The 121,430-nt window shown below is 32.0% G+C and overlaps 6 protein-coding genes and 1 long non-coding RNA gene across 9 annotated transcripts; 4 read left to right on the forward strand and 3 right to left on the reverse strand.

Annotated features, from left to right (window-relative positions):
• The first annotated feature begins 8,467 nt into the window (after nucleotides 1-8,467).
• LOC108474388 (lipase) lies at nucleotides 8,468-12,241 on the forward strand. The gene is made up of 11 exons (XM_017776295.2): nucleotides 8,468-8,719; nucleotides 8,834-8,903; nucleotides 9,109-9,188; nucleotides 9,482-9,547; nucleotides 9,644-9,691; nucleotides 9,793-9,860; nucleotides 10,047-10,119; nucleotides 10,203-10,364; nucleotides 10,579-10,773; nucleotides 11,326-11,414; nucleotides 11,822-12,241. Exons 2-11 carry the CDS (start codon nucleotides 8,837-8,839, stop codon nucleotides 12,024-12,026), a joined length of 1,053 nt encoding a protein of 350 aa, XP_017631784.1. The 5' UTR covers nucleotides 8,468-8,719; nucleotides 8,834-8,836; the 3' UTR covers nucleotides 12,027-12,241.
• Nucleotides 12,242-16,769: 4,528 nt separating this feature from the next.
• LOC108474656 (E3 ubiquitin-protein ligase MIEL1-like) lies at nucleotides 16,770-19,417 on the forward strand. Of its 2 annotated transcripts, XM_053025937.1 has the most exons (13): nucleotides 16,770-17,110; nucleotides 17,187-17,274; nucleotides 17,395-17,451; nucleotides 17,548-17,580; nucleotides 17,680-17,757; nucleotides 17,836-17,879; nucleotides 17,988-18,028; nucleotides 18,288-18,370; nucleotides 18,448-18,539; nucleotides 18,647-18,716; nucleotides 18,805-18,846; nucleotides 18,939-19,113; nucleotides 19,278-19,417. In XM_053025937.1, exons 1-12 carry the CDS (start codon nucleotides 17,052-17,054, stop codon nucleotides 19,062-19,064), a joined length of 813 nt encoding a protein of 270 aa, XP_052881897.1. In that variant the 5' UTR covers nucleotides 16,770-17,051; the 3' UTR covers nucleotides 19,065-19,113; nucleotides 19,278-19,417. The 2 variants fall into 2 exon arrangements, with proteins under 2 accessions (XP_052881897.1, XP_017632140.1); XM_017776651.2 differs by having other exon boundaries at nucleotides 18,939-19,417.
• Nucleotides 19,418-19,647: 230 nt separating this feature from the next.
• LOC108474657 (CASP-like protein 1E1) lies at nucleotides 19,648-21,933 on the reverse strand. Its single transcript, XM_017776652.2, has 2 exons — nucleotides 21,666-21,933; nucleotides 19,648-20,122 (listed from the first exon to the last, which is right to left on the reverse strand). The coding sequence occupies exons 1-2, from the start codon at nucleotides 21,839-21,841 to the stop codon at nucleotides 19,774-19,776; spliced, it is 525 nt and encodes a 174-aa protein (XP_017632141.1). The 5' UTR covers nucleotides 21,842-21,933; the 3' UTR covers nucleotides 19,648-19,773.
• Nucleotides 21,934-50,399: 28,466 nt separating this feature from the next.
• LOC108475560 (CASP-like protein 1D1) lies at nucleotides 50,400-53,078 on the forward strand. The gene is made up of 3 exons (XM_017777538.2): nucleotides 50,400-50,787; nucleotides 52,313-52,439; nucleotides 52,612-53,078. The coding sequence occupies exons 1-3, from the start codon at nucleotides 50,525-50,527 to the stop codon at nucleotides 52,834-52,836; spliced, it is 615 nt and encodes a 204-aa protein (XP_017633027.1). The 5' UTR covers nucleotides 50,400-50,524; the 3' UTR covers nucleotides 52,837-53,078.
• A 38,841-nt stretch (nucleotides 53,079-91,919) lies between these two features.
• Nucleotides 91,920-95,035, forward strand: LOC108474399 (inactive beta-amylase 9-like). The gene is made up of 3 exons (XM_017776310.2): nucleotides 91,920-92,487; nucleotides 93,393-93,872; nucleotides 93,955-95,035. The coding sequence occupies exons 1-3, from the start codon at nucleotides 92,251-92,253 to the stop codon at nucleotides 94,843-94,845; spliced, it is 1,608 nt and encodes a 535-aa protein (XP_017631799.1). The 5' UTR covers nucleotides 91,920-92,250; the 3' UTR covers nucleotides 94,846-95,035.
• LOC108474400 (tubby-like F-box protein 3) lies at nucleotides 94,886-97,158 on the reverse strand. 2 transcript variants are annotated; one of them, XM_017776311.2, is made up of 5 exons: nucleotides 96,587-97,158; nucleotides 96,357-96,444; nucleotides 96,136-96,265; nucleotides 95,737-95,916; nucleotides 94,886-95,549 (listed from the first exon to the last, which is right to left on the reverse strand). In XM_017776311.2, exons 1-5 carry the CDS (start codon nucleotides 96,890-96,892, stop codon nucleotides 95,099-95,101), a joined length of 1,155 nt encoding a protein of 384 aa, XP_017631800.1. In that variant the 5' UTR covers nucleotides 96,893-97,158; the 3' UTR covers nucleotides 94,886-95,098. The 2 variants fall into 2 exon arrangements, with proteins under 2 accessions (XP_017631800.1, XP_052881898.1); XM_053025938.1 differs by having other exon boundaries at nucleotides 96,136-96,256; nucleotides 96,587-97,144.
• Nucleotides 97,159-107,637: 10,479 nt separating this feature from the next.
• Nucleotides 107,638-108,218, reverse strand: LOC128290417 (uncharacterized). The gene is made up of 3 exons (XR_008280254.1): nucleotides 108,082-108,218; nucleotides 107,764-107,987; nucleotides 107,638-107,683 (listed from the first exon to the last, which is right to left on the reverse strand). It is a non-coding gene; the product is annotated as an uncharacterized LOC128290417 (long non-coding RNA).
• Between the last annotated feature and the right edge of the window lie 13,212 nt (nucleotides 108,219-121,430).

Raw genomic sequence — 121,430 nt, forward strand, 5'->3', positions numbered from 1 at the left:
TTTAATTTTTATAATATTTTATGTACCATTTATTTTTAAAATGTTTTATATTAATTATTTTAATTATATTTAAAATTTATATTTTATGTATCGTTAAACAGTATTTACATTAATTCATCTTTTTACTTTTCAATATCATATCCTAAATGGATATGTTAGGTTGTTAGCTTCTCATCACAATTTTTAATAGTAATGATTAACATTTGAAATTAACAAATCATCCTTTCCAAAGCATTTTTCCACGTAATTTTCAAAAGCATTTTTTCAAAATACTTTTTGATTGCAATGTCAATAAAATATTTGCCCTTAATAATTTTATTTCATTATTGCTCTTTATTTAATTTTTCGTTTTTTTAAACTTGTTATATTTGTAAAATCATCCCAAAATAGATGAAAATATTAATTTTTGTTAACTTTATTGATGTGACATACATGTAAATTATCACGAGAATGCAAAAAATAGTATAAAAATATATATTTTTTAAAATTACTATGCCATGTAAGCATTGTAGTAAGCATTAACTTTTCCATTCATCTTAGAGTAAATTGACAAACAATATAAGTTCGAGAGCTAAAAGAGACGAAAAATCAAAAGAATGACTAAATTTTTTATATAAATTTGGAGATTAAAAAATGATTATACTTAAATAGAATGTGTAACTTTTTTTGTCACCACCTTCATTCTTATAATGCAACATAAGATATCTATTACAATCCCTAATGTCACATTTTATTAAAAGACATCGTTTAATGTAATCCTCTCAAACTCTTAAAAAAAACTAAATTAGATGTTGGGATTGATTGATTGATTGAAATGATTGAATAGAAAAACAAAAAATTCATTTGATTTAATATATGTTATCAAATTGCATGATTTTAAACAATTATGTGGAATTTTTTAGATTTTACAAGTAGATTGAGAGTGTGACATATGTCTTAGAGAGTGTATTAGAAAATAAATATATAAATAAATTAAACACTTATCACACTCTCAAGCTACTTATAGGGTTTAAAAAGCTCCTCAAGCTGTGTATTAAATAATTGTCATTTATGATTGATTGAGTTTTAATTCGATTGGCACAGGAATTATTGTCAATGCAGGAAGACGTGAGTTTAAGTGCGTTGAAACGTATTATCTTCCTATTTATGGGTTGAAAAGAGGCCATAGATAATTTTAAAATAGGCATCGTATCAAAAAGAGTAGATATAATTAATCTCTATAACGAGATTGTTAAAAAATAACAATAGTAAATTTAACCTTTTTAACCCATTTAATTTATATTAAAATTTAGCACCACATGGGCGGAGGCCCAATCATTGTTAATGAAAGTAGGAAAGTGACTATTTTGTTGGGCTATTTGTTGAATGGGCCCAAATTTTATCTTTTGATTCTTTTGTTTTTAAGTTAGTAGACTCTTTTAAGCTTATAGAACTAAGGGCTAGTTTAGTATTACTTTTGAAAAGTATTTTCGAGAAGTATCTTTGAGAAATTTTATTTAAAATTTAAGTGTTTAATATTATTGTCAAAAAGTATTTTGAAAAATAAAATTTCTATTTTATACATGATATTATAAAGTAACAAATATACATTTAAATAATTTCTGTAAATTTTTTATAAAATCAAAGAATCAAAAAATAACTAAGCTAAAAGAGAAGAAAAAATGAACAACTTGAAGAGAAGAAGAAGAAAAGAAACTCATCGGTTGAGGAATTAAAAAAGGAACAAAAGAGAAGAGAACCAGAGGAAAGAACTTTGAAAGAAAAAATGAATATTCTAACGTGTCTTTTAGAGAAAATAAACTGAGGTTAAAAATGTAAGTAGCAGCAAAAGCACTTTTGGTTAAGGAAAAACTTAAAATTTTTAACTTTTCCATATGCCACAAAGTACTTTTTTTAAGTTGAAATTTTTACTTAACTAATATTTGTTTGGCAATACTTTTAAGTGAGAAGTGCTTTTTGAGTGAAAAGCTCATCTCAAAAGCACTGCTAAACGGGGTCTAAATAGGTTTGAGGATTTAAAAGGTTTAATTTATGCTACTCAATTAAATTATATTACATTTTGTTTAATGAAGTTTTTTTTAATCTTTAATACTCGTTTTATAGTTCATATTCAAAGTTTTTTTTTTTTGCGTCTTTTAATAATCTAGTCTTTAAATATCAAATTTGCATTCTCTCTTTTGAAAGTGTAATAAAACTTATCAATACACACTTGTTGATTAATTATATCTAATCAAATGTATATTTTATTTAATACTCATTTATTATTAAAATTCTTCGGTCCAATTTTTCAATACGATGTTTATTTCTACCCAAACCCTAACCATTAAATTAGAAAAAAAAATGAGTTTAAATGTGCTTGAACCCATAACTTTTTTATTGTTGCAATAATAATAGTGCCAAATGAACTATAACTCAAGGGTAAACTATATATTTAGTTACATGAGTTCGCCCGTGTTTCTATTTTTGGTCATCTATTTCAAAAATTTGTTATTTTTGTCACTCTCATTAGATAATTTGTAAGTTTTAGTACTCTATTGTTAAAATAGGTTTAATCACCAAATGGAATGTTGACGTAACTTAGTATTATAACAAAACCGACCCTCAATATTTACTTATTTTATTAATTTAATCTTGATGTTGAAAATAGACAACAAATTTAACTCTTAATAGTTAACATCATACCAATTTGATCATGATTCTAAAATTTTAAAAATATAAATTAAAATAAAAAACACATAAAATTTTAAAATGATTAAAATTTATAAAAATATATAAAATACTCAAAAAGTTATAAAAAATAATGATGCAAAGCCAAGCACTCCACATATATACTTCTTAGAAGACCTTCATTAGAGAGTATTGAGGAAGACAAAACCTCAAGGACTTGAATTAATGGAAGACAATAGATCATGAAGGCTTCAACCTTTTTTTCTTTCTTTTGTAAACTACTTAAATATATAATCTTCTTCCCCTCATGCTGTTTTTTTTTTATTCATATTTTTACTTGAGAACTCCATGGTAAAGGGTATACCAGAATCTTCATTTTTGGGTGATGAACCATGTCTGGACTGTGTCTATTTCTTGATTAGTCAGTAGTTAAACACAGATCTGTATATATATCATATAATAGAAAAGAAAGTACGGGAGAATATATGAAAACATTGAGTTATAGGTTAATTATTTGAGTTCCAAACAATGCAAATTCAAGAGGGTGAACAATTAAATAGAGAATTAAAATAATTTTTTGTAAAATTAGAAGACTAAATAAATCATTATGTCTATACAAAATGTGAAAAACTTATAAATAATACATATTATGATTATACTAATATTGCAATAATTGATATTATGTCATTTTAATTAAAGTAAACACAAAATTTTCAATATACTCACGTGTTAACTAATTATTATTTTTTAAATTAGACTTATAATAATATTTTGAAACAAATATTTAGAGTAGAGATTGAATATATAAAATATTGACATCATTAGCTTATTTTTAAAATTTTTATTTTTCAATTATTTCGATGAATATCAACAATTAGTTCAAGTTTATTTTAAACATTCAATTTATTTTTTAACTTGTATTTATCATAATACAAATTATCTTAATTATAAAAATTAAATATTTTTATTATTTATTTTACTTTTTCAATCATAATATTATTACAATGTTATAAAATTTTTAACTAATAAATATAAAATTTAAAATTAATGCATACAATCTAGACCTGATCATGGGTCGGGCCACCTAGCCTGACCCGAAGGCTTGCCCGAAATGTGAGAGGATTTGGGCAAAAATATAGGCTCAAAAAATAGGCTTGGACAAAAAAATAAGCCCCGTTTTAAAAATAGGTCAGACCTCGGGTAAGGCATTTTTGGCCCTGGCCCGGCCCGAATTCACTAAATGACAAAGAAAATCTACTCTCTTTTTTTGTTTTTGTTTTTAAATGTTATTTTCTTGTTCTTTTCTTCCTATTTTGCTACCATTTTACTATTATGTTGTTACTATTTTATTGTTATTGTTTAGATATTGTATAAAACTTATTTTATTGTTAATTTTATTATTATTTTAAAGGCATTTGTTAATTTTATTATTATTTTAGAGGCATTTGCTTGTTATCTTAGTGTTATTTAAGTCTACATATTTTTAAAATTTATTTTTAATTTGTTAAGAAATATTTATTTTGATGTTTTTAGTATTTTGATATATTATATATATTTAAAATTATATAAAAATTGTAACGCCCCAATTTTCGGGAATCCTGTGAATGTTGGCATAGGTTTAATTTTGTTAGTGGGCCTCTAGAAGGCCCAAGCTTAAGATAGAACCCGGTAATTTTAGTAAATTTTTGTTCCATAAGAAAAAGGGGGTGAAATTATGAAATAGAACCTATGTGAAAATGTTTGAAAATGCTATAGGCTAAATTGAAGTGGCCAAATAAATAGTAGTGCAAAATAGGAGGATTTGCATGACAAACCTCCCATTTTACATGAAGTGGCCAGCCATCATGTTGTTGTAGACAAAATGTGCACTTGATATCCATAATTTATGGTACAAATTGATACAAATTGATAATAGGTTAGGTAAATGTTCCATGATAATGGGTTAGGTAAATGTTTCATGATAATGGGTTAGGTAAATGTTTCATGATAAGAATTTCATGTCTTTTGTATTAAAGAATTAAATGGATGAAATATGAAGTTTTATTAAAAGAAAAAGGGGTGAAAAGAACAAAGTTTTGTCCATCTTTGTTAATCATAGCGGAAAGTTAGAGAAGAAAATGAGAGGAGAAAACTCTTGAGTATTCGGTCATTAGGAGGAGGAAAATTGAAGGTAAGTTCTTGGTACCTTGCTTCTATTTTGAGGTTCATGAGTTCTTTTTTATTCTACCTTAACTCTTGAAGCATATTTTGGTTTTTAGTTGTGTTGTGAGCATTTAGTCATGAATTAAAATGAAGGAAATGGTTGTTGTTTCATGTTCTTTTGATGAAAAAAATGGAAGATAGGTGAAGTTGAGCCAAACAAATGAGCATGCATGTGCCTTAGATGTTAAAGGGAAAAATCAGCTAACATGTTGTGCTTTAAAATGATGAAATGGAGATTATACTTAAGTAAAATCATAGATATGTGATGATTGATTGGTGATATACATGTTTAAATAACAAGCATGCAAGATAGGTGTATGAAAGAGTGATTTGGTAATAAATCTGCTTGGGACAGCAACAGTAATGTGACTTTGGAAAATCACCATAAATTGTGGGAGATGAATTAGAAGCTGAATAAATTATGTAATTAAAGCTTATTGAGTCTAGTTTCTAATGAAATAAACGAGAACATATTTTGAATTCTGTACAATGAGAAATTTGATTCGTAATGAAAAGTGGTCAGATTAGTCAAACAGTGAAACATGGGAAACTTTGAGAAAAATCTGGTATTGATTGGCTAAACCAAAAATTCTGAAAATTTTATGGATAGAAGATATATGAGTCTATTTTCAGGGAAAATTAACGGAACTTGATTTGGAGTTTCGTAGCTCCAGTTATAAATAATTTAGTGACTGTTGCTCAGGAAGACAGCTTGCAGTGAAATTATGATTATGTGGTAAACATTGACAAAAATTTGTTAATGAGTTGCTTATTAATTTCTTATAAGCTTACTATGGTCTGTAGGTGTGGTTGGCCGAATATTGTAAGGGGTTAATACGTAGTTCGTATTTGAATAGTTAGATTAATGTGTTAGTAATCCAATTGTAGGCAGTTCGTGTGTGGATCTCGTCAGCATATCGTCGCAAACAGGTGTGTAACTAACACCCTCTTTCTTAGTTTAGATCGGCAAAAGTCAAAAATTTGAAATGCCGAAAACCGGTATTTTGTAGATTTGCGAGTGTGCGAATGCTCGTGAGGTAAATCGATTAATGTTTTGGTAAGCTGCAAAATTTGGACTGCAAAGTGCATGATTTCGTGCCTCGATATTTTTGGGCTTAATGGGCCAAAATTGGAATGATGGGCCAATCAGCCCAATTCGGTAAGAACCCTCGTAGTGATTCTCATTAGTACGTGAAAGGTAGGAATATGCATGAAAAACCCTAAAATAGATAAATTACTGAAATAGCTTTAAAAGTGGAAAATTTACGCTTTACCCCTAGGAGATAAATTACCAAATACCCCTAGGGTTAAATTGACTTAAATGCTTGTTTGATCGTTGTTATTTACTGCATGCCATGTTGTTATTATCGATGCATGGGATTGGGATATTGACGGAGGAAGTATTGAAAGTGGCTTGTCCACGTCTTGGAGGCTTTGCCTCAATTTATCGTTAACTCGAGCGACAATGCCGCAACTATGGAGTGTTAAATGGGTGGGTTGAGCTATCCCACATGGAGTGTATGGCTGGTACGGTGGAGTGTAGTGGTTGGTGGGTTGAGTAGTCTCCCAAATGGGCTTGCATATGTTTCTCGATGTTGCATGTATTTTGAAATGGGCCTATGGGCCATCTTTTATCTCTGAATAAGGGCTAAGGCCCGCTTTATTATAATCTGAAAAGGGCTCGCCCAAGACCATCATACACTGAATGGGCTTAGGCCCAATAGGCTTGAGTGACTTGAGCTTTGAATGGGTTTTCCTTGCACATGAGTTTCCCCAAACTCACCCCTTTATTTTCATCCACGCAGAAATCCCCAACCATAGTGGGCTTGGAGTCGTGAGGGAATTGAGTGGCCACCCGCTCGAAAGTTTGATTTTCTTCGGTGAACTGGACATCCTTTTATTTACGTTTGAAGTTTTGGGCTTTTAAATGTAATAAGGTCGCTTAATTATTTTTGATGGTTTTAATATGTATTACTAAGATAGGTAATACTTATTTTAACTGTTGAAACTGGATAGCTTTAGGGCGCGTTTTCAAAAACAACAGTTGATTTCAAAATAACACGACAACAAGCAAAGCTTCCGCAATGAAAATATTTTCCAAAATTAATCACTTTTCCTAAAAATGACTTAATCAAATCGGTTTCCTAGAAATATCCATGACGTTAAGGTGTGGCAATGGCGGTATGCATGTCTAGGATTGGATCCGAAGGGAGCTTGGTACTTAAGCAGTCCGATGGACTCACCACCTCTTTTCCGGTTTCTTACCTGGTGCACAGCTTCCTTTCACTTTAACCCTTAATGGAATTATCTTTTAAAAAACTAAGTAGGTTTTTTCTGGATCAACAATATAAAATGTTTTGAACGCTTCAATGTGGCATGTCGGATCCGGCCATAACGTCTGGGCCGGGTTTGGGTTGTTACAAAAATAATATAAAAATTAATGTGGGCGGGCCGGGTCGGGCCTGAATTTTAACATTTTTATCCGAGTCGAGCTTTGACAAAATTTTAAGCCCATTTTTCGGGTTGGGCCAGACCCAAGCCTATTAAATGAGCCTAAATTTTTAGTTGAGCCCGACCCATGAACACCTTCACAATCTAACCCAAGCGTAGCACAAAATAAAAACTAGCATATATATATATTTGTTTTATTTGCAACCATTGATGGGTTTTTTTGGGATGAATTTTAAAAAGATACTAGTTGAAGTTCTTGATGAAACAAATTTTCCCGGCATTTATGAAATTACTTTTTAAATATATGTCGAGTATTTTGCTTTGCATCATTTTTTTTTATATTTTTTTGAGTGTTTTATATATTTTAATAAATTTTATGTATTTTTAAACTTTTAGAATTATGACTAAATTAGTATAATGTGTAAATATTAAATGTTAAATTTGTTATTCTTTTAAAGTCGAGATTAAATTAGTAAAATGGATAAACATTGAGAGCTAATTTTGTTATTATACCAGGTTAAGTTTGTATTTCATTCAGTGATCAAACCCATTTTAAAGGTAGAGTGACTCAAATCGACAACTTATCTAACATTAGTAATTAAAATAATTTATTTTTAAAATAAGTGACCTAAATAAGAACGTGAATAAACTCAAATGACAAAATAGATAATTTACCCATAACTCAATGAGTAACATTGTCCTACTTCTCATATTCAAAATCCAAGCAGCCAATGGTTCCTTGACTATCTTGCCAAGTTGAAATCTCGAATTCTTAAATATCTAAATTCAAGTCTTATCATATCTAATTATCATATATAAATTTTCTCTTTATTTATATTTAGGTTCAAATCCATCATGTACAAATCTTATTTAAATATGTTTTGAATTTCAAATACACATATTTTATATTGATTTATTCTAATTATAATTACTTAAATAAATATTTTTATAATTATACTAATATATAAAATAAAAACAGCCCAGCCGACAGAGAAGCAGATAGATAAGAAAAGAGAACAGTGTGGACTCGCCCAATCCTATCTGCAAATAAATCTCCAAGCCGAGAGAAATTAATTTCTCATGGTGGTTGTTGCACGTAACTAATTTTCTAAATTACCATCCTACCCATCTATATCTACCCCCAGTGTTTCATAACAGGCAGTCAACAACAAAAGTTCAACAAGGGTAATTTAGGTAATTGAAAAAAAAATGAAAATACGAAAAGAATATCCGTTTTGGTTTTTCCCTTTTCTTCCAGTGTTTTCTTCTTCTTAATCATTGAAAGACATTGACCCCCCCTCCAAAACGACGCCGCTCTAGCCTATCGGAGGCCGCATACTCGCCGTCAATAAGCTTTGATACTTTCTTGATTGGAGCTCCGATATCCGCTTTTCACAAGGTCCATTTCTGATTACATCGCTTTGCTTTGTTTGGTTTGGTTTTGCTTTGATTTTTTTTCCTTTTCTTTTTCGTTGTTCGTTACGATTTCTAATAGATTTTTGTTTGATTTCAGATAATGGAGCAAAAAGCTTGGCTAATTTTGGTGATTTTTACATGTTTAATTGCATCTTCTTGTGGGAGAGGTACTTTTTGAATTCAATTATTTTAATTTCTGAAAATTTCTTTTTTAAAGTTAGGTCTTTTTGTTATAATTATCATGAATGATTCCTAATTTATGCAAATAAATGTAGTAATCAGCTGAAGAACTTCTATTTTTATTTGATTTTTGTAGCTTTTGAGATTTTTTAAAGTCTAGTTCATTAAGGGATCTGCTTCCATTTACTGCAGAATTGAAGGTAGACCACAAGCATAAACTCCCCGTCTACAATCATACGCTTGCCACCATTTTAGTAGAATACGCTTCCGCGGTAAAGTTTGTTCTTATGAATTTGAGCTTTTACGGATTAAGTAGCTTTCGAGGAAATTCTAGTTTTGTGTTGCAGTTGGTTAAATAATGAGCTGATTTATTCATTTATATGTATCCATATTCCATAGTTGGATGAAATTTGAAGCAAGTGACATGAGGATTCTTAGAATAGATAAGTCAATGGGTTCAATTTTGTTGTCTAGATGTTTTATAAGCGCTGCTGTTTGCTTCTTTATATTGCTTTGTATTTCATTATTGTTGTTATGATAGCTTGGGAAAATTTTGTTCTTGTAGGTGTACATTTCAGATTTGACGGAACTTTTTACTTGGACTTGTGAAAGATGTAATGGTTTGACTAAGGTACTTGATTTTCTAGTGGTTTCTTCTTTGATCTTCAATGTTTAACTAGGTTTCTAGTTGAATGTATTGTACTAATGCTCCTTTATATTGAAACAGGGATTTGAAGTTATTGAGCTTGTTGTTGATATTGAGAACTGTTTACAGGTGCATCTCTTTGTGTGCTTCGATATTTATTGAAATCACAACCCATGTAGGTGTTAAAATTAATGGTTATAATTGACATGAAATTGACTATAAATTGATAGGCATTTGTCGGAGTGGCGAAGAATCTTAATGCCGTTGTTATTGCCTTTAGAGGAACGCAGGAACACAGGTTCTAACGTCATTTGCTTCTCTAGTTTCTGTTCAATTAATGTTTTCAAAAGAAGGTTATTCATGGCATCAAAACATAAGTGATAAACAAGATTTGAAGTATGGAGAAACTGATAGGCTTTGTTCTTTCTAAAAATGAATATGTTTTACTGTTTTCTGTTTGATTGATTTGTCTGTCTGTTTGCAGCATACAGAATTGGGTTGAAGACTTATTCTGGAAACAGCTTGATTTAAATTACCCTGGCATGCCTGATGCTATGGTATGCATAACAAACTCCTCCCAAATTTTGTATTTTTGCTGGAGTGATTGTAATTAATCTTTTGTCTTTTTTGGCTATTTCAGGTGCACCATGGATTTTATACTGCTTACCACAACACAACCATACGCCACGGAGTTCTGCATGCAGTTAAAGAAGCAAAAGAGTTCTATGGGGACCTTGATATCATGGTGACAGGTCATTCAATGGGAGGGGCTATGGCTTCCTTTTGTGCACTTGATCTAGTGGTAATCTTGAATCTTTCTTGCTTAAGTTGGAAATATGTTGTTATTCTTTTTTCATTGTGCTATAAATGTGAAACCTTCTATATTGCAACACTAGTTTGAATTATGTAGCATGGTTTTTCCAAATCTTTTCAGTTAATTTTCCATTCTTAAATTTTGGGAGCTTTGCTGGTTGCTTTGTCAGAGTTGTAATGCGAACATGAATCTTTATTTCCAGGTTAATCATGAAGCTAAGAGTGTTCAAGTTATAACATTTGGACAGCCTCGGATTGGGAATGCTGCGTTTGCATCTTTCTATGCCAAACTCGTGCCAAATACAATTAGAGTGACAAATGACCATGATATCGTCCCTCATCTGCCACCATACTATTATTATTTCCCTCAAAAGACATACCATCACTTTCCTAGAGAGGTAAGTATCTGTGAGTGTTGAAATTAATTCTCTATGATTTCTGGTATTACTTGGCAATGTAAATGTAAATGTAAATGTAGGCCTGAGAGTTTTACTAATTGGATTATATCAACTATTGGTACTTGATTATTGAAAATTTGAATGTTATGTAACTTCCAGTATAAAAACTTTTGCTGCCATGAGGGAAGCCTGGATTGTTACTAATATCCATCTGTTGTCTTGATTCTTGAGTAACACTGACAGTTAATGTCAGTATAAAGATGTGTCGCATGTTTTTAATGACTCTCGAAAGAGACTTTCTCATGGTACTAATGGTTATTGCGTTCCATGCATATAAATATGATCAAGTTATTTTCTTTTTGAGTGTCTATACAATTTAACATCCATAAATGTAAGGATGCACTTGTGCCCTGTTGTTTGACATTTTAAGCCTAAAGTTTCTATATTGGAGATGTGATGGATAGAGGACTCATATTTGATGCATGTAAGGCTGCAGCCTGATTAAACTTAGAACATCATGGATAAGTTTGTTAAATTATATTCTATTTGTAGGTGTGGCTGTATTCCCTTGGACTGGGAAGTCTGGTTTATAGAGTTGAGAAGGTCTGTGATGGTTCCGGTGAAGATCCAACCTGTAGTAGGTAAGCCTATTTTGGTATGTTGATTTTGATTGTGATGGAAATTTATCAGTACAATGAACTTCATTTATTACTTAAGCCTATATTGCTCTGACCCTTCAATTTTCTTGAGTCATCTGTGTTTAGCACATTTCTAACATGGGTATCGGGATCTGTTCCACCAAGTGCATGAACAACTTAAAAAATATTTGAACATACCCGTGTTAGACATGTACCCGTTTCCAATAATCACACTCAAGTAACATAAGCTTAAGCAACTTTGCCTCCTTCATTTCTTAATTTCTAAGAGACTCATCGTTTCCTCTCACCTTCTCGATAAGAAAAGGAAAATAATGGCATGGATAGATTTACGTTGTGTTATTACTGTGGGAATCTGTTAGGAACTCTTCCATTTTCACTTTCTACTGTAGGTCGGTGACAGGTAACAGCATCATGGACCATTTGAACTATTATGGTGTCGATTTAATGTGCCAAGAATGGAGATCATGCAGAATCGTGATGGATCCTCGTGTTGCGGAGTATGGCAAAACGGATCACAAAGGAAATTTCATTTTGTCCAGAGCACCAGCCATGCGTGTTCGGTCGAATGAAGGGGAAGTTAAAGCTAGTGCATAATTGATCAATTTATGGTTTCACCCTTCCACGGTTTATGGATTTCTGACTGCTTCAGGTAACTACGTTTTCGTTCTGCCATTGAAGCAAATGTAAAATGTCATTGAAAAAGATTACTAATGTAGGTTTTCGTTAGGAATGAATTCATGTAAATATCCTCCGAAATGTGTACATTTCTTATTATATTTATGGATATTAGGCTAATGGCCAGTTCCTAATATCCTCCCATTTGTTGAATCTTATAATTCATGAGAAACTAATTGAATCTTGGTGTAGGCGGTTGAAGCGATTAGATTACTGATTTTCAGTTCAATCATGACAAAATAAAAAATAAAAAAATTAATAAATACAAACAATGAAACAAGTAATATTGAAACAGAAACAATCATTTTATAAATTCTAGTAAGATATATAAACTAGTTTAAATTCGATTTTAACGATTTTCTAATTGATTTGTAACCGGTTTTAATGGTTTTTTTTTTTATCAGTTCATTTCTTTTTCTATTAAATGGTTGGTTAACGGATCCATCTTACTGAATAAATCAAGAAAAAAAATCATTTGTTGCCCATATCGATAGTTTAATTTGCAGCAGCTTATGGTGAAAGAATAAAAGTGTCAGTGGGTGGTCCAACCCGCCCTGGACTTAGATGAAAACAAATACTAAAGAATTTTTGTGGTTATAATGATATGTTTTGGATCCCACGCAAAAATGGATTCAAAGTGGATCGTATCTATGCGTATATCTTAATTCTCAAAGATACAATTCACTTGCCACTGACGAAACAGTGCACACAATTCTAGAATTTCTCTTTTTCTTTTCCTTTTATTCTTTGGAATTATGTACAAGAAAAGAACTCTTTGCATCGACACCTTCAGATCTGATTACTATATATATACAGAGAGAGAGACACACACACGTTAAAGGCTAACATATTTAAAATTATTAATTAAAATTTTATTTTGAATGAAAATTCACATATAAATTAAAATCTAAGGGTTAAATAAAAGTATATAAGTTTTGTTGAGTGTTTCTTTATTTTTCTTAGGTAATAATTTTTGCATATTTATATTATATGGATACTGTTTATTAAAATGACATATTAGATAGTTTCACGCATATAGATACATATTTTACTCTAAACTCAGATCGTGTTTATAAGGTCTTATGCACGTGTAACCTTGTAGGAGAGGGAGCTCATCCCATGAGCTCATTAGGATCCGGTCCCAAATTCATTCGAATTTTGGGCCGATGATGATAATTATTCTAACAAGTTTATTTGAATGAAGTGTTAAAAAATACATCAATGTAAAACTTAAGTGATTTTACATTCTTTAAATTTTTATACAATTAATATTTTAACAATCCAACAGAATAATTAGAAATTTTCAATTTATTCTAAACTTGACCTGCATTATCTACATGAATGGAGCATGAAATATGACTATTGGATTGTTAAAATATTAATAATATAAAAGTCTTAAGTTTTAACCGGTATAAGTGAATCCTCCTCATAATCGATATATTGAATAATTTTATAATATAAATTCAATATTTATAAAATTTAATATTTAATATTTAATATTTGATTTTTCAATTAATTAAACCACACATCTTCGCATATAAAAAAAATCTTACTAATATACTAAACAATTTTACCGTATACATTTAATTTTTCAATTTATTAAACCACACATCTTTCATCTTAAGAAAATTAAAATAGAAACTTAAATTAGAGTATGATAAATCATACTTAAACCGTACAAGAAAGAAACAATTAATTTTGTACTGATGAACAAATAATACAAAATTAGGTGATGTGAACTTTATTAACCATCAAATTTTGACAAATTCTCTAAACGTACATATTCTTTTCAACAACCCAAAGTATCAAATAATAACAATTATGCTCACAATAGCTACATTCTAAAATATTGTTCAAATCAATCATTATCGTAACTATCAATCAAATTAAAAAAGTAAATTTAATTGGATTATAAATGAAATCTTTTGTTAATTTTTTTATATTTTTATAGATTTAAAATTTAGTCCAATAACTAATTCTTGCATTCTGTAAGTTCATTAAAGAGTAGATGTTGACTACGAATTTTAAAGTTACTCTATACCCAAGGTGATGATCAACCCCTCGACCACTGGTTAAGGCTCCTCTACTGATAACAATTGATTAACATAGCTGTAAAATAAATATTTTTATTCCAAAATATCATATAAATTAATCTCAATATAAAATTTTTACAATTTAACAATTAAACTTGAATTTTAAATTCAAAAATAAAAAAATAAAAAAAGAGAATAATTTAATTTCGAAATATAAAAAAAATACTTTAAAACTTTTTACTATTCCATTTAAAGTTTAGGGTTGAGATGATGTGATGTGTACCGCATGCACATGTTTGTTAAAATGCCTGAAAAAGGAAAATTAACAGTCTGAAAATGATTCGCTCACATTGCGGCGCCCCTCTTTTTCATTCATTCATTTCCCACAAAGTCATCACACCAAATTGGATATATTAATTAATAACACTACCTTGTACTTTATAAAAGGTTAAATTTAAAATTTAGTCCTCATCTTTTAATTTTGAGATATTGAATCCTCATTTTTTTAATTTAAAATTTTAGTCCTTCTGTCAATTTTTTCAGTAGAAAAGGTAAAATAATTTTTAGCCCTCAAACATTTATAATTTTTTGACAATTTGATCCTTACTCTTTAAAAGTGCATAAACAATTAAAAATGTTTTAAAATTAAAAGTGTTTTTTTCATATTTTAATAAAAATATAAAAATCGTGAAAAGTTTAAAATTAAAAATTTAAAATTTTATTCTAAATAATTTTAAAAATATGAAAAATATAAAAATTTCCAAAATTTAAAAATGTGTTATTTACCCATGGTACTTTGGGTATCCATATTAAATCAAATTTGGATAAATTGTTTTATTTTAAATCAGAATAATTTTATATAAAAATATTTTTATGCAAATTTAATTATAATGTATATAAATATTATTATAATTTTTAAAAATAAAATAAAATGAATTGATTTAAATTAAAATAATTAAAATTTTCAATTAAGAAAATCAGCAACATCCACAACCATTCACCAACCCAATACCCACCGTGGTTCACACTTCACAGCATATTTATATAAAAATTAAAGCCGAGGAATGGAACTAAACGTTGGCGTTTTGGTAGAATTTACAGTGCAGTAGCTTTTAACAATTGTTCCTTTGTCTTGAATTTTTTCAGAGGTCCTTCCTGAGAAAACCAAAATAGAAAGAGACAGAGATCAATTGGTGATTCGGCTCGCTGGGTTAAAAAAATTGAAAATCTATCAACTCTACATTTTGTAATTTTTTATATTTTATTGAAAATATGAAAAAGACTTTTAATTTTTAAAATATTTTTTGTATTGTTTATGTATAAATATTGAAGGGTAGAATAATTATTTTACCTTTTTATAATAACCAGATCATCACTTCTAACACCAAAATTGACAGAGTAATCAAGATTTTAAATAAAAAAATAGGGATTCAATGTTTCAAATTTGAAATATAAGGACTAAATTTTAAATCTCGAGAAAAGTACTGGGATCTTTAGCTTATTTAAACCTTTATAAGACCTCAAACTCTATTATTATTGAGTCCTGATCCAAAAACGATAATAGTTAAATTATTATGCCATATTTTGCTAATGATCTCATATTATGTGTAAATAGTGAATTATGTCCAAATTATCTAATTTGATTATTTTTAGTCTGTGTAGTTTTTGAAATTTGAAATTTTAGTTCTAGCTCAAAAAATAACTATCAACTCTATTAATTAGAATAACGTGGGTGCTATGTGAAAATAACAAGCAAATGTGACATTATATATGTGATAATATGTTTGTTATATAACATTTTAGGAACAACATAAATTAACAACTTTTGTTTAAATCAAGACTATAATTATATAATTTAAAATTATGAAGACAATACATGTCCAAGTAACTATAATTAGAATGAAATTAATACAGAGCACAATCGAACTGAAATCTAGAATATATTCGAACAATGCCAACTATGGTAGATTCCAACCCAAAGTAAATTCAAGAGAGAATCTCTCTATAGTATTTACACATGATGAAACTCGAAACTTGAGTCCTCAATGACCCAATACCTCAACCTTGCCAACATAGCCAATGTAGCATCATTAGCAAATACATAAGATGTTATAATATTAGTGCCATACCCCTATACCTGTACATGAACACTCCACACCACCACGAAAAGGGCATTATCATGTTAAGGATAACCATTTAGTGTTTTCAACTTCTCAAACTTATTGACCTTAAAGATAGTCACATCCGAACCATACCTTAAATTGATTCTAAATTAAACTATATCAATAAAGCAATCATGGAGCTCTCTAAATCCTTTTTCACTATAAATGTATTTTATCCCAATACTCTTCTAACTTAAATAAATCTTATTTTTACGACTCTCTATACCACTTATAGTGAAAATTGACATTTTTTTTTGTATCACCTAGAACGTCAACAATCATTGTCAACCCTAACAATTTGTATTAGTCCTCCTTAAAATGAAAAATTTCTATTTAAACCTCTTTATAATTTATAAAATTTTAATATTGTAAAATTATATAATTTAATTTCGAAACTCAAAATTTTTTATATGTAAACGATTATAACAATTATAAATAGTGAAATTATAAATCAATAAACCGTCCATCATCTGCCTTATCCTATCTCCTCCCATTAAATTATTGTCTTTTCCATATGGCGATGAATTAAATAATATAAGTACATAAATGAGTGGCCTTTTCTTGAAGGTGGGGTGGCCTCCATTTCTCTTCGTTTCGGTTCTTCCTCTTTTGAGGATTACGACAAACCACCCAAACTAACCCCATCTTTCGTAATCGGGAAACTCCTCCCTCTTTCTGGATTTATCTGGAAAATATAAAACCCAAATAGTAAATCCAAATCTTTCTTTGTTTTCCTACCCCCAATACTCATGGAGATGGAAGCCTCTTCAGCCAGTCAACGCCTCCATTTTGGGAAGATGGGATATGGGTATCTCTTCTTTCTTTCTTTTAAAGATTCATTTCCACATATAATTTATTTGTTTGTTTTTCTGGATTTTTTTTAGATGCCAACATTATAGGAGGAGATGCAAGATTCGAGCTCCATGTTGCAACGAGGTTTTCTCGTGTCGGCATTGCCATAACGAAGCTGTGGTACTTTCTTTTTCATTTACATTCCCCTGTTTTTCCCCCTCTGTTTTAAGTTGAAAAGTTCGTAATTTTTTGATTGTTTATGCAACTTGCTGATTTGGGTACTTATTGTATTGGCTTCAGAACCTGTTAAGTAACCCTTTTGACAGGCACGAGCTTGTTCGAAAAGATGTTAAACAAGTACGACATTGAAAAAACAAGCTTTTTCACTTTAGTTTCATTTTCTCTTCTCTTTTTTTGGTGTTTATAATGTAAATAATCTCCATTTTTTTAAAGGTTATTTGCTCGGTTTGTGACACAGAGCAGCCGGTATGTTTGTTTCAGATTTGTAACTTTTTAGATACAAACATACCCATTTTTGTTCTTGTTTTATGTTCTCAAATTTGATGTTGGTTTATGTTGCTCTAGGTTGCTCAACTTTGTTCAAATTGCGGAGTCAATATGGGAGAATACTTCTGTAAAATTTGCAACTTCTTTGATGATGATGTAAGCTGACACATATATAATTTGAAGTAGTTGATAATTTTAGTTAATTACTATTGATCTTTGTTATATGTAACGCAGACTGAGAAAGGGCAGTTTCATTGTGATGATTGTGGGATCTGCAGGTTAGTTTTCTCTGTCTTTCAATTTACGAATATGCATATGGCTATTATTTTGTTATTTAACTATTCAAATGCAAGTGAATGTACCTAATTGAATGGTTTTGGAAATAGAGTTGGTGGCCGAGAGAATTTTTTTCACTGCAAGAAGTGTGGTATGTACTTAAACATCTCATCTTTTCTTTCTTAATTATTTTGATGGTCTTATTCTTAGTTTAGATTCAATCCCCATTTCTTATTTTATGGTGGCTTTGGTTAGATTTTTCATTTTTCGTGAAATATCTTGTTCCAAAACATATCTAGACATGGTTAGGGGATACACCTGAAATCCAATTAACGTAGTTGCGAACTGCTAGTGTTTGGCATGGTTTCGGCTCTATGTTGTATCTATTCATATAATCTGCATCTGCATAGGGTCTTGCTACTCTGTTGCCTTGCGAGGTAATCATACTTGTGTGGAGAATTCGATGCAGCATCACTGCCCCATATGTTACGAGGTTGGTCTTTCGATTTTTCTCTGTTTTTATCTCGAACTATTCTCCTTCGCTAATTATAGGTCGTTCTGTTTCTCTAGTACCTCTTCGATTCGTTGAAAGATACGACTGTGATGAAATGTGGTCACACGATGCACTATGAATGTTACCATGAGATGCTAAAGCGTGACAAGTAAGCAACAGTTTGTTCTTGTTTGTTTAAAGCTCGATCCCAATCCTGAATTAGTTTGCTCACAATCTGAGTTCCATTCATAATATAAATTCATGGTTTTTGCTCAGATATTGCTGTCCCATATGCTCAAAGTCGGTGATCGATATGTCCCGAGTCTGGAAGAGGATGGACGAAGAGGTACGTTTCTTCAAGTTTAAGGTCATTGAACTGTAAATGTTTTCGTCTCGAATCTGATTCATGAAAGAATTATCTTGCTTTTTGACAGATTGAAGCGACCCTAATGCCGGAGGATTACCGATATAAGAAGGTCCATAATTTCAGTCCATGTTCATGTCTAATAATCTGCTGTTTTTATTTTTGATCCTTGTCATTCGAGTTGATTATGCCATTGAAATGCAGGTTTGGATTCTATGCAATGACTGCGACGACACTACCGAGGTTTACTTTCACATAATCGGACAGAAATGCAGTCACTGTAGATCTTACAACACCCGGACGATCGCCCCTCCAGAACTCCCTCAGTGATGAGATCATGATCGAAGAACCGAAGCTGGTGAGCTCCGGACTTCTAAAGGTCTGCTCGTTAACTGTAAAAACGGAGATGAATTCTTCGAATTTGCATATCATGTCTCGATCATCTCGATCCATCATCGTCATTGGATTTGATTATATGATTCAGTGTATTATTATTCAAATGATTGTGCCATTTTTATGTCTTCTCTCATAAACATTTCTCAGGTTATGGGTTCTCCATTTCAGAGTTAAAAAATGAAACTGTGAATGGTTCTATGGTTGATGTAAACGCTATATGATAATTTGTAATAATAACAAACATTAGAGAATTTGATGGTAATATATCCATTTTTTCTCTTGTAAAATTGCAGCTTGTGACTTTCTATTTTTATTAGGGTTAATTGCACTAGAGGTCTCTAAATTATGGTCCAGATTTTAAGTTGGTTCGAGTTTTCAAAATATCAATATCGTATTAAGCAGATTTTTTGGTCAGTTTAATCATTTTGGATATGATGTGTTAAAGAAAGGAGAAATTCATTTTAACATCCAATTATTTATAATAAAAAATGAGAAATAAAAATCCACCCAAAGTAGATAAAAGAAAATCCAAATAGTAATAATTAATAAAATAACAAATCATACAAGCTTTTTCTTAATTTTTGTTTCCCACAAAGAATTTATTTTCTCTACCAAATAAAAACATCAAATGATAATATTATTTCTAAGTTCTAGTTGCAAATCTCTTCTGCAAAGATAGAACAGCTAAAGCAACCAAAGCAATAAACGCAAAAGAAGCGACCAATGACAGAACAATGGAAATGGCAACTCTGTCACAGAAACTGTCGAAAACATTACAAACTTTGTTCCATTGAAGATGAGAGTTCCCTTTGTAACCAATGATACCAACAGCTAAGGCAGCCCCATTGGCTGAAAACAGCAACCCAACAATCGTTGCATCAAAGATAGTGATAACTTGGGCAAACCCTGCTTCCCCATTTCTGGTTGCCAACACAATCAGGGTCGAAAGCGCTGCATATGAACTTGCTGTTATGTTTGCCACCAGGGAATACCTGCCAAAACATATTCCAACCAAATAAGTTAGGCTCTAAACTTGCCAATTATCCTCATGTTGGTGCTTGAACTTTTTATTTGTCTAAATTAATCCTTCAAAACCATTAAGTTCAGACCCCAATATGGAAACATTTGTTAAGTTCAAGGACTAATATGAATAAAAAAAGTTCAAGTACCAATGTGAGTATAATTGCTTAGTTTACCTCAATGAAAGAAAAGTTACCAAATTCAAGCCTATTTTTTACTACAAATATATATTTTTATTTTAAATTTAATTATAAATATAAAATTAATAGAAAGTTTAATGTTTTAATATCTTTTTGAAAAGTAACATGGGTACTGACCCAACCTAGGCTTGGGTTAGGAAAATAATAAGATCAAGACAGTTGTCCAATCTGGCTCATTGATAGCGACGTAGGTATGGGCTTACTACAAATTCTACTTTTTAATATTTGTTTTCTATAATATTAAAATATATCAGACGTCATTATATTCTTTCACAAATTCAAAATTTAGTGCTTATAATTTTATTTCTAAAATTTATCTTTTTACTTTTTAGATATTAAAATTTAGGTTCAGTTGATAACATTGTTAAATTTATTGATATGACATTTTGAAAAAAAAAACTCGTTTGATAGCAATGTAACTAAAAAATGACTTTGTAATAAATTTAAATTTAAACAAATAGTTTTAACAATATTAACAGTTAGACTTGACTTTTGAAATCTAAAAAAAAGACTAAATTCTTAGAAATAAAAGATAGGGACTAAATTCTACATTTACAAATAGTATAGAGACTTATACCTAATTTTACCTTATTAAAATTATGTATGCATAATGATAAATTTAGCCTATAATGTTTATCCAATTTGTTACTTTGACACTATTTTTAGATGAATTTGGCCCCTAATCTTTAAAGTTTAGTCAAATTGTTTTTTGTTGAAAAAAATATCGGCTCAATTCAGCACTAACGTGATAACTTGCGCGACACTATTTTAAAATTCAAAAAATTTAAAAAATATCATAATTTTTTTAAAAAATTATCCACATTAGTAATGAAGTACACAAACTACAATATGGGTTGCCATCTCAAAGTTGGCTTTTTTGTTCAACAAAAAATAATTTAACTAGAATTTGAAAGTTGAAGACCAAAATAATCCAGAAACAGAGAACCAAAATGACCAAATCGACAAACATTAGTCTTAAAACTATCATTATGAAAGAAAACAAAAAAAGCAGCCAAAGTATCAACCAAACGTGTAATAATTTTGTTTCGAAATATGATTGCATAAATTGGTGATAAACATGTCTATGAAGACAACAAATTCATTTACGTACATATAGATTAATTCTTATAAGAGACAAGGATTTGAGAGTTAAGTAATATATATAGCAAGAGATGACTAGAAACTTGTAAGTATATATGTGACTTTGGAGCATGGTGGAAAGGATTTCAACCCTACTAGATTGCCCTTTTTCTTTGCATGGAAACAAATATGATAATAACAAGGATAATAGTAGTAAAGAACTGACTGAACTTACACAAGGGCAGACAGGTAATGCCACTTAACACGGGCAGCAACCTCAACAGGAGGGAAAGCTGGGTTGAGCTGAACAGGGAAGAACTTGGTCTGCTTGTTTACCCCGATAATTATGGCGGCCGCAAGTGTTAGCAGCAGCGCCATAAACCTCAAAATCAACTCACAAATACTCGACATGGCACACCCCCACTTTTTGATCCTCTATTTCCTTCCACTCTACTCCTCACCTTCTTATATATTGTCTTTGGCTTCCCATAAATCACATTTATGTACACATATGAGGATGGAGTTACTTACCCTACTATAATATTTGTTTAGCTCTTTATTATTTTAATTATTACTATTAATGATTTAATAATTTAATTGTTGAATTTATTAATATAATATATTTATACATATAAAGTTTTGAAAGAAATACTAAATTTATCAATATATACTTAATAAGTGAAAGGTTTTTAATATTAACTAAATGACTAAATATTATTAATTAATATCTTAACTAATATCATGAATATTTCATTAGCATAAAATAGGTTCAAACAACATTTATGTGCTTCAAAATTTGATGTGTTAGAGCATTAAATGCTGGAAAATAAAGTTAAGGATCAATAAATTTTATTACTTTTAACCTAACATATAACTTATTTCCCAAAAAAAAAAAAGACCCAAATTAGTTAGGTTAATTAAATAATTAAATAAACCTTCGTCGTTAGGAGTGCCATCAAAGGCCATAAAACTATTGATAATTAAATAATTATTTTAATATAAATATATATTAAAAAGAACGTAAAAAAAACCAAAATTTTAAGGTTATTCCTCTTCGTAATAATCATTCTCTATATCAATTTATACAACTGATTTTTTTATATTTTTATTTTTATCCTTTATAACAACTTTTCAATTATAATAGTAACAACAATAAACTGTGAAATACATTATTTGCTAAATTAGTTATCTGTATCAACCTCTTATATTAAATTTTAATAAAATTAATTTTGTTTCTAGTGAAATAAAACCTTAAATTTTAATTAAGATATTTTTAATAAAATACTTAAATTTATATACAAAAAAATTACATTTTTAAATTTTATTAAAGATATAATCTAATGGTTTGTTAAAATCAACAACAATTGCTAAACGTGTGAACTTACCCCTTCTCCCTCCAATAGTATTATAGTCTGACTTCATTAAATTTTCACAATACGCCTGACTTCATTCGCAAGTGTATGGAAAAGACCATAGTACCGATACGGTAATCTAGGAAGTCTGACCCATGCAAGAACTTGAGATGGATGCGATTTATTTGTTAATTTGGATTACCGTAAGATCCATGGCTGAATTGTAAGATAACTTCCATAGATAGTCCATGGTCCATCCAATAAAGCCTTTTCATAATCTGTATTGTGACAAAATTTAACAAGATAATACTCATTCTTCAGATTAACAAGTTGTATTTTTCCAACCGACGACCAAAAGAGCTATAGCCGATTCGTTAGAGCTCTATAACCAATGTTTCTCCTAAGCAACCACACTATCAAAACTCTCTCCATACATTTATCAATCAGATCATGCACTTGAGACGAAAACCTAATCTCGGGATACTTTAATTTCCTCCTGATTAATAGTGACATCCTCCGGCAATACTTCAATATATATCATCTACCAAACTCCATGCATTTACCACATCACCCCTTTTATTGGCCGTCAAAGTATCCTCGTTCTTTACTTTCTTTGTCACCCTTTCCAACTTAGAAGGAATAGGAGATGCCGGATGTTCCAAAGCCGACGCCACTTCAAAGTTAGTCATCCAAAAAATCGAAGCTTAATTATAACTATAACATCTAATTTTCTGAAACACAGGTGGAGCTCTTACAAAGAAAATTAACTATAATTAAATAAGTATTAACTAATATGCCTATAAATATTCTTTAATTGGATCCCTAAAATTTTATTTACGAGTCTCAAAGCCTATGTTTGAATTGGAAGTTGGAGGGGAAAGGAATGGAAAGTAAGGGAAAGTGTGATTCTTTCCTTTGTTTGAATAGATTTAATAATATAAGCTAGGAAAAGTACGGGAAATTAAGTATCTCCTGCTTTCCCTTACAAGTTAAATTTTTTATTTACTCTAATTTTGGGGGAAAGCTAGGGAAAGGAAGGTAGAACAAAATTTTAAGATGTAGTCTTTTCTGTCCTCTATTTCTTTTATAAATAAATTTATGAAAATGTTATAATTTGTAAGAGTTCGTTATAATTGATTCTTTCTTTTCTATGAATTATCTAAACAAAAATTGTTAAAATTACTTTACTTTACTTCACTTTTATTAGTTTTTGTAACATCCTACACCCGGCTTAGAAGTTTAAACTGAATCTCGGATGTTACATTGATCACCGAAGTGATCATAGATAATTAAAAAAAAATAAGTTGTCACGTCGAATCGAAATATTTAATCATTTAAAATTCAATCAGTAGAATTACAGTTAAGTTAATATATATAAACGGAATAAAAATGAATAAAACTTAAATCGGAACTAGTGCCACAGTTTTAAAAACTTTACATTTCAAAACTGAAAAATAAAGTAGAAGTTGAACCAACTAATAGTTTATTTTTCACTGAGACTGTCTGAGACCTTCGCATACCGAGCCCAGCGTTGGAAATTAGAAAAGGTACCTAAAAGGGAAACACTAAACAAATCACAAAAATCAATTCAATAGCGCATCAGATTTATAGAATTCACTGAGTCAGAAAAGAAAATTAGGAACTAACGTCCTAACAGAACACAACATTTGAGCACACCAAATCACAACAGACAGACAGCGTAAGGTCAGATAGTCAAGCACCCAGAACATACATATAAATGTGTATGAAATGCAGTCAAGTAATAAAACTCACCCATCTAGCTGACACACCTCTCCGTCCCCCAATCACACCCCATAAGAGCTGTTTAAGCTCAACCAACCGAAACACACCATATAGGACCTCGTAAGTCCATCTAACCCTAGACGCCATATATGTGGACCAAGCCACTCAGATATTAATACGTAGCAGAGCTGGCGTATGTACTGTACAGTGCAATGTGGCAATCCACTGAACAGTCCTGTTGTAGTTATACTACCAGATCGGAATATAGTATGCAACAAAGCTGACGCATATGCAGTATAGTGTGATAAATCGCTATACGAATATGTTGCAGTAAAACTGCCAGATCAGATAAGATTCAGACCCCCTTCACTTTGCAATCCCACCCAAAACTTTATGCAAGTGCATGTATATATACATTAACATAGAAAACAAAGAGCACATCCACAGACAATCAGACAGAAATAGATATGCACACACAGACACACACACACCCAGCTAACCGGGTTCAAAGTCAAACATCTCACACGACAATTATAGATATCACATAAGCCGCAGCCCAAATCAAGGTCTTAATTACCCTTTCTAAGGCTTAGCCAAGGGTTGAAACACACAGACACATTTTCAGATCGTACAACACACACAAACTAAATTTTGGTGTCTTAGGACCACACGCTCGTCTGCTCTGGCCGTGTGAAAATGCTTAGGCATTATGGGAGGTCAAACGCTCGTATGAGGAGGGGCACACGACTGTGTGGTTGAGGCATACGCCTGTGTTAAAAGGAGCACACGGTCGTGTGACTAAGGCACATGCTCGTGTAGACCAGGGACATGGCCGTGGGAACATGTCGTGTAACTCTCTGTCCAATTGCACTAAAATAGAGTACAGGGCAGACACGACCATGTGAAGGTCTCACATGCTTGTGTGGAATCCCTAAATCTCTAAATTAGCCACACAGCTGTGGTGCCACCAAATCACTCAAACTCTAATCCCCAAACTCACACGCCAGTGTGCCCGGGGGACATAGCCCTGTGAAAATAGATAGACAAAATAGTTCGAAAAATGTGTGCCCGGGGGACACAGCCGTGAGATGCCCAAATCAGCCGAAAACCTTAATTCCCAAAAGCACACGGCCGTATGTATCGGCACACGCCTGTGTGGCCACTCATATGTCCACTTGTGTGGTCACGAAGCCACTCTAAAATAGCATCGAAAAACATGCTTTCAGCCACAAAGCACTCTCTAGCCATCGATAGTTTGAAAATATGTGAAAAGATGCAAATTCTAAGCATTAGACAGCAATACGACATCGAAATTAACAGGCTTACGAACACTCGCACACACGATGTCGACTTTTCATAAAGTCGAAAAAGAATTCGCATATTAAACAGAAGAAGATAGGAAACCCACACCTGTTTTGCGATCTAAGATGTTCCGGCACTGACTTGACGATGAGGAGGTGACTCTCCAAAATCCCCAAGCAAACCGTTCAAAAGAAAAATAAAGAACCAAAAAGAAAAGAAACAGAGAGAAAAAGAGGAAGAGTATGTTCAGGAGAAAGAAAAGAAAAATTATAAAATTCATTTGATAAAAATAATAAATAATTATAATTACTAACTAAAAATAAAACTAAATAAAAAAGGCTCTTCAAAATGTGCACCTGAAGACTTGAACCTAGAACCTTGAGATACACTAACACATCTCACACATAATCTACCACTAAACTAACAAATCCATTCTAACATTTAAACACGCGGCTAAACACAATAACACGCCCTTCTCTATGACCCTAACCCTAAAACCCCAAAACTTCTAACCCAAAATTTGAGGTGTCACAATTTTAATTATCCAAACAAGATAAATTTAATCATTTTTTTTAACTTTCCACTCTTTCTTTTCCTTTGCTACTTTTAGTCCAAGCAAGGTGTAAAATAATTTGTTAATATTACTTTATAAAATAATATTGTCACTTTATGCATTAGAAATACTTAACTAAATTATTAACTATTATTTAAGTATAACATTTTAAGGTTAATATTTGATACATTTAGAGTATATAATTTTTATGCGTAATGATTAATTTAACTTTTTCTTATACAACGACAATCTGAATCTAAACTATTTCTAAGGAATGCGAACACCTTATCAATAGGTCACAACTTGTGTTTCGATAAATTTAACATATAATGTTTATCTCTTTTGTCACTTTTGGTCATCAACTTCATTGTTGAGTGGATTTTCTAAAATATTTTATGAAATTTTTAAATAATATTTTTGAATTTTCATGAAATACATAAGGGCTACCATGTCATTGCTATTAAAATTGTAACGCTCAAGTTAGTTTTTCCATTAAAAAATAAATAAATTTAATTAAAATTTAAAGGTTGAGAGCTAAAATGATAAAAAAAAATTTGTTATACCACCGCCATAGACGGTTACATGTGTCATTCCTAAATGAACCTTACATTGAGCAAACCTCCAACGTGGAGCCACCCTTGAACAAACCTTGCACTGGATAATCTCATTCTCATTTTTTACCAATCGCCCTATAATGTAACAAAATTAATCTATAAAATCACATTGCCGCCTCTGCAAGGAGACAAGATGCAACATTGCCGTTAGTGAGGCCTCAACACGTGACATCCCTTCTGTCCCATGTATATAAATCTTCCCACTTCTCTAACAGGGCCAAGGGAGAGCAATCTCAAAACTGAAGTCAAATCCTTAACCTTCTAACATTCCCCCTCTACTATATTTCAACCACTTTCACCACTGTTCTTACCACTGAAGCACGACAACTTTTCGCCTGTTAGGATGACTATCACATCTCTGACCAACTTCCACCCCTTATTGATTCCTATTATCAATAGAATTAGAACCAAAATAATAATAAAAATATTAAAAACTAAATTTATAATTATGCGTAATTTCTATATTAATGTAGTTATCAAGATTTGAACATGTATTTTCTCCTTAAGAATATAATTTGTTTTACTGTTGCATCCATCACTTATTGATAGAGTACTAATTTGTTAGATTGTGAGCTTTTTTTTTTTTGGTATAATTCAAGAAATCAGCTAATCATGGCCAAAGATAACTTGATCTATTTTAACAAGAATTTGGTACAAAATGCAAATATAAAGTATATTTTGTATTAATGATTTTGAGATTTTTTAGATTAAGTTTATTGTTATAAGTTAAGTGATCCTTTTCAATTCAAAAGAATATTTAATTATTTATCATTTCAACTTTTTCTTTATTAAAAAACCCACTTTATTTTTTTATAATGTATTATTTCTTAAAAACCATTTTTAAAGGTGTCTATATATGTAATGGCCAATTTTTGGCCTAGACAAATAAAACAATAACAAAACCTAAAACAATAAAAAAGAGCCCAAATAACAGCCCACTAATCTTAAGAATTTTCAGCAGCCAACCCTAGTCCCATGCTGTCTGCCACCAGCACAATCCCCACTCTCCCATGCTGTCTTCCACCTTGCGCACTACCACCACCACTCCCCACGCACGTCACATGCCCCCATGCACGCGTCTGGTCACCCATTTCACCTGCAAAAACGAGACAAGCACGCGAAGATAGAGAGGCCACAAGAGCAAAAAACAAAAAAATAGTAGAAATATTTTTGTATTCGGCTATATAGCCTGGTAAAAATGTAATACGAGGAGACTAGCAATCAAGAGAAAAAACACAGAAAGGTGGATCTTCGATTTCATTTTATTTGTTTTCATTTCGTTTTAACTTCTTCTTAGTTTCTTTTCAAATTTACTGCAAATCAATAAACAAAATGGGGTTTTGTTTTCAAATACAAAAAAGGGGATTGTATTACACAGATTATTAATCAAAAAGAGAATTAAAAAGGTTGTTTTCATATTTTCTTTTCTTGGTTGTTTCTTTCTTCAGATTTTTTATTTTATTTTCTGTGTTAAATCTTTTTTAAAAATAAAAATAAAAAACGAAAGAGGGGCTGAAAACTTACCTATTCTTTGCGTCTCGCCACCATCGGAGATTCCCCGATCCAAAAGAGCCACGAAACCCCTCAGGTTTCTCGTTTAGGCCATGGAAAAGAAAGGGGGGGGACGAGTATTCGGAGGGCGAAATAGGAGCTTTCTCACTTGAACTTGGTGAGAGATAGGTTTGTTTCAGAGAAATGAAAATAAAAAGGGGGAAGGAAAGAGTTTTTGGTTTTTTTTTCTTCAAAAAAAAAAGAACCAACAGAATAGAAAAGTAGGAAACCTTTTTTAAAATCATTTGAAAAGGTACCGTGAGGGTAGTGGGGGGTTGTAAATTCTCCCTAAAAGGGATATTTATGCGATCAGTCCTTTTCATTCGCAACTCCATTCAATTGCCCCCCATTTCCAATTTTCTTTTATTTTTTATTTCTAACCCTCAGATTTCGTTTGGTTTTTGATTAGGTCCCTGATTAACTTTCCAGTATTTATAATTTTGTACCCCAAATTTTAACTCGTTTTCAACCATGTCCTAAATCTATTTAATCCATTTATTAACTTTTAAAAAAAATAATATTTCACCTATGTGTTATTTAAAATATTTTATATGTTATTTACTTTACATCTATTCCAACTTATTTTAATGTATTGTTTGTTTAAATTCTTATTATTTATTTTAACTTGCTTTATGCATATATTTTATATTGGTCTATTTTATATGTATTATTTATTTTATATTCCTTACCTACTATATATATGTGTACATATATTCTATTTTTAAATTGTTTTGTACATTGTTGATTAAATTTTTTCTCATTATTTATTTTAAATTCATTTCTTATTATTTTAAAATTTGTTTTACATTTTAGTCATTTTAATTTGCGTTATAATATTTTTAATTCACTTGTCTTTGATTATTAATGATTAGTATTCAAGTTACATATGTTATGTGATTATTGCCATTGTGTATGGTATAATTAGTTTATTCGTATTTTCGTTATTGCCATTTGCTTGTATAATATTGTATTTGTGTTGTTATTACGTACTCTATGTTATATTTTTTTGTTTTATCTAGTTTAAATCATATCATACATTAACCCAACATACTTGCCTGACTTGGATCGCTTGATTTTTTTTATTCCAAACAAATAATGTACGTCGTTCAAATGCCATATTCGCTACTACTTAAAAACAAAAATTTCAAAATAAGGCAATGTTTTGCGTTTTAGAACATCGAGAAATTGTGCCCTAACTTACGGGGTTTCGATTTTCTCATTGGTTCTAAATGGAAAAGTATCCTTTTGAGTTTTAAAATACACGAAATTCTAATTAAAATTAAAGATACACCTATGCTCGAGAATTCATGGTATTGTGTCCTAACTTACGGGATGTGATGCTCCGATATCTCGAGATAAGGAAATCTTTAAACAAATTGTTTTGAGCTAATTCAAAAATTTTAAAATCGATATTGATAGAAAAGATCATATTTCAAATTCATTCTCGATTTTTTATTTTCGACATTAAGACACTAACTAATCAATTCGGTACCAATTTTTGGGTGTGTCGGGGGCGCTAATCCTTCCTCGCACGTAACCGACTCCCGAACTTGTTCTCTTGGAATTCGTAGACCAAAATGTCGTTTTAGTAAACTAAAATTGTTTTATTAAAACAAAGGTGATCCGATCACACCAAATAAAGATCGGTAGCGACTCTCGTTTTAATTTTTGTTTCCAAACAAAGTCGACCCTATCCTTCAAAAAATGGTTTCGACAGCTTGGCGACTCCACTGGGGACCAAAGAGAGTCAAGCTGTAAAATTGATCATTTTCTGTCTTTTTGTTGAAAATTTAAAATTTAGTTTTTAACATACGATACTTTTATTGCATCTCATGGGTTTTATGGTTTTCATCATGTTATTCATATTTTTTTTGAGTTCTATGTTTTTATGTCCCCTCGCATTACATATCACATGACCGCTGTGGTCACACCTTTTAAGTGGGAGTGAGAAACTATGCCTTCGTGAGGTTTTCACCTCCGCATGGGCTAGGGGATCGCTTCCGGAATACATTCGTACTTATGTCTTCGTGAGGTTTTCACCTCCTCATGGGCATAGGGAAATGTATTCCCCTGAGTCGAACTTGATCCATATGAGCCTATAATGGGTGAGGGTTGAGAAATCTGCAGGTTCAGGTACTCTTTCTCTAGAACTGGACCACATATAGAGAACCCTAGGAGCTCACCCTTAGGTAGACCCACGCCTAAATTTAGTAGTCACCCGAATAGGTACTTTCTCTGTTATTTATTTCTCCTATACTAACGAGTTTTGTTTTGTTATGACTGCATTGCATTACATCATCATAGAAAGAAAGTGTTGATTCATATTTGATTACTAAATAGAATAGTTTGTCATAAGAAAGCGAATTTCTTGATAAAGTGGATTATAATGCGGTTGTCTGAATATGGTCTGAGTAAACAACAAGAGAAGGCTGATAGTTCATGAAGAAAAACACGACTTTGATTCATCGCCTGAGGATTCAAGCCGTCATGTCTTAAAGAATCTAACGAGTATCGTAGGGATAAATGAGTAACGGGTTACAATCCAGATCGAGCAGAAAGAAGATAATAGAGACATCTTTTGAAAAATTCATAAGATTTGACCATAACATCCGGATATGAAAAAAAAGATCGGTGTCTTTGTTTGGAATATGAGGGCAATGCCGCATATGTAATCCGTTTTATGTAAAGAAATTTGTTTTCTAGAAAAGTTGTTCTAATGGAATTGAATTCATAATTAGCGCCTCTCTTTCTTTTTGCATTCATCCCTTGCATTTGCATTACATTTCATCACATGCATTAGATTTTCACCAAAAGGACCCTAATTAGGTAAAATTATTTCAATTAACATGGGAACCGACAAAAGTCAAACGACTAGGCATCTTGTTAGGAAAATGTCAATTAGAGATTGGTTGCCAAAAACGGGTTTCTGATGAAGGAGTCAATTACACAAGTGACCAAAACGCTTTGTAATAGACTCTTTTGATTAATGAAATGCCTAAATAGGAACTATCTTGAAATCAACACCAATTTCTTGCATTTCTTTCATGATTGGTATTCATTGTACATTTATTCATTCATTATACATATCCCATAATTATTCGCTAAGGTTAGAATCATATAATTCGCAGTTGCAACACTTCAAATCTGGAACCACGCTATTCGTATAAAATACGTCGGCAAGCTAGAGCAATGGAGGCTGAGTTCAATGAAAGAATCGAAAGGATGGAAAGAGTCCTGAGGGAATTACAAGAACAACTGGCTAAGTCACAGCAAGAAGCGAGGGATTTGATAGTAAGATCTCGAGAGCAATCACTTGAACAGAAGGATCAAATGGCTAGAGTGATGGAGATGATGTCAGTTTTGGTCAAAAGAAAAGGACTCATGCAGAACCCCGACAGTATGGAACCTCAATCAAGAATTAATCATGACCAGGATCCACTCTATCCCCCAGGATTCACTCCACCGCATGCCCACGTAGCACAAAGAGGGTATACTCAAGGGGAATCCACAGGCTTGGAACAACGACCTATGCCATTTGCTCATCTAGGGCAAGGAACATTTCTGTCAAATCCCGGAGCAACCCTTGCCAATTCTGTAGTTCCAGATTTAGGTGATCCGGTCGAAATAGCCAAGTTGAAAATAGATGATCACTAGGCTCAAGAGAGGTATAGGAGCTTGGAGGAAAGACTTAAGGCAATAGAAGGCACTGAAGTCTTCTCTGCAGTAGGTGCTAAAGAACTCAGTTTGGTACTTGACCTAATCCTGCCTCCGAAGTTCAAGGTGCCTGATTTCAAAAAGTACGATGGGACAAGATGTCCAAAAGCACATCTTGTCATGTTTTATCGAAAAATGACCGGTTACGTGAACGAAGATAAGCTACTTGTACATTGTTTTCAAGATAGTCTAGTAGGATTGGCTCTTCGGTGGTACAACCAGCTCAGTAGGGAAAGGATTCGATCTTGGAAAGACTTGGCGTCGGCATTCTGTGAGCAGTACAAGCATGTATCAGATATGGTACCTGATCGAATGACTTTACAAATGATGGAGAAAAAGCCGTCAGAAACTTTTAGACAGTATGCGCAGAGATAGAGGGACGTCTCAGCCCAAGTGGAACCCCTACTAACAAAAATGGAGATAACCGTCCTCTTTATCAACATCTTAAAGGCGCCGTTTTATGACAAACTAGTGGGAAGTGCCACGAAGGAGTTTGCGGATATTGTAATATCTGGTGAGCTTATAGAAAATGCCGTCAAGAGCGGTAGAATGGAAGGTCAAGAAAGTTCAAGAAGGGTAGAGCCCATGAAGAAGAAAGAACCAGAAGCCCATATGGTGGGGATTGGAAGCTGCTATACCCCGAGTCCGTATCTAAACCAATCCCGACCTCGAAATTATCCACATTCGAATTTCTATTATCCTCCTCAAACCCCTTACTATCAAACATCGCCTCCTTATTCTTCTTACCCTGTTTACGCTACAAGTAACCCGAGACCAACCGCCATATTCCCACAAAATATAATACCATCCCAAGGTCAACCCAAAAACGAGCAGAGGCCAGCAAAACCCAATTCCGAGAGACCACAATTTACCCCTATTCCTGTGTCATATGGGGAACTGTACCCAAAACTTTTGGAGAAGCAATTGATATCCCCGTATTATATGGCACCCTTGAGGCCCCCATACCCGAAATAGTACAACCCAAACGCTAGTTGCGTGTACCACGCCGGGAACCAGGGATACTCTATGAAAAACTGCCTTGCCTTCAAAAGGAGAGTTCAAGGACTCATCGATGCTGGTATTCTGCGATTTGATGGTACTGGCGGTACAACCGGCAATCCATTCCCTAACCATACCGAAGGAAATGTGAGCACAGTGGGGAAAGAAGATGAAAGGAAAGTCAGAAGATATGTTTCAGAAATAAGGACGCCTCTGCAGAAAATCTAGGAGGCACTGGTTAAGAAGGGATTACTCTGTCGCCCTGACGATAATCTCAGAAAAGAATGTTAGGTTTTTTGTAATTTTCATGGAATTGTAGGGCACGACATTCAATCATGTGAGGAATTTAAAAGGTTACTGTAAGACCGGATAGATAATAAGGAGATTGAGATCATTAATGAAGGAGAGACCAATGAGAGAGAAGTATGTGCCTCTGACAATCAATCGTCAGGTTTTCCGTATAGCGCCGATCGACCATTCGTAATTTATTACGATGCAAGGAAGGAACCGGTGAAACCAAAAATGATAATTGAAGTACCATCTCATTTCCCCTACAAGGATAATAAAGCAGTACCATGGAAATACGACGTCTATATCGTCACACCTGAAGACGAAAAATCCAAAGCTGTAACTGGAAACGTTGGAGAAGTAGGTTATTTCACTCGCAGTGGGAGATGTTATTCGAAAGAAGTCGAACTAGTGAAGAAGAATAGTGATTTGAAACAAAAAGGAAATGCACCAATGTATGAGGCTGAAACTAAGCACAAAACCCCGCCCGAGCAACAAAAAACTAAAGAGTCGGTGGATGAGGAAGAAGTACGGGAATTTTTAAAGTTTATCAAACATAGTGAGTATAATGTGCTGGAACAATTGAGCAAGCAGCTAGCACGAGTCTCGATATTGTCTCTACTGTTAAATTCAGAACCCCACCGGAACGCCTTGTTAAATGTGTTGAATCAATCTTACGTGGCAAACAATATATCCGTTGAGAAGCTTGACAGATGGGTGAATAATTTAAACGCGGATAATTTCATTTCTTTTAGTGATGATGAAATACCGCCCAATGGTAGAGGCTTTGTGAAAGCATTGCATATCACAACCCGCTGCAGGGGTTACATAATACCAAATGTGCTTATCGACAATGGATCGGCACTCAACGTCATGCCTTTGGCCACACTTTCCAGGATTCCGATGGATTTGTCCTACCTAAGGCCTTTCCATTCCACAGTAAGGGCATTCGATGGAACAAGATGAGAGGTCATAGGAAAAATCGAGATCCCTCTAGAAGTGGGTCCCTACATATACGATGTCGAGTTTCAAGTCATGGACGTTACACCATCATATAACTGCCTTTTGGGAAGACCCTGGATCTATTCCGCCGGAGTGGTCCCATCATCCCTCCATCAAAAGGTGAAATTTATCATGGATGGCTGTTTGGTCACTGTTGAGGGAGAAGAAGACATTGTAGCATCTATTTCCACTGACGCACCATACATTGAAGTAAGTAAAGATGCTATAGAATGCTCCTTCCGAGCTCTTGAGTTTGTGAATGCCACATTTGTCGCTGAGGGAAACAAAATTCCCGAGCCAAAACTGTCGAGAAATACCAGGATGGGTATCAAGTTGACTATAGGAAGTGGAGCTCGAGCGAGAAGAGGTTTAGGGAGATATCTACAAGGAATAGTCAGGGCTCTAAAGCCAGTACACCACAAGGCCCGATACGATTTAGGGTTCCAGCCGGACATGCGTCAAAAAAGAAGGCAGTGGAAGAAAGATCAGGAAAGAAGAATCGCGAGAACCTTAGGCCGAGAACCAGAATTGGAGCCTATAGAATTCCCTCTTTTGTCAAGAACATTTACGTCTGCAGGAATGATATACCCGGGGCAGGATAATGCACAAGGCACAATGTTAATGATCGAAAAGGGTTTTCAGAATATCAGTATAAATGTCATTAACAAAGGAGCTAACACAAGTAAAGACGTCCCAAGGATACGCTCTTGTCCCCTGGGTTTCAGGTTGAACAATTAGACTGCCGAGGACCTTCTTGTAGTTTATAAGTCTTCAGAGTAATGCTCAAATGTTAACATTCTATTGTGTCCTTAGATATAATAGAGTTCTTTTGTAAGAGCCTGCATTCGCTCTTTATCATTCAAATGAATATCAATGAAGATGCATTTTGTCATAATCTTTCACATTATCACTAATTTCATAATCATTTTCTCATTTCATAGCCAATCCTTACATTTGCCTCATGCCATGCCATAACATTTCGTTTGTTGGTTCCAATACTTGGATGCCCCTCTATAGTTTCCTTTTCCATTCAACTTTCAGGTGCTCAGATGTCAACAGCATGAACAAACCTGTTACGAGTCCTGAAATCGGTTTTGAGAAGGTTATTTGTTTAGGAGAATTCGAAGCCGAAAAAAATGCTAAAAACTATGTCTCGTCTCCTGACTTGCTAAGAATGGTGGAACAAGAGGATAAATAGATTTTTCCTCATCAAGAATCTGTTGAAATAATAAATCTGGGAACTGAAGAAAGGAAGCAAGAAGTGAAGATTGGGACTTCTATTTCAGGGAGCACCAGGTATAATTTGATTGCTTTGCTCCGCGAGTACAAAGATGTATTCGCATGGTCATATCAGGACATACCAGGATTGGATGAAGATGTAGCGGTCCATAAGCTCCCATTAAAGCCAGAATGCAAGCTCATTCAACAAAAGCTAAGACGGATGAGGCCTGAGATGTTGTTGAAGATAAAAGAGGAAGTCAAGAAGCAATTTGATGCTGGCTTCCTACAAGCCTCCAAATATCCAGAATGGGTGGCTAACATAGTCCCGGTACTAAAGAAAGACGGTAAAGTACGAATGTGCGTAGATTATCGTGACCTGAATCGAGCAAGTCCTAAAGATAATTTTTCCTTACCACACATTGATACGTTGGTGGATAACACAGTAAAACATTCATTGTTTTCTTTCATGGACGAATTCTCGGGGTATAATCAGATCAAAATGGCCTCTGAGGATATGAAAAAAACTAGCTTCGTAACAATATGGGGAACATTCTGCTACAAGGTGATGCCATTTGGGTTAAAGAATGCTGGGGCAACATATCAGAGGGCTATGGTGACGTTATTCCATGACATGATGCATAAATAAATAAATGTCTACGTCGACGATATGATTGCTAAATCCCGAGGGGAAGAAGAGCATGTAGTGAACCTGAAGAAATTGTTCGACAGACTGAGAAAGTTCCAGCTAAAGCTCAATCCGACCAAATGTACGTTAGGGGCTACCTCGGGAAAATTGCTGGGCTTCATTGTCAGTGAAAGAGGTATCGAGGTTGATCCAGATAAAATAAAAGCTATTCAAGAGTTACCACCTCCGCGCACGCAAAAGGAAGTCAGAGGATTTTTAGGGAGGTTAAACTACATCACCCGATTCATCGCTCAACTTACCAACCAATGCGACCCAATCTTTCGGCTTCTTCGAAAACATAACCCGAGAGAATGGAATGAGGAATGCCAGGTGGCCTTTGATAAGATAAAACAATATTTGTCTAGTCCTCCAGTGTTAGTACCGCCGATTCCGGGAAGACCATTAATTTTGTATTTGACAGTGTTCGAAAATTCAATGGGTTACGTATTGGGGCAGCATGGGGAGTCAGGAAAGAAAGAAAATGCGATCTACTACCTCAGCAAAAAGTTCACTGAATACGAGGTAAAGTATTCATCTATTGAAAAATACTGTTGCGCTCTGGTTTGGGTAGCTCGGAGACTTAAGCAATATATGTTGTATCATACAACATGGTTAATTTCAAAGCTGGACTCAATAAAGTACATGATGGAATCACCTGCACTCTCAGGAAGAATGACACGATGACAGATTTTACTGTCAGAGTATGACATCGTCTATATGAGCCAAAAGTCGATAAAAGGAAGTGCAATAGCTGACTTCTTAGCAACTCGAACAACGGAGGATTACGAGCTATTGAGATTTGATTTCTCAGATGAAGACTTGATGTGCATTACAGAAAAAGAATGCGAGTCACCAAAAGAGAAGTCATGGAAGATGAGCTTTGATGGTGCATCGAACGCATTGGGGCATGGGGTTGGAGCAGTCTTAGTATCGCCAGAAGGGAACCATTACCTACTCACTGCCAGGTTAAACTTCTTCTGTACTAATAACATAGCGGAATATGAGGCATGTATCATGGGACTTCGTGCAGCTATTGAACGAAACGTTAAAACTTTAGAGGTATACGGAAACTCAGCCTTGGTGATTTACCAAATCCGTGGAGATTGGGAAGTGAGAGACTCGAAACTGGTTAAATACAAAGATCTAGTGGCAGAGTTGATTAAAGAATTCGAAGAAATAACTTTTAATTACCTCCCACGAGAAGAAAACCAATTGGCCGATGCCCTAGCCACTTTGGCTTCAATGTTCAAAGTAAACAGAGAAACAGAAATAATGCCTCTTCAAATGAGCATATATGAAGTTCCTGCACATTGTTTCAGCATTGAAAAAGAGCCAGATGGACGGTCATGGTTCCATGATGTCTTAGAATATATCAAGAATCAAAAGTATCCCGAACAAGCAAACGAGAACGACAAAAGAACAATCAGAAGAATGGCAGCGGGATTCGTTATTGATGGGGACATCCTGTACAAAAGAGGAAAAGATCAGGTGCTCTTGAGATGTGTAGATACTGTTGAAGCCAGAAAAATACTTAAGGATATCCATGAGGGAATTTGCGGGACACATGCCAATGGTTTCACTATGGCCAGGAAGATTATGAGACTCGGATATTACTTGCTGACGATGGAAAGCGACTGCATTAATTTCGCACGAAAATGCCACAAATGTCAAATTTATGGTGCTAAAATTAATGTAGCCCCTTTGCCCCTTCACGTCATGACTTCTCCGTGGCCTTTTTCTATGTGGGGCATGGATGTTATAGGGCCAATTTCCCCAAAAGCTTCTAATGGATACCGATTCATTTTTGTGGTTATTGATTACTTCACAAAATGGATAGAAGCTACATCGTTTGCCAATGTGATGAAGACTGCGGTTTGAAGGTTTTTGAAAAAGGAAATCATTTGTCGATATGGTTTGCCTGAAAGAATCATTTCAGATAACGCCTTGAATTTGAACAACAAGATGATGAAAGAAGTGTGTGAGCAATTCCAAATAAAGTATCATAACTCCTCGTCCTATCGCCCAAAGATGAACGGAGCTGTTGAAGCGGCCAACAAGAATATTAAGAAGATTATTGGGAAAATGACCGAGACATATAAAGACTGGCACGAGAAGCTACCATTTGCTTTGTATGCATATCGCACATTTGTACGGACATCTACGGGGGCAACTCCTTTCTCTCTGGTCTATTGAATGGAAGCTGTGCTACCTATCGAAGTTGAGATCCCCTCTCTACGAGTCTTAATGGAGCCGAAATTAGAGGAAGCAGAATGGGTTCGAGCCCGATATGACCAGTTAAACCTCATCGAAGAAAAACATCTAAAGGTAATTTTTCATGAACAGATGTACCAGAAGAGAATGATCGCGGCTCATGATAAGAAGGTACGGCCAAGAGAATTCCACGAAGGAGAACTCGTGCTGAGAAAGATTCTCCCAATACAAAGAAACCTGCGAGGAAAATGGGCACCGAATTGGGAAGGACCATACGTCGTAAAGAAGGCATTCTCGGGTGGAGCTTTGATTCTCACTGAGATGGATGGGAATGAGTTACCAAATCTAGTGAACTCAAATGCTGTGAAGAAATATTATGCCTAAAAAAAAAAAGAAACAAAAAAGAAAAAAAAGGGTGATCAAGGTGAAAACCCGAAAAGGGCATCTTGATTAACACAAAAGATTAGGACGAAAACCCGAAAGGCCGTTCTAATAAAACAAGCACCGGGCTTAAAGAATAAGGCGTTTTGAATGGTGGGTCAAATAGTGAGACTATAGTATCTGAAGCATTTCTGAAAGCTCGAAATCTTCTACGCAAGAAGCCATGCTCGAAAAGATTCTTGATTAAGGAACTTGGAAGAGTTCATGCATTGAATATCTAGAGCATTTGTATTCGTTGAATACAATCTCTTTCCTCTTTATGACACTCTTTTACTATCATTGGTTAACTTTCTTTGTTTTCTACATTTGAAATGAATAAATGTGAGGTATCCTTTTGTCCCTACCTGACCATTTTCATACATCTCATTATGTGGTTCAATTACATGATAAATAGTGAAATGACATACTCTAAACAAAAGAAATGTTAAGCATTACCCGGGTAAGAATTTGATAAGTACAAGAGTCTCAACGCAAGGACAAAGCTCAACTAAGGGCAAAAGAGTGATATTTGAGAAAACACAGATTATTCGTGAAGCTTGAGGACGGGTACGGGTACTGAAGAGAAAGTCAAGAGTCGAAGCAATGAACGCGGATCATCAAAAATCTTGACGAAAAAGGGATATATGACAAACATGCCAAAGGCGCATAGCATAATCATGTAGGCATAAAGGCATTTAAGACAAACATATGCATATCATGATAACGTTATGCATGACATCTACAGGTACTCCAGTAGAGCGAGAGGACGTGATGATAGTTGTACTGAATTAAAGGAAAAAACACTAGAGTTCCACCAGATAACATGTTTTGGTATTCTGATGTTTTTATTTCTGTTTCAAAAAAATCAACTCATATTGCGAGAGGTGAGTTGAGCCTTAAGACACGTTGAGGTATTTTCAAATTCTACTTTCAAAAAAATCAACTCATATTGCGAGAGGTGAGTTGAGCCTCGGGGCACACTGAGGTATTTTCAATTACTGTTTGTCAAAAAATCAACTCATATTGCGAGAGGTGAGTTGAGCCTCGGGGTACGCTGAGGTATTTTCAATTATTGTTTGTTAAAAAAATCAACTCATATTGCGGGAGGTGAGTTGAGCCTCGGGGCACGCTGAGGTATTTTCAATTATTGTTTGTCAAAAAAATCAACTCATATTGCGAGAGGTGAGTTGAGCCTCAGGACACGCTGAGATATTTTCAATTTCTGTTTTTCAAATTCAACTCATATTGCGAGAGGTGAGTTGAGCCTTAGGGCACGCCGAGGTATTTTCAAATTCTACTTTCAAAAAAATCAACTTATATTGCGTGAGGTGAGTTGAGTCTCGGGGCACGCTGAGGTATTTTCAATTTCTGTTTGTCAAAAATCAACTCATATTGCAAGAGGTGAGTTGAGCCTCGGGGCACGCTGAGGTATTTTCAATTATTTTTTGTTAAAAAAATCAACTCATATTGCGGGAGGTGAGTTGAGCCTCGGGGCACGCTGAGGTATTTTCAATTATTGTTTGTCAAATATTGCGAGAGGTGAGTTGAGCCTCAGGACACGCTGAGATATTTTCAATTTCTGTTTTTCAAAATTCAACTCATATTGCGAGAGGTGAGTTGAGCCTCGGGGTACGCTGAGGTATTGTCAATTTTTGTGTTTTAATTTATTTTTCAAAAATCAACTCATATCGCGAGAGGTGAGTTGAGCCTCAAGTCACATTGAGGTATTTTTAATTTATCATCAAAAAAATCAACTCATATTGCGAAGGGTGAGTTGAGCCTTGGCTCACACGCTGAGGTATTTTCAATTTCTGCTTTTCAAAAAAATCAACTCATATTGCGAGAGGTGAGTTGAGCCTCGGGGCACGCTGAGGTATTTTCAATTAATGTTTTTTCAATTTATGCTTTTCAAAAATCAACTCATATTACGAGAGGTGAGTTGAGCCTCGGGTCACATGTCGAGGTATTTTCAAAATCTGCTTTTCAAATTAAGTTTCAAAAAAACCAACTCGTATTGCGGGAGGTGAGTTGAGCCTTAGCTCACGTGTTGAGCTATTTCTGTCTTAATGTCTGTTTTTAAAAAAGTCAATTCATATAGCGAGAAATGAGTTGAGCTCAGGATCACATGTCGAGTAAAAGATAAAGATTGGAGTTAATCGAAGATACATATTTTACATCCCTGAAGTTACAGTGAAGCTAATTGAAGTTTAGTAGAGAAGATCGATGCTACAAATCTCTTCTCTTTGAATCTCCGAAGTTGCAGTGGAGTGAATCAAAGCAACAATTCCTGTGCCCCTGAAGATGCAGTGGGATGAAACGAGGCTATTAGAAGAAAAGAAGTACCAAGAAGTTAAGATTCAGCGAGACTAAGTAAAATTGGCCATTTTTGAGTCTTTGCTCCATTCTCGTTACACGACAATGAGCAAAGAGGGGCAGCTGTAATGGCCAATTTTTGGCCCAGACAAATAAAACAATAACAAAACCCAAAACAATAAAAAAGAGCCCAAATAACAGCCCACTAATCTTAAGAATTTTCAGCAGCCAACCCTAGTCCCATGCTGTCTACCACCAGCACGATCCCCACTCTCCCATGCTGTCTTCCACCTTGCGCACTACCACCACCACTCCCCACACACGTCACATGCCTCCATGCACGCGTCTGGTCACCCATTTCACCTGCAAAAACGAGACAAGCACGCGGAGATAGAGAGGCCATAAGAGCAAAAAACGAAAAAACAGTAGAAATATTTTTGTATTCGACTATATAGCCTGGTAAAAATGTAATACCAGGAGACTAGCAATCAAGAGAAAAAACACAGAAAGGTGGATCTTCGATTTCATTTTATTTGTTTTCATTTTGTTTTAACTTCTTCTTAGTTTCCTTTCAAATTTACTGCAAATCAATAAACAAAAGGGGGTTTTGTTTTCAAATACAAAAAAGGAGATTGTATTACACAGATCATTAATCAAAAAGAGAACTAAAAAGGTTGTTTTCATATTTTCTTTTCTTGGTTTTTTCTTTCTTTAGATTTTTTTATTTTATTTTCTGTGTTAAATCTTTTTTAAAAATAAAAATAAAAAATGAAAGAGGGGCTGAAAACTTACCTATTCTTCGCATCCCGCCACCATCGGAGATTCCCCGATCCAAAAGAGCCACGAAACCCCTCAGGTTTCTCGTTTAGGCCATGGAAAAGAAAGGGGGGGACGAGTATTCGGAAGGCGAAATAGGAGCTTTCTCACTTGAACTTGGTGAGAGAGAGGTTTGTTTCAGAGAAATGAAAATGAAAAGAGGGAAGGAAAGAGTTTTTGGTTTTTTTTTCTTGAAAAAAAAGGAACCAGCAGAATAGAAAAGTAGGAAACCTTTTTTAAAATCATTTGAAAAGGTACCGTGCGGGTAGTGGGGCGTTGTAAATTCTCCCTAAAAGGGATATTTATGCGATCAGTCCTTTTCATTCGCAACTCCATTCAATCGGCCCCCATTTCCAATTTTCTTTTGTTTTTTTAATTCTAACCCTCAGATTTCGTTTGGTTTTTGATTAGGTCCCTGATTAACTTTCTAGTATTTATAATTTTGTACCCTAAATTTTAACTCGTTTTCAACCATGTCCTAAATCTATTTAATCCATTTATTAACTTTTTAAAAAAATAATATTTCACCTATGTGTTATTTAAAATATTTTATATGTTATTTACTTTACATCTATTCCAACTTATTTTAATGTATTGTTTGTTTAAATTCTTATTATTTATTTTAACTTGCTTTATGCATATATTTTATATTGGTCTATTTTATATGTATTATTTATTTTATATTCCTTACCTACTATATATATGTGTACATATATTCTATTTTTAAATTGTTTTGTACATTGTTGATTAAATTTTTTTCTCATTATTTATTTTAAATTCATTTCTTATTATTTTAAAATTTGTTTTACATTTTAGTCATTTTAATTTATGTTATAATATTTTTAATTCACTTGTCTTTGATTATTAATGATTAGTATTCAAGTTACATATGTTATGTGATTATTGTCATTGTGTATGGTATAATTAGTTTATTCGTATTTTCATTATTGCCATTTGCTTGTATAATATTGTATTTGTGTTGTTATTACGTACTCTATGTTATATTTTTTTGTTTTATCTAGTTCAAATCATATCATACATTAACCCAACATATTTGCCTGACTTGGATCGCTTGATTTTTTTTATTCCAAACAAATAATGTACGTCGTTCAAATGCCATATTCGCTACTACTTAAAAACAAAAATTTCAAAATAAGGCAATGTTTCTCGTTTTAGAACATCGAGAAATTGTGCCCTAACTTATGGGGTTTCGATTTTCTCATTGGTTCTAAATGGCAAAGTATCCTTTTGAGTTTTAAAATACACGAAATTCTAATTAAAATTAAAGATACACCTATGCTCGAGAATTCATGGTATTGTGTCCTAACTTACGGGATGTGATGCTCCGATATCTCGAGATAAGGAAATCTTTAAACAAATTGTTTTGAGCTAATTCAAAAATTTTAAAATCGATATTGATAGAAAAGATCATATTTCAAATTCATTCCCGATTTTTGATTTTCGACATTAAGACACTAACTAATCAATTCGGTACCAATTTTTGGGCGTGTCGGGGGCGCTAATCCTTCATCGCACGTAACCGACTCCCGAACTTGTTCTCTTGGAATTCGTAGACCAAAATGCCGTTTTAGTAAACTAAAATTATTTTATTAAAACAAAGGTGATCCGATCACACCAAATAAAGATCGGTTGTGACTCTCGTTTTAATTTTTGTTTCCAAACAAAGTCGACCCCATCCTTCAAAAAATGGTTTCGACAATATGATCAAGAAATAAAATATTTCGATAAAAAAATTAAAATATGCTCTAAGTTTATATTCTTTTGTACATTTAAAAGTTAATCTATTTATTTATATTTTAAGAATTTTAATAGTGTTAACAACCAGACTTATATTTTTTAAACAATCTCATTATAGATTCTAATTATATTTGTGCTTTTTGACACAATGTCTAGAACTACTCATAACCTCTCTCCAACCCATAAATAAGAAGATAATACGCTTCAGCGTACTCGAGCCCATATCCTACTGCAATGGTAACAATACCTATGCTAATTGAGTTAAGACTCAATCGGCTCATTCTTATATTTTTAAATTCAAACAATAAAAAAAATAAAAGAAAATATTAATAGGTAACGTATTCTCATGGGAAAAAAAGTAGGTGCATGAATAAGTGTTGATATTTTTTAGCCAACACGAAATTAAAACTTATTACAATTGGTTTGGTTTGACGTGGTGCTGTATCAACCGCAAAATACATATATATGAAGATCATTTACATTAATATAAAAGTTGAATTAATTTTAAACACATTCATAATCACTACAAAATTTTACCAATTTAACCACTTAATTGGTATTCACATAAAAGTTGGTGTAAATTAAAAGTAATTTAATTTTGTTAAATTTAATCAAATAAAAATAGATATAAGTATTTGTGAAGTCTCTCTATTATAGAGATTAGATCAAATTAATTCATGTACTATTAAATATATTAATTTAATTTTTATATCCCTGAAAAGAATCAAATAAGACCAAATTAGTATAAAGTTAACATTTACTAATTAAAAGTGACAGGAAGTTTGTCTTTTTTTATTTATAGTTCAATTTCAAACAAAATATTTATTTTATTTGTAGAATCATGAAAAGCTTTTAAAATATAACTGTTAAATAGTGAAAGTCAATTTTAAATAGTCAATGTTAACTCCGTTAAAATTTGACATTATTTGATTTTTTTGTAGTATAAGAATTAAATTGATCCATTTAATAATAAATGGACTAATTTGATCTGATCCATTTAATAAAGAGACCTATCGAAATAGTCACCATTTGACAAGTGTAACGTAAGTAAATTTTAATCGACCATGACCTAATTGTAATGAAGGTTAATGTGTAAATGTTACCTATTAAAAGTTATTGCCCCAAATTACAAATACTTTGACTTTTCTCACATCCCATTTTTTAAAAGAGAATTATATTTTGAAATATTTATGTGCTAATTTGATATATCAAAATTAAAAGAATTAAGAATGTCAAAATATCAATAAATTTAAGTACAATCTCAAAATTAGTTTTTTTTATAATCTGAAATAATTACAATCTCAAAATTAATTTTTTCTATAGTCTGAAATGACAAATCTTGATAGATTAAGTGTTATGTAAGAATTTTATTATATTTATTTTTACATTACAAAAATATTTATTTTTATTTTTAAAAGTTTTATATGTATAATATATGTGAATAAAAGCCATAAAATACACAATAATTTGATTATTAAATAATTAATCTTATGGGAAATTATAGAATTGTATAAAATAAATTTAATTTATAATAATACAATGTAGAACCAACGTGTGTGTGAATTTGTTTTGTTATACTATTAACCAACATTTACCAATACTCCGACTACTGGTTTAATTTTCAATTTCTATTAATTAATATAAAATTAATAAGTTAAAAGTTATTTAAAGATGATTTTAGCATTAAAAATATTAAATATTCTTTTTAACTAATAAATAGTATTATTTAGCTTAATGATATAACTTTTAATAAAATTGATAAATTGAAAATTTAAATCTAAATATTTAAGAAAGTTTGAGAAAAACACTAGTGTTTATTGGATTTAAATTGGTTTTATATCAGTTTATTAAATTTAAAATTTAAAAATAATATTATTAAAAGAGTAATCTAAACTCCGAATATAAACTGTAAAATATATATAAATAATAATAATAAAACATTTTGGCTTTCCATTCGGTACTATCTATGGATTCAATTAATCTTTCAATCATTGCTATTAAAGCTTGGTTTGGGAGCTTAGTTGGACACATCCAAACGTAAAAACAGTTGCTTTATGATTTGATTTTAAACTTACGCAAATCATTTTGAAGCATAATTCTGAATTAAAACTTATATTAAAATTAATGAATTTTGGTTGAAATAATTAAGTTGATGTATTGTCGATTTTAGTTTTTAAAATTTTATTATGTCTAATCTTTATAGATTTATTTTGGATTTCAAATTTTTAATAAAATTTGTATAAAAATATAAAAAGATAAAATGCTCTCATAATAATATTTATTACTTTTTAAGAAAATTTGAATTTTAAGTTTTTATCATTGAAAATTTTATTTCATTTTAATATTTAATATTTTAATGTGTTTGATAATCATTTTAATTTTTATTTAATATAATTTTTTAACAAAAATGTGTTGAATTGGATTTTATTTTATTAAAAATAAAATAAATGATCCTTTTAAAAAATAAGATATTCAAATTATTATATTTATCTTTCGTTCATTATTATCTAAAATAATATAAAATATTATATTAATAAGATTAAAATAAAAAATTATTTAAAATCAATATTTACTTTTATCAAACAACATATTTATATTTAATACTTATATTTACTAATTTACCAAATAATTTTCTAATATAAATACATCACTTATAAAATTTAGCAACAAAAATTCACTACTTAAATTTTCAGTTTATTATCAAACACACCCTAACTCAATTAATGACTTAATAAATAGTATAGATATAAATTACAAGTACAATTGATATATCGAATAATCATAATCAAAACCAATTATTATAATATAACCAAATTGAAAATAAAAATATATCTAAACAACATCCATATGTGATGAGATTTAAACAATAATAAATCTAGAAAAACAACCCAAATTTGACGAAATTCAAACATCTAATAACTTTATTATTACAATTAAATCAATATCTCATTTACTAATGTAATATAATATAAGATCAGATTGTAATATATGAATTTTATACAATAATATAATTTATTTTAATTAATTAATTTATATTATATGATTATATCGTATAAGAAATCTAATTAAAAAGCCGCTAGGAAAAGAAAGTGTCAAAATTGAGGTTGGTTTAACTAAATTGGTTACTTAGGTCAATAAAACTTAAAGAAAGTAAAGGCAGTTTATTTGTCAATTTTAATTGGGTTGTTTAATTAATTTAATCTTTTTAATGTTCCTTTAAATAAGGATATATAGCCTTTATAGGGGAGAAAGTGATTAGGTTTTGACTATGAGCAATTAAGATTAAGGATAAGGTTCCAACCACAGCATTTAAAAGAGTACTTTGATTGCAATTTTCAAACTTTTCTTCATCTATATTAACACCTATATGGATAATATATAAAAGAAAAATATAATATGAGAAATTAATCCCTAAGTAATTATTATAAATGGAACATTAAGCAATGATGAATTTTAATTCACATGACATTAGATTTTATTAAAAATAAATGGGTTAATTTTTCGACTTAATAGAATTGAATTTTAATATGATATTTTATGAATTTAATTTTTTGATTTAACTCAAAATATTATTTATGTAATAATTTGTTTTATTTAAATTTAATTACAAATAAATATTAATATAAAATTTTAAAATAATATCCAAATAAAGGTCACGAGAATTTATCATAAAGTTCAATTGCCAAACTTCATTTAAAATTAAAATTGATTAATAAAAGTTTAGTTGAAAAAAATTAAAATAGCATTCCCACAAATATATTTCATCTGTGTCCAAAAATATATATAATATAAAAAATTCTCAAACTTTATCACTTTATTTAAAATGGTACTCATGTTTTTGTACATTTAGTCCTTAATTTTTTAACTTGTATCTAATAAGTCTATTGATACAAGGTTTAAATTTGGAGGTTCACGGGCAATTACTATTGGAAGGCAAAGAATTGTAGAGTTAGATGGTCTCGAGAGTATAGTGTAAAAAGGGGAAGAGAATCCCCAAAATGGAGTTGAAAAAGATGAGAACATGTAGGAGAGAATCCGTGAGAGAGGAATCTTAAAAGTGTATGTTGAGATAAGTTTTTGAAGTTGCTTGCTAAGTGCCCATCAAAAGTGGTCATTTTTATCATTCCTGTGATAGTCTACTAACTTGCATATTTGGAATTGACAATTAATTGAAATAAAATATTTAAACTTTCAATTAGAAGCTCGACTTTGAAGACCGATCTATTTAAAGTGACTATCCTCAAAAATTGAATTGGCTCGGATCAAACAAGTAAACCCCTTGGATTGTGGAGAACCTATCATTGTTGCATTGAAGACTTCTTTGAAAAATAAATCTCCAACAATATACTTTACATTGGTTTTCATTAGTATGTTGCTTTTGCTATTTTGTAGCAACTACTATTAAGGGGCTGGATTATAATTGGTCACTAGTATGTTAACAAATCTCGGCAATTTTTATATGTTGAAAGATTTGTATAAGTTTTATAAGAGAGTATAGTGAGCACTTTATGATTTATTGAGGAACTTATTTTGTGAGTGCATTTGAAGGGTAAACCAATTATGTTTATAGCCTAAGTTCTCGAAGAAGAATTTATAGGTGAGTGTTTTAGCCTTTAGGTACAAAAATGAGATCTCTATACTTGGAGAATGATAAGGCTTGATTCACTTCTTGTATTGTGAATTAAATATAGTGGAATTATTCATTGATCTAGACTATACAGATGTAAAGAAACCTAACTACATAAACTATTTTTTGTGTTTATTGTTTACTTTATTTACTTGTTCATCACAATGGCAATCAAAGTGGCTACTGCGGTCAAACACTTTCATTCATCACTTGGTTTAAACAAGGGCGAATCTAGGGGGGCTGGCAGGGGCCCCGGTCTCCCCTAAAATATAAAATTACTATTTAAGCCCTTGAGATTTTTTAAAAATTTTAAATTAGTAAAGATAAAATTACACTTTAGTCCCCCTAAAATTATAAAAATTCAATTTAATCATTTAAAAATTATAAAGATATAGACTATAAAAAATTAAAATTTCATCCCGCTCACTACAAAATTATTTTGGCTTTGCCTTAGGTTTAAAAGCAATTGGCAACTATTAGATTTCAACCGTGTGTATAAAAAGCCTTTGGTGGGGTTGAGTAATAATGGCCTATCATATATAAAGGGTTCTCTTTAGGCACCAAACCCTATCAAGAAAATTTCAGGAACACCTCAAGCACTCATATATACTTCGACTCAATTGTGCTTTGCATGCTCATGCTTTGCTATCAAAATCTCGCATGTTCAATAACAACGTAATGAAGAATAATATCAACAAAATTTCTACAGCTTACCTTTTCTGATACAATTTCTCTTTTTAAGTTTTATAAAAAAGAATACAACACAACGAACTTAACTCATACTTCTTGTTTCAGGCAAAGTCACCGTAAAACCTTCTACTCGACAGGCCAACTGTTATATATAAATAATCTTATCCCTATCACATCAATCTTACTTTATAGTCACCATACACATGTGGACTCCACCAAGGATTCATTTATATACACTTTTATAAAAACTTCTCTCAATACTCTTTCTCCCAATTTTTTCATCATCTCCGACAAGAGAACATCATTTTGGGGACCTTGGAGAACACTTTTAATTTATTTTAATTTAAATAAGATAGAATTGTTAATGGATTTTTTTTATTTTTATAAATTACAAATAACCATGGAAATTTAACAAAAAAGTAGTATATCAAATCATAGTTTATTACGTCCATAAAATCAATTTATAACATGATGGAAAGCATACCTTCGAAAAGAAAAACATATTGGAAAAGCATAGTCATAATATATAATAGATGAAACGTCTAGTCTCATTCAATCGAGTCTTTGATTAGATGACACATAGGTTGAATTGGGTAAATAGATTTGTGAGTATGTAAGTAATTATAATGAAATATAGATTGAGTTTTAGTCTGATTAATATGAATATTATTGTTAATATAAAAGATATAAGTTTGAATGCGTTGAAACATATTATCTATATTATATATTAAACATTTGAGGGAGTTGATATAATGAGTAAATTATCTAGATTAAATATAGAACGTATGGTTAATATTTGCCAAACTGAGCAGCCGCCAAGTTTTTAGTCCTGTTGTGCGACAATCATGGGGGAAGTAGGGTTAGAAAATTCTTTTCAATCTTCACTTCAAAATCCAACAAAATCAGAATCATATATGTATGGAAAACAAATTTTCCTAGGAGACCATCAAAACTCATCAGTTGATTGATCATATTAATATTAAGGTGATTACATAGATCAATTAGATTAAATCTGGTGATTGTAATTATAAAATCACTTTGCGTGCAGGGAATTCCAACCAAAATTTGTTTTATTTATCAGATGAAGACACTTCGGTCTATTCTCAATTCTCCAAAATTTGTTTTTTCTTTTATCAGATAAGACACTTTGGTCTATTCTCAATTCTCCATATATACAACGCATATACAGCACCAGTTTCTTCAGCATTTCATTTCAGAGATTCCAAAAACCAACCATGGCATCCACTGATAAAACTGCTGTCCCACTGTCATCACCAAAGTCTGAAGCTACCCCACCATCCGCAGTGGCGGCTGCGGCTAAGTCCCCTGTCAACTATTCTTTTGTCGATGTTGTTCTTCGGGTCTTATTATTTGCCGCTACTCTAACTTCAGTGGTGGTCATGGCTACCAGCAAGGAAACCGAGCTGGTTCCAGTGCCAGGCTTCCCTTTAGTTAGGATCCAACTCCAAGCAAAGTTCAATCATTCACCTGCCCTCGTGTAAGTATAATTTATATTTATCTCTACTAACATTAAACATTTATTGAGTTTGTTATCGTAACTTAACTGGATATTAATTCAATTAAATGATGACGAAAATATTTAAACTATACAAAATAAATAATATTATTTTCAGCGTTTTTATATAAAAAATAGAAATATAAAATTCACAAAATAAGGCCTAAATTCAGGACTATATAATTTTTAACATTTAAATTTTACCATTCAATTAAAATATAATTATATTAAATTTTATAAATATATTTATTACGTAATTATATTTTTATTCATAATCTCATTTAAATATTAATTCATATAGTTTGCATGCAATTTTTGCAAAACTTTTGTTAATCTCTTGATTAACATGAAGTAATCACAAAATCTCTCAAAAGAATCATAACCACACTTACAAACTGACATTGAAAATTTGAAGTTGGAACTTTGATATTTACAATACTAACTAAAACATCATATCCTTTGTTATTTAAGAAAAAATTTAATACCTATTCTGAACCTTAAAAATTTTATTTTGGAAAAAAAGTCCCATATATTCACATGTTTACCCCTTGATAATAGGCTAAATGTCTATTTTGATTTGTATTATAGTGAAATTTTCACTTTCATATCTATACTACAGTGATACTCTCACCTCGACCCTTTTATTATTATCCAAATGTTCACATTTGATAAGTGAGATTTTTTTTTTTAAACAGAAATGGTGAAGGAGCTAAAGTGATGAACATAGTAAAAGTAAAGAGATAAACTAACCGAAAATAAGAATTTCTATATAGGACAAAGGAAAAAATAAATATTAAGCCTAAAAAAAATCTCAAGAGGGGCTTAGCTAAAAAACAGAATAGGAACATTACACATTTTGGCTGCAATGTGGAAATTTCTTGTTGAAATTTCAAATGGCAAACAAAGTAAATAATAATCTTGTGTCCTACTCCCATAGCTATCACATGCCAAACATTTGAGCTTATCCATGACCATACGGCAAAAGGGGTACAGGTAAAAAGAAATATAAACTTGACTCTTTAAATGAAAGATAATGTGTGATATGGAGGTCGCTAATCTCAATAATTGCATTCTTGTGAATTTAGTTTAATAAAACTTTTATATGTTTTAAATCTATATATAAGATAAAAGAAAAACAAAATCTCAATGTAAGTTATTTCTTAAATATAAGGAAAAATTCAGGAATTTTGATTAGGGCTGAAATAAAATATAAATATTGGGGTTAAAAATAAATATTTTATGTTAAAAATTACTTTAAACCAACTATTAAGAATTTGTTAAAAGATTAGTTGCTATAATGCTTGATTGATGAGAATCATTGGAAATAGGGTTTTGTACCAAATAAATTTATCTAAAACTTTTGAATAATTTTTGTAATAGAATGAGACTAAATTTTTTTAATAGTTTGCAATATTAAAACCCATGCTGCCAAAGAAAATAGAACATAATATATATATATATATATAATATCTTTTGTATTTTGTTAAATTATGTATCATTTGTGCAGATATTTCATAGCAGCATTATCAGTAACAGGCTTCTACAGCATTATCACTACGTTGGCATCACTTTCAATCGTCCTTAACCCTACCTATTCCAAAACCTTCTTGCTCTTTTTTGCTTTCTTCGATGTGGTAAGTCATTCGTGTGTGATTCGGAAATTTAAATTTGTTTTAATTATCTATTTATCGAGTAGAATTCAAGCATCTTAATACTTTATTCAAGTAGCTCCTGAGTCTAATCGAGAACACTAGTTCAACCATAGATAATTGATGACCGATTTTGACTCCCAACTATAACATGCAGATATTTGTCGGGATCGTGGCCTCTGCAACCGGTGCAGCAGGGGCCGTCGGTTATATCGGATTAAAGGGCAACACTCACGTCGGGTGGACCAAAATCTGCAATGTCTACGACAAGTTCTGTCGATACACAGCGAGCTCGCTTGCACTCTCATTGTTTGCTGCCATCCTTCTGGTGTTGCTCTCAATGATATCAACCTTCACACTTTACAAAAAGATCCGCGACTAGACATATCCCTCCATGTCCCAAGTTTACAGCTTAAAGAACATTTGAAAATGTCAATCTGTGTGTAGCTTAAATGTTTTTCTTTTGGTCTGCAAATGATATGTTTTTAATTTGTTTTTGTTATCTGTTGGTCTTCATTGTGTATTTCATGTAGTAGTTCAATTGAATGATATTTAGATCTTCTTGTGGTTAAATATGAGATAATCTATATTTAATGTAGATTTTCACTCTTTTTTTCTTAACAACGCTTGAATTAAACAATAATAAATCATTTCAATCATCCATCCATTCCCCTATTCCCAGATATATTAGAATGGAGACATTTTCCTAATATTGGTTGGCTCTCAATCATGAAACCATACTCTATAAATACTAAACTGACTCATAATGAGAACCTTGCCTTCTCTTTCACATGAAGTCAAGATCTCATTTGCACCTTTGAATTCTTTAATTAAATATAATGTTCCTCATTGAATGAAAATTTAATGATCAGAATTGTTTTTACCATATAAAATTTTTTTAAAAAAATACTTCGATTATGTACGAGTAAAAATATAAAATATGATATAAACATTAACATAAACATTGACATGATACACATATTATTAAAAGAGTTAATACTATAAATAAGTAGTTAGGTGTAATGGTAAGATACATTGTACTTCTAAGGGAAGAACATATGTTTGAACTTTAAAGACAAAATTGTTAAAAGGGCAGCTAGAAACCCGAATATGGATTGTAAAATATATATGCATAATACTAAAAAAAAACTTTAAAAATTGTCATGTGTCTCTTTTAAAAATATTTATTATTTTTAATATTTTACTATATTTTATAAGAAACTTGTCAATTTTACTTTACTTGTGGAGCCTAAAGCCTCTATTAATAGTGTACCATAATCAATAATTAAGACCAATAAAATATGAGTTAAGTACGTACTATTGCAATCCTACCGTATTCACTTAAATCTATCATAGTTTTGTTTTATTTTAAACATGATTAATTAAATATATAATATTTTACACATGATTAATGTTGAGATGGTAGCAGTCTTGCCTCTACAAAGATGAGAATATAAGTTCGAATCTTAAGAAGCAACACTTGTTGAAAGGGCTTTACCTTTAATTCTCTTTGTCCGATAGAGATTAATCTTTTATTCTAGTTCATGGTTTTTTTTGGCTTATAATTCATCCGAGGAGAAATCAAGTTGTAAGTTTCATCCCTGAACGGTGATTTGTTTCTTAGTCTTTACTAAAAATCTTAAATTATTTAGTCTATATGCTTAGTGAAATGGTCAATGTGGAGGGCTTTTGGAATTTAGATTTTTTTTCGTCTATGGTTGCCAAAAGAAATTATTAGACACATTGTGGGTAGTCACCACCCCACCCGTCTGCAAGTCTTGACAAAATTATTTGGGCTAGGACTTCAAATGGTATCTTCTCTCTTAAAAGTGCTTATTAGCATATTCGGGAAAGTTTGTGAAAACCAAAAGATGTAAAATAGAATATACCATGGAAATTTCAAGGACCTCAAAGAGTCAGATTCTTCTTATGGTTTGTTTTAAATTAGAAATTACTGACTAACTTGGAGCGTGTTAAGCGGGGAATAGGGCATGATAGCTCTTGTGGTTTATGTGGCTATCATCCTGAAGATATTTTGCATGTTATCAGAGACTGTCCGACGGCTAAAGAAATTTGGATGCTAGTTATTCCAGATGGAACCAGTGGGCGCTTCTTTACAAGAGACTTTCTTCCGTGGTTAAAGTCTAATTTGCAATCCTGCTAAATCAGTCATTGGTGCGGTAAATTGGTCATGTTTATTTGATTTACTAACTTGGAGAATTTGGAAAAATCGAAACAATTTTCTTTTTCATGGTGTCTCTTGGAATATAGGTGAGATTGTAAAGATTTCATATATATGGGCAAAACAGTTTGCTTCTTTTCATAGGAGGACGTATCTAAATGGAATAAACAAATTTCATCAGCTCAGGTATCGAAAATTTAGATTAGTCTTTGTACTGATAGGGCGGTTCAAATTGTTTATGAAAATGCTACGGGGGGAGTCATAAGAAATGGAAATGGGGAGTGGATTATGGGATATAACAGATATCTAGGCAAGTGCTTAGTCTTTGATGCTGAATTGTGGGGTATTCTTGATGAACTGGCTCTCATCCAAAACAAGCGATATGATGGTGTGATGATTCAAATAGATAGCTTGAGGTGGTCAAGGCCATTCAAGATTCGTCTCAAACAAATTCAAATTCTGCCCTCATTAGACATATTCATCACCTGTTGATGAATGTAAAATCCTGGGTCATTCAACATTTTCCTAGGGACTATAATAAAACTGCTCACTGCTTGGCCAAAATAGATTTTTATAGAAATCAAAGATTAAAGATATTTGAGGAGATTCCTAAAGAGATGCTAGAACTTTCTCCTAAGCAAAGTGACAGTCTTGCTCAAAGAATCATTGTGTAGTTAATTTAATTTATTTGTTTTATTTTATCACAAAAATATCTTAAATTCTTTATTAATTGTGCTTCTTTACTTCTTCAATAGAGAGTACATGATTTCCATTATTCAATCATTTAGTCATGAGTTTAATTCAAGCCATTATTAGATTATTCAATTAACTTATGAGTTTAATTGAAAGCATTATAATGTATGTCTCGTTTAAATTAAACTTTATTTAAAAATAATAAATAGACCAATGGCGAGAAAATTAGTCACTATTATCTATGATGGATATCTTAATTTCAACAAATAAAATATCAAAAAAATTTATGGAAAAACTTTACAAGCTATGCCTATATATACAGATCAATGTAAGAGGTCCCTACGTTCAACAACTTGAAGAATCTATACTATCTGAATAATTAAGAGCATAGAAGTATTGGTACACAGAAAAAAAACACTAGAGATTGTTAGAGTATAGGATCTGGTAGTCTGGCAGTTTGTTATTAATCTGTTACTAATTTGTTATCTAAGCTACAATATTGTTAGCAACAGTTAAGCTTTCATTTGTATATAAACTCTTCTCTGTTCTTATTCAAATAAGAATGAAATACTACTATTGTTTAGTAATTCATTTTCTCTCAATTATTCTTAGTATTCAATTTCAATAGATCATTTTTAATAGAGTTACTAACATGGTATCAGTCGCCTGAGTTCCTGGGACCTCCTCTCTCTGCCGAATCCATGGCAAATTCCATCGACTCTACTTCCGTTGCTTCTTTTTCTAGCTCTCGCTTAATTCAATCGTTTTCTCATCATGATACAGTGAAGTTAGGTGATGGAAACTTTGTACGATGGCAACAGCATTTACTGTTGATCTTGAAGGCTATGAATTGCAAGGTTTTTTAGACGGTACGTTACCTATTCCGTCTAGCTTTGTGACCTCTCTAGATGGAGTTTTGACTCTTAATCTTGATACGTCTCTCTTCATTCAATAAGATAAGTTACTTGCTTCTTGGTTATTCTCTACGATTAGTGCATCGTTATTGTCATATTTTACATATGCCAAAACAGCTTGTAAAGTATGGAGCACTGCTAATTGGCTTTTTACTGCTGTGACTGGTGTTAAAATTTCTTGAATTAAGTATGACCCACATTCAATCAAGAAAGGAGCATTAACTGTCAAAGAGTATATTGCCAAGATCTAAAATACCTTTGCTTTGTTGGAGGCGTTTGACTCTGTCGTCCCGAAGGCCGAAAAGGTGGACGTTATACTTGCTGGTCTTTCATCGAATTTTGACTCGGTGTTAACGCTAGTGTCTTTCTCCTCTGAGACACTACTATTTTAAAATATTGTTGAGGTTCTCCTGGAGTCTGAGAGTTGACAAACTCGTGCGGTGCATGATGCACCATTTCATGCCAATATGGTTGAAGTTCCCTTGAATACAACGGTGGCCGATCCTACTCGTGACGGCGGTCGTTCTTCCTCTGGTTCTCGTAAGCGTGGCTTTCGACCACAAATTTAATGTTAGATCTGCAGTTGCTATGGTCACCTGGCACAACAATACTTCTATCATTACAATCGGGATTACGACGGTCCGTCTCCTCCGCCCATAGAACATCTCTCCTCTGCTCATGATGGCCAAAGTTTCTGAGGTGATAAGTATGCACAGTCTGATGGCTTTACTAGACAATTTGCTAGTTCGACAGGACAACCATCGATGCCATTTTCTGGCGGTCCCTCCTGGGAAGGATGGTTATCGCAGTATAATCATTTTTCTCATCTATCACATGCTCGGGATTTTCATTCTTTAACCCTAACTTTGTTTCTGATGCAGGCCGTGTAAGTGGGTCTGGTGGTGGCCTACATCCGAATAGTCTATATGAGACTCTTCCCTTATCGCGTAAAATGGGTCGGCACTTTGGGCCATTTCCTACTGCTCACGCTTACGCCCCATCTGCTGCAAGGCGAACTACTGGGCCTCCTGATTTTTGTGGGCAGAATCCTGGTGGGCCAAACTTTGCTACGCATGATGCTGCTGGTCCAAGTGCTAGTCAGCCTGCTATGGGGCCGAATATTAACTATGTTGGCTTTGAAGGTCACGCACTTCCTATACCAAATGGTGGGCCCAGTGTTTCATAGAGGACTAAACCAAGAGCCCGAGTTATTAATTTTGAGTCATCATTGTATATTGGGTTGCCTCGTATTCCCGAGTTTAATGTGCCTGATTTTTTGGCTACTTCTGGATCTAATGCTAATACCACTCAGTATGGTTCAAATTTTAATGATTCGTATCTTCCCCTACCTGTTGGAACTTCATCGTGATATCCAGATTCAGAAGCTACACACCACGTTTGCCAGAATACTTCTAATTTAAATGAGTCTACCCATACTTAAGTAATTCTTCTATTTTAATAGGTAATGGAGCTTTTGCTAAAATCTCATATATTGGAAATTCTGTTTTACTTATAGAGAAAAAATTACTACATCTGACCAATATTTTATACATGCCGAGCATCAGGAAGAATCTTATATCTATCTCTCAGTTTACCAATGACAATAATGTATTTTTTGAATTTCATCCGTCTTATTGTGTTATTAAAGATATCCAGATACATGAAATTTTGGTACGGGGCCACACTCGTGATGGTCTCTATAATATTTTGGCTATTCCGTCCGTTTCGTCTGCTATGGCTCTGTCTGTTCACAACACTAGGATTTGAAAGTGTCCTACCACTGTTGATGATTTTACATTGTAGCATCAAAGACTTGGTCATCTTTTTGCCTCAACTGTTAAAATTATTTTTGATAAGTGTCAAATTGTTACTAATAAAAAATCACTTGATAATATCTGTATTGCATGTCAAAAAGGGAAGTCACATAAATTGCCTTTTTCACACTCTACTACTAAATATATGGATTTATTTGAATTGGTTGTTTCTGATTTGTGGGGCCCAACTTCTATTGTATGTGGAGGTAAATTATACTATGTCATTTCATGAGGATTTATCTGATTCAACGTAAATCTCAAGCAGTTGAGTGCTTTCTTCAATTTCAAAAAATGGTTAAAACTCAATTCGGAAAGGAAATTTAAAAATTTCAAAGTGATTGAGGAAGTGAGTTTTGTGCCTTCACATCGGTTTTAGCTAATCATGGTATTCTTTATCGTCTCTCCTATCCATATACGTCCGAACAGAATGATATTGCTAAGCGTAAACATCGCCACATTGTTAAGACCGGTATTACGCTATTGGCCCAAGCCAATCTGCCCATGGATTACTAGGGATATGCTTTCTGTAGGTTCGTTTATCTCATAAATCGTCTTCCAACTCCGATTTTGAATGCCCAATCTTCGTATAAGGCTTTTCATGGTTAGGAGTCTACATATGATCATTTGAGGGTATTTGGTTGCTGTTGTTTCCCGTATCTTCGCCCTTTTTTACGTCACAAGTTAGACTTTCGTTCCTAGCCATGTACATTACTAGGGTACAGTTTACAACATAAAGGCTATTATTGTCTCACACTGGATGGTAAGGTTATTCTCTCTCGTCATGTTGTTTTTGATGAATGTTGTTTCTTGTTTAATTCATCTACACTGGCCACTACCCAGCATAGTCTGCGTGTCACCACGTAGGTTCCTATCATTCAGTTTTCTCAATCCGACTGCAACTACATCCACTTCGACCTCTCATTCTGAACCTGTTACATTACCGGCTGCCTGTGATAGCATACCAGTTGTGTCTATTAGATCACCAATTGAAGTAGATTCTGATTGCGTGATTTTTTATTTTTTCGCTACCTTGTCAAACAAGAATAGCTCGCTCGGTCCTGTTTCGTCGGCTACACTGCTTGTTCCTTTTGGTAATACTCACGCTATGGTTACATGGTCTAAGACAGGTATTTTGAAACCCAAGGTTTTAACTATTGAAACCATCGACTTTAAGCCACACACAATTGAAGAAGCTTTTGGTCATCCAAATTGGAAAGTGGCAGTACAAGCTGAATTTGATGCCTTAATGACTAACTCTACCTGGGAGCTTATTGAGTTACCTCGTGGTCAAAAAATGATTGGGTGTAAGTGGCTTTTCAAAATAAAAAAAATCCTGATAGGTTGGTTGCTCGGCGTAAGGCTCGATTGGTGGCAAAGGGCTGTTCACAGGTACCTAGGTGTGACTTCAAAGAAACATTTAGTTCAGTGGTCAAACCGGCTACTATTCGAACCATATTATCGACCGCTGTCTCCAAGGGTTGGAAACTTCGTTAGGTCGATATGAACAATGCCTTTTTAAATGGTGATTTCTCTGACGAAGTTTTCATGTAGCAGCCGCCAGGCTATGTTCAGTCTGGGCCAATTGGTGAACCCTTGGTATATCATCTGACAAAGGCATTATATGGGTTGCGACAAGCTCTGCGTACTTGGTTTGATAAATTGAAGCACTTTCTTGTTTCTAGTGGTTTTGTCTTATCTAAATCTGATGCACCCTTGTTTGTTCAAGTTACGTTAACTACAGCACTTATGTTTTGGTATCTGTGGATGATATTATTGTTACTGGCAGTTCAGCTGACGCTATTAACAGTTTTATTCAGCAACTACATAAAAAGTTTTCATTTAAAGACATGGGTGAGCTTCATTTCTTCTTAGGCATTGAAGTCACTCAATCTTCCACCGGGAATCTCCACTTATGTCAACGCAAATATATTCGAGATTTTCTTGATAGGAGTTCTTTAGCTAATGCAAAGAGTGTCTATACACTGATGGTCAGTTTTTCTACTTTGTTTAAATATGAGGGAGACCGTCTTACTGATCTTACTGAGTATAGAAGCCTTGCCGGTGTACTTCAATATGTGGCCTTAACAAGGCCTAACATTGCTTATGTTGTGAATCGTGTCTGTCAATTCATGCATGCTCCTACTACTGTACATATGGTAGCTCTAAAACAAATTTTGAGATACTTGCATGGCACTATTGATCATGGGTTAGTCTTTCGACCATCTGACAGACTGTCTTTAGTTGGATATGCTGATGCCAACTGGGGACTGGATTTTGATGATCGACGGTCTACGACAGGCTAATGTCTCTACTATGGTCATAATCTGTCTTTTGGTGCTCTAAGAAACAACAAGTTGTTTCTCAATCTACGGCTGAGGCTGAATATCGAAGTCTAGCAGCTGCTACCAGTGATATTACTTGGCTCATTGCACTTCTTAATGAACTACAAATTCGTTCTGCTGATCCACTGACTGTTTGGTGTGACAATTCTAGTGTCGTCGCTGTTGCTGTTAATCCACTTCTACGCTCCAAATTTAAACATATTGAACTTGATTTATTTTTTGTTCGCAAAAAGGTGGCTGATGGCTCCCTAGTTGTCGGGAAGGTGCTAGCCTGTGACCAAGTTGCTGATATTCTCACAAAACCGTTATCTGTTTCTATTTTTACATATAGTTCCGTAGTTTACTTCGAGTCTTACCCATTAAGAAGCTGGTGAATGTTAAAGTATAGGATCTGGCAGTGTATTATTAATCTGTTACTAATTTGTTATCTAAACTGCAATAATGTTAACCGTAGTTAAGCTTTCACTTGTATATAAACTCTTCTCTGTTCTTATTCAAATAAGAATGAAATATTAGTATTATTCAATAATTCATTTTCTCTCAATTACTCTTAGTATTCATTTTCAATAGATCATTTTTAATAGAGTTACTAACATACATCAATACTGAAGGTTAAACTTTTATTCTGCTTGCAGTTAACTTTTCATGGTTTAATATTTATACACATATTTATGTTTTACATAAAAATATTTTGATACATCTAATATTGTTCATAGATTTTTAGCAATTGGTATAAAGTAATTTTTTCTGTCTTCATCTTTTAAATTTTGTGTGTATATTGGGGATGACCAATTAATAAAATCAGGTCGTATATGACAAAAAACAGCATTTTGTTTAAATATGTTAATAATGATAATGACGAAAACTTTAAATATTTTTAAAAATTTTGAAATTCTTGATCAATTTAATTTTAGTGATTAATTTTATGCATAATTAAGTAAAATACATGTTATTCTCGTATTAATGTCCATATGCTTCGTTAATTAAATATGAATTCGATCGATAGATCTTATTAGCACATTTGAATTCTTCAATTAAATATAACGTTTTCATTGGACAATTTTTAATAAAAAGTAACTACTTTGATCTACATAAACACGTATGAATAAAAAAAAACAAAATATAATATGATATAAACATTAATATAAACATGACATAATACACGTATTTTTAAAGTTTACATAAATATATAATATACGAATTAAACAAGGATTGATAAATGAGATCACTAATAAAATTTGGGTTTATTTTTGTTTAGCTCTTTCCTATTGGAATCCTACCCTATCCACTTTAATCTATAGTAGTTTTGTTTGATTTTAAGCAAGATTAATATAAAATACATAATATTTTACGTATGATTAATGTTGAGGTGGTAGTCGACTCTCCTTCTAAAAATGAAAAGATAAGTTTGAATCTTGGGAAATCGCACTTATTAGAGGGATTTTACTTTTGATTCTCTTGATTCCATAAGAATTAATTTTAAATTCAATGAGATTTGAGGACACTCTAAATTTACACCTTATATATATATATATATATATTATAGGTAAATTCTACAAATAATGGGATTAATGATGTATACGATACTTGAATACTGTATATAGAGACTACGAGTGTAATAAAAGTACCCGTAGACAATACAAGAATTAGTAATTAAGATTACTAAATAAAATTTAAGTTTTTTAGCTGTTGCGTATGGCCAATCAAAGCCTATTTACGTCCAATCTATATAGTTTGGTATGGAATTTGCTTTCAAAGGAACCAAGCAAGTAGGATAAATGTTGATGAAATTTCTCGAAAAAATTATTCATCAAATCTAGAATATATAAATATGTATATGGTAAATTGAGTTTTAGTTTGATTGGTAATAATGTAAAAAGATGTGGGTTCGAGTACGTTAAGGATGGACTATAAATAATTTCAAGTATTTTATAAAAAAGAATCGATATAACTAGAACCTGTAATGAAATTATTGAATATGTATAAATATGATTAAAAAAGACAAAACAAAACGAATGGCCCATTGATAATTGAATGTTTGATTGGAATTAATCAAGGACAAAAGGAAAACGTGTAGTTAATTGAATCCTCTTAAAACACGAAAACCACTAAAAAACTTGGGATGTTTCTTTTTTGCTTTCCAAAATTTGAAATATAAGGACCTACCTAAAAACCTATGATATCTCTTTACCATCATTATCATCCATGATGTGAGCTTTCTTATTCATTAATTTTTTGAACTCATAAGAAATGTTAGGGTTATGATTAATGTCAATTATGCATTTTTATTTATGATTTGGGTAAATTATAAAATAGTCACTTTTGTTTGTCTCATATTATATTTTAGTTATTTGTGTTTGAAATGTTATGTTTTAGTTACTTACGTTATCATTTTGTTACGAAGTGGTCACTCTACTGTTAAGCTCTGTTACCCCCTAAAGACAATCCTACGTGGCAGCCTAAATGAGTTTTAAATGACAACTTAGATATACTACGTGACAATCTAAATTAAATTTATTTAATTAAAAACCTATTTTCATACCAGCAACTGGACATCCAAGTTGGCATTTAAAACCCATTTGGACTGCCACGTAGGACTGTCGTTAGAGAGGTGACGAAGTTTAACGATAGAGTGATTACTTTGTAACAAAACGATAACGTAAGTGACTAAAACGTAACATTTCAAATATAAGTAACTAAAATATAATTTAAGGCAAACAAAAATTACTATTTTTTTTATAGTTTACCGTTATGATTTTTATATTCTACATGATTGAATTTAAATTATTATGTGTCAACAATTATCACATTTATCTTTAATTTATTACTTTTTAAATGTATATATCACGACATATTTAAGTTCAAATCTAATTGATATGATATTGATATTTTATAATTAAATTTTTGAAGTTTAACAACTAATTTAATCTTGATCCAGTTAATCTTAAAATTATGTTAAATTACAAGTGAAAAACATAATATTGTATATATTAACAATATAGAATGCAAAGTTAGTAGAAAATATGTTAATGATTTACTTTTTATTTGTATTTCATTTAGAGATAAATTAATCTAAAAAATTAATAGAATTTAAAGTAAAAGAGTTTTTATAAAAATATACAAAATAAATAATTTTTTAGGAAAGAAAATATAATTTTATCATAAATTTAAATAATAATATATGAAAATAAACTATATTAGGATGATTCTAAAATACATAATTTTTAGGTACCAATAATAAAATATCACATCATCAACTTTTAAAATGTATAAATCTTATTATGCATTCATCCATATTTAATATATTCCCTAATTTAATTTAATTTTAATTAAATTACTTAAAATTATAAATTTTAATAAAAATATGTTTTTTCTTTTATAATTTTAAATCATTTTAGCTTTTTAATCGTTTAAATTTTATAATTGTGTTTTATTTTTATGCAATGAATTTTCTCTTTTATTTTTATTTTTAATTTTAATCAAATTTCATAATTTGATAAAACCACCAATGGTGGTTATAATTTTCAAATTTTGATTTTTACTACTGTTTTTTTAATTATTGATTTAAGAATTTTCAATTTTTATTTATTTTTGTTATGTTTTCCGCCAAAAATTTAATTATTTTAATTAGATTTCAATTAAATTAGACTTGATACCGTATATGATTGAGTATAGAATAATATTTGTATATCTTTAAAATTTGATGATGTGACATTACTTTATTGATACTTAAAAACTATATATTTTAGGATCATCCTGATATAAGTTATTCTCATAATATAATATAATACAATATATTTTAAAAAAATAAGAGTCGGCTGTGGCATGCATAATCCTTGAATTTAAAACGTTTATGGTGACATCGATTCAACATTAGTTCAGTTAGTAGGATTGTTATTACAACAATAATAAGGATGTGGGCTCAATTGTTCAAGTATGTTTAGAGTTGGCAAACGGACGGGTATGAATCAGGCTTATTTCATATTCGGGCTCAAATCGAGTCAAGCGAACTCTGACAGATCTAAATAATTTTGAATTTTATAAGTTATAAATATTTTAATTTCTAATGTAATAATTTATTTTACTTTTATACAATGACAACACAATTAAAATTTATCTTATAAAAAGCTTAAAATTATTTTTAATACAATTCTTTTATATAAAATAATCAAAGTGCTTATCAAATGTAAAATCTATTGTTCTATTCTATTATATGAATTAACAAAAATATTTTTATTGTTCATTATTATATTATATTGACAATTAGCAGTTGAATAACTTTTTTCTTTCTTATTAAATTTATAAACCTAATATTCATATTTTAAAATATTTATTCCAAAACCACGATATATTATAGCAAGCCCAAACCCAAATAATATACTCAGATCGACACGAGCTCGAATTGGCACAGATGAGCTTTCGAGCTCAGGCCTATTTTGCCAGCTCTAAGTATGTTTAAAGGTTAGTTTGGCATTGTTGTTGTGGTTGAAAAATGTAACACCCTATACCCAATCTAATTGTCGGATCCGAGTTACAGGATTTCACATTCGTTACCAAAACAACTACGATCAATTACATTCAATTTTTACCTTAACATTTATTTATGAGTATTATATACATATGATGCGATATACAACGACTTCTAAGTTTTATATGAGCTTACGAAAGCTTTAATACAAACCCAAGGTTGAATTAGGACCAATTTGTAATGTTTTGAAAATCACGATTTGGCCTCATGACTTCTGGGGATCCTCATTGCAACGCAACATACTAATTTGATTTCGTAGTGACAACAAATGCTCAATGTCTTGACGTGACTATCTGTTTAGCATTAATTCAAATTATACCAATTCAAAATAGCCTAGCCATTTGGCCAAGCTCACTTTCTGTAGCACCCCAAACCCAGCCCAGAAGTTATGGCCGGATCCGGCATGCCACATCAAAAACGTTAAAAAAAAATTTCCATTCTAAGTCCAGAAAATCGTACTTGATGTTCAAAAGATTAATTCATTAAGGGTTAAAGTGAATGGAAGCTGTGCACCAGGTAGGAAACCGGAAAAGAGGTGGTGAGTCCATCGGACTGCTTAAGTACCAAGCTCCCTTCGGATCCAATCCTAGACATGCATACCGCCATTGCCACACCTTAACGTCATGGATATTTCTAGGAAACCGGTTCGATTAAGTCATTCTTAGGAAAAGTGATTAATTTTGGAAAATATTTTCATTGCGGAAGCTTTGCTTGTTGTCGTGTTATTTTGAAATCAACTGTTGTTTTTGAAAACGCGCCCTAAAGCTATCCAATTTCAACAGTTAAAATAAGTATTACCTATCTTAGTAATACATATTAAAAACCACCAAAAATAAATAAGCGGCCTTATTACATTTAAAAGCCTAAAACCTCAAACATAATTAAAAGGATGTCCAGTTCACCAGAAGAAAATCAAACTTTCGAGCGAGTGGCCACTCAATTCCCTCACGACTCCAAGCCCACTATGGTTGGGGATTACCTGCGTGGATGAAAATAAAAAGGTGAGTTTGGGGAAACTCGGTGTGTAAATTAACCCAACCATAGCCTATATCAACTCAAACCACGTAAATAAAATAAGTTGGCCTTAGCCCGAGCAATTGAATAAAGCCCATAGGCCCATAATGAGCGAGCAGATATTACATGTTTATGCGAAACCCAACCAGATTCATCCATAACACCCCGCATCAAACCTTACACTATGTGGGAGACTACTCGACCCACCCAACCGCTACACACCACGTAAATCGCAGAAGGTGCGGATATTGTGACGAAGTCACTAGATACGAATATTGTGGCGAGCCACCGAATCAGATATATGTGGCGAGCCACCAGATCGAATAATCGTGGCATAGCCACGGAAGCAGATATATGTGGCGAGCCACCAGATCGATATTTGTGGCATAGCCACCGTAACGCTTCCTCCATAATATAACCCATGTCCCCATGCAATGATATATAATCATGGCATACATCATACAAAATCGATCGTCATGCTTTTCACCAAAATTAACCCTAGGGGTATAACGGTAATTTTGCACCTAGGGGTATAACAATAATTTTCCATACATAGGGTATTATAGTAATTTAGCTACTTTTAGCGTTTTCATGCATATCCTAACTATTTACGTACTATCGAACACTTACAGCAAGATACTTATCGAATTGGGCCGTTGGCCCATGAACTTGATCTTTGGCCCATTAAGCCCAAATTATCAAAATGTACGAAATCGCGTATACTGCAGTTTATTACTTTAGATTACCAAATATACAAACCCAACTATCTTACAAGCATTCGCACATCATAAATTCCCAAAATACCGACTTTTCGGCATTTTGGCTTTTCACTTTTGCCAATCTAGTCTATGAGAGGTGTCGATTACACACATGCTTTTGCGACGATATCTTGATTTAGATCCACACACGAACCACCTACAATTGGATTACTAACACGTTAATCTAACTATTCAAATACAAACTACATATTAACCCCTTACAATATTCGGCCAACCACACCTACAGATCAAAGTAAGCTTATAAGAAATCAATAAGCAACTCATTAACAAAATTTTGTCAATGTTTACCACATAATCATAATTTCACTGCAACCTGTCTTCATGAGCAACAGTCACTAAATTATTTATAACTGGAGCTACGAAACTCCAAATCAAGTGCCGTTAATTTTCCCTGAAAATAGACTCACATATCTTTTATCCATAAAATTTTCAGAATTTTTGGTATGGCCAATCAATACCAGATTTTTCTTAAAGTTTCCCATGTTTCACTGTTTGACTAATCTGACCACTCATCATTACGAATCAAATTTCTCATTGTACAGAATTCAAAATATGTTCTCGTTTATTCCATTTGAAACTAGACTCATTAATCTTTAATTACATAATTTATTCAGCTTCTAATTCATCTCCCACAATTTATGGTGATTTTCCAAAGTCACGTTACTGCTGCTGTCCCAAGCAGATTTATTACCAAATCACTCTTTCACACCTAACTTGCATGCTTGTTATTTAAACATGTATATCACCAATCAATCATCACATATCTATGATTTTACTTAATTATAATCTCCATTTCATCATTTTAAAGCACAACATGTTAGCCGATTTTTCCCTTAGCATCTAAGGCACATGCATGCTCATTTGTTTGGCTCAACTTCACCTATCTTTCATTTTTCATCAAAAGAACATGAAACAACAACCATTTCCTTCATTTTAATTCATGACTAAATGCTCACAACACAACTAAAAATCAAAATATACTTCAAGAGTTAAGGTAGAATCAAGAAGAACTCATGAACCTCAAAATAGAAGCAAGGTACCAAGAACTTACCCTCAATTTTCCTCCTCCTAATGACCGAATACTCAAGAGCTTTCTCCTCTCCTTTCTCTTCTCTAACTTTCAGCTATGATGAACAAAGATGGACAAAACTTTGTTCTTTTCACCCCTTTTTCTTTTAATAAAACTTCATATTTCATCCATTTAATTTTTTAATACAAAAGACATGAAATTCTTATCATGAAACATTTACCTAACCCATTATCATGAAACATTTACCTAACCCATTATCATGGAACATTTACCTAACTTATTATCATGGAACATTTACCTAACCTATTATCAATTTGTATCAATTTGTACCATAAATTATGGATATCAAGTGTACATTTTGTCTACAACAACATGATGGCTGGCCACTTCATGTAAAATGGGAGGTTTGTCATGCAAATCCTCCTATTTTGCACTCCTATTTATTTGGCCACTTCAATTTAGCCTATAGCATTTTCAAACATTTTCACATAGGTTCTATTTCATAATTTCACCCCCTTTTTGTTATGGAACAAAAATTAACTAAAATTGTCGGGTTCTATCTTAATTTTGGGCTTTCTAGAGGCCCACTAACATAATTAAACCTATGCCAACATTCACAGGATTCCCAAAAATTGGGGCGTTACACTTTCAACATGTTAAAGACAAAAAATTCACATTTTAGCACTTTATGCACTACCATAAACTTTCCATTCCAACCAATTCATCAAATTGATCATACAATTAAAGAACTAATCTTAACATGTAAGTCCATTTGTATCATTTGATTCATTCAAACTATAAGCCTTATATGGACACCTCAAGTTTTTCTAATCCGCTTTTTGGTCGGTTGACTCACGTATGAGCTAGCCAAATTTGCGAGAAATAAATTGTTTTATTTGGCGAAGTTTCTCTTGTGGAATGTTCTGCTAGGTTCTGCCATCTTACAGATTTCCTATTCCGCATTAGGTGAACTTTTCCTTTGTGAACCCGCCATTGGCAAGTTCAATTGTGGCACATAGATCTATTATTTTATAATCCACAATCAATAAGACAAGTACAGGAAAAGTGTTAAGTCGTATGTAGGAAACGTGTCATTTTGCATGACACTTGTAAAGCCTCGTTAATAATGATTGATTAGTGGAATCAGGTGTGCATGTGAAGTGATTAGTTAACCTGTTATAGTGGAATTGTGGGCTAATTCCTATATAAATAGGAAGAAAGCTTAACAGAGAAGGAATTTATTTTCCATTTCTCCATTCATCCTTGTTCTTTCAAAAGAAACTTTGTATGCTCTTCGTTGTGTGAAGAAGGTACCAGCTTTCAACTTGATTAGTAACTGACTTTTTCAAGCCAACTACTGGTAAATTATTGAGTCCTTCTTTAGTTTAATATTTGAGAATGTAAGGGTGGTAGGAACCATTTGTATAGGCTTCTACCGATGGTCAGAGGGAAGGAAACTTCTTTCTAGTTAACGTTTGCTTGTTTTCGAAAGAAATATACTAGCATACATAGTGCATTATCGGATAAACTGAAGAAATCATACTGACACACTAGGTGCATTATCAGACAAGCCGAATCAATTATACTAGCTCATAAGTCAATCATTAGATGAACCGAAGGAAATGTACTAGCATATAAATGCATCATCGGATGAACCGAAGAAAATATATTGGCACATAAGTGCATCATTGGCTAAACCGAAGTATTAAACCCATACACAATATAATCTTATGACATGCCAACTATATTCGGCTCCCCTCAAACAGTTAATACAGTAACCAACTTTTCAATTTCATCACATAGTTCAATTCACATTCCATCATTCTTAATTCATCATCAATTCACCATTCCAACACATCATATAACATGTTTCAACTCAATTTCATACCAATTATCACATATCAATTAAATAAGCTACTTTCTATTTATTCAATTTAGTTCTCTATCTTGATAAACCATATCAATCACCATAATTTAATTCATATAACCATTATATACTCACACCATTACTAAATAATGAAATTTAACATGAATTTGTAATAATTATATTGGTCACAAATCATATGAATACAAACCGGAAACTCGCACCACTCGTCGTTGGCTCTCACCTTTCCTTTCCCTCTAGATGGCCGAACATTGTCTTTTTCCACGAATACTAATTCAATAAATAAACAAGATCAAAATCCATCAAATTCATATTAAAATATAAAATCAAAAACATTATGCAATTTATTCATATTAGTCCCTAAACCCAGGGCAAGCATAACTTTCAATTTAAAGCTTCAGATTAAAATATGATTTCACATATATTCATTAGGGACCTTCTATTTTCTATTCCTACAAAAATTTCATAGAACAGAACTAACAATTAATCTTTAAAATTTAGTCATTTTCATTATCTCAGCTTAATTTTTATCAAATTCACTCTAATTCCATCCATTTCTCAACAATGGCAAGTTTTAAAAACTTTAACAATTTCCCAAATTGGTACACGGGCTAGCTAAATCAAGCTCCCATGTTTCAATTTCCATAAAAATTGCTAGGGACTTACTTCAATTAAATGGCTGAATTCCCTAAGCTTCAAAAATGGCGTGCCTTTTTTGTTTTCTTATTTTGACCGGTTGGAGAAGATGAGTTTTTCATATCTCCATCCATCAATTTCACTCTTATACTAAGTTTATTATATAGTTAATCTTTATTAACCTCTAATTAAACTTTTTATTTTATTTTAAACCTTAATTAATTAGTTTAATAACCATCCATCATCACATTCCACTATCAACTATTCAAAAGTGGTTTATTAACCACTTTAGATGTAACAACCCATTTTCAGTAAAATCGAAACAGTGGTTTCGGGACCACAATCCGAGCCTGAAAGAAAATTTCTTTTAATATTATTTTATGGTCTACTGTATGATAGGAATATCTCATAAAAATTTTGTTAAGAAAATTTTATCGATTACATGATTAATTGATAAAAGGACGAAATTGCATAAAATGCAAAAGTTGAGTTCTAGTAGTTAAAGGTATTAAATAGCTATGGAATTCAAAATTGGAGGTCATTATATGACAAATAGACCATTAAGAGGAGTTAGTAGATGATAAACAAAAGGATTAAATTGGAAAGAGAAATAATAAAAGATGATAAATTATTAAAATAAAGAAAAATATTATATATTATTATCTTTCCCAAATAAAAATGCATAGAAACCCTAGTTATGGGTATTGAGTTCAAGCAAGTCATTTTTGCTTGATTAGATAAGTATTCTTGTCCCGTTTTTAATGATTTTTATGTTTCCAAGATCGTAATAACTTAATTTAGTTATCTCGGGGATTAATTTGCAAAGTTATCAAAGTCCTAGGATTTTTTCATGGATGAATATAGTTGAATTATGAAGTTTTATGGTAGAAAATGAAAGGCTATTGATAGATAAACAACTTTTGTTAAGGGAATTTTGATGAAATCATGATTTAGGGACTAAATTGAAAAGATGTAAAATTCAAGGAAAAATTATAAATTTTATGAAATACATAGGCTGCTATTGTTACATGTAAAAATCAGTTAGGCTTGGAATGAGGATTAAATTGCATGAATTTCTTTTTCCGAGCCTAGAGACAATATTGTAATTAAATAAAAGTATAAGGGCAAAATGATAATTTTTTCAAAGATGTGAATTGAATTGAATTGAGTATGAATTAGCGTTAAATTCATTCATATAGATCTAGATAGACCAAACACAGAGTTATAACTAGCAAAAGAAAAGGTAGCAAAAGAAAAAGTATAAGATTAGCAGATCTTGCGTACACAAACATTGTCGAGGTAAGTTCGTGTAACTAAATTGTGTATATTTATATGCTTGAATTGAACGTTGTATATGTGAATTGTATAAATTTCATATATATGAAATTTATCACATATCCGACCATGCTCGATAAATATTAAGTCCTATTTAGATAAATGAGATTCGATGGATAGAGGGTTCCCGAATTGGTTGTGGTCCTGCATGTGTTGCGGACACACCATAGCTCGAAAGAGCGTCTTGTTATTAGCTCTCATGAGCTTCCCGATATATAGTTTGTGCAAGCTTCCCATTAATAGCTTTTCGAAGCATCCCGATTGGTTGTGATCCTGCATGTGCTGTGGACACACCTCAGCTCTTATGAGCATCCCGACATATGGCTCTCTAGAGCTTCCAGATTAAAGGCTCTTTTATGAGCTTCCAGATTAACGGCTCTCCGGATTTTTTCAATATTGGCTCGCTTGAACCTTTTCGATATTTGGTTCTCTTGAGCTTCCCGTTTTTGGCTCGTATAAGCTTCCTAATAATTGGCTCACAAGAGCTTCCCGTTATACAGCACACATGAGCTTCCCGTTACATGGCTTGGAGGAGCTTCTCGATTATATGCTCACATGAGCATTCCTGAATATGAATTGACGGATTACAGTTTTGTAAACTTTATGTGTACTACCCGTGTATCCATCGATATTTTAAATGATTCAACAGGTGAAATTATGATATGTAACAATATGAGAACAAAATGAATTATTACCATATATGCTTGAAATACATGAAAGTAATGATATTTGACATGTTGAAAAATGGGATAAAAGATACATGTGTATGACACTTGCTTGACAACTATGTACATTTGTGATTATGAATTGTTACATGAATATGTACATTTCTGAGTATGAATTATTACATGAATCTCATGACTAACATGCTTGATGAGGATATGTGTTTAGGCATTTGGCCAAAATGGTTCGAGCATGTTTAGTTTACTTACCTTATGTGTGAAATAATGGTAAGTTTAATTCTATATTATACGAACTTACTAAGCTTTAAAAGCTTACTCAGTTTATTTTCCCTGTTTTATAGTAATTTGGAAGCTCGAATTGGTTGGAAGCTGGTCGGAGCAACATCACACTATCCTTTAGTCATTTCGGTATATGTAACAAACTAAATTTTAGTTATAATGGCATGTATAGGTTAAATTTAGCCAATAGTGGCATGTATTTGTGGTTGAAATTAGCCATTGGTATGGCTTGTAATTGGTATGTTTTGATATGTAAAAAGTGGCCTTAATATGTTGATGATTGGTTTGTAATAGTATAAATTTGGTAAAATATGTCTATATGTATGTATGGTTATTTTGGTAAGTTTGGATAATTGAACATATGAGTTGATATATCATCTATAAGACTTAGTTTTAGCTTGATTTGAATGTTTTATATTGGCTTGTGAAAGTGTTAAAGTATTGATGTAGGTGGAATACAAATTGGGTGAGAAATGTGGCTTCAAAATGGCTTATTTTCATCCACACGGATAGAGAGACAGGCATGTGTCTTAGCCGTGTGTGACACACATCCTAGTGCATGGGCATGTGTTTTGGCCGTGTGTTACCTATATCTTTAAATTTTAAAACAAAATGCTCAAAATTTCTCACACGGACTGGCACACGAGCGTGTGGCTTGGCCATGTGACCCCTGCACCTATTTAATGCAAGTTATTATGTTCATACGGCCTAGCACACGGGCGTGTGGCTTGCCCGTATGACCCAAGACACAGCCGTGTGTCTCTATTTCAAATGTCTACACGGCCTGGGACACGGGCGTGTCTCTTGGCTGTGTGGACCACAGGGGCGTATGTCCCTTGCACTTTGGAAAAATGTTAAAATTTTTTTGAGAAAAATTCTCTAAGTACCGGTTTAGTCCCAACTTGTTTCTAATGTATATTTTGGGCCTTAAGAGCTTAAATAAGGGACATTATGATTGACTTCTGATATGTACGTTATATAATGTGAAATATCTGTTTAATATCTGAAATTTTCAGTAATGTTCTATAACCCTGTTCCGGTGAAGAATTCGGGTTAGGGGTGTTACATTAGACCTTTGGATAATTACTATATAAGTCTTCAAGTCTTTTCTTAATTAAAATTCTATAATGATTAAACTTTTACAATTTTGTCTCCGAGCCTTAACTAACCATAATTTCGACTAAATTACATAATTGAATTTTAATTCATTTATTTAATAACTCTGTAAATAACCCTATTAATATTTAGGGACTCAATTTACAGAAATGAGGTCCCGAAATCACAATTTTTGACACTACTGAATTTCGAGTTGTTACAATTCTCCTCTTCAAGAAACTTCGTCCCCTAAATTTTACTTGAAATGTAATGGGGAATATGTACTACTAAATTAGTTTCTCTCTGCTGACTACCCCTTGCAACTAAGCCACCACGGGAAATTCTCTAACCTCTAGCTATAGATGCAGATCCCAGGGTAACAACAGAAATATCATTAACACTTCTCGGAAAATTTCAAGCGATATGCTCTAAGGATCCTTATTCAAAACATGCTCATGTTTTCTTCCCACATTCACTTCTATGTTCAAAGTTCGGAATACTTACGTCATTTTTTTTACTTCTCAACATTGCTAATAGATAATGATGATTGTTTAACCTGGTCTTTCTCATATTTGACATTCGATGAAACTGATTTCCAAGATCTTTGAGACTCTCTACCTCGCTTAGATAGAGGTTGCAAACCTATAGTCTCAAATCTCTTTCTGAATGCTCAGAGAGTCTCGTCTTTCTTATCTAAGCCCAAGGTTTGATCAACTATTTCTGATCATTCAGCTAGATCAGCAAATTCCTTAAACTTATGTAAGACCAACTGAACTCGGAGTTGATCTTGCAATTCCCGATGGAATCGCTTACAACTTTCCTCTTCTGTGGGCATTAACTTGAGAGCATACTTGTTGCGCCGCAAGAACTCTTGTTCATAGTCGACTATTAGCATATTCTCTTGCTTCAACATCATAAATTCTTGTTTTCTATCTTCCAAATACAATTCACGGATATACTTCTTCCCAAACTCAGACAAAAAAAACGTCCAAGTGATTTGGTTCATTGGCACATGACGTGTAACAGTTAGCCACCGTTGATAAGTTTCTTCTTTTAGGAGAGATATCACACAAGTGACACACTTTGGCAGTGAACATTCTAATTGTTGCAAGATCGGTTCAGTTGATTCTAACTAGATTTTAATTGAGGATAAATCGACACCTTTCAACCCTCTAAACTTGATTGCTCCATATTTTCGCAACTCCCTTATTAGGGCTTGCTGAGCTGCAGCTACTAGCACAACTTGTGGAGTAGCTCCCACTACTCTCTAAAGGATTTCCACTATTGTGTAGAGAAAATTCTCATCATCTCGACCTTTTTGTCAAGGTCTATCAACTCTATTCTATTGAGCACTGACTGAATCAACGCCTAAGTGCCTCGATTTCAATCTTATTCTTACACTCAATGAAGTGGTCGTTGCTATTTATATCTATCAACGTTTCGACCTTGGAGTATACCTCTAGACTCAATTCTAAGCTCAATTTAGTTCGAGAATAGGCTAAACCTATAGCCTTGATACTACTAAATGTAAAACCCGATACCTGGCCCGATCGTCAGATTTGAGTTACAATATGCCACATTCATTGCTGGAGCAACTACGATCAATTACATTTAATTTTTACCATTAACATTTATTTATGAGTATTATAAACATATGATGCAATATACGACCATTTTTTGGTCTTATACGAGCTTACGAAAACTCTAATGTTCATATCTAATAATTTAATATCAGCAACAATTACCATATGCAATATACAACAGATCTCTCAGTATTCAGTCTCATATCACAAAATCATAGCTTACATAATCTAATTCAGTACATACGGACCCTATAGATGGCTACAATTATTTCAAACAATGCATACTGAGGGAAAAATCCAATTTCTAAGCTACACATCTGTGTGGTTTTACACGGCCTGGCACACACCCGTGTGTTTCCTATGGCTTGACACACGCATGTATTGTCTGCTTGTGTAGTCATAAATCACAAACCGTGAGTCATACAGCCTGGACACATGCCCATGTGCTCTCTAGTGGCAAACAGTGAGTCACACAGCTTGGACACATGCCTGTGCCTCTAGCCCGTGCGTCTCTAATTCGAGAACAGTTAGTTACACGGTCTACTACACAATCGTGTGGTGCACAAGGCCTACCACACGGTCGTGTGGCATCGACAGCCATGTTTTTTAGCATCCAAAATTAGTAAAAACTTGGGTTTTCGGTATGCGTCTGAAGTAGTTTTGACACAAAAACAACATAGAGAAATCTCGAAGCTTAAACTAGCCAACCAGAATCAATTAATAGACTAAAACAATGAAATTCACACAATTTAACACTTACTGAACTATGTCGAAAACTATGATAGGAAACTTTTAACGAAACTAACACTTACCAGTGAATCAACGACACCCGCTCGAATTAGCCTATTTGGAAACACTACTTTTGACACGTACTATAACAACCCTAACCTGTATCTGTCACCGAAAGAGGGTTACGAAACATTACTGGAGTTTATGTTTCAAAACTATCACAAATTTTAATCATTTACTAACTCAACATCAATCATAGCAAAGTCAATCAATATCATACATATTTTCCCTTATACAAGCCCTCGAGACCCTAAAAACACATTAGAAACAAGTTGGGACTAAGGCTCCGATTGTTTTCTAGTAAAACTGTAACACCCCTAACCTGTATTCGTCACCAGACTAAGGTTATGAGGCATTACTAGACATATCGGAACATTTAATAATCAATTCACAAATATCATCCACACGTCATAGCATCATAGTCAAACTTCATCACAAAGTCCCTTTCTTAAGTCAACGAGACCTTAAACATGCTTTAAGAAGGGGTTGAGACTAAATTGAGCATATATAAAATTTCTTAGAAACTTAACAAATTTTTAAAGTTACAAAAGTCATACGCTCGTGTCAACAAGCCATGTGCTTCAATGGCATTAGACACGTCCGTGTATCTAGGCCGTGGCAAATCAGGGCATATATACTGACTTGAACCATATGGCCTGAGACATGTCCGTATGCATTGGCCATGGTGGAAACTGACTTAGGTCACACGGCTAACCACACGCTCGTGTACCTAGGCCGTGTTCGAGACTGACTTTAAATTGTAGGGCCACCCCAGGCGACACACGACCGTGTAACATGATCGTGTGTCGCACACGACTGAGACACACGCTCGTGTCTCTGCCCGTGTGGACAAAAACAGACCATTTGAAAGGCCAAATTGCCACCCATTTTGGGCCATCCCTACAAGTTTAAAACCAAGCACAATTTCACCATAATTCCAACCAATTTCAAACACAAAACATACATCTTTTATGTCATATAGTCATCAACCAATTTCATGCTTATAATCCATACCAAATTATACCAAATCATAAGCAAATGTTATACCAGCACATATGTTTCATATCCTCAATATATTTCATTCAATCTCATGGCATAATCTTACCAATTCCTCAAATAAGCACATACCAAAATCTTACCAAATTGACCAATTCTCTTTGGCCATTCAAGAGTACATCAAAACATACCATTTCTGAACACATAGCATATACCAAAATTCATTCATAATCTCAACCATAACCAGGCCATATCACATGGCTAGATATACACATCTCAAAACATATACTAATACTTCTAGCCTATACATACCATACTTCACTATTTATATTTTCAAAAGGTACCAAAATAGAGTTCGATAGTGTGGTGATGATCCTCGACGATCTCAGAGCTCTCGGTAGCTTCGATATCTAATGAATAGTTGAAAAACATACAAAGTGAGCTTTCACAAGCTTAGTAAGCCATATTCAGATAAACTTATCATTTTAAGCATATAAGTATCATAAAACACATATACTCCATAGCCAAATACTATCACAAACCACATATTTCATATACATTTCACATATTCCCAATTCATTTGCACTTATAGCATATTTTCTCATACTTATATCACATATCATCATTTGTACATATACTTACTTCTCATTAACAATTGTTGAACACGTCTCCATGAATCTAAATCGGTTATTCATTCATTCAATCACATATTTCTCAGAATGCCCATTGAACCATTGATCGTGTTATTTCGTGATAGGTTTTAAATATTTATAATTAATCGTTCTTGAAACTAACTATTATCGCGATGCAAAAAAGTGTACCTATCGAACAGTAGTATAGTTTTAGCAAGACCGGATTATCGAATCCAAAGGAACTAAAAGTACTAGTAATGACTGTCTTTTATTATCTAGCCTAAGAATAAGGTGGTTTTGTTTTAACTAACTAATTAACTAATCTAAGAATTCACAGAGAATGGAATTGGGGGATTACTTTTGGAAAACGATTGAATTAAGACAATACCTAAGAAAAAATCCACCTAGACTGTACTTGTTATTCTGGCTCCGAATTGGATGATTTATTCATTTAACTTGTTCCGTAGAGATCCCTAAGTTATGTTATTATCCCTATTCAAGACTAATAATGTCTAATCCTTAGATTGATTAATTGAGACTTTTCTCTAATTAACACCCTAGGGTTGCATTAACTCGATCTATGGATCCCCTTATTAGGTTTCACCCTAATCCGGCAAAATCTTGTCACCCTATGTCTATGCATGCAAACAACTACGCTTAATTATGACAAATGTACTCTTAGACAGGGTCTATTCCTCCTCTGAATAAGAGGTTATCTTGAATCAGTATCCTGGGATATCAAAACAAGAATTAAGAACACATAATTAAGAACAAGTTAAATATTTATCATGCAATTCAGAAAATAATAACAAGATTCGTCTTAGGTTTCATTCCCCTTAGGTATTTAGGGGATTTAGTTCATAACTAAAAAGGAAAACATCTCAGAAGAATAATGAATACGAAACATAAAGAAAACCTAAAACTCCTGAAGGGAAATTGAAGAGAGATCTTCAGTCTTGATGGTGACTCCGGCTTCTGAGATGGATCAATCGGCTTCCTTCGAGTAATTCCTTCCTTCCTCTCTGTGCTTCCTTTTATTTTCCTCCTCTAGAGTGTATTTATAGGCTTTAAAATGCCTAGAAGCCCTCAAAATTGGCCTCTTCCGAATTGGACTCAACTTGAGCTCGGCAGGGACACGCCCGTGTGAGTCGTGCTTCAAATCTACCAAATTGACACGGCCGTATGGTCTGCCTGTATGAGGAGGTCCAGGCCGTGTTGAATTCGTACTTTGGCCCATTTTTCTCTGTTTTTGGTTCGTTTCTCGTTCCTTTCACTCTCCTATGCTCTCCTAAGTATAAACATGAAATTAAAGCATTAGGAGCATCGAATTCACCAATTCTAATGGGAAATCATCCATAAAATGCGTTAAACATGGGGTAAAAATATGTATAAATTACGGTTTATCAAATACCCCCACACTTAAGCATTTTCTTGTCCTCAAGAAAAATTCTCAACTCATAATCAAAATAAATTCTTCTCAGTTTATAATTTCTATTGATAATATCTCAAAATAATCCACAGGTAATCATACATTGAGAATACAACTAAAAGAACATGAAAGTTTCAAACATTCCAGGTTGAGTATTTAATCATGCAAACATAGGTGTCTCCCCTCATCTAAGTAATTACCTTTGATTCAGAATATCACAGAGTTTCATATCCTCACCAAAGATCCACTCAAATCACTAGTGTTTAAGGACAATAATTGAAGCAATCAATAGTCAATAATGAGAAATCATTACCATAGGCTTGCATGAAAATCAAATCTCCACCATTATAAATGGAGATGATACATCAATCAAAAAGTCTTTAGAGGGTTGTAATGAGGCTTGGTTAGGGGATGTGGTCACAGGCTGAAAGCAAAAGTTAGAATCGAGATTGAATTGAAAAATCACTTAACTAGAAAAAGATTTAGTATCACTTGCATACAATAGAGCTTCTTCTCAGAAAATTGAATTAAATACTTAAGCTCAAAAATAAAAGATTACTACTACTAATATGTATACATTTTTTTTTGTAAGAACAGATAACTACAAAATAGAATAAAACATAGTTAAGCAACTATTTCAATTCAAATCTCGACAAAAATAGGGATCAAATTAATTTAGGGGATTTCAACAAGAAATGGTTTGTTAGGCTCAAGGGGGTTTACTAGGGGTTAATCGTGGAGGTAGGCTTTTCATGGCATGAGTGGGTTAATCCTAAATGCCTTAATCATTTTGGCATATCAAATCAAATGGTGTGGTCTTGACATGCATAATCAAGCAAGTTCAAGAATAACAGTTCAATATTGACGCACTCAAAGCAATAATAAAAGTGAGCATGAAAAAATTAATAGATGCTTAAAAGGCTCAAAAATCTCACAAAAATTATGGCTTTTTGATGTTTAAAACTTGTGAATTCCAACTCAAAGTAATACCTAAACTTTGGGGAAACAACTTAAAATTTTAAATTCTTAAAAATTAACTTATCATGCTTCATAAATCAATCAAAATTTATCCTAAATATGATATGAGAGCTTTTCAAAAGAACAAGGCAGTCATTCAGGGATTTTTCTGATAATGAAATGAATACCCCCCCACACTTAATATGTACATTGACCTCAATGTACAAAGATAGATAGGAAAAGATAAATTTGTAATCATAAGATAGGGGGAGAAGTGAAACTTCTTGTATGATGAATTCCTCGAACTGGAGTTTTGGAGAGTAATCGGTGCGAGAGTGGAGGAGGATACTTCGGCGATGGTAGAGGTTCATTAGTCCATAAGTCCTGCGCCAAAAGAATATTATATCTAGTGATAGCTATGGTCGTGGTCGATCAAGACATTGCAGTCGTGGAAAACCTTTCCCCGGTAGAGTTTTTAGTTCCTATGCGATGATGAGCTTAGGAGCTCTATATAACTGTGAAAAAATCAGGAACTTGTTAGGGTATATTAGTAAGAATAATTACTCTTAATGAAATAACTGAAATTGATAATAAAATAAAATTCTAAAATCTTAATAAAAATAAAAAGTAGTTTTAATAAAAATTAAAAACATAAAATAATAAATAAATGTTTTTAAACATCTTCATCGCTAGATGGTTCGCGATGTGGGACGGGCGATGAGATGTGAGGTGCTGACAAATCTGCTGTAGAGTAGCATCAATGTTGTCAAATCGTTGAAAACACTGCTGCTCGAATCGAGTAAGGTGCTCAGAGATGTCAGCATATGAAGCCGCCGCATGAACTGGACGAGAGGGTGGTAGTGGCTGAGTCGGTAGGTCCTCATGCTGTGACAGGACATCATCAGAAATGTCCTCGTAAACCTCCTGCTCGGTAGATTGGGCGAGACGATATTGAGGAGGGTAGATTTCTTGGCGTTTTTCGATCATCCTCATCCTAAGCATGCTCGAGATGCCTTGTGGAGACATCTGGCTAATGAGGGTTAAGATTGATTCTTGGGTTGCGGTGCTGAGGAGCTTGAAGTGTCGAGCCAACCGAGTAACATAGGGGCCAATGGAAAAGACCTTCTTCCTATGCCGCTCTGTCTGGTGCTGAATCGCGAGGGCGATAAAATAGGCAAGGTCGATGACGTGCCCGTGTGACATACACCATAAAAAGTTGGCGTCGTGAGTGTTGACGACGCCAGTGCTCTCTCGTCTTCTTGTAATCATGTGAGCCAAAATGGCGTGTAGGTACCTCAGAGATGGAGGGAGAGTCGATGCCTTGGAGCGACTAGGATTGTAGGTAAATAAAAAAAAAAGCTTGGGACTAAATTTCAAATGTTCAAAGAGTGCAGAGACTTGCAGCAAAATTAGATCTAAAATATGTGTACAAATTAATTGAATTAGTTTCGCAATGAGTGTTATTTTCATTTTGCACTATTATATATATGTATTCTTTCCATAGAGGCAAGCAACTAAACGAAAAGGAATTAAGCATCTTTCTTGTCCCATGTGATTGGATTGCCACTAAAATGACTTTCCAAATCTCCATTAGAATTAAAATTTAGCTGATAGATCTTATTTTATATTATGCTGGACTTTCAGTTTCTGATATCCCTCTGTTGTCTTTTCCAAACAAGCCTGTTAAAAAAATTGATAGACTCTGTTCAAATTTTATGGCCAATGCTTGAATTTCAAGCACCTACTTTAATAGAGAAGGCTAAAATTAAATCAATTATGTTGCATGGAATTCGGTTCCATCACTAAATAAATAAAAAAAAGAATCATTCAACTTAAAATACAAGCCATGGTAGGTCAAGGGAAAAAAAATGCCAAACCCAATTATTTAACACATATATATAATAAATAAGTTAACTACATCCACTTTGGTTTTTGGAAAGATAATGATTTTGATTGTATAACTATTGTATATTTTATTCCGTACATGGCATTTTTATGCATTATCTTTTATTGAAGTTTACTTAAAATCATAATTTTTACCATGATTCCATTCTCTGTTTCAACAAGTGTATTTGTAACTTATTGTGCTATATTTTTGTGTGATCTTATGAAAAGCTTGCATCTTTTTTTTAGTGCTCAAATATTTGTGTGGCATTATTTTGTCTAGATGGATCATAATCAAGATCAAAATGCATTTGTCAGAGTCATGGCTTTAGTTTTAGCTTTGGGGCTCTTTGGATTAAAAAATTAAAAACTAGGAAGGAAATTGCTTCTCACCCTCGTGTGAATCAAGATTATGAAAGAGAAAATTATATTAATAGTATTTTATATAGTGGTGACCAGCATTGTATTGATGTGATAAGGATGAGACCAATTGCCTTTTTTAATTTGTGTGACATTCTTAGTAGGAATAATTTGTTACAATCAACTAAATCGGTGAATATTAGGGAGCAAGTCATTATATTTTTACATATAATTGGTCATAATATAAGGTTTCAAGTGATTGGATCTAGATATTATAGATCAATTGAAGACAATTCACCGTTACATTAGGGTTGTATTGGGAGCTATTTTGAAATTGTATAAACTAGTTATTAGATTACCTAATAAGTCAGTCCTAGTGAAATCAGAAACAATCCAAGGTTTTATCCTTATTTTAAATATTGTATTGGAGCATTAGATGGAACTCATGTTCGTATATCTGTTCCACTTAGCATTCAAGGAAGATTTCGTAGCCGTAAAGGGAAGACGACACAAAATGTATTGGCTGTCATTACATTTGATTTGAAATTTTCCTATGTTCTAGCTGATTGGGAAGGTAGTGACATGATTCTCGTATCATAAGTGATGCACTTTCACGCCCAAGAGGATTAAGAATTCTAGAAGGTAAGAATTAACATTAAATACCAAATACTTCTAATAAGCTCATAATTTATTGGCAATAATTATGTTTTGTAAAATTGTAGGTAAATATTATTTTGCTGATGCTGGATATGGCATCCGAAATGGATATATTACCCCATATGGTGGTGTCCGATATCATTAAAAGAGTTTAGTGCTCAGGGGCCTGAAAATGCAAAGGAACTCTTTAATCTTTGTCATTCATCATTGCGAATCACTATTGAACGTGTTTTTGGAATTTTGAACAAAAAGTTTCGTGTATTAGATGCTGAACCATTTTGGAACTATCAAACTCAAGTAGATATAGTTTTGGCTTGTTGTATCATTTATAATCATATAATGGGAGTTGATCTTAGTGATTTACTTAATCAAGGATTATACGATGAGCCTGAGTCTAATTTGACAATACTAAATCTTACGGAGCGGAAAGAAAGAGAAAAAGCAAGAGAATGGTCTACTAAGAGAGAGAAATTTGCACAAACTATGTGGACTGATTATATGGCTAGAAATATTAGATAGGTTTAAGACTCAGGGTTATTGTTTCTATGTTATGTATGTTTTAGTATTAAAATTGTTTTTTTTTAATGTTGGTTGGATAATGATATTGAAATTAGTTTATTGGATTTTGAAATTATTATGTCTTGAATTTGTTAGGTATTGAATTTATTATGTTTTAAGCTTGTTGGATATTGAAATGATTGGCAATGACAATTATTAATGTAGAATGGCTAAGGGCAACAAAGAAAGGACCTCCAAGTAATTCAAGTGGACAAAATCGATGGAACATCTTTTTCTTGAAATTCTAGCAAAAGAGGCCCAGAAAGGAAATAAGCCTTCTAACACTTTCAAAGTAATTTCTATTAATCAATTTGCCATAGCTATTTTTGAAATATTTCAAGTCCAATGCGATAGGAAGCATGTGAAAAATCATTTGAGGACTGTAAAAAACCAGTGGCAGATTATATGCACAATTCGGGCTGAAAGTGGTTTTGGATGGGATGATAACATGAAAATGATCACATGTGATAGAGCGACATATGATGCAGCAGTGATGGTAATATATGTATATATATGTTAAGTATATTTCAATTTTTTTTACTTGTTATTCTAATTGTGTATAATATCCAACAGGCACACAAGAAGTATGAACCATTTTTGAGTAAAAGCATTGATCATTATGATGAAATGGCTTTGGTTGTTGGCAAAGATATGGCAACAAGGAGTTTTGCCAGAACATTTGCTGACATAGATTTAGATGATGGTAACCAAGATTTAGTGCCTATAGACTGCGACAATGAAGAGATTAAGGGGATAAGAACAACAGTATCTTGGCAAATCTAAATTTGTCGTTGATAAGCAAATTAAATTTGTGGGTGAACAACCTGGCAAAATTGCTAATGCTTTGGAACAATTTACTGCGAATAAGACACCACATCTTTACGAAGAAGTGATGTCGATGGAGGTAGAAGGATTTGATGATGACTTCCTTTGTAGTGTGTTTGATTATCTTGTAGGTCATGAATCCGAAGCCAAAGCTTTTTTAGTTAAAAGTAAGAAGCATAGAAAAATTTGGCTTCAAAAATTTTCTCAAGGTTGAAGATATTGATACTTTAATGTGGTGAAATATTAGTTATGCACTTGGACAATGTTGTTGTTATCATATGGTGTACTACTAATTATGCATTTGGATAATATTATTAATTTCTAGTATTAATTGTTGTTTGGAAGGTAATTTATAATTATTCAATCTTTGTTTTTTATTTTTTATAACACAATTAGAAATAATTTATTTGCTTTGGTTGTTTTTAGTTTATGACGGTTAAAATTCTAGCTTAATAATTGAGTATTATTAAATATTTAATTTGATTTTCTTATTTATAAATAAATCATTGCAATATATGTAAAAAAATTAAAATATAAATTTATTAATATATACAATAAACTCAATTAAACAATGAAAAGATAATAAATTCTTAAATATATATTTGTTTAATTTAAAACAGCTTTTATGAAATATTTTCAGGAAATCTGTCAAATAATAGAAAATAATTTACATAGACTCATCCAAGCACCAGAATGGCAAACAAACGGAGCCTAAATCGAAAACATATAGAATTTTTCAGAAAAAGAAGAAAATTGTGGCATTCTAAGTAGGGACACATGGTCGTGTCCCAGCCCGTATCTGTGCCCGTGTAACTCTCTAACTTGGGTCACACAGCCAAGTTGCGCGCCCGTGTGCCAGGCCGTGTACCCTCGAAATGCAACCTTTAAAAACCTACAGAGGATACACGGTCGTGTTGCATGGTCGTGTGTCACATACGGCTGAGACACATGCCCGTGTCTTAAGCCGTGTGGACAAGAAAGAGGTTATTTTCAATCCATTTCTTTCACCCTAAACATGGTCACACATACAAAACATTTGCACATACAATCAAGCTTTCAAACATACCTAAAATATGCATAGTAAGATCAATTCAATAGGTCCTTTATCCATACAACCAATATTCCAAAATGTACCCCAAACATAATTATCAAATCAATCTAAATATGTGCACATTTACCATTTATCATCTATTTTGTCTCTATGCCAAAACATAGTATAATTGACTTATTCCAAAATACAACCAAACATACTAAATTGGCCATTCAAAGTATACTTTCATTTGACAATTCCAATACCAACCATTTAAGCATCAAAACCGTCTAAATGACACCAATCTAGCTAATTCCAAATGATATGTATACATGCCAAACTCATCAAATTTCACCTATACATGTCATTATAACCTTGATCAAGAAATCAAAATCTACTGATAAAATCAATAGATAGTGTGATGGATCTTCTGTAACACCCCTCACCGTACTTAACGCCAGAATAAAGTTATGGAGCATTACTAGACTTACAAAACAATTAAACATCCATTTAGCATACATTTTCTCAAATCAAACATTCATCATTCAATCTTAATCAATTTTTCCCTAATACGAACCTATGAGGCCCTAAACATGCTTTGGGAGTGTTTCGGGACTAAGTCGATAACTTTTAAAACATTTGGAACACTTAGAAAATTTTTCTCAAAACAGGAGACACACGCCCGTGTGCTCAGACATGCCCGTGTCACAGGCCGTGTGGACATTCGAAATGGGAGCACATGGCTATGTCCTACAACGTGTAACTCTTTGACTTGGGTCACACGACCAACACACACGTCCGTGTGGCTAGCTCATGTGCCCTAATAATGGCCATACATGCCCGTGTACCAGCCGTGTGCTAGGCCGTGCCAAACTTGTAGGGTATACTGACTTATGCCATACGGACAAGTCACACACCCGTGTGTGAAGCCGTGTGGAGCATATTGACTTGATTTCTAAAACCACACCAGGGGACACACGGCCGTGTAACACAACCGTGTGTCACACACAGCTGAGACACACGCCCGTGTCTCTGCCTGTGTGGACAAAAATAGGCTATTTACTAAGCTATTTTGCCACCCAAATTTAGGCACACCTACACAACTCATATGGCACACAATATAGTATCATTAGGCATATATTTCAATTCCAAATCAAGCATAACTTATACCATTTCAAACACCAATCTATACAAAATATAAATACCACATTATGCCAACCAAATTCATGCCAAACCTTATCTTCCCAAATCAACAAAATGACCATTAACAAATATGCATTATTTGATCTATACTCTCAAGCATTTCAACCATTCATTTACCTAGAACCACAAACATACCAAATCTTAAATTCAACTATTAGCTACTCCAACTAATAATCCACAATCAATACCTTCCACAAGCAATATAAACCACATCACAAAATGGCATTAGTACACCTATATACATACATCACCAGCCAAGCCAAATAAGTTAACTTACATAGCCATAAACAATATTATAAACAAAACTTTTATAAGCCAACACAAATGGCCAAATTCATAACAACACCAATACCAAAAGACCAAGTTCCTATACATGACATATACTTAAAAATACCAAAGTTCATAGGTACCAAAAGTTAGGTGGATAGTGTGAAGCAATCTCCGACAATCCCCGAATCCGAGCTAGCTTTGATAACACTATAAAACAAGGGAAAATAAACAAAGTAAGCTATAAACTTAGTAAGCTCGTATGAATTAAACTCAATGAAATTTCACAAATATAATTCAATAATTTGAATACACCAACATATAGCTTACATTAACTAACAAACCTTTCAAATACTCAATTATGAGAGTATACACCTCCTTCACAAGTTTTCTCGATTGGGAACTTATATAATTCATAACGTACCTAGATCATCTAGCATCAATCTTATACTCATCCATATCTGTCGTTTACTCATTGAACCATTCGAAATAGAAGTCAGATACTCAGAAATCTCACACAATAAGTACCTATACCATGGCTCAAAGCCAAATTAAGGTAACTTATATCCGAAGTACTAATATCATGGCCCAAAGCCAAATCAGTATAACTTGCACCCGAAGTGCTAATATCATGGCCCGAAGCCAACTCAATGTATCCCCTAATGACATGTCACTAGTATCCTAAACTATTCCTAAGGTTCAACAGTGATTTCGAATGTCGAAATATCATCGAGTCATTGTTGAACTTATCCGAAGTCTCGTATTCACAACATATACAATATCAAAGCATTTAAAATACATTTATAATGAAATTTATCACATACAAACTTACCTCGGATGCTAAAACGGCGAATCAAGTCAACTACTCTATAACTTTGTTTTTTCCCCGATCTAGGTCCGTATTTCTCCTTTCTTAATCTAAATATATTCAAAATTAACTCATTTAATCATATATTTATTCAATTCAATCCAAAATATACATTTTATTTATTTTACACATTAGCCCCTAAACTTTCATATTTTTACAATTTAGTCCTTATTTCATAAAATCACTAATTAATGACATTCAAAATGAACCCATGCTAGCCGAATTACTATAATGCTCCTATAAGCCCATATTTTTCATTTATTTCACATTTTAACCACAAGGATTCAACATTTCTCAATTTAATCCCTGTTTTACATTTTCACTAAAAAACACTTAACAAAACTTGTTTATCTATCAACAAGCATTCAAAATCTATCATCAAACATCAAAATACACATTTATTCATCAATGATAACTTTAAAAATCTTTAAAAATTTTACAAAATAGTCCTTGGGCTAGCTAGACCTAGTAGCAACGATTACAAAACCATAGAAATCATTAAAAACTGAACAAAAACGGACTTACAATTGAACCTTGAAGTAGCTAAAATTTTGAAGCCCTAAAATGGATTTTCTCCATGCTTCGTTCAACCAAGAAGATGAATGAAACAAAAACCTTTTTGTTTTGTTTTAATTAAATTAACCTTTAATTATTAATTTACATTTTTAACCTTAATTAATAACCATCATAACACCTTAATATATGTCCATATATGTCCACTACTATTAATGTTCTAATTACAACATAAAGACCTTTACTTTAAGGTTCTATAGCTATTAAATACTTTTAGCTAATAGAATTCCACTTTTGCATTTTATGCGATTTAGTCCTTTTCTCAAATTGACCAATTAAAAGATAAAATTTCTTAACGAAATTTTCACACCAACATAATATCATTCTGTAAACATTAAAATAATAATAAAATAAATATTTTGACCTCATGTTTGTGGTTCGGAAACTACTATTTCGATTTAACTAAAAATGGGTTGTTACATCTTCGACTAGCTTCCAACCCGATTGAGCTTCCGATAATCTGAAAAGTAAAGTAAAAATAACAATGTAAGCGATGAATGCTCAGTAATATCATATAAATTTTAAACATAACATTTCATTTCAATAATGAACTTTATAAGGTAAAAATAAACCTATACCAATGCCTCAAGATTTATCAAACCATAATTAACTCACAAATTACTGTATTTATCCACAAGCTAGATAAATTCATCCATAACTTAAGTAAATTTCTCACATATAAGCAAACCCTTTAACTCATCAATGCATTTACATAACATTACATCTCAATTATGAACTTACCGTTTTATTACATCTCCTTGCTCGTATCATTTGTATAACACAAGAATTAAGCATAAATATATCATCATCTATACACAAGTTAGTGCATTTACTCATAATTCACTCGAAATATCATAAGGTAAGTCATATACTGAATAACATCACTTGTAATCGCCAACTTCATGAACATAAACATACTTTCATTGAACGTTACCTTTTTATTCATTTCCATAGATTCATGACATAAGTCTTTTGAATACTTACTTATCTCTTCCTTTTCATACCCGTTGAATCAAATTAAATAACATTGAATAATGAAAATAATATTTTCAGTACAACTGACATGTTACAATACATTGACACGAAGACTACTACGCTCAAATCCTGATATAACACACCAGCACGAAGCCTGCTAAGCACAAAGCTTGATATAATAAACCGGCACAAAGCCTGCTAGGCACAGAGCTTGAATATCACTGCGTTTCTATTTCTTAAAACATAGCTAAATGACATTTAAGTTTTAACCCATAATGAAATATTATGAAATATTCAATACAATTAATAATAATCATATAACGAACTTACCTGGCTAAAGTGCAGAAATATCAAAGTATAGGGGCTTTTTGATAATTTTTCATTCTCTTCGATTTTCTACTCGATCTTGATCTAAATTAATAATTTCATTCAATTTATTAATTTATACAATAAAATAATTCATTTTATGAAATTTAGTATTTTTTGACATTTTTAAAAAATTACCCCTAACATTTTACTTGTACTCAATTTAGTCCCTAAGCCTAAAACATGCAAATTAACCATTTTTAATGCAAATCCAAGCTAGCTGAATATTTATGGCATTCAATACAGCCCATTTTTGCAATAATTTCACAAGAAAACCCTTGTATTTTTACTATTTCAACAGTTTAGTCCATAATCGGAAAATTCATCAAAAATCCCTTAACAGAATACTTTTAAATACCAACCAAAATTTCAAATTCATAATTTAACATCAAAAATCACTAGATTCATCAATAGAAACATTCAAAATCTTTAACAATTTTAAAAACGAAGGTACGGGCTAGTTGGACATAGTCGGACCTAGTTGTAACGATCTCAAAAATATAAAAATTACAAGAAAACGAGTCAGTATTACTTACCATGCAAAGTAAACATCCAAAACCGAAGCTTCACCTCCTTGGCTATGGCTTTCGGCCATCGAAGAAGAAAAATGAAAGAAATTTTTGTTTTTCGTTCTTTAATTTTGTCTAATTTTGTTTAAACTTTCATTAATTTACAAATTTGCCATCCAAAACACATTATTTTATCATTTCCTATTAAATTGTTGTCCCACTATACTAATTAGGGAATGATTTTTACTTAAGTCCTTCCTCCTTTATTAATTAAGCTATTTCATCACTTAAATGCTATATTTAGCATATTTTGTATTTTTTATAATTTAGTCCTTTCTAATTAATTAACTATCGAAACGTTAAAAATTTTTAATGAAACTTTAATACCACCTTAATGACACTCCATAAATATTTATAAAAATATTTACGGCTCGGTTTATAGAAACAAGGTCCCGATACCTCATTTTCTAAAACCAATTGACCTTAGGGTCAAACCACTTGAACTTAATAAATCGCTTATATAACATAAATTATCAAATCGAAAACCTTTTTAAAACCATAATTAACTCGTAAGTATTAAATAATAATATTTACAAACTTACTCGTCGAATTTGGTGGCTTTGAAACCACTGTTTTCGACACCACTGAAAAACAGGTTGTTACACGCACGCCTAAAACAATTCAAATATAGAGATTAGTTCTAGAGGTGTGCATGGGCCAGGCCGGGTTCGGGCCGGGCCGGGTTCGGGCCGGATTCGGGCCGGGCCCATAAAAAATTGGCCCGTTTTCAAGGCCCGGGCCCGACCGGCCCGAAATATGGGCCTAGAAATTTGTCCAAGCCTGGCCCTCGAAAAAATGGTAGGCCCGAGCCTACCCGACCATATTAAAAAAATTTGCTTTTTTATTAAATAAAAACTTTAAAATATAATAAATCAAATACATTTAAAACATAAAACAAATATTAAAACAAAAACAAATAAAAAATAAGACTAAAATAATTCTTAAAATAATACATAAATTAAAAATAAAATAAAAAGTAATTATATTAAAATTGAAAAATTGAAACAAATTAAAATTAAATTAAGAACTAAATTATATTAATAACAAAAGTTTTACAATATTAAAATAACATTAAAAGCAACAAAAGAGTAAAGTAAAATACTAAAGTTACTTAAAATTAAAATAAAATTTTTAAAAATAATTTAATATTAAAATAGGGCTGGTAGAAGCCTTGAACTGGCCAAAAATCTTACCCGAGGCTGCTCATTTTCTAAACAGGCCTCTTTTTGTCCAAGCCCATTTTTCAGCCTATATTTTTACCCAAACCTCCTATTTTTCTAGGCGGGCCTTGGTGGTAGGCCAGCCAGCCTGGGTCCATGCACACCTCTAGTTAGTTCGAATAAAATAACAAAATTTTCTAAAAACACAACTCGAACCTCGACCTCAAACACATATACAGAGTACAAAGTCACATATATAGATATTTAATTACGCTAGCATTAGTCATGAGGTAAATAAAAGTAATTATTTTTGTAGTTTACCCATGTTAAATAAATATTTTATTTTCTAGAAAAAATAAATATTTTATTTATATATGATAAAAAGTGAAAATTAAAATATATTTTAAAATTCTTTTGAATAACTTTTTTTTGCTAAAGAAATTGTTAATTAAACCCAGGTAAAAAATGATTAATTATGCGGCTGAGGATTTTGGTAAACTACGAAACGTAAAAGTAGAAGAGATGCCCGCCATTTTTGTTGTTTTTACGAAAAAAACGTTTATATAAGAAACGAGCTCCAGCCATCAGCCATGAAATAAGCTGCATCCCCCCAAAACAAGGGCAAAAAAATATTATAAAAGCCCTCATTTCTAATCTTTCACTCATCCCCCAAATTTTTCAGTTCGAAGATTTTTTTTCCTTTTTGTGGTTTACAGCTTGAGATCTGAGAGCAAAGACCCTGTTTTTCATTGGGGGTTTTTTGTTTGAAGTTCTTTGGTTGTAAACCTGATTTTGTTTTTTAAAATAAGACTTGATTTTTAGTTTTAATATATCTCTTTTTTATTATTTTGGGATAAATTTTTCATTAGTTTTTTTTTGGGTCTTCGGAATTGGAATTTTTGGGGAATGGAGGTTTCGGTAATTAGGAGTTGTTCTCAGGCAACAAACCCTAAAACAGAATTAGGGTTTAAGGATTCAAGGTTTAGTTTCGGGAAATTTAATGAGAAACTATTTTTCCGGAAACCAAACAGTGTTTCGTTTCAGAGTCCATTAAGGAGGGGAAAATCTGGGCTCAGAATAACAGCGCAAGCTGCCCAATCTGATCCCCTCCCTAAATCGAAGTCTTCTACAAAATCCAAAACTGTAAGGTTTTTTTTTTTTTTTTGGCTTCATTCCATTGTTTCTGCTTTTAAATTATTATTATTTTAAAATATTAATTTAATTATGAAATTAAAATAGATAATTAATATTATTATAATATATTTTATCTCGTTATATTTTATATAATCTTCAAATAAATTTATTAAAAAATTCTTGCCACTCAATTAATATAACAATGATATATTTTAATAAATATATTTTTAATATAAAATATTTTCGTATATTTACTTCTGATAAAATTTAATATATATAAAAAATATAAATATTAAATAAATCACCATATTTTCTACCATGCTGCTAAAATTGACTTAAAAATACATTGATAGGTGTTACATTTTTACTTCTACCTATTCATGGGTTGAAATATTTATTTAAATATAAAAATTTATCTAAAATACTAGAAAATTTAGATAAAAATATAAAATAAAAAATAATTTTGAAAAAATATTAAACCGTCCTTGTTTATACTTTTGCAACATACTTTTATTTTATTTTTATATACTGTTTAATTTATATCACATAAAATTAAATATATGATAATAAAATACTAAATAAACAAAGAAAAATTGTTAGTAACTTGCCTAAATTTAAACTTTTAATAAAAATCATTTTAAATATTAAATATTAAATTAATATTAATATTAGCCAACTTATAACGCCTTGAGTTGGTAATTTATAAATATAGATAAATTTGAATAAATTTAAACATATTTAAAGTTAGATCAGGTTTGTGCAAATATAAAATCTACTGATATCATTCGTAACCACTAACCAGGGTTCAAACCCGAATTGACCCAATTTATAAACATTTGTAATTGTACAAAATTGAAATTTCTGGTAGCGACTAAAAAATCTTATGGAGGTTATTCGGTTGTTTCATTTTGCAGCTTAATAGAGTAAGATTATTTGCTGGCCTGCCTCTAGATGTTGTGTCTGGTGGTACAGTCAACCAGTTTCGAGCAATATCAGCGGGGCTTAAAGCTTTGAAACTTCTCGGTTTGGAAGGTGTTGAATTGCCTATATGGTGGGGAGTGGTCGAGCATGAGTCGATGGGAAAGTACGACTGGTCTGGCTACCTTACCATTGCCGAGATGGTTCGGAAAGCAGGTCTTAAACTTCACGTAACACTCTGCTTTCACGCTTCCAGTCAACCTAAGATCCCACTTCCCGAGTGGGTACTTGATATTGGGAAAACCAAGTCCAATATCTTCTTCAAGGATCGAGCTGGAAAGCCTTACCGAGGATGTCTTTCACTGGCTGTTGATGAGCTTGCTGTTCTTAATGGGAAGACTCCAATGCAAGTGTATCAGGATTTCTGCGAAAGCTTCAAGTCGGCTTTTTCGGCTTTCATCGGTTCTACGATCACGGTAGTTGGTTTTGCTTGTCAAATAAGGCAATGTCATTAGACCCTGTTTTGATGTTAATGGCTTCTGTATTGTGGTTTTGCAGGGAATCACAATGGGTCTCGGACCAGATGGTGAGCTTCGGTATCCATCTCACCGTGGGTTTGCCAAAAGTGACACAGTTCCGGGAGCTGGGGAGTTCCAATGTTACGACAAAAACATGCTTCACCTTCTTAAGCAACATGCCGAAGCATGCGGAAAGCCAAAGTGGGGACTAGGTGGCCCTCATGATGCACCCGCTTACAGCGAGTTGCCTACAGCAAACACCTTCTTCAAGGATCATGGTGGATCTTGGGAAAGTCCTTATGGTGATTTCTTCCTTTCTTGGTACTCAAGCCAGCTCATAGCTCATGGAGATCGCCTACTCTCACTTGCCTCTTCGGTTTTCAGTGATAGTGCAGTGAACATTTTCGGGAAAGTCCCGTTGATGCACTCTTGGCACGGAACCCGCTCACATCCTTCCGAGCTCACAGCTGGCTTCTACAACACTGCCACGAGAAAAGGCTACGAAGAAGTTGCAGAGATGTTTGCAAGGAATTCATGCAAAATCATCTTGCCTGGGATGGACCAGTCAGATAAGTACCAGCATAAGGAATCTCTCTCAAGCCCTGAATCATTACTTGCTGAAATTGGAACAGCTTGCAACAAACACGGGGTCGGAATTTCCGGCCAGAACTCGACTGTCGGAGCTCCTGATGGTCTTAAGCAGATCAAGAAGAACATGTTGAGTGAGAATCTTAATGACTCGTTCATTTTCCAGAGGATTGGAGCTCAATTCTTCGCACCGGAGCATTTTCCTTTGTTCATTGAGTTTGTCCGGAAACTGAACCAACCTGAACTGCATTCAGGCAATCTGCCTACTAAAGAAGGCACCACCACCGCCACAGATTCTGTACATACAAGGTCAAATCTGAGCATCCACATGCAATCAGCTTAAGTAGAGAGGACAATTATGTGTAGATAGCATCCTTGTAAGGTACCAGAAGTCAGAAGATATTGGATTGGAAAAAAAAAAAAAGATTGTACCATTTGACTGAGTACTGCAAAGACATAGCTAAGCAAATATTTGCAGTATATACACCAATTCTCTTTTAACTCTCCCTTTTATAAAATGAAAATCGAATAAATTTTGGATCGATTTTTATTTATTTTTAATTATTATTGGATATGAATATCGAACATAGATATCTTCATTCACAAGCAACCTTAGTGTCAAAGCTGCTGAGGCAGATGGCAAATGCTTGGAATGCAGAGATTGGATACTGGTAATCCATGGTGAATAAATCTTTCCCAACTTTCCCGAACTGAAGTACGATCTTTCGATTTTCCGGAGAAGCCACCAACTGAAAGTTTTTAACCGAAGCAACTGTCACTCGTCCATGGAAGTTTAAGCACCAACAATGGAGTTGTTCATTCCACCTTGGAGCCTTGTTTATCAACACCAATGCACCATTCTTTTGACCACACAATGATCCTGACAGAAAATTGCCCATGCTAGCTGGTTCTGAATGAGCAATCGGATTTGATTGGAATATGTCCGTATTGAGGCCAGAAAACTCTGACCAGGCTCGAGCTGGCTCTTCGGGTGCGGTAGAAGCGGTTGGGATGGTACCCATGATACATTGCATTCTCCTTGGACCCCTAGAAGTCATATAAAATATATCTCTATCACCTACTCGGACTTAAAAGCAACTTTGGGTACGGATATGTGTTTGACATATGTATGGTTCGGTGTTTTCATATCTGACACGGGTACTCGAAATGCTAGATATGACAAATAGAATAAGAAATCATCAAATCCTTATGCAAAATAACAAAAAACTCTTACCTCGAACCAAAAACTTCCAATTCATATGAAATATGAGCCATGGAATAGTTGACCAAATGGACTTTAGATGAAGCATGTTTCAAATTTGGTAGCCTAGGAGAGTGATTTTTAGCCATCTTTGAACCAGTATGAGCTGATTGACCAGCAAGGATGGTGTACCTGTTCCCTAAATAATTTGATCTTTGCCAAAAAGAAAAATAAAAACATAAATTTGTTGTCTATAGCTTACATTGCTCAACCTTTTTTTTTTCTCAAAACATCTGTATTCAACCTCTGTGTTTAACACATCCAGACATGAATATAAGTTGTGAGCTTTCAAAGATGTATAAGTTGAATATATATCCATGTCAGACACGTATTTGTATATGACACTCACATTAGAGTCGAGTAACTACTCACCTCAATTTCCCAACATAAGAACTGCTCCCCCTTGACATATCCTCAGCCCGTAAAGAGATGATATAATCATTGTGTGTAGGACGCTTATGCTTGCGAGCAGCAAGAAGGAACTTCCCATCATCTGTTAGTGCTGCCACAGAGATATGAAAAGACAGTTTAGAACATGACACATATCTAACACTCACACCCGAATCCAAGTAAGGCAACAACAATAATCTCACCATTAGTTAAACTAAGGTAAAGGCAATATGTGTGAGTGGATCGGTTCCGTTTTATAAAGCAGTGGAGGAGACCATCCTTAGGACCAGGCTGCAAAGAGATTCCAATTACAGAAGATCGAATACTGCTCACCGTGAAATATATAAATTTAAAAATACTTCCATTCATAATATTACTAACAATTTCATTCATCAAAGGACTTTAATCCAATTTATACAGTAAATATAAAAACCTGTTTAACTGAGATGGGAAAAGTTAATTTTCCGGAAATTTCAGGAAATTTAACAATCTCTTTAACGATAAGCCTCCAACTACTGCAAACGCCGGCACAAGCCACCACAGTTTTTCTTTGAGGCCAACGAGTTTCAGAGTCTTCGATCATTAAAAGAACTTCTCTTAACAATTCCGGCGGCAGTTTGGCCCAGCAACAGTCCTCACCGTCGCCACCGCCGCCAACAGCCGCTTGGTCTGGAACTTCCAGTTGGTCTTGAACAACCACCCGGCTTGACCTTAGCCTTGCTATGAACTTCAATGTCATGAATTAAAATTTAAGCTTTAACAACCAGCTTGAAGATTTTTGTTGGTGATAATTGTCTAGTTGTTTATGTTTTGCATGAAAAACTGAGAAGAAAGATTTTTTGAGATTTGGATTTGGATTGAAAATTAAAGTTTGGAAATTTTCGAGGTTTTTCTTTTATTTTCTATTTTTTTGCTAAGCAGATAAGTATATAAAAGCTAAAATAATAAAAGCTTTTCTTTTTTGATATATGAGGGGTTACAGGTTTTTTTTTATAATATAAATATTGAATAAGGATGAGTGTTAATTAAAGATTTTGAATACAAGTTTTTTTTGTCATTTTATCGTTGTTTAAAGTATTTGTTATTTTCTCGGTTCGATTGGTACGAATATTTTTGTTAATGTAGAAAGATGGAATTTGAATATATTAAAATGCATTATATTCTTATTTATAGGTTGGGAATAACTTTAGACATTATGTCAAAAATAAATAAAAGAGAAATCAATTTTTTGGGCTCAATTGAAAATTCGTTTCCACTTGAATTTGAATTAGATAATTGTTCTTTTGGGGTTTAAATCTTTTTATTTAAATTAGTCTTTAATTTTGATAATTATTCTCATGCTGGGATTTGAATTTTTTTTTGGTTCAATTTTTAAGAAAATATAAGGACTAACTTGGATAAAAAAAATTTTAAGCCCCAATATGGGAACAATTATCAAATTCATGGACTAACTTGAGCAAAAAAAATTCAAGCTCCAATTGAAAATAATTGACAAATTTGAGCCCAAAAAGTGCAATAACCCAAAGTGAAAACTTTTATTTAATACAAATAAAACATAAAAAAATTATGGGTAAACTTAAAAAGCTATTAGTAAGTTTACATTTTAGTTGCTTAATTCAAAAGGTTACAAAATAGTTATCGAACTATTCGAAAGCTTTTATTTAAGTCATTGGGATGTAAAAAAAAATTAAGTTCGACTGGAGAACTCTAAGTGACAATTCGATTATTGGTATAATAGATCAATACCCATTAACAAGTAGAAAAGTATACATTAGATCCAAATTGATCTTATAATTAGTATTGGAGATTGGAGAAGAAAGTTGTTTGCATTTGGTTAACAGATTCATGACATTCAAGTTTATTTCATAAAAAAAATAAACTATAGAAGAAAGGGAAAATAGAGTTTTCAATTGGTATAGTTGAATGCGAATAAAAAAGTTATAGAATAATAATTTTAACAGCCCAATAACTTAAATAAAAACTTTTAAATAGTTCAATAATAATTTTATAATTTTTAATGTTAAATAATTAAAACATAAACCTAATAATAATTTAATGACCTAAAGTATAATTTATTTAAAATATTTTAAAAAGTACTTTAAAGTAAATAATTAAAATATCTGTTAATATTTTAGTCTTTTATAAAAAAAAAAGGCGAAGGCAGTTTGTTTTGGGAAAGATCTTTTAAGAGGAAAAGTTCTGTTTGGTTTCCTTTTGTAAAAAGATTCTTTCTTTAAAAATATAATATTCAAACCTTTTTCCTTTCACTTGAGTGATTATTTATTCTGCTTGAATAAAAAATTAAAAGCTACTTTAGCATGTTATTAAGTGTTTATTATTATTATTATTATTTTATTAAGTTACTATACTCTAAATATAATCGACATAATCTTAAATGAAGTTTTACTTTATTAATCATAGAAAGGAAAATAATTCTTACTATTATTTTGGATTTTTTAAGGTTGTAATAAAATTCATTTAATTTTAGGAAAATATCTTATTCATATAGATAAGACCTTTTAGATATCATAAATGAGAATAGTGGATAAGACATATTGTTTAAGATATTTCAGTTCAATTTTAACCATGAAGTAATATTATTAATTACTTTTTTTTATTCGGCTTAAAGCAAGAGGATTTCCATTTATTTTATTGGTTACAAAAGATAATTTTCCTATTTTTTTAAAGAAAAAGCGACACAAATATAAGAAATTAAACTAATTCCTCTCACAAGATCCTCAAACAGTTTATTAAACTCATCCCTCCCACGTGAATCCTCAAGTAATCTTAATCTTGTTCTCCTGTCTTGAACCATCTTGATAAGGTCATCTACGACTTCATTTTCTTCTCTAGGAATATATTGTAATCTCCATTCCCCTATGGATGTCAAGAGCTGGTAAATTCTCTTGACCAAAGTAGAATTGGAATCTTTGAATTCTCCATTCCCTTGTATATTTTATTTTTTTGAACAATTTTTTTATTTCTTTATTTTAACAAATAGAAAATATAGAAAAAGTACTTAAAAGATACGGAGAAAGGAGGAAAACAGAGGGAGAAGCAGAAAATAATAGGAAATAAAGAAAAAAAAGTTAAAAGAACATAAAAAAAATAATGGGACCAATTATATAATTTAACCTAACATTTTTGTTTGAAATGATGATTTAACGTAATGTATCAGCTTATCGTTGCACCGTTAACGGTAATTAACGATTCGATGACTAAAATGTTACAACATATTAACATAAGTAATTAAAAATAACATTTTAAATATAAATAACTAAAATGTAACATAAAATAAATAAAATTTTCTATAAATAAAAATATATACATTCATTCGGGAAGAAATATAAAAATATAAAATAAGTTTGAACAAAATAGTATAAAATTTTGCAATCATCTCTTCTTTTTGCTTTTCTAAATTTTTTATTAAATTAAATAATAAAAAATATATTTTTGGCTACCGAATTAAAATACATAATCAATTAACAAGTTTGGTAATATGTAACTATTGGTATTGGACCCACCCTCAATAATATCTCCTCTCTTATCTTTCTCCCAATGGCCCTTCTCCTCCTATATTTTCTCAGATATTTAGAAAATAAAATCACTAATTTTAATATAAAAATAAATAAAAATCTCCTTTATAATTGATATATATCGTAAATGTAAATTTTAGCCTGATTTTTCATTAGATATATAGTGCGTTTACTTACGATTAGTGTAAAAACAACGGTGAGATTAAATATTGAAGCAATACTACAGTGTAAGACGAAAAGAAAGCTAAATGCACAGCACTGGAAGTAAACGTCCATCCAAAAGGGCCCTAAAACTATTTAGTTTTAGTACATATATATTTTTGTTATAAGTTGAATCGTGTTTTATAATGAGTCAAATTTTAATGAAATTTGTAACTTAAAAATAAAAATAATATGATTAATTAAATTTAATTATTCGTACATTCATATGGTATTTATATGGTGAATGTATTTGAGAGGTCCCTCTATTATAGGGACATGATCAAATTAGTCCCAGACTAGTAAATGGATCAATTTAGTCATTGTATTATTTCAAAGAATCAAATAATATCAAATTAGAATAGAGTTAACATTTATTATTTAAAAAATATTTACTGTTTAGCAAAATTAATTTTTTTAAGTTTTTATGGTTCGTAAATGAAATCTTTTATTTGAAATTGAAGGACAATTGAAAAAAAATTAAGCCATTTTTATACAATAGATGTTAAGTTTATAATAATTTAGACTCATTTAATTCTTTTTAATAATATAAAATTAAATTAATCTATTTAATAATAAAGGGCTAACTTAATCTAGCCCCTATAATACAGGAACTCCTAGGTAATTTAACTATATACTCTCTATATATAAAGAAATGTTGTGACATTATGTGACACATGTTACATACTTACAACTTTTTTTTAAAGAATACAATAATGGTGAAATTTGAGTTTTATTCTATATTATATTTAAATTTTCGATTTAATTTTATTCTTTAATTTTTATATAATTTAGTATCTCAATTTTTATACTTGATTAGCTAGTTTAAATGTGTTATTCTAATTAAAATATTGATGCATACTTTTAAGAATTGTTAAAATTCTCTATTAAACTTAGGTCTATTATAATGTCACTTTTTGTTATATGGTTATTAGGAGTTTTGTTTTTTAATTTTAAAATATCACGCTAATAAATTTAGTAGAAGAATTTTAACAATGTTAATAATTATACCTAAACTTTTAAATTAAAAATTAAAAAACTAAATTCTTAAAAATAAAAGTATGAAGACTAAAATTTCAAATATATGAAAAATAAAGAAAATTAAATCATGTTTTAAATTTTAATTTTTATTCTATAATTTGGATGAAAAGATAATTAACCTACTGTACATTCCTCGATCTGGACAAATATCTACATAAATTTTACTACATGTGTTTTTTTCCATATCTTTCTCCTGTGAAAAGAAAGCCCTGCAAGATAAGGCAAAAGTGGATAGATAATTTGTACATTAGCATAGTGTTTATTTAATTTTATGTATTATTTGATATATTAATAGTGTATAATTTTATATTTATTATTAAATTAAATAATTTTTAATAAATTTAATTAATTATTAAATTTTAAATTATAAAATTATAAAATTATAAAATATCACTTTTTAAATTATAATTAATATTTATTATGATGGGACATTTGTTTTTTATAATACTTTTATATCACTGGCCTATCTAAGGTCAAGGCCACTTTAATGTACATACTGTATTTCTTATTAGCCATTTTAGTGGTCGGTTCACAAAATTTAATATTGTCAATGATAATTTTATATTTCGGAATCTCATATAGATTAATTTCACTTGGTAATAATAATATTATTCATAGTGTCAAGATTTTATAATATAATGGATTTCAATACCACATCTTTAGATCTTTTAAGTTATCTTCCATTCTCATAGTATTGTAATATTTTTATAATTTCACTCCAATTTTTAATGGCTTTGATTCATTATTAAAAAAAAAAAAAACTAATGAAATTTGGTGTTATGGGCTTACAGAAATCGGGTGAGTTTTTTTTATGCCAGCGAAGATGGTAACCTTTTTTTTTGTCTGGAGGAGTCTTTATGCGGCTAAGCAGCTTGTTGGGAATGGCTTTTGGTGGTGTGTGGGGGATGGAGCTTCCATACAGGTTTTTAATTATCCTTGGTTGAATAATGAGGCTACGTTTTATGTTGAAAAGGTGCCTATTGAGGGGCTTGAAGAGCTGTACGTAAAGATGCTTATGACCGAGGATGGGATGGGCTGGGATCGAAGCTTTGATGAGGGGGTGTTGTCTCCGCACGATGTGGCTCATGTTTTTAGTATTCCGATTGGTCGACACATGCAGCCCGATTAGCTTATTTGGCACTTTAACCCGAATGGATTTTACAGTGTAAATTCGGGGTACAGATTCGCGCTCTCATGGTCACAGAATCTTTTGTCTCTGCACTTTGCGGGGCCATGGGATCAGTTCTGGGCTTCTTCTTTACCGCCAAAGACAAAGGATTTTTGCTGGCGTTGCCTTAGAAACTTCTTACCGAGGTGTCAATATGTCTGTTGCATATGCTTGCCGTGGGTAGGAGGAATCACTAGATCATGTGCTTCTTGGTTGTTCTTTTTCGAAATCGGTTTGACAGCATGTTGGTTATCAACCTGCTCATTTTCCGGTTGTGGACTTTATTGCTAATGCGTTGAGTTCTTAGGATAGCAGCAGGCAGGATTGGGTTCTGTCTATTATGTGGAGTCTGTGGTACCATCGCAATTTATTGTGCTGGAAAGGAACCTTTTCGACCCCTTATCATGTTGTAAACATTGCTACTTCTTTTCTACTGAATTGGTGTGACGCAATGAAGGGGTATGATCTGTTGATAGTGCAAGTAACGCGGAGCAGCTTGGGCGTCAGCATAGATGGGAGAAGCCTTGTATGGGCAAGTATAAATGTAATATTGATGCTGCTTATTCTTGCCAGGAAAATGCTACGGGTTTTGCGGCTACTGTCAGGGACTAGAAGGGTAAGTTTGTGAAAGCTATGTCGGGACATATTGACTCTTCTTTGGCTCCTCGGCTAGCAGAGGCCGTTGCAATCAAAGAAGCTCTCTCGGCTTCATGGATTAAATCTTGGCCATGGAATCGGATTTGATACAGGTGATTAACGCACTTTTTGGTTCAACTTCGAATATATTAGAGTTTGGGATTTCAGGATTGTTTTGTTGCTTGTGTCCCACTTTAGTGTTTTAGTTTTCTCTTGGGTGAACCGAGTTGCCAATAAGTGGCACATAATTTAGCACGATCAACCTTACTATATGCTACTTTTGTTGAGTGGAATATTGTCCTCAAGTGTTTTCGTTCTACTCCTGAGTTTGATGCTCATAGTATTTCTGCCATTAACATAAAGAAAACTAGATTTAAGTGTTCTACTCCTGAGTTTGATGCTCATAGTATTTCTGCCATTAACATAAAGAAAACTAGATTTAAGTGTATGGGGTAAGCCTGTTAACTTAGATTTAGTATGTTGTTCCCTTCTTATTTTGACTTATGCTTTGTTTCCTTAGCTTATAACTTTTAACATAATGATTGAGCTTTCCTTAAAAATATAAAATTTTAAAATATTAAATATTATACAAACTAAAATATAATATTACATAAATAATAATTTATAAGATATTTAGAATAATATTATTTTATAATATTTTAAAATTATTTGATGCAAAATTGGAACAAATCATTAGAGTAAATGGAAAATATCACAATAAATAATTTATCTCTTGATTTTTTTTTATTTGACACAATACTTAAAATTACTTATAGTCCTTCCTCATCTCATAAATAGGAGAATAATGCAGTTAAGCGCACTCGAACTCACGTCCTCCTACATTGACAACAATATTTATACCAATCGAACTAAGATTCAATCAATAAATATATTAAGTTAAACATAATATATGGGTGAGGTATATATATTTTGAATTCATATTACGCGAAAGTATATTATGTTTTCGTACGTTTTCATACCTCACCAAACCGAATATTAGTACATACTACGCCCGAATTCATGTTGGTGCAAGTGTAAGTGGTACATACCTCACCAAGAGTTTTGTTGGTGCAAAGGTAGTGCTAAACTCTTGAATATATTTGATTACTATCTCACTTTTGTCTTAGTTGATGTACATGGCCAAAATTCATTACGGTGCACACCTCACGAAGAGAAATATAGAGCTCGTGTTCATACATACCTCATAAAAAGATAAGCATCATATAACTAATATATTATAAATAATTACTAATGTTTTTCCCAAATTTTACGGGGACAAATATCGCATGACATACTTTCATGGTAAATGTCCTTTACCATTTTTAGATATACCTTGATTAAGGTATGATTTATATTATAGATAATTACCAACTTTTTTTAAAAAATATCATGTTAACGTATTTGAGATAAATTTTGTTTAATTTTTCAAGTTTACTTATAATTATATATTGTAAATAATTACTAACATGAATATAAGTCTAGTTTAGTCTTTTTGGGCATGTTTAAACTTTTGAAGCACATTTTTAGATAATTAGTCTTTTTAAGCACATATTGTCTTTCCAAGCACATTTCACTTCTTCAGGTGCTTAGCCTTCTTAGGCATGCTTTGCTTCTTCAAGCACATAGTCTTCTTAGGCACACTTCATTTTTGCACTTTAGTCTTTTTAGACATTCCTTCACTAGCATCATATCACTATTATATTATAAATAATTAGAGCTTCTTCTTTTTTGAAAGTCTCATAGGGATAAATATCACCCTGGCATTCAAGCATGGATTTTCAAACATTCCTTATCGTTTCAAGCACAACCTTTTTAGGCATCCTTCATCTTTCTACTCACGTAGCATACTTCACATTTTCACGCACACAACTTTTTCAACCATCCTTCGTCTTTCTAGGCACCTAATCTTTTTTAAATAATTAGTATTCTCAAACATCTTTTGCTATTTCAAACGTACAAATTCCTCAAGCATCATTCGCATCTTTTAAGTGTTTATTAAAAATTTATATTTAGGCTTAGTTTAAGAATATTTCTCAAAAGTATTTTTGGAAAAAAATATTTTTGAGGAGAAGTTAAAATTTTCATCTTTTGAAGAAAATGTTTTTGTGCTAATTTTTGGCTTGAGATAAGTACTCTCTCTCAAAAAACAATTTATTTAGGAATGTTTTTGCCTCAAAAGTACTTTTTTTTTTCTAAAAAATGCTTTTGAGAAACATTCTTAAACTAGACCTTAGACTAATCATTCATTCTACGGGACTAAAAAGATTTTGGTTTCCAAAGCACTAAAGGATTTCACAATATAATGTACTTTGTTGACTACATAGCAAAAAGTGTTTAAATTCATTATACTTGAACACTTACACATGATCTATTTATGCAACAACACCGCTAGATGCATGCTTACATTATTACATTGTACTAAGTTCCATAAGACCAAAAAAAAAAAACACACACACAATAGTATTAACAAAGAGGAAATTGTTATTCATATGTAAACACGTAAAAATATTAAAAGTAATTAAATCCTAGAGAGCGAACAGGAGGAGGCAACTTAGCCTCGACAGGCACTAGCCTTCATAGGCTTACTGGACACTAATAATGGTGTGAATTTCATAAGAGTAATCAAATCATAAATAAACTTTATAAGAATTTCCACCATTTTTACAAGAGAAAATATGAAAAAAAAAATCATAAATTAAATAGACCTAGCCCACGACATAGGGACTTCATCGATATCTTTTGTCTCAGGTAATCTCACTTTATAATTTTTACTTTCGTCTAGGTGTATTGTTATATATTTATCGTTAAATTTTATCAAAAAAATTATCTCACCAAATACTATGCTTCACCCAAAGCCATAATCACATTAAACTCAATCACTTCAATAAATTTATTATCATTTATCATTAGCATATCCTAAATCACATTGCATCAAGTTACATAATCAACCTAGTAAAAACTTACATGGAATGACAACCTTCTTATTAAAAAAGAACATGTAACCTAAATATCTCCCTTAAAAACCTCTCCACTTCATGACTAGAGACACAAAACCACCAACTATGTACAACCCCCTCTTCTCTTCAACCTTAAATGCCATTTATGACTCTTGGTTTTTTGAGTGAGTTACTTCCAATATTTCAACACCACATTTTCACTACAGAAAAAAAGACTTTTAGCGGCGCTTTTTTTAGCCTTTAGCGGCGCTTTTAGGCGGCTCTAAAACTTTTAGCGGCGCTTTCTAAAACGCCGCTATAGGTAACGCCACAAAAATTTGTGGCGTTTATTGGAAAAAAACGCCGCTAAAGGTCAAGGCTTTTAGCGGCGTTTGTTGGAAAAGCGCCGCAAAAGGTCAAGGCTTTTAGCGGCGTTTGTGGAAAAAAACGCCGCTAAAGATCAAGGCTTTTAGCAGCGTTTGTTGGAAAAGCGCTGCAAAAGGTCAAGGCTTTTAGCGTCGTTTGTGGGAAAAGCGCCGCTAAAGGTCAAGGCTTTTAGTGGCGCTTTTTCTACAAATGCCGCTAATTTTGGCAGATTTGTAATATTTTTTTTCACCAATATCCAGCCCTTCCTGCATTAAAATCCAACCAAATACAACAAATATAATATAAAATGCAGCCAAAACAGAAATTTAACATAAAAATACAACCAAAGACATTAATTCTAAATGATACTTCAAATTTAACTAAAGATATATGATATAATTAATAAATAAAGTATAATTTAAAATATTTTTACAATAATGTTAAACGTGACAAAACTTAAAAACATTCTTACAATAAGAAAACTAATGTCTAAGACGGCACTTTTGCGATTGTTGAAACATATGCATCATCTGCTTGAAGTCAGTAGTGGAGGTCATCGTACTTTTTGCTCGTTACGCTACCATCGCTCGTGCCTTTGCCTCTCTCGCTGCAGCCGCTGCCTCCCTCTCTGCTGCCTTCATTCTAAGTTGTTGCTGGAGTTCTTCATATTTTCGTTGAACCTCGGCAATTTGCTCAACCGTGTTCACTTGCATCCGAGCTATCTGGTCTCTTAACCTCTGAACTTGACTTGAGCTTGACTTAGGAAGGCATGTATTCTGGGAGCCGGATCCAAAATATTGGGTCGGGTAACACGGATCCTTGAAATCGAACCCGACCGCACCTTTCAGGACCCAAAACTTCAGTGATAATTCATTATCAATGTTCTCAAGATTAACAGAACTATCACTCGAAGCAATCGCTTCATATTCGCCTTCTTCTCCTTTAGTTTCTCCTAAAAATCAATTAAAGAGTTAGAAACGAAATATATAAATAAAAAGAAATGCAACATAACTTAACATTATTTAAAACTACTAATGATGAATTGAATTAAACAATTATAATTAAAGATTATAAATATTTAGAATAAATCAAATATTATTAAGTGAATATACCATAATTTCTCCAACTTGGATGTCATAGGAGATCCATCTTTCTTCCTATCGTAATCTCAAAAAGTCAAGGCGTCCAACTTTTGTCCGGATTTGACTTCCTACAATATAGTAGTAAGAATATTATTTAATAATAGAAAGTTATTAATATTTGAAAGAATTAATAAATTCATAATACATCGGCCTCAGCTACAGAAGCAAAACTTCTCGACCCTACCGTCTGCGTGAATTTTTGTTTTTGCCTGCTGCTTGTTCTAACTCGCTCACGGTCCTACATAATAAAATTATTATTACGTACATAGTAAACACTATATATAAGAGTTTGGAAATACACAATACCTCTCCTTTCTTTGAATTTCAAAATCTAACCGCATCTTCCCATTGATACCTCAGCATTCCTGGCGGAACATTTCTCAGTTTTTCCTCGAGGCTTATGTCTTTCTTAAAATATTGTTTCTTTAAAGTGCTTTTATTGTCTCTCCATCTTTTACCTAATGCCTTCTTGATATAATCATCGGAGACTTCTAAAGCAAATCTCTCCTAAAAAAACATAAGTTTAGAATGTAAATAGAAATGAAACTTAAACCAAAGTATTATAAATTGCATTCACATTTTGTTACCTTAATATTAGCGAGAGCCTGGTTTTTGTTGCTATCAGGCATGTGATGCCATGATTCGTAGTTGATGGGCAACATATTTGCATTTCGTGCTAAAATGCCCAAATCGAGCTTCAGATCCAACAGGCTGACCATGAGTATTTCTACTTACTTTAACACGCTCGACAGGATCTAAGTCGTATAAATCTCTAAGTAGCGTACGTCCTCGAACTCTGCGCGTCCCACCACTTTCAGCTGAAAAATGATATACTATTATTATATTAAAATTGACAAATAAGTCAATAATAAAAGTCAACACATGTAAAATGAACATAATATTACTTTGAAATTCTTCAGGCTCATCAAGTGTCTCCGGCACATTCGAAGATCCAACAACTGTCTGCTGTTCACTATTTCTTTCTTCCGAATTTGGAGTATTCTGGACAATACTTAAATCTCGTACTCTTCTTCTACACATTTTTCCTGTAATACACATAAAATAATTAAAGTTTTAGTAACAAATTACAACAATAGTAGTACATATAAAATAGTTAAATTATATAACATGACAAAGATTAAAATTATAATATTACATATAATTAAAAAATTGTAAAATCTTACTACATCATTATTCGTAAATATCTTCATACACATCATGTCGAACCCATTAATGTTGTGTATTAGTACTAGGGATATTTTCATCTAAGTTTTGTTCTGAAAAAGGTAATGTTTCTGATCTTTCGACGATGTCATCTCTACTTCCATTACCCATTTCAAACAAGTCTCTAGGGTGTTCCGAGTACAACATACCAACCCTCATCAGTTGGATCTTTCGAATAAAAAACTTGTTTCACTTGAGAGGAAAATATATGGCTCGTCCATCAATTGTTGTCCAGTGTGAATCAAGCGAGAGAAATTCAACATTGTAAAACCAAATTGATCTTCTTTAATTCCTCGAGCAGTATTAACATCAGCCCAATCACACCGAAATAAGACAACTTTCCATCTGCCATAGTAATCCAACTCAATAATGTCGGTAAGAAGTCCGTAATACTCCACATTACCCTCAACCGGATTACTGTCCCTAGCACTAGCATAACTTGTAATTGAAGAATTAACAGCAACTCCACAATTTTGAGTTCTCATCATTCTCTCACGATACTTTGTATGAAATCTGTATCCATTGATGAGGAAGGCACTATATCTTTTTATTATTCTGTTCGGACCTTGGGAAAGCCATTTAACTTCGTCATTGACGTCCTTTCCACTCCAAACCTATTGAATCGAAAGTAAATTGAATAATTAACTAAATTTCAGGATTATATGTAACTTATTAACTTTAGTTACATACCGTTTGACTTAACCATTCATGAAAAGATTCTGTGAATAACTTATTAATCTCTCGATGTTGCAATCTTTGAAAGCGTGCACGAGATCTCAAAATTTGTTTGTACTCACTATGTTAAAAACAAGTGTATTTGGTTAGAAGATAAACAAATCAAAACAACAAATATGTGAGGAAATTTTAAAACTTACTTGCGTAACGGTTCAACTAAATCGTGGTGAAAAAGTACATATCGATGTGCTTGTATCCACGATATATCATCTAATTCTGCAATTTCAACTTTGCCGATTGGTTCTCCATAACTTTGGAATAAATAAGTTTCGGCCAAGTTATGATCATTGAGCCCAGCATTTCTATTTGGTCTATTCAATCGTGTTTCAACATCTTCTAAATATCTAGAACGAAATGTCATGCACTCCTCGCCAAGTAGCCTTCACAGAATTGATCCTTCGGATAACGCAGACATTGCGACAATAAGATTTCAATTTGCTTAGGAACCTAAACACGATATACAATATTTATCAAAAGTTGTAACTAAATGTATAGACGCGAATAAATAAATACTTGACAAATAAATTAGCACCTTTCTATTGGATACATCCATCGATAAAAACCGGTCCACCAAGTATTGCTTCGTGAGGAGATGGATTACCAAGTGCACCATAATAGTGAAGAAGGAAGGTGGAAAGATCTTCTCCAAATTGCATAAAGTCAAAGCAGCTCGATCCTGTACTTTCTTAAGTTCTTCAACATCCAAAACTTTGCCACAAATAGCTTTCATTATATTGGATAGTTCAATTATATAGGACGTCACATTTTTTGACATGCAGCACCGTAAAGCAACTGGGAGTAAATCTTGCATTAAGATGTGGTAATCATGTGATTTTAATGAATATAATCTTCGATCTTTAAGACTCACACATCGAGATATATTTGACGTATACGCATCTGGGACCTTTATATCCTTCAACACCATACAAAACACCTCTTTCTCTTTCTTTGACATTGAAAAAATAGAATGCGGCAACCGATATTTCCCATTCGGAAGTACTTGAGGATGAAGATCACGCCAAATTCTCATGTCAACTAAATCAAGTCGACTCTGAAGATTGTCTTTTGATTTTCCATCGACATTCAAAATTGTCCCAATTATGTTCTCACAGACATTCTTCTCAATATGCATGACATCAAGATTGTGGCGTAAAATATTATGCTCCCAATAAGGTAACTCAAAAAAAATACTTCTTTTTTTCCACAAGTCTGCCTCATTAGGATCATCCTCTTCGTCAGATTCATCATCAGATTCATCCCTCGATATTCTCTTTGATTTCGTGTTAGGTGGTTGATTCATCTTCCCATAACTAAAGTTAATATCTTTTAACATAAACAAGATTTCAAATCCAACGGTCTGCTGAGGAGCTCCTCTGTACTCTTCAGTACCATCAAATAGAGTCCTCTGAAATCTAAATTTATGATTTCCATCTAACCACCGACGATGGCCCATGTAAGAGAACTTCTTCCCATTGTACAACCACTTCGAACAAGTTTGCGCAGCACAACAAGGACAAGCATAACGTCCTTTAGTACTCCAACCCGATAAATTAGCATAAGCCGGGAAATCATTAATTGTCTACAATAAAGCTGCACGTAAATAAAAGTTCTCTTTTCTTAATACATCATATGTCTCAACACCCGACCATAATTGTTTTAACTCTTCAATAAGTGGCTGCAAATAGATGTCAATATCATTTCCGGGACCTTTCTCTCCAGGAATAATCATTGATAAAATATACGAAGATTGCTTCATGCAAATCCATGGAGGCAAATTGTAAGGAACAAGCACCACAGGCCAAGTACTATATGAAGTACTCATGATTTTAAATGGATTAAAGCCGTCAGCTGCTAGCCCAAGCCTCACATTTCGAGGATCACTTGCAAAGCTTGAAAATTTCAAGTCAAATGATTTCCAAGCTAAAGAATCCGCAGGATGTCTTAATAATCCATCATCGGTCCGTTGATCATTATGCCACCTCATAGATTCGGCCGTCTTTGACGATATGAAAAGCCTTTGAAGTCTTGGTATTAGGGGAAAGTATCGCAAAACCTTGACTGGCTTCTTTCTTAACTGTGCCCCACCTTCATCCGCATTCACATCTTCGTATTCCCATTCATCCAACGAGACTTGCATAAACATTACAACACCGTTGGTTCTTCCGATCACCCCAAGACAACATGCGTCATTTGGGCAACTATGAATTTTATCGTACCCAAGGCCCAAATCTTTTATTAGTCTCTTCATATCTTGACAAGATTGGGGATTTTGCAAAGGAAACATCTCTCTCGAAGCTGTAGCGACATTGTAAAAGAATTTCCATCCACCCTCCCAAACATTTTAAGTGAAATAAACGAATACAGAAGGACAATTTCGAATATTTTGATCCCTCGTAAAGTGCTTCGTTCATTTCATTAAGTAAATTGTAGAACTTCGCCGCTTCTTCATTTGGCTCCTCATAAGGTGCACTTGTTCCCGTTTCGCCAAAAACATTTCCACCAATATTACAATCATCGGATGCAATAAAGTCAGGTGGAAACGATTGCTCACCATGACTGTGCATATTAAATGCATCCCGCAACATACCTTCCATGTCATCTTGTCTAACATACTGATGGTAATCAGTATCAGGATAAGTCGGATTAATCGTTGAAGAAGTTCCACTAGATGTACACTCTCCATGGAAAATCCATTTTTTTATACCCCCGAATAAAGCCATCAACAATTAAATGTTCGTAGACAACTTCACGAGTATGCCAATTGATGTTGCCACACTTCTTACACGGACAAAGAATCATATTCTCTTGGCTTGCATTTTGAAATGCAAAATTCATAAAAGTTTGTACTCCATTTCGATAGGCGTTGCTTACCCTTGACAATTTCATCCAACTCCTATCCATTTCGTAGTTCTTGAATTCTAAAGTTGACAATAAATTACATGTAAGTCATTTTATTATGTAAGTCTTGATATGATATATTTTTATGTTTTATGTAAGTTATGTAGATTATGTAAGTTATGAAATTTGAACTTTAAACTATATGCTTTTAAGGAAATTATTAGATTACACTATATGTATTAGTTAAGTTATGTAAGTTGTTATGTACGTTATGTGAGTTATGTAAATTATGTAAGTTATGTGAGTTATGTAAGTTGTTATGTAAATTATGTAAGCTATATGAGTTATGTAAGTTATGTAATTTATTTAAGTAATGATCAATATTAATACTATTTTGATAAAAATTAGTTATAACTTTTAAAGACATTTAAAATTATTAAATATTAAAATCAAACATTATTAATATAAAAAAATAGTAATTTGAATATAGTAATTTTTTAAGATTCATCATACGTGGCGTTGTTACACCTAGGGAGGATCCATTATATCTTACAGCTCGATATAAGGCAACCCGTCAGGTTTCCAGCCTATATACTTTGAATCTTTAAAATATTTAAAAAAATGTTGGAAAGAAGGTCAGCTATTGTTGTAATTTTAATGGACAAGCAAGCTACATGGTAATAAATATTCAATAGTAAATGAGCTCGATAAAACTTTTTTCAAGTCTTTTTGAATTTTTTAAGATTCATCATACGTGGCGTTGTTACACCTAGGGAGGATCCATTATATCTTACAACTCGATATAAGGCAATCCGTCAGGTTTCCAACCTATATACTTTGAATCTTTAAAATATTTAAAAAAAGGTTGGAGAGAAGGTCAACTATTGTTGTAATTTTAATGGACAAGCAAGCTACATGGTAATAAAATTAATTCATACTTATTCATACTTAAGAACATACGCATTGGAACCAGTAGCAATGAGAAGAAGATACACATTGGAACTAGTAGCAAAGAGATCCAAAGGATAAGCAGAATAAGCAAATTAAAAAAATTAAAGACAACATAACAAGTCTCTAAGGATAAACAGCATAAGCAAATTAAAAAAAATAATCAAAGGACAGACTTGAAATAAGTTAAAAACATGATCCATTAATGGTCCATTAAAAAACAAGTTAAAAACAAATTTAACAAATTAAATATACATACCTATTTGAAATTGTAATTACCTTGTAATTAGCTCATGGAATACATACCAAATATAATCTCCTAGAAATAAAGATTTAGCAAATTAAATATACACACCTCTTAAAAATTATAAATTGGATGGAAGAGTCAATTCTAGCAAATTAAATTACACCTGCAAACAATAAACAGCCATAAAATAAAAAAATAATCTGACTCAAATATGCCTTTCAATAACATTATAGCATCAACCTAAATTATTAAATTGGTTGAGCTACGGTAACACCCTCAGCTTCTTAACAACACTTTTGCCAGTTCACTCTAGTTCAAAATTTATTAAAAAAAGGTAAATATTTGAAGGATCCTCACTACAGTAATGGCATCCTCCAGTCTAATTATCATCGAGATTCAAATTTAAGAAGAGCTACTAAATCACTAACATAGATACTTGGAATTGCGATGTGTCCGGTAGAATATATTAAAAAATTAAAAAGAAAAAAAAACTCATCGCAATCTAAGCTTTATTGTCGAAAACTAGGTTCAAATGTGTTTCTCGATTAGTTCTTGAATTTTTTGTCACTAGAACTTTTAGGTAAAGAACAAAAAAAGATAAATATGTTTATAAAGGAAATAATATTTAATCTTTTTTTTTGGATATTTTAGTTAAAAATTATATCGTGCCACAAAATGATTGGTTAAGGGAATTTCTTTAACAACAGAATAAAATGGGTAAGTGGTATAGTTTAAGTACCACTTATGACAACAAAAAAGTTTAAATATCAATTTGGGAAAATAAGTATAGTTTAGTTATCATTTTGTGATTTAAGTATATATATTTTTATATAAAAATATAAAATGAAAAAAAAACACTTAAAACAAGTGAATTAATCATTATTCAATTGAGTTAAATCCATTTAACTCATCACAGAAGTCTAGGGTAATATGCTGGCAAATGGATAACCCCAATGTCATGATGTACGAATGGATAGCCCCACCTTCTTTCTTTTCCAGCCGACAAGCAATTGATCCGACACAGATGTCACTGTAATATGCTGAGGTAGCATGCAAAAGAGTGATTGTTAGAACAAAATACTAATTTTGGATAACACGGGCTATTCTCCAACTTGCTCTCATCAGGTCTCAACTCATGTAATAGCTATGTATAACAATCACATCATCTGTTACGTGAATATGCATGCGTCACCACAAACAATTTATTCTGAGCCATCAAATTGAATAAAAAATAATTAATTACAACTTTCTAACCATCAATGTGTAACATAGTAATTGATATCATATGATGAAGCCACTATGACAGAGACATTACAAACATGCTCTGCACATTCATAAGATTATAGAGTTGCTCCAAACTTCAATTGAGTGTATTTCTTAGAGCATGACTTGAGGATTAAGGAGAAAATAAAACAAATATGTAGTTACTAAGACAGAAGGAAACGATAAGATAACTTCTCTCCAAAAAGTAACAGGTTTTGAAATTTCTACAGTTTCTGTGAAAAGATATAGACCATCAAGCTCAATAGGTGCCCTCCAATGCAAGGCAGCAAATTTCGAATCGAAGTCTTTAGCGGGGTTTTATGACTCTAAAGTTCGCGAGAAAACTTGAGGATAGCTACTACCCACTATTTAACAAAGTAAAAGCAATGCAGGATAAGGAAGGATGTATTAACGTTACACAATATGTAGAAGATCATGGAAGAAAAGGTGATGGACCAGCTAAGATTGGTAACATAAATATTTGAGTGTAAGGCAGCACAAGCACAACAAAGAGAAGCAAAGAGTGTTTTTGAGGCATGTTTTCATGAGGATGATGGTGACACGCATTTTAGAGTTTAATAAGCCCGAATATTGACCATTGAAACCAAAACACAATAAATAGAGCAAGCAATTCAATATAGGTCAGGTTATCTAACCTAAACTATCTAATCCAACAAGGAATTGCTTCTACCAATGATCACATGAGAAGAAACTAAACGATAACCGAAAACATGTTTACGGTATTGAAACATCAAGGATAAAGTTTCTAGTCTTAGAGAATCTATACATATTAAAGTTTTTCCAATCATGTATAATCAAATGCCAATATAAATCAAACTAGCCCATAAAGGCCATCAATCTTCCGACTCAAAGAACCAAAAAGCCAAAATCAAACGCAAAATCAAAACCAACAAAATAAATTCCCATAATAGGAAACTAACTACATACGCAGAGGAAAGAGAACAACAATAAAATTCCCAATAGATGGCATATACTAAAGAACACAAAAGAAAAAAAATATAAATGTCGAGATGCTAAAGTCTAGGGTTCAAAAGAACAAGTAAATGAGAGTACCTTGATTTGATGGACTCGCCAAAGGTAGCCTTCAATCGGGTTTGATTTCAAAATGAAATCCTTAATCTTTCTCGCTGCTGCAAAAATAAAATGAAGTGAAATCGAAGTCGAAATGAAATAAAAAATAAATGGCTTGCTTGCTGCAATGAAATCAAAATGAAAGAAGGAGCTTTGGGTTTGATTAGAAAATTATAATACCTGTCGATCGAAAAGAGAGAGGGAGACAACAAATGGGTTTGATTTGGGGAAATTTTGGGGTTTGAGGGGAACTATGATTTGGGGGAAAATGAGGGTTCCGGGTTTGCAATGGGGTGAAATGGCTTAGTCTGAGAAAGGCTGAGAAAGAAAAGGGAATTGGGAAAGAAAAGGGAATCGGGGGAGAGAAATAGAAGGTAGAGGCTGAGAATGGCTGAGAAAGAAAGTGGAATCGGAAAGAAGGAATTGGGGAGGGAGAGAGAAATAAAAGCAGCGTCGTTTCAATCAAAACTAAAATTTAGCACGTATTTTATCAAAACAGTACCGTTTTATTTAAAATAAATTACTTTTGTATGCTTTTATCATAAACGCTGCTATTGATTGCCTTTTATGCGTTTTTATATAAACGCCGCTATTGTTATCTTTTATGCGTTTTATCATAAACGCCGCTAATGTTTGACTTTTTATAATTTTTATATTGAATTTTTATATCTTTTATATTAATTTTAAATAATTTTTAAAAATTTAAGTAATATTTAAAATAATTAGATTAAATTTTAATTTTTTATATATTTTTATATATCAAATTGTTTAGATTAAATATTTTAAATATAAAAGCATTAATTGATTACATAAAATTTCATCATTTAACAAATCTCAAGTTAAATCCTAAATATATATAAAGTTTATCTATTATCTCTTAAATAAATTAAACTATAATCATAATTTTAATATCTTAAATTTAAAATTATCTCTTTTACTGAATATATAAGAAATTATTTAATATATAAATTAAAAAATACTAATTAACTAATCTAAACCTAAACCCCTAACTTTTATCCCCTAAACCCTAAATCATACAACATAACCCTTAAACCCATAACCCATAACCCCTAACCCCTAACACCTAACACCTAAACCTTAAACCCCAACCCTTAAACCATAAACTGTAAATCATAATCCATAAACCCATAATCCATAATCCATAAACCTTAATAAAAATTGAAACACAATTAACTTTATGATTAAAATAACAATTAATTTTATATAGACTTTTAAATTAATTTTATATAAACTTTTAATAAATATACGAGTTAAATAATATCTTCTCACATAGGAGTGTTAAATCTTAAAAAGAAAAAGTAATTCTCTTAACATACTTTAACAAATTGAATACTAAACCACTTAATCTGTAAAAGCTAAAATATGAGATAAGTATTTGTACTTTTGTAAAATTAAAATTTAGTCATTATATTTCTATTCTTAAGAATTTAATTCCTCTATGTTTCAAATTTCTGAATTTAAGTTTAATTATTAAAATTACTCTTTTTATTATTATTAAATTAGTTAGGGATTTGGATATGTCGAATTTGGGAATGGGTAATAATACTTTAGGGATTTAGGATGAGGAAGAAGGGGGAAATAGAACTAGGGAAAAATGGAGAAAATGTTAAGTGTATCAGGTGTGGGTAAAAAATAAGACAACTAAACGACGAAGTTTTGAACAAAATAATTTAACATTAGCGGCGTTTATAACCTAGCGCCGTTAAAAATGCACCTATTGCGTCGTTTAGGGTTTTAGGGGTTATAGTTTAGTGTTTAGGGTTTGTTAGGATTTAAGGGTTTACTATTTTAAGGGTTATATATAAAGTAGTGCTTATGATTTTTTTGGGGTTTAAGATTTTAAGAGTTATATGACTTTTAGCGGCGTTTTACCAAAAGCGCCGCTATTGCTCTGTGTTTTACAATTTTTGCGGAGTTTTTTGATAAAACGCCGCTAAAAACGCCGCTAAAGCCCTATTTTCCTGTAGTGTTTCGTATCAACAAAATTATACAATAAACATTAAATTAAAATAATTTTAAATATAAAAATACAACAGACCATTGACACATCTAATAAAAATGCATAATAATATTTTTAATCCAATTGTATCTACCTAAAAATCTCTACCCACCGAGATTTAATTTCCTTTCTAGAATTTAGTTATGGTTGCGCTTACGTGAACTGGACCGCCACACTTCAGGTTGTTTGTTGTTCAGACAAGGGCAAGTTTTTCAGACAGAAAGCGACAGAAAGGAAAAGTAAACAAACAAGCAAATAAATAAGTAGTTATTTTAAAATAATAATAATAATTGATTGCTCAGGTCATTTGTGGCATAATTTAAGTCACGTGTTGATCTTTCTCCGATTGGAAATTTTAGGTATTATAACAACTTGTATCTATGTTGTATTTTAGTAATTGTGTTAAATCAGTATCTACAACGATAACATAAATTACTAATAATTAAAAAAATTGAATTCTTCAAATCAATTCCAAATGCTTAAAGATTCAAAGTAAGAATGTTTTTATAAATTAAAAAACTAAGTATTAAATTTTATAATTATTGATTTTATATTATAAAATTGTTTGATATATTAACACTGAATGTAATTATTTTGTTTGATAAAATTTATTATTTCACAATTTTAATCTTATTGATATTGTATTATTTATTTTATTTTAACAGTTTTGGATAAAATTAAAGATAAAATTCAAATATTTTAATATTTTAAGAAAATGAAGAAATAATTTATTTTAAAAATAAAATCAACTTAATATTTTTCACATTAAGTGATCTACTTACTTAACATATTCAACATTTTTAAAAAAAATTATATAAGTAAAAAGTTAATATAATTATCAAACACAATTAAAAAATTAAAGGTTAAAAATTTTTAATGATTTATCAAACACGACCTAAGTTAATATGTTGTTATAAATGAAGATTTACTAAAATAAGTATTTTGATAACGATTTATGATAAAAAATTGATTTACAATTTGATGTTTGTAAATCTTCTTTACATTTGTAATTTAATCTAATTATTTTATGAAAATTTATAATAAATATCATAAACCTATAATTATTTAAAAGCAACATAAAAGAACTCTTTCGTTCTTTGGTTCCATGGCAAATGGTTTGTTAGGGCTCAAAATAATAAAACAAGGGAAAATTGAATATCGATATAAATTAAAATGTTTGGTTGGATTTTAAATTTAAATTTCATCAAATTTTATTTTAATTTAAATTATAATTAAATATATTTATTCTATTTTAACATCATATTTGATATATCACATTTGTCTCATTTAAAGTAATATATTAAAGCAATAAATAAGAAAGAGATTTATTTACGAGACAAACACTCATAGCATTGGGTATAGTGAAAAGTGGTCACTTTCTTGAAAATTTTATCAATTGAAAAGTGATTTCAATGTTTGATGTATCGGATTTTATTCACTTTCTTTGAAATCTAACTTTTCATTGAGAGTTAGGGTCTGTTTTTCTGTACTTAAAAAAAGTATTTTTGACTCTAAAAGTACTTTTGGAAGAAAAGCTGTGCAAAACAAACTGTTTTTGGCTGGAATTTTTGGCTTTTCCTCTCCCAAAAACACTTTTAGTGCTTAATTACTTTTTCACCCTCCAATAATATAGTACTTTTCCTTTTTTGTGCTTAATTACAAATGTGTTAAAATCATTAATTAAAATTAAAAATATTTTTAAAATACTAAATACAAATATTTAATGGTTATATTTAAATATTTAAAATGTAGTTTATATATTCTAATTAAATTTTATAAGTAATTAATATTTATTAATTAAAATATTTAAAATTTATATTTCATATATTAAATAGACATTTTATTTCTTAAAAGTACTTTTTGACAGCAATGTTAAACACTCAAATTTTAAACCAAACTTTTCAAAAACACTTCTCAAAAGTACTTTTTCACAGCACTTTTCAAAAATATTACCAAACTAGCCTTACTTTACTATGATGTCGATATAGTTCCCATTATAAAATGTGGGAAAGTTACTTCCCTGGGGATTAGAAAGTCAAAAAATATTAAGACAAAATTAATCCTATTTTATATTACTTGAGGGTATTACTTATTAATAATCTTAAAAAAATTATTGCATTCTTCCTTTATCATACTATTTGATTTTTCTATTACTTCAATGGATATTTCACAAGTATTATATATACATAAGTTTTTTTTAATTTATTCAAAACAAAGTTTTATATATATACATGATTTCACATGCACATTATTTTATATTTAGAAAATATATGTAGGAAAATTTTAAAATAATTTTGTTTTCAATTAACATTATAAATTAAAAATTAAAATTAAAATTAAAATTATCAATTAAAATTTATTATAAAATTAAAAACATGAATAAATAGAAAAATATTTAATGAACCAAACGTGATAATGCAATATTTATAAGATTTTAATCAATATCTCCCAATGTATATCAAATATTGTAAAATAATTTTCTCGATAATTACATTCACAATAGTTACATCCCAAAGAATCACATTCTATTAAAATCATAACACGAAAAACACCAAACATTACTTATATATCTCTTTCCTTAAGTGGAGTGCTAAACAAAGATTATGGTAGTTTAGTTTATTCAACCCAGTACAATATTTTTTAATAAAAATTTATTTGGAGGTATTTATAAAATATGCAAATATTAATAGAAAGGAATTTTATACAGTAAATACGAAATAGAACATGTCATCGACAAATGTAATAAAAAAATTGCTGATAATATTTTAATCCAATCTACCGACCCTGATTTAATTTTTTTAAGAACCGAGTTACGCGCTTACGTAAATTCTAGGTAAAATTCTGCAATTGGACCCTATACTTTATGTAATTTATATTTTTAGTATTTATACTTTAATTTGATTAATTTAAGTCCTTTTATTTTTCGAATTTTGAAATTTTAGCCTTAACCAAACGGTGGAAGTTAAATTTGTTTGGTTAAAATATGTTATTAGTCTTGTATTATACGTAAAGTTATAGATTCAATCCATGTTCTCTGACTAGATCATTTTTAGTGGCTATAGTTTTTGGATTTTGAAATTTCAGTCTTAATACAAGCAACAGTTAGTAAATCTGTTAACTAGTTTTTTTGTGAGCAATATATGGAAATAGTAAACTGACATGACATTATACATGTGATAATATGTTTTGCGTATCAAATTTTGAAAATAACAGAATTTAATAACTACCATTTGGTCGGGGCTAAATTTTAAAAATTCTAAAATTACAAGTATTGAAAATGACCAAATTAAAATACAAGTACTAAACCCAAAATTTACATAAAGTACAGAGTCTAATAGGAGTATTTGACCTAAACTCTACTACCATACTTTGAAGTTGTTTGTTGTTGGCACGAAGTTAACAAATTCTTTTCATCAAATTTAAGATTTAGTCCTTATACTCTAATTTAATTCATTTTGGCCCTATATTTTTTTAATTAATTAATTTTAATTTATGTACCTTTCGTTTGAAATTTTAGTCCTAACCAAATGATAGAAGTAAATTTTGTTTGATTAAATTATGCTATTAGTTATGTAATATGTGCAAAGTTTTAGATTCAATCCATATTCTCTAATTGTATCATTCTCTCACTTTGTTTCTTGAATTTCGAATTTTCAATTCTAATGCAAGCAAAATTGTTAACTTCATTATTTTTTTTTTTTTAGTAATATGTGGAAATGGGAAGTTAGCATGGCATTACCCATGCGATAATAAGTTTATTGCATTTAATTTTGAATATGGCAGGACTTAATGAATTTAACAGTTGTCACTTGATCAGGACTAAAATTTTAAATTTTAAAAAGTACGAGGATTGAAAATGACCAAATTAAGTATAAAGAGCAACTTAT

Source organism: Gossypium arboreum, chromosome 3 (genome assembly GCF_025698485.1).
Source record: "Gossypium arboreum isolate Shixiya-1 chromosome 3, ASM2569848v2, whole genome shotgun sequence".
Classification (NCBI taxonomy): Eukaryota; Viridiplantae; Streptophyta; class Magnoliopsida; order Malvales; family Malvaceae; genus Gossypium; species Gossypium arboreum.

Excerpts from the sequence above, each read along its gene's own strand:
- LOC108474388 (XM_017776295.2), top strand. The coding sequence starts at position 8,837 with ATGGAGCAAAAAGCTTGGCTAATTTTGGTGATTTTTACATGTTTAATT. Across the intron at positions 9,692-9,792 it reads ATATTGAGAACTGTTTACAG|GCATTTGTCGGAGTGGCGAA; the intron begins GTGCATCTCTTT and ends ATAAATTGATAG. Across the intron at positions 10,120-10,202 it reads CTGGCATGCCTGATGCTATG|GTGCACCATGGATTTTATAC; the intron begins GTATGCATAACA and ends TGGCTATTTCAG.
- LOC108474656 (XM_017776651.2), top strand. The coding sequence starts at position 17,052 with ATGGAGATGGAAGCCTCTTCAGCCAGTCAACGCCTCCATTTTGGGAAG. Across the intron at positions 17,452-17,547 it reads TTCGAAAAGATGTTAAACAA|GTTATTTGCTCGGTTTGTGA; the intron begins GTACGACATTGA and ends ATTTTTTTAAAG. Across the intron at positions 18,847-18,938 it reads AGGATTACCGATATAAGAAG|GTTTGGATTCTATGCAATGA; the intron begins GTCCATAATTTC and ends ATTGAAATGCAG.
- LOC108474657 (XM_017776652.2), bottom strand. The coding sequence starts at position 21,841 with ATGTCGAGTATTTGTGAGTTGATTTTGAGGTTTATGGCGCTGCTGCTA. Across the intron at positions 20,123-21,665 it reads CATTACCTGTCTGCCCTTGT|GTATTCCCTGGTGGCAAACA; the intron begins GTAAGTTCAGTC and ends ATGTTTTGGCAG.
- LOC108475560 (XM_017777538.2), top strand. The coding sequence starts at position 50,525 with ATGGCATCCACTGATAAAACTGCTGTCCCACTGTCATCACCAAAGTCT. Across the intron at positions 50,788-52,312 it reads AATCATTCACCTGCCCTCGT|ATATTTCATAGCAGCATTAT; the intron begins GTAAGTATAATT and ends TCATTTGTGCAG. Across the intron at positions 52,440-52,611 it reads TTTTTGCTTTCTTCGATGTG|ATATTTGTCGGGATCGTGGC; the intron begins GTAAGTCATTCG and ends TATAACATGCAG.
- LOC108474399 (XM_017776310.2), top strand. The coding sequence starts at position 92,251 with ATGGAGGTTTCGGTAATTAGGAGTTGTTCTCAGGCAACAAACCCTAAA. Across the intron at positions 92,488-93,392 it reads CTTCTACAAAATCCAAAACT|CTTAATAGAGTAAGATTATT; the intron begins GTAAGGTTTTTT and ends TTCATTTTGCAG. Across the intron at positions 93,873-93,954 it reads TCATCGGTTCTACGATCACG|GGAATCACAATGGGTCTCGG; the intron begins GTAGTTGGTTTT and ends GTGGTTTTGCAG.
- LOC108474400 (XM_017776311.2), bottom strand. The coding sequence starts at position 96,892 with ATGACATTGAAGTTCATAGCAAGGCTAAGGTCAAGCCGGGTGGTTGTT. Across the intron at positions 96,445-96,586 it reads TTCCCATCTCAGTTAAACAG|CCTGGTCCTAAGGATGGTCT; the intron begins GTTTTTATATTT and ends ATCTCTTTGCAG. Across the intron at positions 96,266-96,356 it reads TTACCTTAGTTTAACTAATG|CACTAACAGATGATGGGAAG; the intron begins GTGAGATTATTG and ends TCTCTGTGGCAG.